A 144,179-nucleotide genomic window follows, 5' to 3' on the forward strand; every position below is an offset into this window, starting at 1 on the left:
CTGAGTGTTCTTCCAGATACCTCTGTTATTAAATAGCCTCTCTGCTGACATCCCACTCCAAACTATTACTGCGGGTTTTTTTCTGTCTTGAAGAAATCCACTAGTCTCAAACCAGTCATCTGCATGTTAAGCTGTATTTAGAACAAATCATTTTAAAGCAAAACAACAACAAAAACAACAAAAGAGCCAGGCTGATTTTTTTCTAGATTTTTAACAAAATGTTTGATGTTGTAGAGATTTCCAAACAATTAATGTGAAATTGGGGATTGTTGTTCCCATGATTTATTTACCATCTATAGAGAACTCAGCTGTGGTGCTGCTGCTATTGCTACTTTTCCCGCTGCATTTAGAGTTGAAAACTGGTAAGCTCTTTGTTGGGACACGTTTCCATCAAATCGAAGTGTGCTGGAACTGCAAGGTTCAAGCTATAGCAGTGTGAACCAGCCATTTCAACAAAGCACATGCAGAAGAGGCTGGCTTTGGGGTCTTTTTCGCTTCTTTCTCTCCCTAATACATTGCGTAACCTTGGGAAGGCCTGAAGAGTCATGTTTTTAAACATGACTTGCTTTTGTGGTAAGGGAGGAAGTGCTGTTCCCACATCAGGAATAGGATGGTGCTTGGGGCCCGTGTTCTCCTGGCCTGTTCAACACACACCCCTTGGAGTTAAACAACTCATCCTCAAAGGTCATTTCTTCTTGTAGGCTTCACACCCCCCTCTAGAAAACTGCAGTAGTGAACTCGCGACATGCTCCATTTGTGTCTAAAAAGTGCAAAACAAAAAAAAAAAAAAGGAAGGCAAATACCCATTTTTTTTTCAGAGCACTGTGGGATCACTGTCATAAAAAGGCGCTTTTCCACAGAGGAAGAAAATGTCCAGGTTGCAGCAGATGCAAGGGATAACTTGCAGGATCCCCTGAATTTTTGTTCCGTACAGCTTAACGGAAAAAAATGTTGCGCCATCAATGATGCATTTAAAGTGAGCTTAAGTAGTGGGGAATATTTTCATGTCCCGTCTTAGCTGAATTGCTGTAATTTTGCTCCAGTAAAGCCACCTCAGCGGCGGAGGGAGGGAGGCAGGCTGGTTGCGGGTCCGTTTCAGACCCAGCTGACCCTCCACCCTCACCGCCAGCAGTCCCCCCCGGGCCACTTCAGGCAGGAAATCTTTGTCCTGGCTTAAGAGATTTCTTCAGTTACCAGTTTCCTTACAACGTGATTCATCTGGAGCTGCAAATGTTGAGCCGTTTTCACTGGGCTTTCTTTTCGAAAAGGCAAATCTCAGAGGGCAGGGGTAGCCGCCGGGCCCCAGCTGCTTTCTGCTTGCTCCAGCCGGAGTCAGGCCTTCCCTGTCCACATGCCTGATAAGCACCTAAATTACCAGATTTAGTTCCCCCTACACTTTGCCGGTCCCCTGAGGGGAATCAGTGGACTGACTGGTTCCTATGTACAGGATAGAGGGAAGCGTTGCAGAGATTCGTAGAAGAACTCAGGGGGAAGGAGGATATTTTGTTTGTGCTTTCCTCAGCTAGAAAAAACATTTTTATTTTTTTTCACCACTGCTACTAAGGATCCTATTTCCCCTGTCTCTTGTTTTAATACTGTAGGACTGCTTTTAATGGTGGCAATGTAGCCAGAATTAGATCTAATAACAGCCATCATATAGAGAATCCTAGATGCAGTGCCACATAAATAAACCAGACTGGGTATTCTACAAAAATGTAAAAATGAAATAAGGAAGGTGTGAAGTTAGGGGGTTGATTTATATGTGGAAAACTAGTGCCAAGAATATTGTTATGGGCCTGGCTCCTAGAGGCAAGATTTGTTAGCAGAAACTGTCTCTAAATATTTATGCTCAGCTAAATAATTGCTAAATAATTCCAGTTCTCAGCTGGAAATTCAGGATCAGGCCTAGCCCGAATGGGTGGCTGAGTAGGATGGTATATTGGTATTTTATACAGCAGTCCTCTTACTCAATGACACTTGTAACTTTCAGGATATAATTAATCTCCTTTTATAAAGTGCTCTTCATGGTCTGTCATTGGAACACTTCTTTTAGAAGTATTTCTTTAAAATAAATGAAGCACTTAAAAGCAATATATTCGGTGTTATTTATTTGGGAATTAGTGAAGAAAGTTGTGCTTTTCTGCTCTGATTGTGTACTCTGCTTTGCATGAACTCTATTTTTGTCAGTTAACAACTTTGTGTGTGAGAGTGAGATTATGCTATTACTGTCATTATTTAGGCTTCCGCAGCTTAGGGACAAGATTTTTTTTAATGTTCTTTTTACCATGTTGGCTAATACTTACTGTGCTCAAGATTAATGGTGGGCTCCCTGTAAGGAGTTTTTTATGGAGAGACTCTAGAAGAAATTACCTCTTATGAACATACAGGGAAGAGAGAGCCTCATCACTCAATGCAGCTGGGAGACAGACATCTACAGTACAATATTCTTGTATTTTCCTCATCTCAAAGCAGTGTTACAGTGATGTGGCAAAGGGGACTATTTTGAGTTTATGATCATGAAACAAAGAAACATTTTAAAGGGACCTTGCCAAGATTGGGAATTCTGATATTGGTACCGGACCTCCAGTGGACTGGCTTTTGGTTACCTCTTTCCTCTCCCTCAGATCATCCCCTCGTCCCCACAAGACCCCTTCTCTAAATCTGTTGAGATAACCCACTGTCGGGATTTATAAAAAAATTGATCGCAGCAAAAGGGAGAAGAATTGCTTCTGGGCAGTTAGCAGAGGGCTGCCAGAGCCTGGGAATGAGCAGTGGGGGCATTGCAGGCTATTTTACACACGTGCTGTGGGATCTGAGGCCTAGGGATACCAAACGGTGTGCTCTTGACATCAGTGAGTCAATGGCTTAGCGTTTTTGAAAACTGAGCCCTTATCCTCAGAGGTGAAATGGCATCAATCCCTCTTGAAAATCAGATGATAGGAAGAAGATATATTTTTCCCAAATAGAGGTTGGGGGATTTGTCCAGGCTTTCACGTGCTTTGATCTGTAACTCACTGGCACCATCAGACTTTTGGACAAACCTGCCATGGGTTGCCACAGTAGAACCAAAATCTTTCCTTGTCATCCCTTCTCTCAGATCCCCTGGACCACCAGAAGCACTCCCTCTCCAAAGGAGGGAGAGACAGTTCTGTGACGTTAACAAATGACTAGCTGAAAAATGCACCCTAAAAATTTAAGACTCTCAATCTTCTGGACTCTAAGACATTATTGGATTTATGGAAGATAAGATATCTTGTATCACTTACATGTACAAAGCAGCGCCTATCTTCTGAACCAGTTATATTTTGAATATTTATGCAGAAACAGCTCCTTTATGCATTTTCAAATGTTCCTGATCTAGTTTAATCAATTAAAACAACATTAAATGCATTTGAATATCTCCGCTCTTTCTCTTATCAATATAATTCTCAAATGTTTTCTTTTCAGAGCCCAAGGTGATGAAAAATAGATTCATTTACTCTATTACTTCTTATAATTGTGGCTCCAAGAATTTTTCCCCCTAATTTTGAAGCCACAAGAAGACTTTATGTGGCTCTAAAACTGCTGTTGGTTTTCATACCACAATACTCAAGGGCATATCTCTCCTTCAGGCTGCTATTGTTTGCAATCTGGAGATAAAGGCACACTTGATAAAACTCTTTTAATGATGTTAATATTAATACTTTGGTGGAATACTTTATCCTCTAGTAATAGCTTTAAAGAGTTTGTTGAGATTTTGTCATCTCATACATTTTAATAGAAAATTAGGTTTGTGATTAACAAGAAAAATATATCTACCTGTTACTTTATTTTACTTACAGTGTCATATAACGGCTGCCAGTGGAATAATGTATACCTTGCACCATATGTAGCTCAGCACTTATGGTGAATACTTGATGCTTCAGACAGAAAGCGAGGTGCAAACTAGTCATTGGCATTAGCATAGACTGTGCTGTTCAGTGTCAGTCCCTTGGGAGGCTCTGCACAGAGGTAACCTGCTCTGAGGGCAGAGTGTGAAGCACTTTCGTCTGCAGGAGGGAAAGCTCCCCATCTCACAGGTAACCCAGCTGTTCTGATACTCCCTTTGAAGGGAGAAGGTCATTTTCTTATCTGTTAGCCAGCAGCTCTGTGTAGGCTCTGGAGCTAAGCCAGGAACTCGTAGTTTGTCCCTCTCGGCTCCTTTGGAAAGTTTTTATGTTCGAGGAAGTAGGAACGGCAGCTTGAGAACGCTTAACTGTAGGGCCATGGTGAGGAGGGCAGAGGAGTTCCCAGCTGTGGAGGGCTTTGTCAGCTGGCAACAGCTGTGTGTGATTGCAGTCGCTGAAGCCGTGCAGTGCCCACATGGAAGGAAGCTCAGGTTAGTCCCAGGGCAGGGAGATCCCACGCTGGCTTCAGCTCCCGAGGAGCTTAGGCTGCAGAGCACGCAGCACAGCATGACGTCTGGGTCATTGCAGTGGGGTCTGCCCTCATAAAAGCCAGGATAAAGAAATAGTTCAGGGGCTGCTCAGTGCTTAGGGACATGCCGTTACCGCTGCATATCTAACAGCCATGATGCACACTCTGCTGACTCCTTTGGTTCCCATTTCTAACCCATTTACGCCATATTTGTCATGGATCTCCTGAGTCTCAGCCAAACCAACCATGCTGTGGGCTTTAGGTTGAGGTAGTCACAGTCACATTTCACTACGCTGCCTGCTTTGGAAGTAGAAATACTGATGACATTAGCTATTGAATCGGCATCCAGGTCTCCAGTATACAAGCAAGCTAAACTGAAGGCTTCACTGCAGGGACTTAAGCCCCTATGTGAGAAGTCCTCCTAAAGCCCCTATATGAAAAGTCCTCCTATGGACTGCTCATTAGCAGGATTTCTTAAGAAAGGTGGAAGCAGACCTGCTTAAGGGAAATCTTGTTGGGACATAGTCAATGGTATCCAGTGCTATTGCTAAATAACAGGAGGGAGGCAGCATTCGCCAAACAGGCCAGATTTACTCTCATGCAGAAGAGCAGGGGACCAACCTTCGGTCCCCTTGGTGGAGGGCAGAGCTCCTCTGCCTGGCATGGGACTGCATCACAGTGATGTGAGCGATACCACTATCCTTGCACGGGTCAATCGCTTCAGATGCTATTGCATTCCCGGCTGCATAATTTATTGTGGCTGCCACGTGAGGACTAACGAAGATAGCCAGAACAAAGTGCTGTGCCAGTAACAGCCTTGGTAAATTAAGTAGTGATGGGTCTGAGCAGTAAGATTTTGATATGGATCTGAATTTTGAACAGCTCGAGTTCAAGGGAGCTGGGATCCTGGTTTTGGGCTCTGTCCCATTTAGAATTACAGCAAATGAACCCATCACCATTGTGAACCCAATGTTTCACACTGTGATAGTGGCTGTGGGAACGCTTGATCAGCTGCTGTCAGTCAGAGCGATAAATTGGCCAGCTTTGTGTCAGCTGATGAAAATGCTGCAGGAAAAAGTGCAGGCTTTAAATGTCCTTTGGTCTTTTTACTCTCAGGCCAAAACCCAAAAGATCTTCATAATAATATAAATAAGAATGAATTCCCCAGATCCCCCTCTCTTTCAAGCTGGTAAAACAATCATCTTCTTTTCTTGCAATGCTCATCAGAGCTCAGTTCTTTGTGTCGCAGCCAAGTATAGCAAAGCCACAGCAAATTAGGGAAAATAAACATTCTCTTCTTGCTTGTCATTTGAGGTTATCTTAACCTGATTCTTGCTGAATGCCGCTTTGCAGGGCCTCATTACACAGTCCAACAATTTCTTCACCTGAAGGAACCTGTCTCCTCCTGAAAAACTTCTCAGACAGGAAGACGTTTTCATCCCCCACATATGGAAGGATTTTAATCTTGATACTAGACAGCGTGCAGGATTCGTGCTTCATAATGAGCTTCCACTGTGACTCAGGATAGGACTTTAAACCTGTTAGGGGTGGTGTAATGTGTTGATGACAGATAATCCTGCTTGGAGTTCCCTAAAAAGACCTAATGACTGTTGGTCAAACTAGTAGGACTGATTGTGCTGGTAGTTCAGCAAGCTCAGTCTGTGTCAGTCTTTGTTTGGGCTGTTCATCTTTTTATCTTTCAGGTATATTATCCGCTGTGTAACTTCCAGGTGACACTTAAATGGTATGTTTAGCCTGAGAATAAAGCTTCATTGCAAAATTCCATGTATCGTCGTTACCTTGCAGGAGCTGCAGAGAAACTCTGCCAGGGTGTGTAACATAGAAGTCTTCAACTTCCATTAAGAAAATATGATATAGAATACAGGGTAACCTTCTTTTATTTAGTGAGGAGCTGGACTATTATTTTCATTAAGCTTGACAATCTTAAGTATTAACAGTCTCCTTGACCCGCGTTAGATGTCCTATAGTTATAAGTACTAGAAATATAGAACTAGCGAAAATGAGTGATTCCTTGCCAAATACCCAGTATTCATGACACCAACATTTTCCTTTCTGTGGCTGCTGCTCCAGGATTAATTAATACTATTTTCTAGAACTCTAGGGCCAGGGAAACTATTTATCAGTTCATTCACTGTTTGATCGTGCTATTCTAGATGTAATTGTTATTCCTGGGATTTTTCTTTCTTTCAATTTTTCTTCCAGCGTCATTTCTCTTCCAGATAGTTCACATTGCCCAGTGTAACCTTGCTATCAAAGATAATGGACTTTCTGAAAGACTCTTTAAGTCCCTTCTTCTATGAATAATCCTAATTGCCTAAACAGCCCATATGGCTTCCATGAGATTACTTGTTTAACTAATGGTTTCTCTCTCTTGCCTTACTGTCTCTTTCAATTCATCTGGTAATCCAAGGTTATAACTGGTCACAAATACTTTGTTAGTTTGTTTTTGCAATTCAAGAAGAAAAAAAATAATCACTGGATAAATGATTCTTCTTTGTTCACCTTGTAAGGCTATCACTCTGACAATTCAAAATTCTACGGAAAAGCTCTAGCAAAATTTTCATCTTCTCAGCTCTTCTGACTAGTATTTTTAAACTCCATTTTCCTTATTATAAATCTACTGGACTTACCTAATACGTATGCGTAACAGTAAGTCTGACAATATCAGGCTACAAATGCGATTTAGTAAACATGGTTATTGTGAGGAGGGCATTTCTGTCTTGACAGTACCATCATGTATTGTGGTCCTTCACTGTCCTACAGTGCCTTTTAAGCACTTGCCTTTTTCCAGTCTCAGGAGAACTTTTCAAGTGTGACGAGGTGATAATCTATAATAGGATTTCAGCCTACAGAGTACTCACAGGGTTTTGAAGCTAACAACTTTTACTAAAGATATTAAGCATTCTTGAAGGAAGCATGCCCAAAGAAAGAGTAATCTTAATTCCGATGTAGAACAATAGATCACCAACTTAAAGGCTAACTGATGAGTGCAGATGTTCAGGGATCATGGCTAATTACATCAAAAGCTGGCAACCACTGGATTCTAAGTACCATATGTTGTTTCTCAAAAATAAGTGATGCTGCTCCTATCCAAGAGCCTGCCACCACTGTCAAGAAGCTAATAAAAGAGTTCGGGGTCTCAGTGGATCTGCACTGGAGCCAACGATGTAACTTTGAAGCTGCCACTTCGCAGATAAAGCCTAATGTTTGTGTGCCCGAGACCTAGACAGTAGTGCTCCGGTCACAAGTGTGACAGTTGCTGTCTTTTCCTCTTGAGAACAATTTTTCTTGCAAGTATTTGATGGGAAATTTGGTAGGGAAATAGAGTGCCTACGGTAACAGTAAAATGTGACATTATTACAGGTATTCTACACGTACTTTAACAGTCCACCATTTGGTCTGTGAATCATATCACCAATCAAACCTTGGAAGATTTTTATCTGTTTATTCCATTATGAACTAATATTCAGGATATAAGCCTTCCTCCTGCAGCAGCTGGGAGTGGATCAGCTCTGTTGAGCTCTGTACTCTTAGCTGTGCCCATCTGCAGGCATGAGTGGCTTCTCCACGCAGTTTGAAAGAGTTGTATCTGCCCCACTGCATGGTCATGGCTGATGTTTCAACTCAGCCCCATTTTCTGTCCTCTCTGGGGCTGAGGTTTCCCCAGCCACAAGGGTGGCTTGTCTCAGCCAAGGAGTTAGCAGGCTGGGCAGGTGGAGAGTCTGAGCTGGAGCATCAAGCTGGCAGGACAGTGTAGATATATCCATGTCGGCTGAATTCCTTTTTCTTTCAGTGAATCTTGGCATGGACCCCTGGCGACCTGTGCAAACAGAGGCCTGTTGGTATTAGCTGTGAAGGAAAGAAAATATTCCGCAGTAGTTTTACACTAAATTTTTCAAGTAGCCCAGTCACAACAATCTGTATTCTGAGAGAATGTTTGTGCAAGAAAAATTACATGTTCGATATAAAACAGTGACCATTTTTATTGTTGGTTAGATGTTCTGCTTATCCATATTTACCATTTTTCCCTCTTATATCACAAGCTGATCATAGAAATTAAACACCTAGCAACGGTAGTGGAAAAAACATAGAGGAAAAAAAAGAGGGAACGCTGAGGGCTCTGAAGTTTCAGTTCCTAAACACAAGACCTCATCTTCTCTTTCATTACAGTAAATGGCAACTTGACCAGCAATTTGGGGAATACAGTCCTTATGAAATGTAATGTTAAACATCCATTTTTAAAAAGTCCATTCTGGGCAGTTTTTATGATACATTATTTTCTCTGAATTTCAAATGTGTCAGCTGTCTTATGAAGGAAACACTTTCTTTGAAATAGACCTAAATGGAGAACAATAAAATGGGGTTTTAGCCAAGACCAGACATTGTAGAGGTAACTATACTTCAAGTAAGAGGGCAACACAGAAAGTTACCATAATAAATACAGGAAAACCCTTCACCTGTTATAAATGATGACAGTAATTTCTAGCCCATAACACCTCGCATAGTGATTGCTATCAAGAAAATCTGCATTTGGAGTGAGAGATGCCTCATCAGGTGTGCTGGAGCACTTGCTACACTTGCACCTTCCTGAAATTGCCTATAACCATGACACTTACTATCCCGCTGTTTACTCACATTTAAGATTAAGAAATTATTCATTGTTTAATACAGCATGTAATGCCTCCCGTAGAAAACACCTCCTCTGTGCAAACATACCATATATTTATTATGAATGAAACTCATTAATAAGTAGTGCAATCAATATTTGAGCTCTCGCAAATATCAAATGCTAGAGGCTGCCGTTTGGCTGCTATTCGTCTTAATGTCAGGATTTGGAGAACAGGTTGTACTTCAGCGGAGGTATCAATTTCCATAAGTCAGAATCAGAAGTCATGTCACCTGTTTTGCCATCTATCTACTAAATCTTTCATCTGTCTCTTTCACACATGCAGACATGCTGCAGTCACTTGTTACGGCTGCAATAGTTACCGGCTTCACTCCTACAGGACTTTTTCCCACGACTGTGTTTATGCTGGAGTCAGGAAGATCCTTTTCAAATGACTCCCCATTCAATTGCCTTCTACTCAGATTGGTTTCCTCACTCTTAACCAGAGTCTCATTGCCATTCACACTTCATCATGTGTGAGGCACTTCAGCCTAGTCCAACTCCCCAAAACTTATAAAAATTTCGAAACGAAAGAAGGACTGATCAAATGTTTCAGTGAAAACCTCTGTATTCTTCTGTTGGCTGCTTTTCCTGCTGTATTTTTCTATTACGAACTCAGTGCATGGAGACTGCCTTGTACATCCAGACCTGAGGAACAAGCACGGCTGTAATGTGAAACGTGAGTGAAGTGAGTATGAGTAAATGACTAAATCTGTAGGAACTGAGAAACGATCCCACTGGCTGAGCTATCGGTAACGTGTGAGATTTAGCATAATTAGAAAGTTACTGCCTTTAAACCAGCTCAAACTCTCTCTGAATGTGACTGGAGAAAAGCAGCTCTGGGGGTCCTCAAACCATACCTGGTCTTTGCAGGTCACTGCACAGATTTTGATCCTGGGCACGTACCCCACACCGTAGGGTGAGCAGCTTCTGTGGTGAGCGGTCCAGCAGTCCCCTACCTTCCTCGTCCTCTATCCCTGCCTCATCCTGTCAGGGATGTTCACTGCCCCGCTCTGCCGCTGCCCCTGCAACAGCCTCCGATGGGCTCACCACAAAGATCGAGTGCCTCCTCCAAAGACTTCTGCTGTGCTGTTTTTTCTGGTGCAGCTTTTCATGAAGAAATACTCACTTAAATAAATAAGCTGTACACTTTGCAGGATGTTTCCCAAGTACCGCTCTCTTTACTATGGTCGGGACAAGAAATACTGAATTCAATGCAAAATTGATTCAGCTGTTTTTCAGTGTTTCTTGCATTTCTCCAGGTCTTTGGATTTTGAATGATGTCCTTTTGGGACCCTAAAAGATTCCCTTTTGTAACTTCTCAACTTTTATAAGCTCAAATTTCTTTCCTTGAACATGAAATGACACATATTCTGTTCCTTTTTTTGTTCTTTTTCATAACATGAATTCTTCTTAAATGCCTGTTCTACATCTCTTGTCTTTGGTTTGGGGTTTTGCTTTTTTTTGTGTGTGTTTGTTTTTTGTTTTTTTTTTTTCCTGAGAGAAGAAAACCCACTGCACCAAACCTTATTGTACATAAAGCTGGGCTGGAGCCATGCTACTATTATCTGTTCAGATTATTTATTTTATTCTGTTTATGAGCAATGTATTACCTGACCCATTCACAGACAGACATCCAGGCATCAGGCTTCATAGCCTCACTACAAGTAAATATATAATACAGTAAAAACTAAGAATGTAGCAAGATCAAGAGTGTAAGCAGAGTTCATAATGTCCAACTGAACTCATTAGTTGTATGAAGACAGATACCCCCAGCCATTATGGGAAAATATATGCATGCAATTTAACTCTGTTACACAAATATTTAAATATGTCATTGTGGCACTTTCTAAATTGAAATTTCAGACTTTTATTTTGGGGCTGTTAAGCAGTAAAATACGTATGTGTTCATATAGGAAACACAGGTAGAGATTTCCTGGCTCATTTTCTGCTATAGGTCTAGAAACCTTCCCCACCCGCCCCCTTATTTTTTTGCCTTTTTTTTTTCTTTAGGTATGCAAGAAGCACATTTGCACAGCAGTCCAATACAGCCTGTGTAAATCAGTGTCACTCCATCCAAACAAGCAGAGCTGTACTGATTTACACCAGCTGAGGCACCAGCTGAAGATGATCGTAAATTTTGTGGTGGTTTTTGACTTCAGACTTCCTCCTTTTTCAAGGATATGTGTGATGAGATCTCTCACGACAAGTGCACTATGCCTTTCCTTTTGAGAAGCTGTGTGGGTTTGTGCTACATGTAACTCCTAAAGGTGTTTTTAACTGTCCTTGATTGTTCTTCTACCAAGTCAGCAATTAAGCATAGCTCTGAAGAGACACAGTTTTCTTACTCTGACTCTAGTTTTCTATGATTCTTTTCTCTTTAATATTGACAACCTTGATGCATGACATGTTAATTGAATAAATACTACTTCAAGCAGTGCATAGCTGAACTTAATTTTTAAGGAAGAATATTCTCCTCTTTTAAGCACCACTGAAAGCTCATACACAGAGAAAGGAACAGTTACCTGCTGAACTGTATCAGCGTCCTCTGATATAGCCATCTTTAAAGCACTCCTTTGGGTAATAGTACTAATTAAATCCTGCAATGCTTATTCAGTCTTCTGTCCATAAAAACTCCCACTGATGGGATCTGATCCTCTGAAAAGGAGGGCTAACTTTATTTACGTGTATAGATATGGATTCAAATGCCTAACGTTACAGAGTCTGCTGGAAAATGTTGGCCTCCATGCTCAAGGACCACAGAATAAGAGACTTTAGAGCTGGACTGACAATTAAATAGGGTCTTTCTCAGCCTCCTACCAGTATAAAGATGAACAGTAAACTACAGTGTATACTACTGGTTAGAATTTCTTTCTTTCAAGGGAAAAAAAAAAAAAAAGCATTGAAATGATAGAAAAGGAAATCAATAGTGACTGATATAGAAGTATAGAAGGAATTTGTGAGACATGAGTTCAAGGTAATGCACAATTACAAGAATAAACTATTTCAACTATTCATACATAATGCTCTGTTCCAAAACATTCGTAACTGCTCTAGAGAAAAGCTCTACACAAAGCCATCAATATCAGAAAAAGGGGTTTGTTGAAACAGTTTTGATGAAAAAAAAACACAGAAAAAATAACTATGCAGTAATGTGAGCTGGTCCTATTGTATATGGATAAATCCTTAAAATTTTGTCGCAGTTGGGTGAATGGCACATGACACAATGGTGATTCTCCTAGTAGCTGTGATTTGATATTTAATGCCCTGTCCCATCCAGATTTCTGTGACTTGAGCAGTGGAGTTTTTTCCTTACTGCAGTAGATCTTGTTAGGAAGGGGTTTGTGATCTGCCTGGATCTTACCAGGTTTTGGGGTGAGTTCCATGTTCTCTATTGCTGTTTACATGCCAGGTCATTGTGAACGTGACCTTCAAAATGTCTTGGCAATTCTGCCTGACCTTGCGAGATGATAGCACCTCTGTTTTTGGAAGTCTAATGGAAAATCAGAGGACTGTGACTCCTAAAACACAGATTTTCAAAGCTGCCTGTTTACATTTTGGTGATTTTGATTTTTAAGTCCTGAATGTTAAGCATCTAAATCCCTTTGGCCTTGCAAAGCTAAGAGGACTGAAGAGAAATGGGGATGGTTTCTGTATAGCACTTGGAAGAATATCAGGTAGTTTATTTTTGCCTGTTCATCCAGCTGCTCAGCCATTTACCATCCTAATAAGTCTAAGTAGGCAACCTTCTGTTTCCCTAAGGAGTGTAGATTGCCTGTGGCTATGTGGATTGGTCTCTAATAGACAAAATATCCTATATGCAGAGGATGTCGTGCTGGTGCATTGACATTTGCTCGGGGAAGGGAATCTGCCATCGCTGTCCATCTCCTCGGCTGTTTTACAGGCCATTTCTGTCCCTTCTGCAAAGGCTGTGGATCCTGCACGTTAGCTCCCCACCTCCCGCAGAGGTAGGCCTCTCCCCTCTGCGGCCGTGTGGGCACCATCCTGCCCTGGGATGCGGGAACTCTGCGTCCTGATGTGGGATCAGGAGCCGATGCGGCTCAGGCATTGCCCTGGAAAGCTGCTTGGCATTCAGTGTGCCTGCTGCGCTTGGCAGCCCGGTGTTTCATGGCTAATCAGCATGTGCTGGAGCACAGGCAGCACAGTTTAGAGTGGAACCGACCCCCAAATGTCCCTTTTTGGAAAAAAAGCAAGGGTCAGATTAAAGTAAATCTCATGACCGAGGTGGCTAGGCTGGAAGGTCTCTTTAGTCTTGCTCCTGGCTCCAGGTGGCCCCTAGCAGGGCAAAGGCCAGCTGGAAGACTGCCCAAAGAGAAGGGCAAGACCAGCTTTGCCCCCCGCCCCCGACAGCCGGCCCTATAGCCACACAACCCCTGTCCACAGCCCCTCTGGGCTAGCTGGTGGGCTGGCAAGCCTGCAGGATAACCATGCTCGCCCCGCGGCCTACCACAGCTCTGTCTCTGGGGACAGTGGCCTTCTATCTGATGTCAGCTATATCAGTTTGACATTAATATCTCCAGCAATTAGGGCTTTTACAAATCAGTCATGAACTGCGGTTTTAAACCGATTTTAACAACCAGAGCACACTGCCACTAGGAAATGAAAGCAAGTTTTTTGACAGCAATATTTTAATGAATAGGAAAGAGAAAGAGACTGTACCTGCTGTACCTGCTGCTGAGTACTTTGTATTGTGTTTTAAAGAAAAAAAGAGTTTTGCTGTATTTTCTCTTTTGTTTTTTTTTCTTTTTTCTTCTTAGTAGAAGATCATTTTTTCTGGCTGGACACAGCACAGGAGAGAAACTCTTGGGCTTGTAATTCCCTTGAACAGTCAGTGAGCTTGCAAAGCAATTATGGGTTTCTGTGGATTAGGATAAATAACCTCTCTGAACTACAGCGTTGCTACATACAAAACCAAAGTATATCCTACAGCAATCTCCACTGTGCTTTGGTCTAGCTTGAACCTGCCAAAAACTAACTCGATATATGACTTTCTCATAAGCTTAGTAATAAGTACATATATTTACAAAATTTCCAAACAACGAAAGCAATGATTGTTCTTCCTCACTCCTAAGGCACAACAAGGAAGCTCAGTGGCGCTGTTTTTTCTTGCAAGGGGGTCCAAGGAGACACTGTTTTAGCGTGATGTTATGTTCTCGCCACCACTCAGAAGGACCTGGACCCATGTCTGGAGATGGCAGGACACTGGCAAGAGCAAAGCAAGAGGACATGAAGAATTCCTTTTCTCAATGAAATTTTGAAGGAATTTTGGGAAAACAATTGCTTTTATTCCCTGGCACAGAGAGAGATGTGCCGGTATCCTCTTTCAGGCTTTGGGGGGATCTCAGTGGTAGGGGTAGGAGAAAGGAGCAGATCCCGTGTTTCATTAGTCTTCAGAGGCTCCTGGCCTCCAGACAGTGAAATAAGGAAGTGGGAGAGTTAAAGAAGGCAGAAGATCGTGAGCAGCAGAGTGCTCCTTAATATGCAGCTTTTCTCTCAGAATCAGGCTTCAGCCTATGGCTGGGGCTGCTGGAGGTGTGGGGGAATCCTGCTGTTGGACCAGGGTGCTTCATCTGAGCCCTCGTCCACTTACCACCATTAAAGAAACCACAATCTTTTAAATGAGACATGACTTAGCCATTACTTTCTGGTTACATTCCAAATGAGTAATCATATTTTACACAGGTTGCACCCTCTTCAGGGAGAGTTTTTGATCTATAGTTAGGATACTCACTATTAATAATGGAGACCTTTGCAGAGGTAGGTGATAGCTCATTAACATTCTTCCCAGGACCTTCTGTGTTTAGATGTTGTGTTGATAATGCTGTCTTCTGGTACAAGTGCTCAGAAATAAAACTCTAATATAATCGGCAAATTAGCTGCAGAATAATAAGCTTCATTACAGCTAGCCAGCTACTCCAGCCTTCTGCTTTTATCAATGAATTAAAAGCTCTTCATCTGCAGTTATTACTGTAACATGACACGGCAGCAATGCTGAACAGTTGAGAAGGCGATTTTGCAGCGATAAGCATGGTCCCCCACAGACTCTGTGGTTCCGTAGCACGCATCCCTAGCCATGGGATTGTTCTCCATAATCAAAGATTTCATTTAAAAATAAAACTGCATTACATCCAGTGTGCCTGTAAAGGCAGCTTTTAAAATAGTCCTCCAGTGTAGGACAACGTTAGGATGTCAGTCTGAGTCTTCAGGCAGGCAGGAAATTATCAAGCCTAATTTAGTCGCTGCAGTCCTCCATGTGTTTTGTGCAGGGGACCACGAGAAAGTGCTCAGGTCCCTGCATAATGAGTAACCATAGTAGTTAATGTTTAGAGAAACCCTAATTTCTCTTTGGACTTGTGGATTTCCCAATGGCTCTTTGTGGAGTGTGGGGTCTTCCCTGTTGCAAGTGTCCTTCTCTGACGTGTTTGTATTTGTCCAAGATAAAGATTGTAACTTTCAATCCTTCCCCTTTCTGAGATCTAGAGATCTTTGTGCTGACGCTTTCTTTCTGTCATGGATTTCCCATGATGTTTGCTAGAATTCTATCTGGCTTTTTAGGGTTGGTTCAACTAACCAAAAGAAAAAAAAAGCTTGAAAAAGATTTTGAAAAGTAATTTTAAAGTAGTTGTCAGCTCATAATCTGTCTGGAAATCCCTACTGATTTCAGCTGAAGTTACCCTGGGCTTATATCTCCCAGTTACCTAACTACAACTTTGCTCATTTTGAAAGGGGTCTTGTCACTCCCTGGCTTTGGCAACAGCAAAAACTTGTCTTTTCCAGGTGGAAAGTCCTTTGAATGGTTGTCACTGGACACAAGGGCCTTGTGGGAGTGCTGGCAGAATGAATGTCTTGGGTGCTTGATACTGAGGCCTGAGAAACTCTAATTGGAGCACGAAGACTGGAGAAACTTCTACTACATTCCTGCTACAGAAGGTCCTCCTGCATTTCTCTTGCTCTGGGCAACGGTAGCACTGACATGGTGTTGTGCTGGGTTCTTAAGGTCGGGAACTGCTGCAAGAAGCAGAAGGAGAATATAGGGCCAGAGAAGACAAGAGAGAGGTTTTACGCTGAGGCTGGACTGCAGTCACCCTCTCCCCACTGAAACTTTTCTCAAGTGTAAAAAAAACAAAAGAATCACTAAGTACTGTAATAGCACACTAAGCAAACGAGCATACAAAATCTTTTTCTGAGAAGGAATTTCTCTTAAAAACCTCATTCTCCCACGCTATCTCCAATAAATCTAGTAACAATATTTTTGTTAGTCTTCTCCCCCTTCTTTCCTAAAGTCTTCTGAAAGTGTTCCTGCATGGTACATTAGCTGAGGCACTGGAAACAGCCTGTGTTAACTAAGTACAGCTGAATACTCCCTGCTGGCACAAATAAAGGGTTGACACAAAGGTGCGAATGAATATCCAGCAGGTGCTCTTTAGGCTGCATTACAGTTCAGGAAAAGTTGTATGTGCTCATATGTTACAGATTTTAAACTGTGAAAAAGCCATCGCTTCAACATCTAGAAAGTCCTTCTTCCTTTTTGGAAGTTTCTAGCCTTTAAGCTTTTTTTCTGCGAGGATAAGCATATGTACTGAGTACACCCTATGGAGTCAAGAACTTGGAAGATTTTTACAAAGACCCTAAATCTTTCTTAAAATGAAAAACCTGAAAGCAATCTCAGCCTGAGTCTCAATGGCTTTTGAATGCTTTAAACACGACTACACAGTTCAGTATATGGGAAAGAATAGCCGCTTTTCTTTTTTTTACTGAAAATTGTATTTCTGAAATAAATGCTTTTGCCAAATTTGATTTTGTGTGTTTGAGAAAAGTATCATTTTCCAATAAAAAAGTTCAGCTGCTGTGCAAGAATGCTTAAAGAAAAGGGTTTTTTTGGAGTTTGCCTGACTTTTTTGTGCATGTATTTTGAAATACCTGTTCAAAATGAAATACAATTTTGAATTTCTCCCAGACTTGCCATGGGAAACCAACATTTTTCTAATAAAACAATTCTTTTCCCACTGATTATTTTCTTTTGCATAAGAAAATGTATGGGGGTTTTGATGTGTTTCGTTTTGTTCTGTTTTAATCAGTTTTAATAATGATTAATACCAGACATCACTTTATACCGAGTCTTTTTTGGCACATGTCACAGATAGCACATATATTATCTGTTGGCTCCAAAAATAACCAGTCCAATCCAGGTAACATTAGCCTTTGCAGGTGCTGATGGAAGGTAGGACAGGAAACGCTCTGCTCCTCGGACAACTCGGCTGCTCATTGCCAAGGAGCTGGTGCAGAGGGGGCCTGGCGTCGCCAACTAGCCAAACTTCTCAGCTGAATCGGTAATGCTGCCAATATGCCAGCATTTGCGGGCTTCCAGGTTTTTGGTGGCTTTCGTGGTCACTAATAACCTGTGATGGACGAAGGCCAGCTATTTTCATCTGGGTCGGGGCAATAGTTTTCCAGGGGATGGTCCACCCAAGAGCCCGTTACTATCTGTTGTATTAACTCCTTCAAGGGAATCTTTATTTGGCTTTCCTGGGGCTGAGTGTTGGTTTGATTTCTGTTGCGCATTCGTCTCTGTGTAAAGATGAGGCAGGACTATTTCTGCGCCAGGGAGAGGCCCATCATTGCAGGAGACAAGAGAACAAACATTCTCACAGTATAATCAATCTTATAGAGCAGATGGATACAGTAATTAGAGCAAAAACAATTTTGCCAAGAATATTAACATTTCAACAGTTTATCAGAAAGGGGGTGTTGACACCGGTCAATAATTTTCTGATTATTGCAAAAACATCTTAAGTTGTTGACTATTTTGTGCAAAATAGGACAGACTAATTTTGGCCTCCTGACCTTGTTTACAGCTATGGGAGGTAGCATTGCCACCAAAATCTTTTTTAAAAAAACAAACAAACAAACATGTGTTTTTCCATGATTTGAAGGTATCGTAGGCCATAAAGATGTATGTGGTTTCCAAAGAGCATATTTATTTATATTTTACTCAGTCTCATGATACTTGGGTGCATGTTGCAAAAAATTAAAAAACTGTTGCCAACAGTTAGCACAAGGCAAGCCTACCCATTCCTCCCCCTCCTCCAACGTGTGGATGAAATAAACATCATGCTTATGAGCCCAAAAGAAAGAATAATAATAATAAAAAAGAACTTAGAAGAATCCGAGTCCATCAAAGTTTAAAACACTCCCTCCACTGGGGAGGAAATAGCTTCTATTTGGTTTCTACCAGCTGAGTGAAAAACCGGCAAATCTTTGTGAGACATGGGAGGAAATACTGAAATAAAATGCATATAGATGGATGGTGGGACATTTTACTGCTGTCAGTGTATATTTCAGTCATGCATTTGTCTTTTATTTCATTTTTTCCCTCCTCTTTCTATTGCTTCTTTCATTTTTTCAGTATCAAGGCAATCCTTTCCATTCACATGTTTTCGCCCCTGCACTATTCCTTGCTTGTCCCTGACGCTGTTCTCTTAGCGCGCTTTCACTGGTGGGCCATTAACACGCTGTTACGCAGCCCCAGAGGACCGGATCATTAGGCTGTGCTGAAGGACCTTCTCATCAGCCCGGTGGAAGGGATCCCTCCACGGGGCGGCAAAATGCCTTGATATAACTGCAGGTTACACAGCTGGATGTGAGCATTTGGGAGAAGTCAGCACAAATCCCCTGAAACAATTTGCTGCCCCTATAGCCAGCCCTATAGCTCACATTCGGGTGTTGTGAAAGGACGGGGGGGGGGAGGGGGGGCGATGGGGACAGATATGAATTCGCTTGGTGTCTTGCTTTCCCTTGGGGAATCACATGAGCTGGGCTCTGGCAGAGCCCAGGAAGGAGAAATCAGCAGAAGGAGGGAATTCACTTGATGTCGGGACTGCTCTCCAGCCTACCTGCTAGACCCCAGTGCTGGGGAAGTGGATGAAAGACCACAAGGCCGGACAGAAAACTGCAGTTACAGCCGCTCATCTTGCGTGCTGCAAACAACTTCTTACTAGCAGCAAGAACACTTCACAGCTGTAAATTCATAACCGATGAAGTTACGGTGATACAGATGATTGGATACTGATGAGCAGTGCTTGCAGCAAAGCCAAAGAGGTGTGGGGTAGTAGGGCCTTATATTGAATTTGTTTAGGCCCAGTCTCAGTGCCACGTGGATATAAGGCCAATTCCTACTATAAGTCAGAGCAACACAAAGACTGTTTAAAGTTTTGCTTGGTGGCCCATGACCTCTGCAGGGCCACAGCAGAACTGAGGGCTCAGGTGGCTGAGCCAATGTGTTGGCCACATGCTACTTTTTTTTTGCCCAAACACAATCTTATCCTTGGGAAGTGAGGTGAAAAGGTACTGTCCAGTGGCAGGAATACGTCTTGGAAATGGTGAAGGTCGGTATCAAATTGCTTGATCCTCCTCTGTAGAATAACTATTTATGACATGTGGCACATTTGCTGCTTTGTTTTTCGTCTTGATGTTAACTCCAGTGGGTTTGGTGAAGCCATTCCCCAAGGCAGCCAGTAAAGTTCAGGAGGCAGGTTTGAAACAACCTGCCATAGACCCTTGCTCAGCAGATAAGTTGGAAGCCAGGAGCTATAGGACCCCGAGTCTGAGACTGCTGCGGGTATCTTTAGGTTGTAGGAATATCTGCCCCGATGCCTCTTTAACAACCAGCTGAGGTGTGAAAACGGACAGGCAGAAAGCTTTCCTCTCCTGTCCTGTGCCTCTTGCTCATCGGCTGGCTGGGTGCAAGGTAGAGCTGCCCCAGGCTCCTCTACATCATGAGCACACTGGGTGGGAGCTGGCTGTGGCGTTTCACCTCCCTTCTTAGAGCAGCAGTGAATTAAGCTTTTATATTATGATGTCTAGAAAGAAAGTAGTTTTTCCTCCTGCCCCAGCAAAGTAGCCAGCGACCATCAGGAGAGCTGCTCAGCAGCTGCACTAGGAAAGGGGCAGCTGCTACTCAGAGCTCTTGCAGCTGCTCCATGCTGGACCCGGTGGGTTAAAAGTCTGGACTTAGAAGTCCTTGTGAGAATAATTGTCCCATCTACTAGCTCTGGCACCGGTTGTGATCAACAGCTGACGTATTGATTAAACAGGGGAGACAATGGGTAAGCAGATAGACTTGTATTTGCAAAAATAAGAGCACGTGAAATTGAAGCTAAATCACTGGAAATCTGCCCCTTTGAATATTTAAAGGTCAGGAGTGTGGATCAAAGATCAAGTAGTGCAGGAAGTGGCAGGGGAATAAATGCCCTGAAGGCCCTGAAACAGCCTGAGTTTTGGCCTTCGAAGTTTGTGCAAAGCATCTTCCCAAAGGAGGTGGAAAGGAGGAGGGCAGTCTGAAGCCAAGCCCTAGGGCAGACGGTGGCAGATGCCGCATGCTGGAGCAGTGCTCCACGGGACACGATGCCAGCCCGAGGGTCTGCCTGCACAGGAATGATACATTGGATTAGGCTGTTCACCCTGGCTTCAGGAATGAGCTGTATCAAACGTGAAATGCAATCACATTGCTTTGATCTGCTTTCCCACGGTGCTTTTTTTTGGTCCAACAGTGCGCTCGCAAGCGATGTTGTGCTCATGTGCCACGCGGTGCCCTGGGGAGGTACCCCCGGCTGAAGTGAGCGTCCCTCTGCTCGTGGCTCCCCAGAGTGTGTTGCAGAAAGCCCAGTGGCAACTGGAGGACACCTAGGATCACACCAGTACATTCCCATGATTCTTCTCCCAGCCATGCCATAACGCACCCTCAAAAGCTTGGGAGCGACGTCTCCTGCCGGGATGATGCAAATATATACACCCTTTTTTTTTTTTTCCCAATCATCCTGAAAGCCCTCGCTTATCTTTCCCTGGTGTGAACCTTTCCAGTGAGCTTTTGAAGAACAGAAAGGAACAGGTCAGCTAAACCTGAATGGAAGTGGGATGTGCACAGGGGAGGCTGAAAGAAAGGCAGTACCACATGATAAAAAATGGCCCAGTTTTGCAGGCGAACAGGGTCAAAGGAGCCTTACTTTTACTCTCGCTGCAGTAAGAGCATAGTTGTGATAGTGACTGCCCTCGTACCATGGCAATGACCAAAATGATTTGGGTATAGATTTTTATGCCAGCATGTGTGGGAGGGAATGTTTTATAAATACGAGATGACCTGCTCCTCAATAAAATTATTCAGATCGGATGTTTTAAAATCTGGGTATGAACAAGATCGGCAATAAAGCACACAAACCTGACCAAGAACACAGTGAAAATTTCAGCCCACTCAAATTCGTCTCACTTATGACTCTGGAGGACTCAAGGCAACCACGGCCCTGGCTGGATGCTGGACACTGTCCACATGGATACCACCACTGTGTCACTGAAAAAAGCAGTATAGCATAATCTTCACGTGTCGTCTGGCACTACAGAGTGAAAGGCAATCCTTGGCCTCTTTAAAAGAAGGTCAGATCAACCCTTTGCTGTCACAAATTCTGTCACAAATTTTTTTTAAGCCATTTGTGCTTTTGATATGAATAGGTGTGTATAGCAGCGAGTTCTGCAGTTAAATGTATGGAAAACAGCTCCCTTTTTCCGTTTTTTAATCCTACTAGCTGATAATTTCAAACATTGCCTCTCGTTGTGTTGCAAAGAATTTTGAATTTTCTTTCTGTATTTACCTTCCATGCACTGTTTCGGATTTTGCAGATATTTGCTGAAGAAGCAATATGCCACTACCTTTTTGCAAGCCTTCTCTACTTAATCTTTCCTCTGAAACAACTCCAGAACTGTTCATTTTTTTTTTTCTGCATTTTTGCAGGACACTCAGTATGTGAACCACAAGTGCTCCTCACTTAGTTTTTCCTGGTGGCTAACTCGGGTCTCCTTCAATTTAAACTAGTCTTGCAATCCGTCAGTCATCTCTAGGCATGACTGCCCCCAGTAAGTTTTTATCTGGATGTTTCTTCTCACCTTTCCTCCTTTTCTGTCTCCTTCAGTCTCTCAGCTGATATTAAATCCTTATTAGGCTGGGGATATAGCATTTTGCCTACAAAGGCAAGCCAACAACAACACCTGTACTTACTTCCCCGTCCAAGCTGTCATGCTGATAATGATAAAGAATCACTTTTCCTACATTTTTGAAAGGAATTCCTTGTCTACCCTCCCCTGAAGTGGTTCGCTTTAAGGTAAGTTGTTTTCTAAGTTGCATTCCCTAGGTAAAAATATTAACTGCAGGTGAAGGGCCATGTTTAGGTTGGTGATGGGAGAGTAAAGAAGGGTTAAGCTATTTTGGGGCACGTCACATGCAGGGGAGCCCCCTTGAGATGGGGCAAGAAGGGACGCACAGCTGGGGCAGTGCTGCTAGTTATCGGGATGGTATGCTGCTTTAATGCGGATGTGGAAAGGGAACAACATCTGTAAGGCTGGTGCTGCAAAGGCTGTTTATTTTGTAATGCAAATAAAAAATCAGAGCTCTCTTTGCTTTAAATTCTGTTCTGGGAGAAACCGCCCTGCAAAGTTAGTAGGACTCTGCATGAATTTTTCTGGCCCTAACAATTTCAAATCATTGCGACCGATGCTTTGAGGTGACTCTGACAGTATGAAATCTGTCTCTGAAGCCTCTTAGGACAACTTATTTGCCCCAAAACTTCAGAACTGTGCATGTTTATATAGTTCTGTGTGCTCACAGAGGTAATTTTTTTTTTCTGTTCTCTTGCACTGTGATAAACAGCTGGGCCATACAACACCTTTGATTTTTCGAACTCCTGTGGCACATCTGGTCCAAGGAGGAGCTGGGCTGTAGGAGACAGCTCAGAAAAGTAGGTTTGAGGTTGCAAACGTGCTGCTTGTGTTTGGGTGTGATCCTGGAGGAAAATGAGAGGTTTTACAGCCTGGGTGTTGCTTTAGCATGTTGTGTGGGTAAGCGAGTAATCTGAAAAGAGAGTCCTAACTGCATCTGCCATGGTAGCTGTCAGTCTGCAGCTGATGAAAAGAATCCTACATGTCCTACGCACAGGGATAATACCAGGGGGACAAACTGTTAGGAGACCTCTTTTGCCACAGACAGCTGAGGAGGCTTTTGTGTTACCCTAGATGTTGTCTGCCAAGGCAAAAAAAGCCCATGATTGGAGACCATTTCAGCTCAGGAACATTGTCCGTGGAGTCTTGGCAGTACCTTGAAGTATTTCTGGGTGTCACTGTAGCATGGCGGACATGTCACTGTAGCATTGGTGGACAACCGGCTGAGCATGAGCCAGCAGTGTGCCCAGGCAGCCAAGAAGGCCAACACCATCCTGGCCTGCATCAGGAATAGTGTGGTGAGCCGGACTAGGGAAGTAATCATCCCCCTGTACTCGGCACTGGTGAGGCCTCACCTCGAGTACTGTGTTCAGTTTTGGGCCCCTCACTACAAGAAGGACATTGAGGTGTTGGAGCGTGTCCAGAGAAGGGCTACAAAGCTGGTGAAGGGTCTGGAGGACAAACCTTATGAGGAACGACTGAGGGATCTGGGGTTGTTTAGCCTGGAGAAGAGGAGGCTGAGGGGAGACCTTATCACCCTCTACAACTACCTGAAAGGAGGTTTTAGAGAGATGGGAGCTGACCTCTTCTCCCTGGCGACAAGTGATAGGACAAGAGGAAACGGGTTCAAGTTATGTCAGGGCAGGTTTAGATTAGATGTTAGGAAGCATTTTTTCACTGAAAGGGTTATTAAACATTGGAATAAGCTGCCCAGAGAGGTGGTGGATTCACCATCCCTGGAGGTGTTTAAGAAAAGGGTAGATGAGGTGCTTAGGGACATGGTTTAGGAGTGGTGGTGTTTTTATCAGGGTAGGTTAATGGTTGGACTTGATGATCTTAAAGGTCCCTTCCAACCTCACTGATTCTATGATTCTATGGCTATCAAAAGGAGCCCGTTCCTCCATGCAAGGGTAGCTATCATGACTTAACTGATGCACCCATCTTCCTCTGGCACCTTCCTCTTTCCTTTTGCTGCTCCCCTCTGGGATGCATGTTCCCTTGACGCCTCTACGCCATCAGCTCAGAAACTACTTGCCTGCTGGGGGCTTTGCTCCGGACAGCACACTCTTTCCAATGCCAGTGGCCTTTTCGAGCAACTCTGCAGGGCTCACGGCGTGAATGGCGATGATAAAGGGTAGGTGATATCAGATGTATACAGTCCTCGCTGCCTCTGTGTGTGTACATCTACCTAAGTGCTGGCACGTAACCAGGAGAGATGACATTTGGACAAGATGACCCAGAGCAGGAAGGGTGCCTGGGCCAGGCTCCCGCGAAACAATGCGGTGTGGGATGGCGGGAGCACTGCCAGCGGCAGAGTGGTCGGGAAGGCTCCCGTATGAACCCGAAAGCAAACAAACTCGCTGCCAAGTAGCGCTACTCCTGCCCCAAGGAGAAGTGCCGTTTGAATTATTAGCTCATTTGTTGTAGTAAAAGACTGTGTGGACACAAGGCGCTGTGAGGAGAGCAAACTAAAATTACATCTGTGTGCAAAAAAGGGCCTGGGAGTGCATTTATATCCCTGCTTTGCTATGGGACTGTTATTCAAATCACAATATAAATCATTATGTAAAAATCAAAATACCTTTTGTCTCTGCGGTGTACCTGACATCAAAGCACAAGTTCAATAAGTTAAGCAGACTTGCTAGCACTTGATGCTCAAGTAGGTCTTCTGTGGTACCTAATTCATACTGCTCTTAAGGTATGGGGCATTTGCTTTGGCAAATGAACTTAGCCACGTTTGGTGCTTTCCCAGCACAATTGCTTTCTCGGTACGCAACCAAAGTACCGACTCAGTAAATCACTGAAACAAAATCACTGGTTTGGGGGAACCTTCCCTTCTTTCTCCTTTTGCTGCACCTTCCCAACCTAAAGAAAAAATTAAGCAGAATAATTTACTTTAAAATCTGGATGTCTTTTTCTGTGTCATCTGACCAATTCAAAGTAGCTACGCAAAACACAAATCTAAATCCTGCATTTTAGGGTAGGGAGTCTTTATAATGATAAGAAACCTTTGTATATGTGACTGGGGCGTGACACTGTCCCCAGGCCTTGGACTTCTTGGAATCCGGGGCCTCTCTGGTTTTCTTTCAGGCTTGAAAAACACACACTGGGGACTCTAGCACATACACATAAATCTTGTCAGTTAAATATAGATTAATGGGAATCAGCAGGGAGTAAAAATACTCCACTTTTTATGGTAAACACCATAAAACATGGTGAATACTTAACTTCAGTTTTATAGCAAAAACTAAGTCCTGCCATCCCCACCCTGCACAGTTCCCTCTTTTTTAGGCATTTGGTTTTCTTTGCAGCTTAAATTTTATTCCTAGTAAGCAATATTCTTTCTTCATACTTGCCTAAGTATATATGACATACTAATTTCATACACTGTCAGTGACTTTTACTAACAACCTCCCAAATAATAGTGTTTTGATATCTCAATTTGTGTTCTTCGTTACAGAAGTCTTAATTTTTGCAAAAATTGAAAGTTTTTTTTTTGGTTTTTTTTTTTTTTTTTTTTTTTTTTTTAGGATTATGCCTACAGAAAGGAACAGAAAAGGACACAAGGTAATTTTCTAGGTAGTCTAACCACTCCATGAGTCAAGGTGGCATATGCTTGTAGTACCTTAACTCCTAACAGTATAAATCTGTTGCATCCACATAAAGTTGTGATCCTTAATAGCCATATGACCTTTGAAAATGCTGCTGAGGATTTAACAAAAAGGCTTTCGCTCGCTTAGGCCAAGTTAAAAGACTGTACTTGCAGCCCACCCACTGGGACACAAAAACGCACTGATTCAAACCTCTGTGCAGGCAATATGTGACTACAGAGGTTGAACTACTTGGAAGATAACCTCAGCTAGGCTAGGAGAAAGAAAAATGAAAATAATGGAAAAAAAACAGCTATAATAACCATCTGCAAGCACACGTGGCCTCTACTTCAGCACCCGTAAAACTTAAAAGGATAAAAGAAAAGGAAATTGCTTTCAAAATCGCAAAGACAATTTTATCAACATTTCCTCTTATGCTTTTACAGGGTGTTGGACTTGTTGCCCTGTTTCTGGTATTAGGAGCGCTGCACGTATTAGCTTTTAGCGTGAAGAGAGGTATATTCCAGGAAAGTCTGTGCTTCATTTTCCCTCCGACCCTGCACGTGCATGCGTATTAGTTGAAAAGTTTGTTGGTTTTTTTTCTTAAGCAGACCTATTGTAATGGCCACTTGGCACTTCAGCCAGCCCCAAGGGTGCCAGTGGTATTGTCCTGCACATCAAACCAGCTCGCCTTGTCTGGGCGGCATTTCATCCTGTCCCACAGCTGGGAACTGGGTTCTGTTCCAGCTCCAAGCAGCTGTGCGGCTGTACAAAGCAATGATCCCATTCGAAATAAGCAAAGAAATCCAACAGTAACCACAGCAGCTTCCCTGGACTAGGCTTGGGGTTTGCCCTTTTGCAACCAGCACAGCTCTGGGCTGTCAACAGCTTTATAGCTACTACGAGTCCCTTAAGTGAGAGCAGAGATCGACTGTTCTTCCCTTGGACTGCAATGCGAAATTACACATCCGTGTCCCTCCTCAGGCTTGTTTCCCTCCCAGAGCGGTACTGAGGCTCTTTTCTTTTAACAGGACTGGAATCCAAGCCCAAATCATGCTGCAGCCCCAACACAGTCCCGGGAGCAGCCAAGAGGTGCCGCAGCTGGGAGCTGCTCAAGGAACCCCCACGGGCACCGCGGCACCTGCGACAGTTTTAAATGCGTGGAATGAAAACCTGCTTTGCTGCCTAATATGCACCTTCTTAAAGAATTTAAGGGAGCTAAAAGGAGAGAGGAATTTGCTGCAACCTAAGAGTCATTTTTGCCTTTGAAACTCATCCTGAGTTTTGCAAAGTTTTAGTCATTTCAGAGGAGCTGCACTGAATTCAAATCCTGAATTGCACCGGGTGTAAATGGTTCCTCTCCAAGGAAAAGAGAACGATGGGGTGTACTTCACAACTTTCAGCTGCAGGCTTCTTGCAAGCCTAGACATGAACCTTGCATAAATTCAGAGCTTGCCAATTGTTACGGCTTTATCAAGAACCTTATTAGTGATCATTAAAGCCAATCTTGCTTAGAAGGGGACTGCTACATGCAAAGCCCATCTTTGCCATTTACTTTGTGACTTTGTGTTTTTTTTTTTTTTTTTAATGTTTATACATTAGTGCAAGGAATAGTGTTAGCATAATTCTAGTGTAAAATAAAACCAGCTGTATCCATTATAAGTGCATTACTGCCAGGAACTGTAAATATGTTTATGCCTGATAGCCTTTTGACTCAATAATATCCTGCTATCTCTGTTGGGCAGGCAAGTTTTTAAACCAAGAAAAGACAGGTTATGATTTTCATAACCAAACTGTGTTACTTTTTGAAGTATGTTATCTAAATTCAAATTTTAAGAAGGTCATTAAAAAAATTTGCCTGTGATTTTAAAGGAGAACAATTGAAATGTCATTTTCAAAGTGGTGGCAAGAAGGTACAATGTGCACTGAGAACAAGTTATTCCTCCCAGATATACACATACGCAGACAAACCCTGCCATATCATACCATACAAACAATTTTAATTGTGTAGTTACAGTCAATAACCACTCCTAGTCAGAACATTTCTGCATAAAGAAAATTGTGATACACTTATAAAAACAGCCAGCTGTAACAAAATAACTGGTGTTTTCATAGCAATAAACTCATAAAAAAGAAATACACCTTTATACAGAAAATTTATACAGCTGTAGCTTTAAAATTGATTGTAAACCAAAGGAAGACACATTGCAAACATCAATTATTTTCACATTAATTGCATAAGTTTCTAAGGTGATCTATTAGTTTTATTTACCTAAGCTTATTTGCATGATAGTAAAAATTGCATACAACAATAAGAGTGAAGCTTATAGTATGAATTGCTTGGATAACATAGAGCACTTTTTATAGGCAACTGTGTAAAGCACATTTTCTCTATTTAAAACTTTTAAGACACTTTGTTTTACTGCCCATCAAAATACATTTATAAATAGAAAAAAAAAATCAGTATGATAACAAGAGAAGCAATATTACATTTAACGGAAACTTCCAAAAAAATTAATTACAACATGATGCTGCAGGATCTACAAATAAATAATGAGGACTAAATTGTGTTTCACATTTTCTTTTTCATTTTCTTTAAAACCATGTAACAATGAGAATGGAAAAAAAAAAAATACAGTGACCTTTATTTCCAAAAGAAAACAAATCTGAATTACGGCAGTGCCATATAATACAAGGCATTTGTTGGCATATGTTATCTTTAAACTGCATTCCACAGTCTATAGTTCTTTTGTAACATACAATAGAACAAGAGTAACAAACTCTTTTTATTTTATTTTTTTAAATAAATGTGAGTTTCCAAAGATCAAGTGTGGAGTGCTACAGTAATAATTAAAAAACAAGAACAAAACAGAAATGAAAAACAGTAAATCACAAAAGTTGTAATGCTTGTCTGAAGGCTCCAGAATCAAAATCACTGGTATCATGCTTATTGGGTACACTCACAGTGTATCCAGTGAACACAAATTAATATCAAACAATCCTCAACGCTTCATCTGTTGCTGCGAAGCAGTTTGTAAAACAGAGTAAAACATTTAGTGCAGTCTGCATTATCCTTTTTTCAACTTTTGTGCAAGTTTTGGAAGATTCATTGGCCAAACAATGAATGATAAAGGTTTTTGACAGAACGCAAGATGGAATTTTCATTTCATTAGTAAATACCAGTGGCACTGTTGAAAGAAAATAATACTTTTAGATCAGTCTTTCAATTCAGCATTAATCTCTGTGTTCCCTTCTACCGATAACTCTTCTTCTAGTTTAACTGAAAAAAGCGTGTTTGCGTTTTTGTCTTGGATGCTGTCTTCTAAATCCTTGAGCAACTCTTCCTCCTTGTACTCTGCGACATCCACCTCCAATCCAGAATTGTCCTTCAGCTTCCCGTGGTGCTTGAGATAGTATCGCTGGTTCTGAAAGAACTTGATAATGGTGTACTTGGGCAGGTCAAGCTGAGCGGAGAGAGTCTGGATTGCTTCTTCATCTGGATACAGGCCTACGTCTTGTATGAAACTCTGTAGGATCCCTAGGGCTTCAACAGAAATCTTTGTTCGCGGTCGGGGTTTCTGACGATTTTCATCCTCAGATTCAGCTGGTGATGCTACTGTCGGTTGCCTTGGGGGTAGTCTGGGACCTGGTTGCTGTTGCTGCTGTTGTTGTTGCTGTTGCTGCTGCTGCTGCTGCTGCTGCAAGACAAAGCACAGCATTTGTTTGGTACGTGTATTCTTGTTCATATTTCGTGTTACCGAGAAAATCCGGGGGGCGGGGGAGGGGGGCGGGGAATTGCAAAGCTATAAACAGAGGCTTAGTAAGTTAAAAGAACAAAAAGGAGGGGGGGGGGGAATAGAAAAAAAAAGGAAAAAGGACCGTTATCGCTGAACCAGAATTAAAATATGAGTTAGTAACTCTGCATACCTTGCGTGTGTCTGTGTGTGTGTGAGCAGAGACGGGGGATAAAGGGACGGTGGGATACGGACAGAGAGGCGGAAGGAACACTCCAGCTTTGTTTGACTGAAAGCGCCGATGACGTGACATCGGCGCGGTTTAGCTGACAAATTTTAATGAACATGCTCCACGAGTCAAGTGCAGACAAGACAAAATGCTAAGTAGGTGACACAGTATAGGATTAACTTGACCAGCTTAGCCGGAACTGTAGCAAGGGCGAAGTGAGAAAAGTGCCAGATGAGGGCAAAGGCACAGGAGCTCTGCCAGCAGCAGCAGCTGCCGCCCAAAAACAAGGGCCGCAAATCTCTAGCAGTAGCTAGACTGAGGGACCGTGGGGGGACCTTAGCGTGCGCTGAAGTCTCGTCAAACTCGCCAACGTTACGACAGCCTGCGTTAGCTGGAAGTGCCTAACGTCACGCTGTCAAACCCAGCCCCGGCAAGGACAAAGAGATCGGGAGGTAGGAAGTCTGTATTTCCCCTCCTGGCTCTGACCTCTCTTGCCTTTGGTCTCGGAGAGGGTTTGCCTTGCCGGCGCTCAAGTATCCCAACGCGTAAACAGGGAACAAACGTATTTACCTGCTTCTGTGTTTGTGCTGGGGATTATTTAGTTAATATTTATAAAGCCCTAAGATGCAACGCTCTCAATAAGTTGCACTATTATTATTATTAGAAGGGAACATGCTGCATTCCAAAAACTCAGGCAATAAAAATGAGCCAGTATGCACATCGGAAGAATAAGATAAAGCAAATCATGATGTAAATAATTAACAAGAGCTTGAAATGAAGTTTTGCAAGCATGGATTCAGAAACATTCTTAAAAGGTGAGGCACTGAGCCCTAGGGACAGAAATGCTTTTCTCATCTACCACCGAGTACAGATCACTACAAGATCATGTTTAAAATCAAAAGTAAATTTATCAGCTACTGTTTTTGTTGACAATTCTTTTGCTTCACAGCACAGGAAGCACTGGTTAGTAAGATATTTTGGATCAGCAAATTTCTTGTCATATGGTACAAACCACCGGTTATTATTAAAAAAACAACAGCAGCAAAACAAGCAGTTGCTATCACTACATTTCATTTCCCTTTGCGAGTCTCCCCTCGACAATTTTTTTGTGTGTCGGTAGTGGTTCCCAAGCTTCCAGTTGCAGCCCACTTGCAGACCCTAAGAAGCACAAAATACTGCGCAAATAGTTTAAATATTGGAGGACTTGTAATTCTGCCCACTTCGCAGTGCCGCTCGTGGTTGCGGAGACTTCGCATAGGTCTCAACACCCGGTTTAGAAGCCACTGCTTTAAGTGATCTTGTTATTGTAAGATCTGACACAACTGGTAGCGGAATTGGGGCTCTTGCCTCATCCCTATCCACATCCTTTCATGTTTTATGGTCTGTGAGCAGTCCCATTCAAGGCTTCAATCCCAAAGAGATACAAGACTACTCCCAGCACATTAAATTCTTAGAAGACTGGAGGCTTTGTATATACAGTTTGAAACCTTGTGTCTGAGCTACATATTTATGCATCTACAACAATTACCATGTAGAAGAGCAGAGACAAAACTCAGGCCCAATCTCCCAATCCTTACTCTTACAAGTCATATTAAGAGATTACAATGCAACTGCTTATGTGAATAATATTTGCGAGATCAAACACACAACTTTTATCAACAAGGCAAGAAAATCTAAGTAAGTGGCATAGTGGTTGAATGTTTATACTGTGCATAAGCTTCTCCTTTTATCCCCTTAAGAAGCGATTTTATTAAAAACAATGTACATTTTCAAACAAGTGCTGTTTTATTACTTAATATAGATCTTTCTCTCTCTTTTTGCTAAATCAAACAGCAAGTTTCCAGGCTTTCACAATTATTTTAGTACTTGATATCCTAAGGGATTGTCTTATTCAGTTTGCTTTATCTTTAATATACACTCGTGTTGTTTCTGGCTGCGAGATAACTCTATCCTTCCTAGCTTTGTAAATATTTTGCCGTATAGGTAATACAAACGATACACCGAGTCTCAGCTGAGGTTGGGAACGCAGTGGGTAATATCTGCCCTTTAAGAGGGAGCAGTTAAAAGGCTGACCTCAGGTCTTTCGTGAGAAGGGATTAAAGAGTCCCCAGCTCAGGCAGACAGCAGTCCGAAATTCCCACCTAGGCTACAAGTATTGAAGCGAAACAGCCAGCCGCCCTCCCCGTTGGTGGTGCCCGTGGAGTAGGGGGGCACCGCCGGGGCTGCCCCGGAGCGGAGGGCGGCTGTCGGCAAGCATCGTGGCGTGGGTCCTGCATCCCCTCCTCTCTCTCTCCCTGACAGGGCGCCCTCGTGCCAGCTCACCTGGGGAGCAGCACCCAGCCAAGGTCCAGCGGTCAGCAGGCCTGGTAAGAAAGCGCCTCTATGCTCTCCTTTCCCAAGGGTGGTGGGAGAGGGGCTCTGAAGGAAAAACAAACAAACATTGACTCACCCCAGTCTCCACTGGGGTTAAAGCGGGATGAGGAGTCCCCTTCCCTTCGCTCCTACCCGGGGCGAGCCGCCGCTGTTGGGGGTTCGAGCTTGGCTTTCGAACGACAGCCCAACAAGGTCCTCCCGCTCGGCTGGCAAGGCATTTTGGACGATCAGTGCCAGACACCCCTCTGCCTTTCGGTCCTGACGCCTGCCTAGCCAGGGACAAGCTAGCAGGGAGGCTGGCCCTGCCCGGCACGCAGCCGCCGCGCCACCGCGGCCACGCGTGTTTGCAAAAAAACCAACCCACCGAAGTGAAACAAAAACGGTGGGTGGTCGCGCGCTCTCCTTTGAACTCCGGTGGCGGACGGCAGCGCGCTCTTATCTCGTACCGGGAGACCTGCGTTTAGCCTGGCCGGGAGGAAAGAAACACTAATTTCCTTTGCTCCGTTTAAAGCTTTATTTACTTAGCGCTCTGCGGGATTGGCCAAGGTAAACTAACCTGAATCTGTTCTGCTGGCACATGGATAATGTGGGAAGGCCTGTCACCATGGTGATGAACTGCATTGCTTTCTTGTTCATAAATGGCATCGCGTTCAGGCTGAGGAAGACTGAGGAACCTTCGGATCATGGAGAGATTCTCCCAGAGGGTCCTGTTCTCTGGTGAGGGATCTTCTTTCCAACGTAACAGCTCACAGAGCCACCCCTTGAAGATAACACCAGCAAAATATTAGTTTGTTTTTTTTTTTTTTTCCTCGCTTCCTGAGGGGCAAAACCATGTACTTTAGAGGCACATGCTCTCCCCCGTTAAGAATGCGCTTTCACCGCATGTGAATGCGCTTTTCACGCATTTTTTTACAGGCTGGGCTTACAGCAAACACCCATACACCGAGAGGCGGCCGCACTACTTCACAGACCCTCGCCAACCGCGACCACATTGGAAGGCACCTTCCCCTTGGTCCCACACCACAGCGCTGGGTCTGTTTGCTCAGAAACAAACCGGTTGATGATGGCAGAATCCCTCACACGCTCTCTTCCGCAGGACGGGGGTTTTACCGGCACCAGCATATTCTCTCTGCTGCCCGTTTTCTTTTACGCGAGGCTACACCCATTCAAGAGCATCGACACCGTGTTTCAGGAGCCAGCTGAGCAATTTTTAAACTCCTGGTGCTAACACTCAAAACAAGAAAGTACTTCAACTATCTGCCTTGACTGTAGGGCTGCCTCATATAAATCCCAGCAGTTTCCCTAATTTCCTTTCAAAAGACAGGAATCCTTTGCTTAGGCGCAGTCAAGTAGTATCTTCTTCCTATCTACTAGAAGTAGAGGTGCCTCCACAGGTGAACTTAACTCAAGTGACAGATGATTATCTCTTTCGAGATTTCTGCCATAGACCCAGAAAAAAAGTGTCTCAGTTTTATTTACACTATCAGGACTTGAGGGGGAGCAAGACACGCTCAAGCTTCTGCTACACCATTTATACCATTTCCACATCACAGGACAGCAAGTTGCTGAAGTAGTTACCTACTCTAATTCAGACACAGTCCTGGGATACATACTACAAAATCAGCAACAGAATCCTCTGCAAGAACTGCAGCGGTTGCCAATTTGCTTCTAAAAGGGACACACAAGCTCATCTTGAAAATTTAACAATTGTTTTCTTACATTGTCTTAAAATTTAATTGATTTTTTTTTTTATTGTGCACTGGTAGTTTTAAAAGAAGAGTGCAAACACTCTACTGAGCACAGTGTGCATCAACAGCAATTTTTCAGTATATTAAAATTTAGAAACAAAATATTACATCTATAAAACACGCACACTTCCTTTCTTTTAGCTTCAAGGATCTGTTTTCAAAACTAGGTCCATGCAATTTTATTTCTTAATGCTGTAGGAAAGATAATGTGACATTTTATTGAATCAACAAATAATATAAACGTACAGAAGCTTTTAGATCCTTTTTATATGTACTGGTAGTTGAAAAATGGTTTATCCAGACTAGTTTACTACTAGATACAATAGATACACAGATACAATATAGACATGTATTTTCTTGAAGACGTTCGCATCTTTAGCTAACAGTGTAAAAGCATTGCCACGACAGGAAGAGGTGAAAGTAAACAAATAATCTTAATGCATTCATATTGTATACGAAAATATTTAGTGAGGTGTGTGTAAAAATTTGAAGTACATTCTCTTGGATATAAGTGGAAAACTGAACAAATGACACAGAAGAGAATGCCCCCGAGAAACAGAAATAATCAAAATGACAAATGTTAGTGAGATGGTGGTAGGAGAGCTGAGAAAGCAACAAATTTAAATGGGACCAAAGTCCGCCGGGTGCTCGCTCGGTGTGCTGGGGAGGGAGGGCAGAGGGCGGCAGCACCCCGGGGATGGAGCACACCCCATTCCTTGACCACCCACTGAGGGTGGGTGCCCAGTATCACCCCAGGGTTTAGCAAGCTGACTGGGAAACGTGGCCAAACACCTTCATACAGAGCACATAACGTACAGCCTGTCCCAGCTGGAATCGTATGGCACGTTTTTAAAACAGTAGCGAGGGTCTGTAGATTCTCCCTCCCCACCGTAAGGCACCCTGGGATGCGTTAGCGGGTTAATGTACAAACTCTCCCCGCCCCTCGCAAAATCAACACGTTGCTTGCAGTTCTCTGCCCGCCTTGCTTCCACGAGGATACGTGCTGGATTGTGCTCAACAACAGTATTAGTTTTCTGCAGTGAGTTAAAAGAGGTGTAATCAGAAAGCACGGGTAATTTGCTGGGGATGGAGGAGAGAAGACGCTGAAGAGAAACAAATCTAGATCTTTTAACTGAAATGCAGTTATAAAATTTTTTAATCAAAAGTAAAACCAAACAGCCCGCCCCAAAGCATAAAAATTGGCCTTTGGTTATCCCGAGTCTGCATTGCTGCACATTGAAACTGTTGGTCCTCTTTCTAATAGTGGTGAAACAGAGAGCAGAGCTGACTATCACGAGTTTGGTGAAAGTTAAAAAAAAGACAAGACAACCTGTCCCTTCCCACGACACCTCTCTAAGGTATACAGACAGACTGGAAAAGAAATTGCACCGCGCCTTTAGAGGCTGCACAGATGTTGTATGGTGACCACATGAATCACAGATATTTTTTTTTTTTGGAAAAAAAGACAGTAGAAACTCTTTTTAAATGTCCAGTAGTAAAAAGAATTCCTAAACAATCACATTTTATGCTGATTAAACATAATTCACAACAACAGTTTTTGTTAACTAAGAAATTCCTTCTCCCCTTGCTGTCTTTTCTGTTTCTATATTTACTAGATCAGACCTTATTTTTATTAATTACTGATGGCTAACATTATATTTCCAGTATCTATCAACTTTTGCACTATTTCAGAATGCTTCTAATTCCTTATCTAAAAATGATTTGATGAATTGTAGCCTGAAGCATGGCTTTGCCAGCCTTTAAGGGAAGCAGCGATTTTGAGATACTGTAATCAGATGCTTCGGACACGGTACATAGAATAAGACTGCTCTTCTACCAACATGTCTCTTTTTCGCTGGGTTTGTCATGTTTTTAAGTAGACATACTCTGATGAAACACATGATGGGCAACATGAAAACAACCAACTGAATTCTTCTAAAATGAGAGGGATAGAAATAATTTTTTAGTCTTCACGGTTTCTTTCCGAAAATATTTATGAAAGTTGATCTCACAAATATTCTCAGAAGACATAGTGAATGGGCAGTAAGAGAGGCTGCAGGGGTTTACTTTGTTAAGAGGCTAAAAACTTTATACCAATATGCTTTCTTTTGGTCCAAAGCAAACAAACAAACCCTTAAGCATTTTGTTTAGTTTCAGGTTCAGAATTCTGCATACGACATAACGCTCACTCATAAAAGGCAGTTAACTGAGAATGTATGAAATGTTTTTGTAAATTTTAGGAAAAGTAATCATGCAGACTTTTCTAATGGTGAATTTTAAGTTCTGTAAAATTTGTACGTTTTGTTTCCATTTGATCTAAAGCTGTATGAATTGCTGTAGTTAATGCAGTGGAATTTACAAGTGAACGTTAGAAGGCTGATTTTTCTTCTCTTATACTCATTTAAGTCTAGAGCAATTTCTGTCTAGTTCCAACAATTTACTCTGAAGGAGGGCTTGGGCCACTGGTTTGGGTCGGTTTTGTCTTACAGGAAGTGGAAAGGACCAGAAAACAATAAGGAAATATTCATATCTCAGATTAAATCACAACCGGTTTATACAGCATATAGAGTACATCCTTAAAAAAAAACAGCCTTAAAATAATTAAGCTGATGTATCTATGAAGCAAGGCAGACCCCCCAAAACTCTGCAATGACATTGGGAACAACCTTGATTTTAAAACAGAGTAAATTTGCCAGGCAACATTACGCTGAATATAAAGAGAGTACAAAGCAAAATATAAACATTAGCCACATGTAAATATGTTTGGAGAACTTTCAGGATGTTACTACTTTTCAAACTGACAAAGTTTAATTTGACACCTTCTGTTCTAAACCCTTTGTTTCTATTCAAAATCACGCCTTTAGCTGCTATCAATCACTATGCTCTCCCTATTACTTAAAATACTGGCATGGGCCCTGGATAAGCTGAAAATGCCATGCAGATGAATTCTGAGATAATATGTTCAAACCTGTTATATACAACACAAATCCTGTAAAGTTATGTATTGTAAACCTACATTTATTGGGAACTAAAAGTCTTAAATCCATCTGCTACAAAGAAAATACTGTTATGCACTTTCAAGTAACCAAGTACCATCTGCAAAGGTCTTGCTACAGTAAGCAAGAAAATGGTGAAAAAAAAAAAAAAAAAAAGATGCTAAACCTAAGATATTTAAAATAAATAAGAGTCTTCTGTCTGGTTTTCTGATAGGGATTTAGTGAAGAAACATAAGACAGTAGAGGAAAAAAACCTGTGAAAGCCGAACTGCCAAACTATTGCAGGAAAAGCGCAAAGAGGATAACTGCCAAACATTAGACTCTGCAAGACCCATGAGCATGCTTATTTTAAAGAAAGCATCTATGCATTTTATCGATGTATCTAAATGCTATTTTATTCAGTCTGACCTGTGCTGTGTTTATGTAAACTCTTCCGCTCTTTCACGCAGAGTTTCTAACAAACTATTCTTGCATTCTGCCACGCTTTCTTATTAAAAGACAAAAAAAAAGATAATTGAAATCTGCACTTAAGGTGTAAATACCAACCCTGACTAGATCAAAGAGGGTAGGCATTACAATCATGAAATATGTTCTCTCGGCAAAGCTTCCCAAATCAGCCACAAACACATCTAGTCTGGGAAGAAAGGGCTTCAAGGCGGAGTGACTAAACTCTTTTGTTTGGTGAATTTGTTACAGTGATAATAATTTGCCAAATGATGAATATTTCTTAAGGAATAACTAACCAAGACTCCAACATTTTTTAGAAGAGCTGTAATTTGAATCTAAGAAGGCAAAACATTTTAGAGTATCAATGCTGAGATACGAACAATTTTTCTTTGGTATCGTATATCTAAGACTTTTTTGTATCGTTCTCTGGGGCATATAGTATAATAAAAATATATGGTGTTAAAAGAAACCAGTCTAAATAGGGAGGTATTTGATACAAACATTTTAGCAGAAAGTGGGAATTGCATTTCAGCATCTACTGTGAACAAAGACTAAGTACATAATCCATTAAACAGTACTTCTAACTCAAAAAAATTGAGTATTGTAGACTAAACTAAAGTAGGCATTTTGAATGAGCGCATTTTCAGCAACTAACTATAAAGCTAGCAATTTATCATTCAGCAAATAATTTTCTACTTTTAAAAGAATCTGTAAGTGTTACTTATGCTAATGAAGACTGTTTTTAATCTGCCCACAAACATGCTAATAGAGGGCAATTTTTTTTTTTATTTACAATGCTGAAGGCACTCCAGTTTATAGAACACAGATATGAAATTACACTTGGTAAAATGGGCTCTTAATTGTCTGAGCAACCCAAATCCTTCACCTTTAACACAAAAGCTTATAGACAAAACAAAGGAAAAGAACTCATGGACTAAACTTTAAACATTGACTTTTTCCCCTTCAAAAGCCATCCAGCTTGTTTTTCAAATCTCATTTTTGTTCCAAACGGCTGCTTTCATCATAGAGATTTCCATTTCTTTTCAAAACAGAAGCCACGCATAGAAGAGAAGAAAAAAGGCCGACATCACCACTACGGTATACGCATATAGTCTTAGTCTTTAGTACTAAACTTGTAAGCTGCTCATTGCACAGAAAGGTTGCTTTTGGAAAAGTCATAATACTTTGAACGAGATACATAATGGTAGCAAAGGAGTACTGAAAGCATTTTAAATTATTTACTAGGTTAAAAGGGTGAAATGGTACTTTAAATACATCAAATTTCATCATCTGGGCCATTTTTTGGTGGCAAAGTGGTATTGATCTTTCCAAATGCTTAAAATTAACTATTTCCAGAAGGTCATTATTTGATTAAAGGCATTAAAGTTGAGGGCAAGAAATGATGCACTTTGTCTTCTTTCCCATTCAAATAATCATGTAATTTAATCAGAACTATCCCTTCATGTCCTGTAATAAAAATGTTTGTCTTAAGATATTGTTCTTTACCTAACATATTAACCTTTAAATGTTATGAAGTTCTTAAGAATAATCTCTGCTTAGAGAAGATTCTTCCGTAATGCAATGAAAGGATCTCCAGCTTTTAAATTGATAAGGCCAAATTTCCCCTACACATTGATTGGAAAACACATTAAACCCTTCAACTGAGATTTCTCACACAACAGGATCGAAAATTCAGGGAGTTCTGAATCAGTAAGCTCATGCACATGGCACCGAGAAGCAAAATAAATGTCACTTCAGCACAAACAAATACGACAAATAAGTAACAATGGACGCTGCTTTAATTTATCTGGGAAATGCTGTTTGCGTTACATTTCTATTATCTGGAAAAATACAGCAGGGAAAACCCACCACAGGGTAAAAAAAGAGCGTTTAATTCAAAATTCATTTTCAGGCTGAGATGACTTAAACCTGACTTCTTTCCGGGTGAAATACCTGTGGGTTCAGACATGGGAATGAGCCTAGATGACGAGAACGGTCCTTTTTAGCCTTAAATGTTCTTCTGGAATTTCCTGACCGCAGGAAAATTTATTCTGACTGCAGGTTTATCTTTCCTAAAATACATAAATTGTCCTGGTTATCTCCTAGGCAAAGCTGAATAGACCTAAATGCCTCACAGAAGAACTGAAGTCTATTAAAAGAAAGGCCACTGGATAGTTTTATAAAATTTTAGGAAAACTAATAATCTACCGGACTTAGTAGTTTTTGAAACTGACCAACGCATTTGCTAGTGAAAATCTTTACAGTTTAGCTTATATTCTAAAGTAATTTTAAGCATTGACTTCTGCGAGGCACATATTTTTGATTAATTTAAAAACTGCTGTGAATGTTTGATACTTTAGGATTTCCTTATTTTTCTCACAAAACTGTGTATCTTTAATTCAAGAAGAAAAAGCTGGATTTCAGCCTGTTCCAGAAGATGAGTAGAGATACCAGAATATAAATGTCCCTTCTTGAGACATGGCCTAAAGTGATAATAAATGTCCCCAGAAAGATGGTTGCCTTAGTATCTTATTTACGCTAATCAGCCTTAAGTTTCAGGCTTTGCCTTTGAGCATTCCCCTAAATCAGAGAAAGTTTGAAACCCGAAGCTGTCCTTTATCTCCAGATATTTCTGGTTTATCTATTTTACTGGCTTTCATTACTAGAACATTGAAAGGGGGAAGCCAGATGTGAATTTTAAGTAAGTCTGTATCTGCCATCATAATAGATGAGATTTAGCAAAACAAACAAAACTGAAAACCCCACAACCTCATAGGGCTTTTCAGAAGAAAGGTAAACTTCACTAGCAGGAAAAACTTCCTTTGAAGAATACTGAAACAGATTATGCCATTTCCTTAAATTTCTTATCCAACCTGTTATTCAGCTACCCCATCTGTCTGGATGTTACCTCCACCTCTTCCCTGGGTTGTGAAAAACAAATGACCAAACAGCTCGCAGTGGTGCCGACAGTGTTTCGCCACTATTTTTTGGCGATACTTTAGAGGAAAAGGATTCCTGACGTCTCTTCTCCTCTCTGCCTTTTCTCCTCTTTAGCTGCAGCACTTAAAATTAAATACATGTATCTGTTCTTGTAAACATCAAACAAACAGGAAAGGGAAACTTGCTATAGCATCCTCTAAAATTCAACGAAAAGCAGCAAACAAGTACAGAAACAAAATGACTGGGAGAGCTGTGGCCCCGCTGCCGCAGCCTGGTCTGTCGCGTTGGACCGCTCCTTCCACCCGGAGCCCCGGTGAGTGGCCAAGAGCCAGCGCTACCGAAAAACTCGTCGGATTAAGGTCTGAGGCTGCTTCAAAACTGGCGGGTACGTTCCCTGTGTATGAGCATGTGAGACGTACCACCAACTCATGGAAAGAGAAAACCTAACCTGTAACTCTAAAACTGACTGAAAAACGTAAGTATCACTACTTTTTAGTTGAGTGCAGAGGGAACTGAATCACCTAAATGAAGGGCTTCTCCCCAGCTTGGTTTCTCTGCTCGCAGCCTCCTCCACCTTTCCTTTCCCTTGTTCAAATGTATCTTCTTTACAGTATTGCCTTCAATTGCCTCGCAATGATAGATAGGCACAAGCCCTAATCAAAAACCTAATATGCATGCCTTTGAAAATCTTACATAAAATGCAACTACATTCATATGTAAAAAGAAGGGGGAAGAGTAATAAATGCAAAAAACCAGTGGGTGACGCTTTATTCTGCCTTTCTCTACTCCAGATCCTTCCTCTTTCACACACACGATTCAATTGACATTGTAACCGTGAGATACGCATGACAAAAATGGACTCAACCATTAAAAAAAAAATCTAAACACGAAAAAACAACTGCTAATTATTAAATAAGTCAGTCTTAGTCTGGTACATTACTTTTTATAGTACAGGCATATAAAATGGGTCAGTGGGTTTCACAGAGGGTGACTGGTAATATATGGCCCTTTATCTTTCATTTAAGTAGAGAGAAGTACTGATTTCACTGCAATACCGATGCTTCCCTTGAAAGTAAATACAACCCTAAATCCAACCACGACCCTTAATAGCCCGTATTTATTTATTCTTAAATATGCAATCAATTTTTGTATGGCAGCTATATCTGCAGTTTAGTTAGAGAAGAGTTTTTAATAGAAAGAGCCTGGCAATTTTAAAAATCTTTTTTACTACTATCCATTTACAAGCGAACGGCTAATGTTTATTATTACGTTGCTTACAGAGGTTTAACATTTGCTTTGGAGGAAAGAACTCTAGTAAAAAGGCCATAAGGCCAAAGTGTCACTTCCATAATTACTTGAAGCGTGTAACCACATTGTTAGATTTAAAAAAAAAAAAAAATAAAAATTATAATTTCCCAGAAGGAGTAATTTAAATCTGTGGTTTCTTGTCATATGTTTTTTCTTTCCAGAATTCATTTCGGATCAGGGGAAGATCTACCACACACTGAGGAATCACAGGCTCATAGATATTTGGAATTCATTGTAAATTCAGTTCAGCTGACAAGATGTTCCAACAAGCGACATCATTCCAAAACATACCCAGCTCAAATCCATTCTCAGACATCCCTTCACATTTTTACGGCCTAAATGTTTTCATATAGATTTGAATTAGACATTTAAATATTCTGAGAAAATGTCTTTAAACTTGTCTCTCGCAGTTCCGCTGGCTTCTGTGGCTCTCAGTTTCACAGTGAAGAACGCTCAATGCTCTCATAATGCCAAGGGTGAGGGGAGTCTTAAGGAAATGGAAAAGAAACTTTTCCCTAACTTTTTGTTAACCACAGAAACAGTCAGAACGTTAATAACGTCCGTTACCTCAATGCAGTTTAAGAAAAAATAATAAATCTTTAAAATCCACACCTGTGAAAGACAGATGCCTCCCAGCAAATGAGAAGGGAGCAGCCAGAAGCATGGATCTCACCCCTAGGAAAATAAAGGCAGTGAAGCCCTTAGAAAGCTAAAATACTTGTAGCATGATTGCTCCGGGCACAGACTTAAAAGAATAGGAAAGCTGGATCAAAAGGGAAGCTGGAGGGATCGGGTTTCTCCCTCCTGGGTGGGAACCAATACAAGAGTGTTTTCAGGTAGTTTGCCATCAGGAGGGGACGAGACCATCCACAAGGGAAAAGCTCCTGCAGAGAGCAGCGCTTAGCGCTAGGCTTTTCCTCGCCGGCCAAGAAAAGTGGCAGCCAAGCTGAGCCCCAGCCCCAGCCGGATTTCCAGGCAGCAGCTTCGGCACCAGCTTCTGCCCTTAAATCAGGCGCTGCGTGGAGCAGGCACACTTATCCCTCCTGCCCTGATCCCTCCATCCCGTCCCCCTTCCCCAGGTGAGACGGATCAATCCCTTCAGTTTGACTCTCTCCTCGTATTAAATAAGAGTAGCAATTGATTTCTCGGAGGCGAAGCAAACCAGCTGCCCCAAAGCAAAAATACAAAGAAACTCATTTAAGCCTTTCATAGCTTTTTTTTTTTTTTAAAATAACTTTTTATATAAGCAGTGGAAAGTTCCTATATCTGTAGATCCTTCTCTTGCACATTACATATACTAGAGATGCTAAGCACCAGGCTCAGCAAAATACCTCGTCACCTAAGAAAACCCACAGACCTAACTGGTGTGTGTGCAAATCTTGCTCGGTCAGGGTCCAAAACTTCAGGGAATTCTGCTAAGGACCACTCAGTCCCAACACCTTTACTTTAAAACGATCCTGAAAACTCAAATGCCATCCTGAATTAAGGGAACACGACACCGCACAGGAATAAAAATGAGATGGCCACCGAATAACAATGTGTTTTCGGATAAAATCTGGCAGATTTGGAATTAGATAAATATTTGCAAACTGGAATTTTTCCCCACTTCGCTAGCTGCATGCTTGCCCTGGCCTATTCATTATATGCCAACCGTCTGGGGCAATTCGTCACCAAAAATCTGAAGTTTGACTTCGAGGTTAAATTTGAAGAAAATAAAATAATTAAAAAAAAAAAAAAAAGGACACAGTGCGAAATTATAAGGAACAGTGAAATCAAAAATTATTTGGAACAAAACATTTTCTCCTTTCTCACCTCGCACCTAGAAATCCTGTAACATTCTGTCAGGTGTCGTGTGTGTTTGAATTACCCACTTTAACGTTAAGGGAGAAAACACACACCTATTATTTCTTACTCCTTCCTTTGCCCAACAACCCTTCACCTGAACTGTAATCGGTCACTCCTTTAACAAACCGCTTCTCGGACCGTTACTGTATATTTGTGTTTGCATAAGACGCCTTTTATTTCTTCGCAGCAATGTGCTTAGCGGCTCTCGGTTTTTCAGGAGGAATTGTACCCTGTCATTTCCTGTTTAGTTACGGGTTGAGCTCGCTTTTGTTTTCCGCGCTGTTTACTCGGTACCCTGCTTCCCCCATTGCCGGGAACCACGGGCTGCTCGCTAACCCCTCAGCCTCCCTCTTGGCTCGGGCACTACAGCTTTGTTTTCATTTCTGTACGTCATTAACCCTCCTACAGCTCGCTCAGACTTTTCCCTTTCTTTTTTAACAGTGCTTTAGTTTCCTCGTGTTAAAACACCCATACGCTGAATCTTCAAAAGCCTCCCGAATCGGTGATCTGCCCACAGCAGGCACGAGAAACCTGAGAAGTCAAGAAGGCGGCTCTTTTCCCAGCTAAATCCGTGCCGGCATGCGAGGAAAGGGATGATGCCTCCCCCCCATGAAGGCGGCAGTGCTGGGACCGGCCCTTGGCTGCCCACCACCCAGCGAAGCCCGAGGGCTTGGGGTGCCCACCCCGCACCCCACACACAAGCCGGGGCTTGTGCAAAGCAACTGGGTACTGGGGTGGGGGGTTGGGGAGGTAGGGATGCACCTGGGGTGGGATGTCCTGGGTGCAGGTCTGGCAATACAGGGGACAGCAGTAGGAAAGGAGAAAGGGGCAGATGGAGCAAGAGCGGATGGTGAGGATAATATATGGGAGAGGAACAGGGTGGGGAGAAAGTCAAAGGAGGGCTAAGAGGAGAGATGTAACGAGAGGAATTAGTGAAGGTGGCGAGAGGAAAACAAAACAGAAGGTGAGGATACAGAACGCAGGAAGAGAGATTAAGAAAATCCATCCTGCCAGAAACAGCACCTCTTGTCAGGCAGACAGCAGGTGCTGCCTGGGGAAGAGCCGATTCACGCATCTGGAGTGTAGGAACCGAAACACCTCTACATAAGAAAGCAAAACTAAAAATAAAGACTAAAAGGAGGTGGGAGAGGGTGCTGCGCTTTTTTCCTTTGGGCAATCCAGTGTTTCCCAGCTGCATGACATTTTTCGAATAGTTTTGTGAAGAAACAAGAGCTGGATTTCCGGACCCTGGCAAGAATCCTGGTGGTTCATTTCAGCATTATCTCTTCCAACACGAGCCCTTCCTGCCCTCCTCTTCGCCTTACTCCAGACTCATTTTTGACACATCTGCAGCCACAGCACCTCCAGGGCACCGGCTGCACCTCCAGGACGAGATTTTCCCTTTGTTTGGGGTCTGCACGGACCCCGGGGGAGTCAGTAACAGAGATGGCACTGCCGTGCAGGGAGGGACACTGATGGCACACCTACGCTGACCTACTCCAGCTCAGCTCTGGGGGACTAGCAATGCAGTGGGCAACTGCTGGCCAAGTGGTACAAGCATGGGTCTCTAACACTCTCTGCAGCAGCCTGGGGGGCCACCTATGTAGCCAAATTTTCTGCTACAAACTGCCTTTGGTGGCTTTCGAAACTAGCCCGCTTACCTTCTTCTGATTCGCTTTGAGCATCGAGTCTCAGTTCCCCGTCTCCTGCGCTTTAGATATTGCCACTGCATCCCAAATCACTGGCAACGGATAAAACAATCTCTTACTAAAGCTACTTTTTTTTTTTTTTAAACCTCCCCTGGAAGCCTTATTACAGATTAGATTTGATGAATTTCTATCAGATGCACTGCACCATTCCTCTCGCCTGACAATACCTGCAACAGCTTTTGGGGAATCTGCTCAGTTGCATTCTGCACACTTACATTTTTTTTCCTTGCTGTAAGAATTGGTTTAGTACCTTATAGTTAAAACTTTCTACCAAAATTGCGTTAATTTTTTCTCTGTATAGGAAAAGTAGCCGACAGTGCTCTACTAAAAGAGTAGATGGCACTAAGTACTGAAGGCTGTTTAATTAGGGCAAGTTGAACAATTTAACCAAAAGAATTGATTTATACAAAAAGCAAAACAATTTACAGACAACATTTCATTTCCTAAAAACTAACCACATCTGTTTTCATAAGAAATACTGGAATGTTTTAATAAAAAAAAAAAAAAATCAATTTTTCATTTGACAAAACTCAAGACACTTTGAGGACTTTTTTTAAAAAAGAATCTTTTCCCCAAAGGAAGCGGTAGAGGGAAGTCAGCAAAGGGACAAAATTCATGGTGAAAAACTTTGGCAGAAAATTTTATTTCTGCTAAATTCAGGTAGCAGTGAAGTCTACATTTCTGGTTAGAAGCTCTCCTTACAGCGAGGTGTTTGCTGGCACGTTATTTTGAAAAACAGCACAGTAGGATGACTTCTTTAATAAGTGGGCATAAAACCCAGAGATTAGAAAGTCTCGGAGCGAGAGACAAAACCCTGGTGCGATATCCGATTTCTTTGCCAAGGCAAGGAAGCTTTTTAATAAAGGTCATGGAGAAATAATCTCCGAAGACGGCAGTGTCTCTTTCCCCCTATATGTTTACTCTTTTATTTCGCTCCTTTACAGTGAAAGGCACACGCATGCACACACAAAAGGAAACAACAACCAAAGAGGAGGGGGGGGGGGGAGAAAGGGAGCCTGAAATTTTAGTTACACCACATGTGGTTTTCATTTGTGAAAAATGAACAAGCTGTTTGTGGTTAAACTGTCTAATCTGCTGTTATCAATCTAGCGCTGCATTCAAGATTTACAGGATACATCAGCTTCTGTGCCACATTAGCTGTAAAAGGGAGAGGGGGTGGGAGGAAAAAGGAGGAGGAGAGAGTTTATCCTGAGGAATAATATTTCCAATGCAGCCACACTCACACTACATCTGGTTGTGCTGGTAGCGGCAGTTAAATTGAAATATTTCACAGCGTGTGTCAGAAACATGCAGAATGGTAATTATGACAGATCTGATTAAGCCTGAGTGCCACTAGCTCCCTGGCCAGCTCCGGTTGTGCAGGTGTGACCTTGTGCGTGCCTGCGTGTGTAAATAAAATTAATTACAAGCGAGAGGGCGAAGGCTTCGGTGACATCACAAAGCGGAGAAACTCCCAAGGGGGAGACCTAATGGAATATTTTCCCTCAGTCTAATAATACAGTTCATATTGACTTGAGGTAATTAGTGGGATCATTAAAGCAGTTTTCCCGGCGTATTTGGCTGCCTGATCAGATTAGTGAAAATGTTCTTCAGAACAAGCCCTGTGTGGTCTGCCAGAGAAGGAGGAAATAAAAAGCAACAAAGCATATTTTGGAATGATAAGCAGCGCTGGACTTTTTTGCACGGCATTTTGCAGGGCCGGTCTCGGGAGCCTGAGCGCTCGGCTCTCCTGACCGATTCAATCTCTCATCCCAGGCGCACGTGCTCCCACTGCGCGTCATCTAAGACTTTTTAATTTTCGTTCCTCTCGCCTTCAAAACTACGCTGTCCCTATCCCTCGCTGCTTTAAAAAAAAAAGACACACAAAAAAAAAGCAGATGAAAGCCCTGTGGAACAGCTAGCCTTAGAAGAACTACATTAAGATAACTGGGGGAAGGAAGAAGAATAAATACGGGATCGGCTCCCCCACACCTCTCCCCAAAAAGCTAACAGAAGATTGAAGGCACCAGTTTGAGAATTAGTAACGTTTTCATTTCCTAACGAGCTTACCCCAGCAAAAAACAGGAAAAAAAAAAAAAAAGAAAAAGAAAAAAGTTTCACTACGGTATAAAGTCTTCCACGGTAACAGAACACAGAGCCCTAATCAAGAAATGGACCATTTGTTTAAAAACAGTCTATTGAGCATGCTCTACCTTGCAAATGGAATATGCCAAGCTCTGTCACAGATGGCAAGCTTTGACAGTTCCCATCCGTAGCGTCGATACTCGACAGTTCAGCACAAGATCAGTGACATTCTGTCTCATTAGAGCCACGCTAATTATCACAGCTAGTTTCAGGGGAAACCATGTGTTGCAATGGTCAATTTGAAGGAGTCTGTGCATCAACAAACTGGTAATAAGGATCAGACACCTTATTATATGACAGCATGCTGCCTATGATCTGATTTACTGAATCAGAGGTACTGAGGCAACACTGAAGCCTGATGGGTTATGGAATCGCGTGTACACAATGCATATCTGAAATATGCTTTAAAAATAAAAGGCAGCTATACAGAAACAATACAAATAAAAATTTTAAAACGGTGAAGTTATAATGAGGACTTTTTTCATTTGTCATTAAGACACGCAGCGATGTTCAAGATCTTGTCAGCCAGTTTTATCTTTAATCAAATCATATAAGATAAATAATTCAAAATGAAAACTGTAAAATTATGGATTATGCTAAATTATAATTCATTCCATACTCTGATTTTTCAGTTTCAATAACATGTACCAAACATTCCTTATGTTGTGCCGTCTTGCTGCTTTAACAGAATTTCGTATTTTGTAAAGAGCTTTCTCTACTTGGCTCTCTTTTTTCATTTGTACATTTAATGACACAAACTTGTACTTCTCCTAGCTTCTCCCACACACGCATGCTCCTTCCACCAGACAAAAACCACCTAACCAAGAACCACCCCCCTTTGCCGTTCCTGCCCACCTGCGGGGCCGCATCCTGCCAAGCGCTCAGCGGTCCTTGTCCCAGCCCCAGCACCTCCCGAGGACGCGCTGCAGGCTGCGGCCGTGGTGGCGTTCAGCATTAACTCCCGACCAACCCAGGACCAACCCAGGGCAGGTGCACACAGCGTCCCTCCAGGAAACCTCTCCTTAGGGCTCAAATATACAGCGTTTCCCCAAGCTGCTACCGGTACTTTAAACGACCTCTACGCGGATTGTAAGCAGCCCTGAAACAGCTCGTGCTGTCACCCGCCTGGCTGGGAACCTCCAGCCGGAGCCGATTTGACCCCCCGTGTAAAGCCCGCTCAGGAATCACACTTCTCCATCAGTGTGTCAACAAATCCAGCCTTTGCCTTACATGTTGAAAGGGCTGCCTGGCCCCGAGGAGCTGTTTGAAGAGGTCAATATAATCCTCTTAACTGGTAAGTATTTTCCATTCTGCACCTTTTTCTTTGGCTTGAACTATTTCAGGTTTTAATGCTTTTTTTTTAATTTTCCCTCTGTGCAGATTTCCATGGGCAATTGCACGCCGATATGAACCACCTCGGAGATTTTAAGGTGGTTTCTCTTCAGTACATCTTTGTTGATTCAAGAAGTTGCTGTCTACTTTTTCCTAGTGGGAACCCAAGACTCATTGAAGTCAACCCACTCCACCAAGGTCACACCAGTAATGTGGGATACAGCCTGGATCAATGCTGGCCCTTCTCCAGGTCTACCAAGATCGAGCCATGAGCAAGCGAACTGAACTCAATTTTTCTACCCTCTTTCTGCGACTGAACTCAATTTTTCTACCCCCTTTCTGCGAAAGAATTAAAAAAAAAAAAAAATCCTAAAATTTTCCTGAGGCTTTAACCTTTATTTCTGCGAAGAGATGTCATGTAAGAAATTAAGACGTGGGACAGAGGAAGGACCTGGAGTGCTCTAAGCATTCATTTCGTTCCTGCAATAGAGACACGGAAATCTCTTTCCCTCTGACCCGGGTGAGACGAGAACACACCATGACTCTGCAACACGATATTTTGTGAAAGAAACAAATCGGCTCTATCTGCCAAGTTTCACAGTTTCACTGACTGACACGCCGCTTTATGGGCAATTCTTGATCACGCGCAGAAGCCCATCTTGCTCTCTCCGTTCACACTCTTCCTCTCCCATCCCCGCTGACACTCCATCCCCGTCCCGACTCCTGCTGCTCATGGCACCTCTTCAACTGCCAGAGCAATCACCCCCGGCTAGCGGAGGGAGGAAAATAAACAAAAAAAGGAAAATTCAAAAAATAAATAGAGGCTGTTATGTAATGTGCTTCTGCAGCTCATGTTTTCTAACTACTCTATCTCGCCCTCCCACGAGGGTGAGGGGTTCATTTCCAGGTGGACCCATGAAATGATGGCAGACCTTGGAGCACGTTTTGTTTCCACCTCGCGTCTCCCCACGCAGTATCCCTCCCTGCTCCACAGAGAATCCATTGTATGCCGGCAAGGGGGGGGGGGGGGGCAAAGAAGGTTTTTAAGCCAAGATTTAAACCCAGGAAGTGACTCAGCTGCTCTGAGGGAGACAAAGGCGGGAGAGGACTTGACGGAGATGTGGGGTGACGGGGCGAAGGACAGAGCCCCCTCCTGCCCCCCAGGCTGGACCCCGCGCCGGGGCAGCCCGAGGTGCCAGTGCCCCAAGGAAACAGCTTTGGAACTAATTTTCAAGAAAACAGCTTTGGAAATAAATTTCAAGACACCACCACCCCCGCCTCTTAAAGCCACATTGTTACCAGAGGGTTACTCTTGGTGCTAAAAAGGTTTCTTTTCCCCCCTCCACTGGAAAATAGTTGAATAGATTGTTCTATATCTGCGGTAATGGCACGTTACATCTTTGTGCCAGATCCACAATACCGTGCTTGTTCAGTGTGGGAAGCTGTTTAAAAATGACTTTCCTATTAGAGTATATAGCTTAGCCTCTAGATGGAAAAAGCCAGATCAAAGATATAGCATTTATAAAACTGCTGGTTAAAAAGATAAAAGTGAGATAACAGACATCAATTTTTCACTATAAATCTCCGGGTTTACTACAACATTAAAATTTCCAGTAAAAGCGGGGTTTTATATACCTGAACTCTAATGGCCTATTCTGAAAATATTTATGTCAGGAAAAGCGTGGTATTTGCATGCCAAAAGCAATTTTAGTGCCAATGTTTAGCATTCCCTTCCCATTTAACTCCTTCCCATCTACTCAGGAGCGTTAGATGCTCTGCCTAACGCCCAACCCTGTGCGCCTCCCCACGCAGCCTTTCGGAGGAGGACGCTCCAGGTGCACACTGAGGCAAAAAGTCGAACGCTTCTAACAAAATACCTCTGCACAGTATAGAATCATAGAATGGTTTGGGTCAGAAAGAACCTTGAAGATCATCTAGTTCCACCCCCCCTGCCATGGGCAGGGACACCTCCCACTAGACCAGGTTGCTCAGACCATACTTGCCCGACGGTTTTGGATGCTCTAGCATGGTCAGAACCACTGATTTCACCTCCACACTTCGCATGCAAAACTACTCCATTTCCAAGGGGCTAACTGCCTAACCAAAGGACGGGGACAGAAGGACAGGAAATTGGGCAACACAACGCAAGAGCTCAGAAGTAACGGGTCAAAGCCCTCCATAACGAGGTGAGGTTTCTGGAGGTATGGGTAGTGCTCCATTAGCTTTATTCTAAAATTAAAATCGGAGCACGATGCTGTGAGAGCCAAGTGTTTCGCCTTCAACAGACAGGCATTTGTCTTCAGTGGGAAGGGAGGGCACTTGGCACCTACCTGGCCATACACAGCCACCAGCGGGATTGCCGCCGCAGAAAGGTTATTGATTTTACCTATTTATTCTACTATAAAGTAAAACACACTTAGGGATAACAACGCAGGCTAAGGGCCTTACACTGTAGCGCACGGGACCCTCAGAGGTACGGAAGTTGACATTACTTCAGTTTTTGCAAACTGCAGTTTCCTAAATTTGAGACAGCTTTAGCAACGTAAGGTGATTTTCAGCAAAGTTTTGCTTTCTTCCCTGCTTCATACCAGCACGTGCAGGCCGCAGCTTTTCAGGATAAGCCAGTAACCTAAACGTAACTTCTCAAAACACAGCAAACATACAGAAGCACTGCAAGTCTCTACTTGCCTCATCTCTCGGGGCTCTTAGGTTTGGGGTTTTTTTTTGTTTGTTTGTTTGTCTGTTTTTATGGAATAAAATTAGATTTCGGCATCTGTCACCATCAAGAAAAAAACTCATCCCTGGCTCCCACATGAAAACATTGTAACCAATGCACAGTTACTGAACCATGATGCCTTAATGATCATTACACAAATCAACTTTTTTTTTTTTGTTTGAAATAATGAAATTAAGAATGTGCTTTCGTAATTACTTGAATCAGACTGTCAGGTTATAAATTAAATAAAAACCCAATATGATTAAATTGTAAAAGTAATGTATACCACACAAATTTATATATGTGTGGATTCTTTTCATTTTTGACTTATTCAGGTGTGCTGATTTAATTTTAGTAAACAATATTGTTAGAATTGCCATTCTACCACTAAAAACCAACAACCTGGGAGCAGACACAAAGCACTTGGTAAACCCTTCTGTCTTCCTTTTGCATGCATTTTCTCTCTTTTCAACATAATCTAACAAAAAAATATGTAGGTCTATTAGGCAGACAACTTGCAATAAAAACATAAGATTTTAAATACTGACATTAGGTGTTTTGCCAATTAAAGTTCTAAAACTCCCCAAAGATATGATGTATTCAAGCAATTTGAATTATAATATCTTCTCTTAACTCCTCAGTATAACCATAGTAGCTTTTAAAGTATATATTTTGAACATAACAGAATTGAATTTATCCTGCAGATAATATATCGATCCTTAACAACTTAAAAAATATACAGGATGCATATATTCCTATATGGGAAAAGGATTCAATATTTGAAGGAATCTTCTAGCTAAGTCCCCAAACTCGTTCAAACCCATGTGCCAGACAGTCCCTTCTCCTCGGGAAAGCCAACAAGCCGCCAGCAAAGTGTGCCGTGAAACTACAAGTAGGCAAACCATCACTCACCGAAGCCAGAGCACGATCTCTCTAGTATCACTGCAATCTCCTCCTGCTCCCATCACCCTTTCCTCGCCCTGCGCTGTGATCTCTGCCGCACCGAGCCCCTGTAGCCAGCTGGTTCGTTGAGCATCAGGTCCGTATGCGGTCCTCCATCAATCAGGTAACTCTTGCCAAAGGCACTAACGCAGCGCAAGGGAAGATGCTCGTTTTTTACCTCGGTGCCACCTAAATAGAAACTTCTGTAGCGCATCATTTAATAGCTCTTCTGCACAAAGCGCTCTAGTCAGCAGAACATTATCTGCAGTCTCCTGGCTCAGGCAAGCCCGGCCACCCTGCAGATGCTGGCTGCTTCGACACCCAAACTAACGTTGACCCAAATGAGTTCCTTAAAAAAAAAAGAAATAAATAAAAAGGCCCTCCAGCAAGCAACTATCTTTGTCCACTGGCAGAGGGTCACGTACTGTTTTGCACCGTAACTCCAGACTACGATCAGCAGTTAAATCAAGTTTTTATATCCAAAATAAGATAAGAGCAGCGAAGTTCAATTTTTGTGATGTTTAAAACCAAAAGCGTTAACCAACGGATCATTTTCTAACATATGTCCTCCAGGCTTTTCACCATAACTGGAACTGATTATCCCAGGATTTCCAGTTCTGAGCGGGGAAACCAGTATCCCCAAATGAAAAAAAAACAAACAATGGACCTCTCTCAGGAGAGGTCCTCCTAAAGAATACAACTGAACAAGCCTCTTTTTTTGTGCAAGGGAGACTTCTTTGCCCCTGGAAACATTTCTCTGTACCACTGACAAGCTCCAATGAAGGAATTTTTTACAAGACAGATTATCTCCTTTAATGTATGTGGCTTTGCTACATACTTAAAACTTACTGATTGGCTGACTGGTAGTCAACTGGTTAGAGAAGACAAAACACAGTCAGTTTACCGAAGAGGTTACTTCTGTGAAGCGGATTTCTACTACAAACAGCACTTTGGCTAACTACAGATCTGAAAGCTTGCTTAATACATAAATTAATATTGCATTACTTAGATCTGAGAAAAAAATAACCTCTGAGAATACAGGCATAAGCTCCACAATAAAAGGAAGAAGAACTACGCGTTGTTGTTTGCTTTCTATAGTTGGTAGCAAAGTTTGTACCAGTATCTAAATTTTATACCGATACTCTAAAAATAACACACCCCAACCTCTAGAAGCTTTTGTGCTGCACTTTGATTAGCTGTTCCTTTTAAAGTCAGCATTGGAAGGGCTGTCACACCTAGAAATTTTCAGACTACACACTTAAATAAATACACTATCACACCAATAAGATCAGATCAAAATTACGTGGGCCAGTAGAGCGGCTTCAGACCTCAGTTTTGCGGAGAACTGCAATGGAAAGGGGAAGGTGTAGAAAATGGACAGTTCTCTAAGCCCAAGTCTTGACATGTAAATAAAGACATCTGAGGAGCACACAGGTTGGAAGCTGTTGTAACATTCTATCTTGATTAGAAACATTTCAAGAGCCCTGTAATTTCCAATCAAAATTACAGTAATTTCCGATATACAAGCCATGATTCATGACAGAATTTTTACATTCCATGGGAGATTATAGTGGCCTGATGTATGACACACTGAGTACAGCACTAACATAAACAATTCAGTTTAGTGTTTAAACAGCACTTGGTGTTTAGAATCCCACAATAAAAGAAACATATTATTGTAGAAATTATCACTTTGACAGTGATTGAAGGGTAGGCAGGCATGTGGCCTATAAAGCTGTAATTTTTACAGTCCACAGCTTGAGTTTAACCATTTTGATATAACATTTCCAAAATATCCCTTTAAATGCTCCTTACAGCATATAACTTGAGAGACAACATCCTTCCTGTACAATGAAATGGAGTAAACCCCAAAACGTGAACAACGCAGAAGTCAAAAGTTAAAGACTGTTAATAAGAAAACCAGCACTAAAATGCTGACAGGCCAAGAAACATTGGTCTAACCGGTCTTTATCAGCCTTCCCTGGAAGATGCTGTATTTTTCTATGAAGCAATGAATAGTGACTAAGTGGACTTAACATTTAATCTAATGTGAAAACTCAACATCGCAAGCTTTTTTTTTTTTTTTTTACCATTTTTTTCAACCATTAGTATAACTGTGGTTCTGTCTTTCCCATTTTTCAACATGTTTTTCCTTTACTTGCTTCTTGAGTACATTCTCACTTAAATCACTGCTTTTGCATACTCCGGTGATCTTTCTCAGATGACATGTCACTTATGATAATCACACCCAACAAGTGCTTGCTGATTTCCCTCTCTTGCCACTAAACTTGACAGAAATTCTTCAGTTGAAGGAAACAGAATAGGGAACCACACAACAAAGGCTTAAAACTGAATATGCAATATATATGTATGCACACACGCAGGTAACCAAGCAGGCATCATATGCCACAAAGATCATACCTGTTTTCTCGGATGTAACTTGCATAACTGTAATTTGTTGGGGGTTTTTTTTGTTTGTTTGTTTTTGACGCAGACAGTGCTACCCCACCTCCCGCGCACAGCCTCACCAGAGGGTCTGCTGCACCCAGGCCTGTTTCTCATTAAATATTTTCACAAAAAAAAACCCAACCCCAGCGCTCCTCGTTACAGCGCGTGTAATTGCAAACCACCAAAGCCCTGAGATGAATTCGGCAGCAACATACACATCTCGCACGCAGCTTTTGCCACGTCCACGCCAGCCAGGAACCGATGAACCCGACGCTTTCGGAGCCACGCAAGGCCCACGGGCGTGCAGCGAAGGCACCCCGCTGGCGGGGAAGAGGGAGGGATGTGTCTCGGGAAGACACTTCTCATCCCTGCCCAGACAAGGGTACCGAGGGGTTACCTGTGGACTCAGCAAGGAGCTGCGAGTTGCGGTACAGGGCTGGCGTGCCAAGACAGCCGCTCGTTGGAACTCACACAGAAACAGATCAAAATCAGAGGGGGCTAAAAATCCCGCAGGACAGGGAGGCTATTGCGCCCCGGCAACTTTACCTGGCTTTTGGTTGCCGCAACCTTTGCGAACAGTGCTTGAGACACCTTAGCTCTCTTCATTTCCTGCTGAATCTCATCGTAAATGGAAGCATTAATGTTCATGGAATTATTTTCTGTTTTTCCATTCCTCTCTGTAGCAATAGTAGCAGTTTTGACCTAGAAAATATATTTTATGAGACATTTTTCATTATGAAAAAGTTATTTTCCTCTTTTTCCCTCCCCAAGTAGTCCCCCTTTCCATTTTATTCCTTTTATTCAATCTTGCTCTGATATTCTTTCAGCTTTTCAGAGACTTAACATTATAAGTTGTCCATGGTTCAGGCAACTGGGAAACAAGAAAATCCAGCGTATTGTAACAGGTGAGTGCATCTGAAATATGAGTTATCGTTAACTGCCCACTGTGAATTTCAATGTCATAAAACAAATTAGGCGGAAACCTGTCAAACATTCTTGTAGAAACTTACGAATCCTTACATGATTTTTTTGCCCCATGCAAATTAAGTCAGAATTGTAACTGTGTCATAAAAGAATCTCTAATGAAATAAAAACCTGACAGATATATCTTGATTCATACCTTATGTCCAGTACACTCAAATGCATGACAATGTGGAAAAGCGATGGCTTTAGATTTAACTTTCTAAAATATTATCTGTTTAATTCTTAAGCTGTTTTTAAGAAAGCAATCATTTAGAATAATGCATATTTTAACCACTCACTCATGAAATCAAGATAAGTTTTCTTAAAACCATTAATTCTAGTTGTATTTCACTTACATATAAAAAATATTTATTCTTGCAGTCCAGGTTAAAAAAAACCCACATGAAAACAAGACAGAATGATTATACTACCACCTCTATGCTGTATCTGCAGCATTAAGGAAAGCAACAAAAAATACGTTAGTTGTGACACAATGTACAGAAGACTATCCTTTCCTTTATCCTCCGGAAATGATGGAAGTGATGTTTCAACACCAAGAATCATCCCATAAAGGTTACAAAGCAGTTTCTGCAATATCATTTGAAAGGTACAAAAAAATCAGCAGGTACTCATCTTATCCTACAATACTCTCAATAGTTTAGGATAAGGTCTTTCTTTGGCATCTACTCTTGCAGTGCGTGCCGAAGATTAATGAACCTAACAGACCACTAATCCTAAAGTGGACCAGAGGAAAGGCAAGACTCGATTTCCACCAAGAACCCATGAGGTGAAGATGCAAAATCAAACCTTTAGACTTCGATTCAAACCTCCTGGTTCATACGGAAGTTGTTGAGAGCTGAATTAATTTCTCCATTCAGTAGTTACGCGTCTAGTCTAAGTTAGTCATTCAGGCTACCTCTAAATCTAATGGACAGAGCTTGGCACTTCCAGCAGGTGATTCAGCCTACTCTTAAGTACATGTCTAAAACCACACTTTCACTATCAGTTTAATCCAGTGCAAGTCAGCATCTTCCTGTGCACTAAAGTCCCTTGAGGTTCAAAGGGAAATCATGACAACACGATAATTCATCTTCTAATCTTACTCTCTATGAGCTTTCATATGTCACAGGTCTCACGATATGAGAGTCAAAGGGTTTGGGCGAGAGATGTACTTAAGCAAATCATCAGCCCATTTTTTCCTAGAAATGTCACGCTCAATTTGTGTTAACTATCCTCCATAGTGCTTTTAAGATAAAATAATCTAGCCCAGGAACTGGGACTGCATGCCACTTTTGCTGAGCCTGATTTGTCTATCAGGCTTTTCAGGAGCTGTGCTAACACATGCCCATTAGCTGCAAGGGAGAAACCCCAGCAAGAACAAGGTGTCCACGCACACTTCCACTTGCCTCCTTCTAGCAGGCATCAGCACTTTCTGGTGTCTGAACACAGGAGTCCTAAACGAGAAGTGAAATGGAGAAAAATCCCCAAATATGGAATGCAGATTATCACACGATTTGCTTTCATCAGAAAACAACTGGTCCTTTGCAGCCGTGACCTGGAGAGGGGGGTGTTTCCTTTTCTGCAGTGTGACGTTTCACAGCCGACACCGCAGTAGAGGATGGCCAAGCCAGGGCCGACGGCTGCTCAGAAACATTTGAGGCATATGGCAGTGGGCAGCGTGAGGAGCAGCACCACGAACCTCCCTCCTTCCCACCGCAGAGTGGGAAAAAGCATGCCTCACGCTGGGCGAATCAGCACGGGGCCGCAAGAACAGGCGGATCTCCTGAACACCATATAGTGAAACCATTTGAAAATTACAAAATCAGTGGCAATTTTATAACCTTTAAATGAAAAGGATTCACTAAAAGGTAACAATGGGGATGTTAAATATACAACTGGACGCCCAACGGGGATGTTAAATATACAACTGGAGACAGGCTTTTCTGCTTGCATGGAAAAATCCGGCTAAGCTAAATTAGAAAATGAGAAAGTGATGGCTTTGTCAACACACCTTCTTGGACTTGGGTTCAAATTTTGGCAAAGCGATTTCAGTCCTTCTCAAAGAAATACTTCTGACCTGTAACTAATCTTTGAGGGTCCTGAGGGGAGAATAAGAAGATGAAGGTATTCAGCTAGGATACACAGGTCCACGGTATCTTTTGGGAAGGAAACACTTTGCTCTTGTGATCCTGACTGAAATGCCTCTCTTCTGTAAGCACGCTGCCTTTTTGATTGCTGCGCAGCTTCAAAAGACAGCTTCACGTTGTAGCAGCACTTCACTGACTACTTAACTGAGCTGTGAACACCCAGATCATCAAAAACCAAGACTCACATACCACGCTGGAGACATAATTTAAATTGTGCATCTTGGTCCGCACTTTTCAATGCCCAATTTAATACGGATATGCACTTAACCCAGGGGAATTAATGAAAATCCTCATTCTGGTTGGGAAATCACATCTATCTTTACACAGGTACAACAAACTCAACAGCATCTAATATGTCACTGACCTAAAAAAAAAAAAAAAAATAAAAAGACGACTCCTCTTGCCTTCTGTTGATATTATATTAGGAAGTGAACAACAGAAAACACTAATATCTGCATCAAAATGCCATATTAGGCCAAAGAGCTTCAGGAGAATGAAAGTCTTAAAGTCGTAAAAGCATGGGTTTGGGGATTACCAAGCGATGTTGTTCACAGACATATCCTCTCCCTCTCCAATTTACATCATCGGCCGAGTATAAAAATTCTTCCTCCACCTCTTAACAATTTCTTTTCAAAGATCAGGTATAGACTGTGGCTGGACTAGATGGACCATTGGTCTGCTCTGGTCTGATGAGTTCCATGCAATAATGCTAATTAACCTCTTGGAGAATATCCATACATAAAACTGTTTCATAATTTATACATAGCAAGCATCTAGGCTGTTGTGTTGAATTTAGAATTGAGTTCAAGACAGAGGCTGTTTGAAGCTGGGTTGAAAAAACACCCTCCTCCTCAAGAAAACCCAACAGAAAACAAAAAAGCCCCCAACAATGCAACTTCAGGACTTGGGAGAGGAGGTGGAAAAAGTATTCATTTTGGAGAGAAAAACAAAACAAAACATAATCTCTCATCTCATCCACACTTAAGCACAACCTCTCACCCCACCCACACTTACAGCCACATTTTCTGTTTAGGAAAGAAACCGCAGATCAGCAAAATTTTTTTTTCGAAGTAACCAAATTTTGCAAACACTAACTGAACAGGGGAGCATCATTTTACAAACATAACACACTGAGAACCAGAAACTCGTTTGGCCATCTTCCTATCACCAATCAATTTAGTCATTTAGAAAGACTTGGGGAAAAAAAAAATAACACATCCATCCCCTCCTGGCCTGCCCAGATATTCATCTTCTCATCAAATAAGACTGATTACAGCAGCAAGAAGGTCTGGATTAATTCAATTTTCCTAAACAAAGGACAGGTTGGTATAGAAGGAATAACCAATCTGAAGAGGTTTTCACAAACATGGAAGCTCATTTCTCCCCCATCGAAACCGAAACAAAAAAATCTTTTATAACACATTCTCATAAGTACCGTTTTAGCTTGGGAACAAAAATCTTCTTTAATCCTGGTTTAGCTTTTAATATTACATCGTACATTAAAATTCATAAAGTAGTTCATTCCAGGCAAAACAAACTACTTTTCAGTTCTGCTCTGCAAATAGCACAGGAGGTACAATAAATGCTGTTGCTTTCAGAACAGCTTTTATCAGGACAGGGTTTACTACTCCATTATTACAGTGGCGCCTGGAAGCGCAGTTATAGTTAAGTGTCAGGGTTTCCATTAACTCTCCTCCGTGGTGGTTTTCATGGGAGGGGGGGGGGTGAGAGGGTTGCATTTATTATTTTGTTCATTTTTACTTTCATTAAAATGCAACTTGGCACAAAGACTATCAACTTAAATCTCAAATTTTGCAGACTTAAAACAGACTTAAAAATAAAACTTGTGCTGGTGGTGACGAATGGAGTGTGCCTGCGTTGGAACTCCAGGGCTCCACCATTGAGTTTCATGGGAGCTGGTGTTATCCAGAGTTCCTTGCAATGGAGGTTCACTGGTTCTCAAACACCAGCAAAGCAGTGTCCTCCTCAAGACCAGTCTTTCAAGAGTGACATCCTATCTCTGGGACCCAAGCTGAAGTTGCTTTAACATGAAGGAAGTGTAATTTACCTGTAGTCAGAGGGAGGCCAGGATTATATTTATGAAAATGCAGGTTTTTGTCAATTGAGTACCCACAACCATGACACAGGCACAATTTGTGGATACTTCCTAAAACACTGCCTTGTTAAAATTATATTCTGCTCTTGATGTTACACGTACTCTGTTTCTACATAGGATGATGATTGGCCCCAAGAGTTAGCACAAATTTTCTTTGGGGAATATGGGTGGCGAATATTTCTTCCTCAGCTCTGCTGAAACTGAAATTACTTGTCCTGAGAAGGAACCGTTCACAACTGCAGAATGGCTAACAAGCTTTAACCAGAATATTTGGGAAAAGAACATCTGTGACTTGGTCACTTGTCTCCATCCTCCCCCCAAGCTGTACTAAGGAGGAGGGAGTCCTCCTCTTCCCAGCCCCCCAAACTGCCCTGATGAGAGGGAGAAGCCATCCCTAGCACCTCCCTGGGGAACTCCATCCATCCTGAACATAACATGAATTATCCCCCAAACGTGCAATAAACTCATCCTCTGAACTTGACTGAGGGATACCCAGAAAGGACTTCTGTGGGGTGATCTGCAAGATGAAGGCATTGATGTCAGGGAAAAAAAAATAATGAAAGAAATAGAAAATGAAAGGGCACTTTTTCTTCCTTCTAGGCTGGAGAGGTTAAACTATATCTCCATGCAATACCTACCTGATGGAGATGCTAGTATTTATAAACTCCACCGCCCCAGGAAAGAGCCTGACAGACAGGCTTCTGCCCCAGGAGGTGCAAGGTGAACTACGTCCAAGGGAAAAATTCTTGTGTACGCCGTCTCCTTGTGCTCAGTCCACCAGTGTGGAAGACAGTAGCAGACTTCTACAACTTGACCGACTTAGAGGGCTATACACGTATCCCAAAAGCTCATACATTAGAGGCTAATGATTTCAATTAAATAAAAAAAAAAGTAAGATTTTGCTTTTTTGTTTAAGTCAGAGAGAAAGGGAGAAGTAAGGGGGACAAAGAGCTTCTTAAAGGATTTCAAAAAAGAACTGGAAACAATCCAGACACATTAGCTCAAGTAGCAACTAGTAAGAATGCTGTAAAAATGAGATAAATTCAACACGGTTCCTTCTATACTCAGGCACCAGGGTTTATGCTTGGTGAGTTCCTACTATCCTATCAGACCTCCAAGGTCACGCTTTCTGTTTTTGCATGCAACAGTATGCAAAATTCACACAGAACAAGGCTCAGCTGCTAAATGGTTAAATCTGCTCTACTGTCTGGCCACCAGTTGGCAACACAAAAATGCAAAATAGATCCTTTTCAGGATGTTTATTTTCACATCCTTCCGAAACTGATAACTTGCAATTGCAAAATAAACCTTCATGTGTGGCATATTAGCTCCCATTTTTCATGGTTTCATAGTTTAATTGTTTAAAATGTTACACTGGTCTAAAGATTTAATATTAAATATGTTGGCTCTTGTGTAAATTCTGTTGTCAGGATAAACGGTCTGTTTTGCCTTTCAATAGCTACCCAAGAAGCTCACAGCTAAGCTAGAAAAACATGCTGTATTCCTGTACAGTGAACTTTAAATAATTGCTTATAATAAATTTAGAAGTAAGGATGCTAGTAGTTTTATTTCCTTAGTATCAAATATTCAATAAACTCTGGACATTTGGTGGGGTACTTTGCATTAATAATTTTGCAGTATCCTGACTATAATTTATTTCTACTACTATCTGTAAGGTTATAGTTGCCAGTGCAACAACTAGAATAATTTCATTATTATTTCTAGCATTAAGTATTGAACTTATGTTACCAACACTGATATTTCAATTTTCAAATTTAGGGCTCACACTTAGTAGCAGGTGGCAAGTGCTACACGTGTTTATTGGTGGGTAACTCTGGCAACATGTAAAAAGGTCGCACAGAATCCCAACTCAGAGGTTTCTACATCCTTGGTAAAGCGTATATGTTTTGCTGAATGACAGAGAACAACGTAACAGGTAGAAAAATAACTATTTTGTTCTGTAGACCTCACGTCTTAGTCTATAAGGTTTCCTTGTTACCTTGTTTTCCTTTTGCAAAGGATTAGAACAAAACCGTATGCTGTTTCTACTTTGAACCATCGTGATTAGGTTAACTATACTCCTGACTCCCACTAAAAAATGAAATGTAATTACGAACAAGAGCACAGTAGAGACAGATAGATTCCCCCCTCTCCGACCCCTAAATTTGGACTTACAGTATATTTTGTCAGTTAAGAAAACCCCTAAGTCTCAATTTCTTTCCGGCTGCAAGGGATTTATACAGTTTAAAGTGTGAATTAAAACCAATACAAGGACTACCTCTGACTCGACATCCTTCTGGAAGGTCCTGTAATTAACTCTGTTCTTTAGCTGTGAAATTGCCCAAGACCACTTGAGACAGAGTGAGACATTACCTCGGCAGAAAGAGATAAGTTAAGAAGGAGGGTTAGCCTTTGCTCTGAATTACCTGGGCTGTGGGAGCAGGTACAGATATTTAAACAAACTCAAATATTATTTTAAACACAGTTATCTATATTTAACTATTTCCCACTAAAGCGTTAGTATGTAAACAGATTCTCATCCTTTATCTCGAAGAGTATCTGTAGTGGATTTCACAGACTAAACTCAGTTAATGATAACAAAACTAGACCATTAGCACAGTCTGTTCTTTCTGCTATTTTTTTTTTTCTCTTCTTGTGAAAAGTACTGCAGCAGGTCAAAGCGGTCTTCTGTCCTCCCTTTTCCTGAAACTTTGTTATTCATCACTTCAGTCTGTTCCTTAGCATCCATTAGCTGCAGGAAAATTAGAAAAATAACCTGGAGGAATTTATAGCATTCAGAATGAAGTGTAGTCATAGGCACATGCCTGAGCCTGGTTAGTGAAAAACTGCTCTGTGTTTATATACTCAACCATCACAAAATTCCCACAATCCCAAAGCCTTGCTTTGTATAGCAAATCTGGACTGCATATACTGCACAATTCCCACGTATCTGTAGATCAGTTTGTTTTGCCCTTGCATAGGTACAACCTTGAGCCACAGCAACGCAGAGTATTTGAGAAAAGGTACACTATTTTTGGAGTGTTTCGTTCACAGCTGTGTTTCTTCATTGTGGAAATCCTGTGCACTCCTATGGCTCACACCTGTATTTCTCAGGTACCCTAAAAGCAGCATCAGAGTTTCCCTGACAGACACAAAGACTCAACCATTGAACTTCTGGATCCCACTCTATCAACCTTTATAATTTTGGGAGAATTAAACTAATAGTCCCAGTAGATTTTGCAGAAATCAATTTCATTTGAACAAAGACTAAATGAACTTTTAAATAACATATCCCAATCTTTCAGAGAGGTGGATATAGCAAGTCTGTTATATTATCCAGTTGTCAGTAGTTGGATCTGGTGAAAGTGTGCCCAGCATTTTGGGATGCAGTCTTCTTTCCCCTATCCCTTTAGTTTTACCTGCTTGTTTTCTGGAAGGTAATTTTTAAGACGACACGATGTACTCGTACTTCTGCTTTCATTCCCACTAAGTTTAGTGGTCCAAATCCTTCAAAATCCCTATCTGAACCTCTAACATTAAAACCAACACCTGAGAATTATAGGAAAAAGAGAGCTGAAGGCCAGCGTGGTCCAGGCCCAGTAAAGCTCATACCTCAGTAAAACGAGCAAAAAACTCTATAATGGACAGAATTTATCTTAAAACTCTGTAATGGACAGAATTTATCTTAAAACTAGAAAATAGGTAGTAATAAAGTGCTACTATTATCCATTATATTTCTTAAATCTAATTTGTGACATGCACTGCAAATAACGATTCTATGAGCGTTTAAAAAAAAAAAAAACCAACACAACAGTAAAAGCCTTCGTCTTTTCAAGAAAGGTTATCACCCAGCAGGGCAGTGAGAAAACACACCGAGCAAATCTCAAAGACAGAGAGAGTGGTTTACTTGTGGAGGCCGGCTAGGCGGTGTGCTTATGAGAGGTGCGGGGCCCATGGCAGAGGCTGCGTTCAAGCTCCTTTCCCTTTCGTCCTGGTAAATTCGATCTCGTTCGGCTTCCGGCAGCTGCAAGAAGTTCTGCATAGCCCGAAGGTTTACCAGTAAGGACTGCGAGGCAGTCTTGGGATCCTCTTCCTTTCGGAGGATTTCTGAGAGCAAGCCCTGTGAGGAGGGAAGAAAAAAAAAAAAAAACAACACGCCGGAGAGTTAGTCTAGGTGAGGGCCTGTAAAACCGTGCTCTGCAAACCCGCTCCTTATCAGTCCTCTTCTTTCCACTGGGCTGAGAAATAGAGCAGCGAATGCACTGTTCACTCCACATAGGAATATATTAATGGCATTTTAGGTAGCAGAGAGCCTCAATTGTACCCTTAATTTTATTAAGCATCTGTTTTACATACAACTTCAACTGAATCTACCTGATAGGTCTCCTTCCTTTTACTGGCTTAACTTGCCATGAAATCTTTCACAGTCGACAGACAATCACAATACATTAAGAATAAGTGAAATACAGATAGTGCAGAGGCATGACACCAGGGTATTCTCAGGCTTCCCAGACAAAATGCATAGCCAACCTGAAAAAAAAAAAAAGACTTTCCACATTTCTAGCAACTTTACCAGCTCTTTGAAAGGAAGTGATATTTCACAACTCATCTGAGACGATAAACTCGCAACGTTCCTAAAGTACTGCTTAACTGACTCAGCTTTGGATTTTCTGTAAGTCAGTATCTTGTTTTGAGAGTCATTTATTGGAGTTTACCAACAAGTGAGGAAACTCACGGTTGGATGCTCCCCCTGCTCCACCCTCCTCCTCCTCTTCCTCCCACTGCGCCCCTTCTCCTCACCAGGACAACCCTAATCCTCACCCAGTCCATCGCTTGGGCTATTTCTTTGAACATCTGCTGCGCAAAGTGCCATTTCCTAAGTCCACTTTCAAAGTGGTCAACGATAAATTAGGGCGAGCACCGGGGAATGAGAAGAAAAGGGCACACAGGGCACCCGTAACAGCGAGCCAGCGACGGGGCAGGCCGCAGACAGCGCGCTGCCAGCGGCTTGTACCGACCACACCAGGCTTCCTACGTAATCATTTCATCTCGGTTCTCAGCAACGGAGCAGGCCCGGTGGTCTGGGACACCTAATTACTCTAAAAGATGAAATATTTATGAACCTGTGAGCGTAACTAGAACTTTAATGTCAACAGGTTCTCGAAATCTACCCCCTGCCAAATTCTCCTTTTAAATACGTCAGGCATACAAAATGCTCTACGGTCTTGGAAGTAACAAGGTGGCGATAAGAAAACTAACTTTTGCAATAGCAAATATGAACTACTTTTTAGAATAAACACTGTTGCCATGCTGGGACAAGGAGAGGGCTTTTATTGCTAATGTAACAAGGGAGCAGGGCTATGATTTTAAAGAAATAACACAACCTGATGTTTCTTTTTCTAAAGAACTGTTGTGAGTTATTTGGGATAATGGAGGGAGGCAGGTAATAAAAAAATCTAAAGAGAGGCAATCCTGACTGAAGATATCCATTCCTAATGGACTGCAACAGCAAGCTACAGTCCAAGCATCAGCCGCCTCTGTAGGGAAGTCCGATGCTCACAGCACCTATGGAAGTTGTCACCTCTCTCAAAGGCCCTATCCCATCGGGCAAAGGCCCCTTACGAAGGTGCTGCTGCAAAGCCAATGCTCTCAGGCAGCTGTGCTTAGGCACGGTCAGAGCCCACCAGTGCAGCTCTGAGCTCTGCATTTGCCCCATCGCCTCTCCACCTCTCGGGGGCGATGAGGACGGAGGTGCTAACCACTACACTGGGGCCAGCGTGGTCCTCACGGCCCTGTCTGCCTGCACACCTAAGAGGGAAATGGGATGGAAAACACTAACAGCCTTTCCAGCACTCAGCATGAAAAATAATTTGGAAGAGGATTAAAAAAAAAAAAAAAAAATCATCCTGGAGGATACTTTCTTATCACTATTCTTCATCCCTTCTCTTTTCTGGTATCCAGGCAGAAACTACTCAGAAGGTAAATAAGAGTTACACACAAAAGTGGCATTTGAGTGGAGTGTAAGTTTTCAATTTTTTCTTAACGACTAGTCTAATAATAAATTTACTTATTAGCAAATATGGAAATTAAATTATTGTCTAGTGTTTTTTTTCTACTTCTAAGTACTCAAACCCACAGTTACTATTGTTTCTCACTGGTAGGGTTACATGACCCGTCCTCCAAGGGAGGCAAAAAATGATTTTGTACCACTGGAGACAAGGCAAAGCTGTCTGCAGAGCACAGCATGTATGATGGAGGTGGAAACACGTGTGATTTCTGACTGCTACTGTGCAGAAAACACCACACTGGGATTAAAAAGAAGAAAGAAAAACTACACTGAAGTGGACTGATCATTGGCAGGAGAAGAGACTCCTCACTAACAGCCAGCCCACTGTCAGCCACAGGAAATGTCCTTGAAAAATACTTTAGCCCATATTAGAAAATATTTGCTCATATAAGCCTTTGCCACATAGTGGGCAGCTAAAAAAAAAGCAGAAAAGGCAGTTTTTCTTGTATAACTTCCCCCCCCCCCCCCAGTGAAATAAGTAAACAAAGAGAATTACTTTTTGTGTTTTTCCTGCATTTCTCAGTATAACCATTGCTGCAGGACACCTCTTGGTGATTAGAAATGCCATTAAGTAGTCATTCCCCTCCCCTTCCCCTATCAGCGCCACAGCTCTTTGCACGAGCAAGGAGCAGAGGAGAGGACGGGAGATGAGAGAGCGGGAAGAAGGCAAGGAGGCGGGCGGTGTTTGCTTCTAGGAGCTTTGAACCTAAAGGTCAGAATATGTGAGGAAATAACATGAAAAATAAGGTGTAGTACCAGGTGCAGGAAGAGTATTACAATACAGCTTGCCTGCTTCATGTATTACTTCATTGCTACCACTTTCGGTTTTCTGAGGACAAAACTTCAGCTAAATCTCGTTAGACAAGACGGGAAAATCCTAGAAAGAGAACACCAGCTCTCACATCCTGCCCCATGCTGACGTGCAGAGATTTACTGTTCCTTTTCCCAGGCTTGGAACTGGTGTGCCAAGATACAAGTCTTGGTGCAATCTCCTGATACTGTACTGCATAAAAGCTAAATGCTGTTTTGTGTAGAGATTATGAACACCGTCAGGTTCAGTACCCTCCTCACTCTTCCTCCCTTGTATTCTTTTTGCACTGGAAATGTGTTTTCTTAAAATGTTACCAGGTCCCATTGAAAAAAGAAAAAAAAAAGAAAGTTTACATGTCATCACAAGTATAATTCATTACTAATTGCACAAAAATGTTCAATAAATATTATCAGAGCTTTCAAAAGCTAATTATGAATTCTTTAAAAATGGAGATAAACGAAAGTGTCTGCCAATATGAACAAAAACAGTGCCTGTCTGGCCCCCAGTTTGTCTCCTCTTTGAACGTAATCGCTGATTCAAATAGATTTTATCAGCCTGATAGAACTTCAAAGCTCCCAGAAGAAAAACGCAATTTGCCCAAACCTCCCCAAAACACGCGGAACATCCCTGAACGCTCTCCCTCTCCGTTGCGGGGTGCTCCCATCCCATGTCCAGGTGGAAGATTATCCGTAAGCTCCACCCACAAGCCTGGATCCCTGCCAAGTAAGTTATAAGCAGACACATTTATCTATGTCGCTTAGTAGCAAGAGGAGAGCTGTCATGATAGTGTAATAGCACCTTTTTACCTTTTATTCAATAGTGATATGGATAGTGTGCTTTTTCTTAAATTACACTACGAAGAATTATATGAATACAGTGGCAATTTCTGTTATACTTAAGCAGGCAAATTTCCCTCTACCACATAATTTACAGAACTCAAATTCAATAAAACATTACATGATGGTCCATTACTGTTATCAATTTTGAATAATCCATCTTCATTTTTCATTTTACTGGAAAATAAAGTGTGCCAAAGACAAAGTGGAAGAAAAAAAAAAAGTGCTCGAGAAGGTGGTTTGTGTAAACTTAGATTTTGTTTTAAAATTACACGGAGCCGTTTACTGCATCCAAGTGTTCTCCCTCGAAATAGCAATTGCCCAGAATTAGCATGAGCGAGCACAGTCCTAAATACATAGAAGTTTTCTCAAATGAGGAAAGGCATTATACATGGAGGAAAGGCAACGTATCCCAGCAGCTAATATTTTAAACAAGCATGGGGGTGAAGTAGAAAGGAGGGGGAGCGAAAAGGTATCTGGCAGAAACACTAAGCAGTACTCTAAACCCTTGAGATGAAAAACTGTCACTGCTGGGAAGAAGAAAAATTACAATAGTCAGACATGGCAAAAGCAGCAAAAAAAAAAAAAAAAGCACCCCCCCTCCTTCTGTGAGGATGGAGCCGAGAGGTCACCTCCGTACAGCAGCACCCGAGTTGGAGCAGCCAACGTTCTGGTTGGAAGTGCACCCAGCGAGAGACGGGCAGCCCCCAGTTACAGTTCCAACCACAACCATGACTAACGCAATTCCTTGCTCGCGCAGTTCCGTGCGCGTCACCCTGCCGTGCACCAGGTTAAGCTGCGCCTTCAAGTTGAATGTCAGACTTGACATTCTTGGGTTGCGGGAACCCAAAAGCTTTCCGTTTCCTGACCCGTGTTTACATTTACAAACGCAGGACAGAAATGGCAGAGGAGTTTGTTTATTTGTTTCGGGCTCCGAAGGTGGCTGATGCTCTGCTCCAGCTCTCTCAAGAAGAACAAGGCAGAGTAGAGAGCCTCCCAGTTTAACTCCAAATTTGCAGGGGTGGGCTGAGCCTCCCTGCTGATGGGGATGCTGTGGCAGAGGCTGGCGTGGGGCACCACACCATGGGGGGCTGCCCCGATGCATCGGCACCATCACCTCCCCCCCGCCCCGACTGCTCGGTGCCACCAACCCCATCACGAATGCCACTTTCCGGCCAGCAAAGCGCAGGAAAATACTGAATTCGCTCTTCCAAGAGAGCGAAGGTGTCTGCACAGTGCACTGACATCAGCTGGAAAAAATACTACGCTCATTAACTCGGCCGAACGGCAACCGAAACATAACCAGCTCGATTTACAGAAATTACTCGAGCAAACACAGAGTGATACGCGCATTTGGTAGCCATGCTTGAGGTGAAACTCCGGTCTGCTAGCGCAAATCCTGACTTGACAAACTTTTCCATGGTGCACTACAAAGAGGCGCTAACAGGATTCAGTCTGTTTCTTTGCAGCCAGTGAGCTGGAATCGCAACTGCCGGAGGACAAATAACACTTCAGACCCCCTGAAGCCTTCCTAGAAGGACCACTGGGAAATTTCTCGTGGGGAGAGGTGCTCCATCCTCCCAAACCACTTCTGCTCCCTACAACAATTGTTCTATTGTGCCTGTACAGACGCTAATTTTCATTCAAGTTATAGCCTCCTGGACTCCTCTTTGATTAAACTTCCCAAGGCACTTTCCTGAGAACTACACATTTTTGAAACTACCATTTTGAAGTCAAGGACAGGGGGGAAGTTATCCAAGAAGATATTAAAGACACCCTCCAAATTTTCTGAGGTATGGCTGAGGGTTTTTTCCTGCCTTATAAATAGATGATAATTAAAAAAAAAAAAACAACAAAAAAACAAAAGACACCCTAGTTTTCAGAAGTAATTTTACCAAATTCTTTCCTTTGGGTTTGGAGGAAGCAGAAACATTTCTAGTCAACATTTTTCCACTAAATCAGAAATTCTTGGAAAACTGTTGAATTACCCCACTAAGCTGGTAGAACCCCCTTTTCCCCACCCAAATCCCCCACCAAATTCTGTACTCATGTTGCAGAGCACAAGTCTGTAAAACAAGAGGTGCCAACATCTTCAGCCAATTCAACCAAAGTCCATTTTTACTGCCAAAACATTAAGCTAAGTTACTCTCATAGTTCACTTCCTTCCTTAACTTTTACACTGAAAGCTAATCTCTCCCCTCATCTGAGACCGTATCTTGACATCAGGGTTGGTTTTTTTTTTTTTGCGCAGAACTCCTAACTGATTTCAGTGAGATCTTCTGCCTTCAGAAACTGATGACATGATATGGTCCCTGGACAAGGCTCAAATATGCTTATGACAGTTTCAAAAATGTCAGTGGTAAGCCTGAGTTAGCTTTTTATCTCAGAAAACAGTAGATAAATTTAAACAAGCATTTTCACTTGCTCTAGCCAAAAAAAAAAAAAAAGACAAAAGATATTACATCAATATTAGAAAATAACATTTAAATATCATGTTATTGAAGTGCTGCCCTAATTTTAGTTAAATGTGATGTATCCTTGAATAACCTGAGATAAATTCTGAAGTACAGCAAGCAAAACAAATTTAAATACTTTCTTATAACAATGACAGGTATCTCTACTTGTATTTATACTTGGACATAGCTGTTACTGTGGGCACAATTAACAATTTTCAGTTTTGCAAAGGTGAGCAGCAAAGCCTACAACAAACTCCCCTGGATTTCAATGGGGCTTCTTTTCATATTAGAAGTACGCTGAGATATTTCTTGGCAACACTGAGGCTAATATTGCCTAGGCTCCTAGTATTTTTCCTTTCTGTTCTCTATGTTTGCCACAATACATAACAATTACTGCAAAATCTTACGTAGCTAACTGCAAACACGAATTTGACAAGCTAACACAATCTCTACGATATAGGGATACTACTCTGCGTTCTTTCAAGTAGGTTTGGTTGCAAATTGCTAAAACATATAACATATATATTTCATATCTCTTCACGGAATTTGTTTTCAACGTTCATTTTGGGGTTTCCTCCCAGTTTTGGGTCACTTTGAACACATTTTACCAAGCTGGTTAACCACAAGGCCTGTGAAAGAATTGAACTTCAAACAAATATTTAATGAAACTTTTACTAAGAAAAATATATAATAAAAAGGAATCAATATTTGCCCTAAAAGTCTGGTTGCATTCATCACATCTCAAGAGCATCTTCTTATACTGTCATACAAATTCAATGTCCAGTCAGAACCAATTGTCCTTGTATTTCAAGGTAACAAATACTGTTCATGCACGAATGACAAAGGCCAAAAGCTGTATGCAAACCTAGCTGACAAAAAAATGAACAAATGACTTTGGAGGGGGGGAGGAAGCTGAGAGAAAACAAGCTGCTTTTAGGCAAGTCTGAGAAAGAAGTAAATATCTAATAAACTATTTATTTTCTAAATTATTTGCTTGGCTTTTTGCCCAGGTAAGATGGCAGCTGCAAACCACGGTAACTTGATGCTACTATTATTATTTCAATACTTTATAGTATCAATAATTAAAATATTATATGTTGTATTAAACAAACCTCTAGTTCACTTATTTGTAAATATAACAAGTGACACTGCCTGAACCTAACTTACACAGGTAATCCTTGCATGAGTTCATTTATCCCGTGAAATTTGGTATGAAAGACCCAATCTTGGAAACCTCCTCTGCTGGTAAGAGGAAAGACACACACACACAGAGCTCTACAGAGAATTCACACCATGATTCTTCTTTCTTTTAGCTAAAGGAGCTAATGTAAAAATTAAGGCAATAATAATTCAGGAAAATTACAAATGACATGCTGATTTAAACCTGGTACCAGTGCATTTGAAACAGAATTTTTATTCTCTAAACTATGGAGGGAGAAACATCAACATTTCAAGAGAAGCCCAAATTATGATTTATTTACTATAATCTACAATGGACAAATACTTGTTCCTTAAGTTTAAAAATGTGGAGTCAAAGCAAGTTTACCTACGTCTTTTTTAAATATTTCCTTTTAAAAAAATCCTATTGTATTCTCTGTTAAAACAGACTTCTAAAATTTTGAGATCTTATTATTTGAGTTGGACATACTGACATTTCTTCCATAATTTCTGCTTGATTAAATTCCATGCAACATGGCATTAAGTTAAATTCATAGAGCAGAATAAATTATAACAGGGTTAGCTTCTAAAACAGGTGTAAAAAATAACACATTTTAGTGTTACTTATCAGCTTCGCTAGGGCTAGTTTTTTCTGCATTGAAGAGCTGAAGTATATGTTCTGACGTGGACACCGGCAATCTCAGCAACTACTGTCTTTGCAACAAACTACAAAAATAAATTAAAAGAGTAGATGATCTAAAAATAAAGCTTTTATTTTTTAATCTTTTCAGAAGCCTGAAAAGATATTATTAAGATTTCTACCAGAAAATAATAAAAACAAACGCAAACAAGAATAACAGACCATCTCAGGTACACCTGTGAAAGATGGGTTGTTCAGTGCATGCACGTGGTCAGTACGGGTATACCTTTGCAAACCCAAAGGCAATCCGTTGGGCGACTTTGTGAATGGTTCTGCAGAAAGCTGTGTACGTACTTTCCCGGGAAGATTAAGTTTAAGATATTCATGAACCATCACAACCAGAGAGGAACAGCGGGTATTACCACAAACCAATCACTGAAGATTTTGGCACTGTATCAACATGGACACTGGTCCTGCGAGGAAGCGTGGTTCCCTCACAGGAGCTAAGTGACAAGGCAGAAACGAGGAGATAGACTTAAAAGGTGGTAATTACACTAAATAAGAGAGAGAAAGAAGGGACTCTCAGATTAAAAAAAAAAAATAAAAATAAGAAAAAAGACAACTGACCTGAGTTCGGTTAAAAGCCACGCGTGCAAATACTGCCTGTGAGATTCCTGCTCGTTTCAGTTCGTCACGGACCCACTGGTAGATTTCGGAAGACACCTCTGTGTTTGTTGAGACCTGCTGCTCCAACGGCTTGTTCATGGATCTACTGACAGGAGGAGGGTGGTTCAAGTACTGTTGGTTTAAGGACTGCTGGGCTAGAAGTCTGTTCACTGCATACTGCTGGTTCAGCAACTGGGCCATTACCAGCTGCTGATTTACCAGCTGAGGGCTAATGGGAGTAGATACAAGTCCAGGGTGCAGGTTTGGAAGCGGGGTCCGAACTGATGGTTGACTACCATGAGAAAGCTGAACAGGGGATGGAGGCTGTTCGGCTGTGTTCCCTGGGACCGGCTGCTGACCGAAGTTGACATGGTTGGCACCTTGCTGGGATAGTTCAGAAAGGCTATCCATCTCAACTACGGTGGAAAAGAAACATTGAAAAAGCCAACATAAGAGTGAAAATCACAAACTTCACGCTCCTCGCAAGACGTGTGAATACAAAGAAATAAATACAAAATGGCGCATTCAAGTTCAAGCTTACTGTATGCTCCAGCCCAGAGCAGCAGGCCGTAACACCACTGTTGCGGCTAGCTGCCTTCCAAATTTACCCACAGATAACGGCGTACTGAATATTTTTAAAAAAAAAAAAATCCAACAAACTGCCCATCGTTGTCACCGGGCCCTCGGAGGAACCGTCCGAGGCAAAACCACATGCTGGAAACCACGTGTGGCGAAGGAGTAACTTCCTGAGAGTTTTGCAAAGGCACAACGCAGCCGAAGCGGGAGCGCGCGGCTGCTGAGCGCGTCCCCGCAGCGACGGACGCAGGGGACTTCAGCCAAGGCAGCAAGCCACCAGAGAGGGGGCAAAGACGAGAGAGACGGGGAACCGGGCTGTGCGCTGCAGAAGACGCGGGTGAAGCGGTGAGCGCATCTGCGCAAAGGGTAAGGAGGGCTGGTAGGGGAAAGCACACCCCGACCAGAGAGAGAAGCCCCCCGTGACCGGTTTTGTTCCTCCCGCGGCGTCCCCGCCACGACATCTGCAGTTCCCAGCCACGGGAAATCTGTAACAAGCAGGGTGGGGTGTGGACCTCCCCATGCTCTGCTAATTTCTAGATGCCGCATCAATTGTATGGGACTGCTAGGAACTAGTATAATTTATGTAAATTACACAGATGGGCTGCTTTATCTTGCAACCATGTATGCATGGTTTTTTTCAGTGACTTGCAACATGGTTGATTTTTTTTTTCTTATATTAACTCATCTGCCTTGACACACCCTCCTTTTTAATTAACCACACAGTTTTTTTAAACTACAAGAGTTCTTCCAGCTCCCCTCTTCCGCATGATAAGACAATATAAAATAACTCTAGGCTCATGTAAAGGAGTCTCCTTTTTATCAATGTGTGCCACTTTTTTCATTTTGAACAATCTCAGTTCTAGAGCTTTCGCAATGCTGGTCTGAAAATAGCTTTAAGAAAATATGCTTTATTTAAAAACCCAAACTCCAGTATCTTCACAAAAGTGTTGTAGCAATTTTTTTTTCTTAAACTAGTAAAGCATTTTTTTTTTTTAAAAAAAAAGGCAATCTGAGCTTTTCATAGTAATTACGGTCTTCACTAACTAACCGCCATTTGGTGCAAGACCACCCTTTCCTCCACAGGGATGAGAGTTGGAAGAAGAAACTGGCAGCTGGACCCCTGCCCGCAGCCCTGCCTTCACCCTCTGTCCTATCATGGGCAGAAATTTAAAAGTAAAAAAAGAAAGCGGGGTCTTCTGCAGAGAGCCATAGCCTGGATCTCTCTGCACAGAGATCCGGTAGCCTGGATCAGTCCCTCAGCACACGACGGTGGACCTGTCTTGGGAGATCACCTAAGGCAAATTTTGCAGGGGTTGCCCCACGCAGGAGAGCTGCAGCAATGGAGGTGGGAGAGGATGCTGTGGAAAAGTCACCCCCTCAATGCAGGCGCTCTGCTGCCTCGCACATGGACCACCTGAAACCAAGCGAAGTCTTACCACCGACTTTGGTGGTCTCAGAAGAAGGGTTCAGTGTTGCACAGAAGGTACAAAGTAGATAAAGAAGCTGCCTTTTTTCACTAGCGGAAAGTAGAGATCAACCCAAGTGGGCCATTCACTTGGAATAGTAATTCAAGCAATTATCACAAAAGTGATGCATTGTCTTCATTACAGCCTTAAGCTATAAAAGGCAAGGAACCCGTTTTGGTAGATGAATGATCTTGCTTCAAGTACTGAAAGCTAAGTCAAGCTCAAAATTCAATTCAAATTGAGGTCCCATTTCTTCATTCTGTTGAAAACTATGTAGAAATTTTCTGACATAAAGTGTTCAAAATTATGTTAACAGGTTTAAGAAGCACTTTTAAAAAGGGACAATACAAAAAGATAAAAGGTATTACAGAATTAGCATGTCCCACTGATGGATATTTTTCTCTAGTAATTTACTTGTGCTTACTACAACAAGCAAACAATTGTCACAACAACTATTTGTTCAAAGGAATTGAAATCAGGGTCCCAAAGTTAGAGAAAGATAGGAATTCATAAAATTATAGCATTCTTGTTGGAAGGCAGTGATAGTTATAGAACCCTGTTTCTTTAAATATACATTAGCCAGAGCAAGAAAAAAATACATACATTAAAAAAATCAGTCCGCCACAGTTCCAGGAACAGGTTTTTTAAACAATTATTCTGGGTGGTAGAAGATCTCTAGATTTACAGAATGACAGCTTTACATCTCTGGCAACCCAAGACAGTTTGGCTGTTTCAATAGCAAATATTTATTTAAATGAATTCTTTCACTATATATGTACTTTCTACATCTACTCATCAAAAGCATCCTAAACTTATCATGAAGGGACCTGGCTTCTTATATGACTGTGACAGACCTCAGTGTGACACATAATGGTATGTATCCACCATCACGGCAAATTTTTTTTTTTGCTTACCCATCATATCTTTTGCCTTCTTGAAATGTTTATACCACCTTCCAAATTCCTGACATTTTGCTGCTGAGACATTTGCATAGTAAGTGCTGTTCACAATGGAAGAAATCATACTCTGTGTGAAAAGGGGAGAAGAAAAAAAAAATCTGTAATACAGAGCAGTACAAGTCAAAGCACAAATTATTTCAATTGTTGAAACCATTATATTCTTAGAGTTTGAGAACCATATTGCATTTTTAATCCTATCGTCCAAAGCCTTTTAAAAAACTCATTAATTGAGCATAAAAACAAACTAAGGTATATTGTAAATGGGAGCAAAAAAAGCAGATGTACTAAGGGAAGAACAAAGTTATCGACCAAGAAACGTCAGGCAATGGGATGGGCTCTGGATGGAAGATACTAATCTTGAAAGTGCATTTTTTTCATATTACTTCTGCTTTTAAATTTGATTGACCCTTCATGTACCCACACAAGTTTACAGGCATACAAATCCTACACAGACTCCAGAAACGCAAGCGACACCCCGAGTTACCCATGCCCATTCCCTTTGTGCCACTTATCGCAGGGCAGATCCCAGAAAACCGTACGGTGAAAGTATATCTTAATGTCCTATCAGCAGGATAAAATAAGGGGGTTTATAGTAGAATAAAATATCTATGTAACAACCCAAAAACGAACCCAGACTTGCTTTTCCTAAACAGAGTATTTTAAGGGATTCGCAGAAACAGCCTTATGAAAAGCTCTCATTGTCATGTCTAATTCTGTAACTGAATATTAGCTGTAAAATAGACTAAAGGATGATAGAGATGATTTTTTCTCAAAGGTTCTCGAGATATCAGATAGCTACAGTGAGAAATTTACCTTCTGCTCAGTTTTGACCAATTTTAAAATAGTGGAATTTACAATGCATAAAACTTTCAGTTCCAGTACGTTCTTTTACAAAATCCATTAAGACTAAGCCTTGCAAAATGAGATAATGGTCCAACTTGAAAATTATACTCAGTATATGATGTATGAACAACAAAACTAGCAAACGTAATTTCAGTAGACTGAACTTTGCCACCCTTAAGATTTCTGTGCGGAAAGTAGTTACTTTTAGCTAAACTACAGGAATTGTCCAGCACATTGAGAAAACAATGACAGTCAAGAAGACAAAGCTCTGATTATTATGTTTCTTCGCTATTCAGCATGTAACATTTAGCTATATTTGTGCCTTCATAAAATCGATGTACAGCATCAACCCTTTGTTACACAAACTGCAACAACCACCGCAAGAAAGAATTTGGAGTAAAAATGCAATAAATATTACTGTAAGTCTTCCTTATAAGGCTAGTTCAGCTCCTGTGTAAAAACCTTGATTATTGATCTTAGTGAAGTTTATTATAACCATTTTCTAACTTATTACTCAGTAACATGCTATTTGTGGAAGCTCAGAGCTGGTAGAGTGAGGCAGTATTATTTATGCCAAACGTGGATACCCTCTACTCACCAGGCAGCTATTTTCACGTTTCTCTGAATCACCAAAATTCTTACCATCCCTTGATATTAATCTGGCATTTCTGAAATTAGCTAGGAGCCTTTTGTCACTGGCATAAAAGGAGAATGAAATCTTAATAGACTACTGCAACTCTAGCCTCAATGACCTGAACCGAGCTCAGCTGAACCCAATTTCAATTTCCAATATAACAGCAGTATCATTAATGTCTAATACTTACAAAATTATTGTTTAAGCTCCTTTACAGATTAAACCATTTTAAACACGGGCACATGATACATAAGGCGTGATTTAAACGGTCCTTTGGATCTGAACTAGTAAATTACACGAATGCACAGTCACTGCACGTGCAAAACCTGCAGATCTGCATGTGCAAAATGTGCGTTACTGCAGATGTAACGGGCCACCATCCCATATTAGCTTGTGCATGTTTTGTGGATGTCATTTAGGCTCCAAGGCGGGTTTCTCTCATTTTACTTTGCCCCTTTCAGATGTCTCCTCCTGCCCAAACAACTTTAGTAAGCATGAAAACACGTGTATTAATAATAGTTTTAGTAAATTACCTACTATTGATGAAGACGTTTGTCTAGGATTTCCTAGTCCTCCCTTCCATGTCATTTTACAAAGAAGATAAGCCAATGACATAGCAGTTTGTGGCATCCCCTGCTTCTTCAGGAATAAATTTAATGCAGTTACTTTATTTTACAACCAAACAGGGGACTGGTCTGTTTAAATAACACTGCTAGGAATTTTAGCTTCTTTGACACAACGTGAATTTCAGGCTCTGATGGCTAATATTGGGATTTTGCTCCAGTTCTTCAAAGTTGATAAAAAAAAATCCCACAGACATTACCAACACATTTTATAATGAAGATTATCCTGCTTTTTCTTCGAGAACACTTCATGCAAACATTCAAGTGATATTACCTACGCTAAGAATCCTCATCAGGAGGAATCAATGATTTATTTACTAATTCACTGAAGGCAAAATTTTACAAGCCAGATAAAATATTACTACCTTGTTAACTCAGAAAATAACTTGACAACATTGAATTTCATTGTTTCTATGCTTTATTTATTATGTTGTCATCAAACCTGCAGTCACATCAGTGCAGAGAGATGCACTTCGCTACAGAAATTCCTATATAATTCCTATTGCTTTAGAATTCCTGTCTGTTTTAATGGTAATCTACATATACAAACGCCCACTACGCTTAGGGTCTAAACCTGAAGATTAAGCCTGCGAGTTAGTGGTCTTCAAAGATCCATGATCTAGATCGGAGGCATACTGAAGTTCTTATTTCCCGGGTCATTACACATGAAGAGATCCCCATGTCTTGGCTTATGCTTATCAATAATCAAAATGAAAATCACTGTATTTGAAACACGTCATATTCAGGTACTACTGTACATAAGCTTTCCTTATCTGTGAGGCACAGAGGCAGATGCTTTCCATGTACAAGGATGACGAATATAAATATAGCATACAAATATTCAAATGCACCACATGCATCACTCATCACCTGATTTCTTTTTCACACATCGCAAAGAAAATTGATAGAACGCAAAAAGCGGTCACAGATCCACAGTCTTAACGCATCTTCTGGAAGTTTATCCTTGAAAGTAAGTTGCGAGACCTCAAGATCCCAAATCTCCTTCTTTCCCCTCTCTCCACTCCCCCCCCTCCCCATCACGTGCAGTCCTGTTCTGAGAATCGGGAGATCTCATCTGAAATGGTGCCACTTTCACAGAAATCCCACTATTCTGGAATGATACCATCTGCTGCAGCCCAAGTGCTCTTTTTTTAGCCAAATAAGTTAATTATAATTAGGCATCCAACAACTGTGTGGAGGTAGGGGTAGAATTCGTTCTGAAGTTCAGCTGAGGTTCACCCAGCGTCGTTTGAACCAAATCCCATTCTCTCGGGAAGATTAAATACCAGAGATTTGAAAACCAGACGCCATCATTTCTCAAAGAAGTTGGGGAACTCCCTGGGGAGAGATCTGAAATCTCAACCAGAACTCTTTTCATACGCCCATCAAATAAAACCCGATAAAAGGGTAGCATCAGACACCTTTCGCGTGGTGCCAGGATCTAATGCAAGGTGCGTCCTGCCAGACACAGGGAGGACCCGAACCCTTGGTGCCGGCCGGTGGCTGCAGCCGCCGCTGCAGGTGCTACCAAGGAGGCATTCCTGAGCCATTGCCTCTCCCGCTGCTTTCCAACCAGGTGAAGTATTGTTCGATCATCGCTAAAAGTATACTGTTGTCCTTTTTGCAAAACAACAAAAACAATGTTAATCAGGTTAATTCAATCATCTAAACCAAAACTGTTCATGCTTTTCTGCCAAATCAACCAACCACAGCAAAATCTGTTATCAGTGATTGCTCAGCTTCCAGTCAAAAAAGCTTTTAACCCCCACAGTCCCAAAACTTCCCCTAAACAACCTCAAAATTATTTTTATATGGGCAGAATGAGGTTGTTTTCATGCCTCATGAAGGGGTAGTTGGGCTGCGGTATTTACACAGAACAAATACATACTAACAGACTTAGCGGAGAGTAACTGACACAGCAGCTTCCTAAAACAACTCAGCTGATTTAGGTATTGGGGATTCCTTTGCAAATGAAACATTTCTCTCAAAAGGAGCATTGTAACCAAAACTTATTTGGGCCTTCCGGGTTGTTTAACCAGGAAAGAAGAAAAAAAAAAAAAAAAAAAAAATCCAAGCGTTTCTGCAACTCATTCATCGGTGTTTAAAGCTTCAAGCCTGCTCAGTGGAAGGGGCAAGGGCTGCAACAACTTATTTACACAATTATCTAAATACGATTAAACAGCTGATGGACAAATATTAAACTGGAAAATGTATAGTCATTTCAGCTTAATGTAATCCTCTTTCTGTAAACACCCAAGATGATTTTTTTTCAACCAGAACAGTCCTGACATCTCATAAGCCTAAGGGTGAATAGCAAGAGATTGTTTTTGATAGTTATAAATATTCAAAAGACATGCAGACCATCTGCTTTCATAATACAGGTAAAGCAAGACTGAAATGGTGACTGCTGTATAAAAATGGTTCTTTTAACAAAGTCTTCCTCTCCTCGAAAACTATAAAGACAGATGTCAAAAACTGTTTACACAGGGTAATCAGGAGCGTGCAAAATGTAATATTCCTTTTACACACAGTGCTTGCTAAAGAGATTTTTTTTTCTTTTTCTTCCCATCTGTGTGTTGCAACACATTTCTACAAGTTAAAAACATTTTTTCAAACAGAGATCTCATGAATACCCAAAAACATGCTATCTGGTTTCTGAATGCTAATTAATTTCAACTAAGGAATCTGATTTTTTTTCTGTAGGAAGGAATGCATGCTTTTGAAATGGAGTACTTCAACAATAACAGACACTGAAAACAGAACACCCCACAAGTTTAATTTTGCACTAGTTTGACACTGGCTATTTTCACAACTGTTTTACATTCAAACCCGCATCTGCTAAATCTGGCTATAAGACAAACGGGAACTATTCTCCCACTTTTCAAATAAGATTTTATTTATGTTTTACTATTTATCAAGTTTTTTTCAGGAGAAAGCCTTGTAACAACATAATGGTTTTGTCAAGTGGTAAGTAGAAGATACCTCATCTTCCAAGCAGAATATGAGCAGTGCTGCCCATAAACCCTACAGTCAATTTTCAGAGCTGAAACACTAATCTTGACAGTAACCTTTTAATGTATTATATTAATGGCACAGAGGCGTTAAGCACCTTTTTTATAATTCTCAATAAAACGAACATTTACTGAACAATCTGTCAAACTACTGGCTCCATTTTTTAAAGCCAAACTTTTAAGGCTCTATTCTATTTTCTCTTCCATAAATCCTCCACTTTACATCCCTAGACACCAGCAGGATAGCATGTTCCAATGTTGCAACCCTAACATGCCTTTAAAAAAAAAGAGGGGAAAAAAAAAAAGAGGGGGGAAAAAAGAGGGGGGAAAAAAGAGGGGGGAAAAAAGAGGGGGGAAAAAAGAGGGGGGAAAAAAGAGGGGGGAAAAAAGAGGGGGGAAAAAAGAGGGGGGAAAAAAGAGGGGGGAAAAAAGAGGGGGGAAAAAAGAGGGGGGAAAAAAGAGGGGGGAAAAAAGAGGGGGGAAAAAAGAGGGGGGAAAAAAGAGGGGGGAAAAAAGAGGGGGGAAAAAAGAGGGGGGAAAAAAGAGGGGGGAAAAAAGAGGGGGGAAAAAAGAGGGGGGAAAAAAGAGGGGGGAAAAAAGAGGGGGGAAAAAGAGAAAAGCTACAAGCCTTTGTCCCTAGACGTAGTCTGAATAGCAATAAAGTTGCAGAACAGAACTTAAAGATTTGGCGCGGGGGGGGGGGGAGAATCTTTTCATAAAGGACAGAGGAACTTTGTTTCCCCGATTCCAGCCACTATCAGTGGCTTTTGTTTGCATAGAAATCACAAACATCAGTTTTAATACAAGACGAACTCTTAGGAGCGCTTACTTCTCAGGAGGCTCTACATTAACATTTTTCAAATGAGAAGGGAACATTCAAGCCCCAACCAGATAACACAAGATTATCCCCAAATCAAAAGATTTTAGCCTGCCCAAGCCCACGTACTGCAAAAACCCAATCAGGGCAAAGTGTTTTTTCTAGTGTTCTGCTATGGCAGAGAATTATCATCTGCCACTCCGAATAAAAGCAGACCAAATTTATCCAGCCACTAGCCGTTTCTTGGAAAAGGAATCATAAAACGGCCAGTTTAATTGCATATGAAGAATGATGTTAAATTCCTTGGTCCATTACCTTGAACTATAGCAAGTAACGCAATGAAATTTGTTGTCATATGCCCTATAAACACGTAGGGTAAGGGAAAAACCCACAGATGGAGAGAGAAGGAAAAAACTTTTGTTTGTGCCTTTGGCATTGCACTTGGATGGCTATCTGACCTCATACTGTTGCCACGGTCAGGAGAAGTAAGGATCTGCATGGCAAATACTGGTCATATAAGTGAAAACTGCTTAAAGGCGGATTTAAAATGACGGCACAAGGTTTTCTTCCAATACATGAGCATGTTCTTTCCTCCTTTCTCCTATCCTTGTATAGCCTAAATTATCTCCTCCTCCTTTTCTGCCTCATGTTGTCTTTAAGTATTAGAAATGTACTAATGTACTAAAGCTACATTAAATGTAACAAGGGAAGATACAAAACAAAAAGAACCCCAATCACATATACATACATATACACACGTATATTTATATATGTATAGAAATATACCCACACACGAGATGATTTTAAAATCAGAAATGAGGATTCATCATCTGAAGGAACTGATCCTTGCACTATTTTTACCATTTTGTAATGTAAATTCCCAGTTGCTGCATGACAGAGCAGCATTCTCCCAATGTTTTCTGAGCATCTCCCACTGACAGATATAAATAAAGCTCAAATAAAAAGCTGCTTCCCAAGATACTAGTCTTATATCTACAAAGGTTAAAAGCTTAAAAGAGAGAAAGATAGGTAGGTGGGAAATGTTAATTCAGATTTGAAGAACTTCGTAACTGCTTTACAAGCTTTATGGCATAGTGCCTCAGACTTTAAAAAAAAAAAAGAGAAAGAAAAAGAAGGCACAACCTCAACCTATAAAAGATAACGAGACATAAGACATTTTTGCCTTCACTGTCAGATGCCCAACATGAATCTTTTTAAGAATCCTGAATTTTATTGCATGCTATTTGTAAATGGCAGGTACTTAGTAGTAAAAGTCCTGGCTAAACACTTCCTAAAATCAACCTGGATAAAATATAAAATGCAAAATAATTAATAATTAATAAGTTAATTCTTAGTTTACTTCATGGAATGGAAATGGTCCTATATTTTGAGGGGTGAATTCTTACACCTTAAGATTTTGATTCTGCAAGTGCCTTTGCCAGAAGAGCTCTGAAACCAGAGCGCGCCACAGGTAAGGAAAACACTATCCATTTCAGTCAGGAATCTGCTTGAAAAAGCTTTTATGAAGTAAGTAGATTGCTTTAAACTGCTCTTTTAGCTTGAACAGGGAATGCACATTTTCAAGGCCTCTCCCCATTGCTCCTACTTCCATGCCCATCACAAAGCCATCTCGAGGCGCGCAAGCAGAACTTCTGCTGGATGAAGCTAAACCCAGATGCCGTGTTCCAACCATGGGTGGACTTCAAGTCCGCAGGACCAGCGCTGAGCCACTCCAGAGTAAGCTCCATCCCTCCTTCCCAGTCCTGTAACATGGAGACGGGGTCCTCAGCCCCAACCATTTCCCTCTCCAGGTTGCTGCTGTTCCTACGCTAGGCAATGCACTACGTGAAGCCTGCACGCCTACGCTCACCTCTTCTCCTTGGGACACAAGGAACAAGACTAGAGGAAGCTGGAGCCCAGAAGGACAATTCAGATCATACAACAACAGATGTGGACAGGGCAAACCAGCATTTCTTGTACAGGGATAAAGGCTGGGGTAGGTGGGGCCTTGGAGATCTCACAGACTCATCTGGTGAAAATCTGGAGTAAGAGGCACCTTCAGCCTTCCTCTCAGGCGGATTGCTTTTACTTCCAACCACTCTGTTCCAGCCAAGTCAGAACGCTTCTGACTTGTTTCCTATCTGGAAATGCTAATTGTAACGCACATGCTTCCAAACGCTATCCTAATGCGAATGCTTTTTGTGATAGGGGACATTTTAGATCTATTAATGCATTAAATTCAGCTTTGGACACGTAAAACTTTTCCACAAAAATTAAGTATATACATTCTCCTGACAGACATGTTGATAATTGTTCTATGTTCAACCAGCCGCAATGGTTGTTTTCACTACAGCTTTTGTAAGAGGCTCTTCAAAACTGCTTAGCATTATCCACCACGTTAAGGAAGATTTCCTTGCTGGGAAATAGGACATGATTTTCAGCAAGTCTCTTCTCGGATTCCAGTGTTCTGCTAGGCAAAGCATCAGATGTCTGGCATGAAGTTGAGCCCTAAGGCACAATGTCCAGACAAGAAGTCATCAGACTCAGTAGCACTAACAGTTGTCTTGCTGAATTTCTTTTGGTGTTTAGGATAAGCCCTTTCTTTGATCTCTTTTCCTTTTTCTACACAAGTTTTTGCAGATTTTTAAAGCCAAAAGGGACCATTTTGAGCACCTATTTGGACTCTACGTAAAAAGAGACGCTAGACGTTCATCTAGCAATTTCTGAATTCAGCCAAGTTACCTGTGGCTGAGTTAGAGCAAACATCTGATATTGACCTGAAGACTTCTTGTGCTGGATCTTTTCACCACATCCCATGGTAATCTCTTTCACTAGATATGTACCCTCTATTTTTTTTTTTTTTTTAAATGTATGACTAGCTTTTAGTTTGAACTTCATTGATTTCCGCTCCTAGTCAGTGCATCTCTCGTGCCTCTGATTGCTTGCTTAAATACCCCTCTAGTGCCAAATGCAACATCCCTTGCCTGCCCTTTGTGTAAATGGTTAAGTGTCAGATTTATTGTTTCAGGCCATGTGTCCCTTTATGAGCCACCTGTACATCTGATTATTCTTAATCATATAGACCCAAATCGTATGAGGATATTTACGCTGCTAAAAGCACACGAACAAACTACTTTCTGTCCTCAGAAAAAAATGTAACAAATTGTCAGGAGAAAAATGAGTTATAGTATGAATCTTGCTATAGATTCTGAACTTCTGCTAAGTAAAATCATATGAAGGTGACATTTTAAGCGGCTATGTTAGCCAAGATACTAGTTTCGCCTCCGTGTTGCTGCCTTTCACTGACAAGAGTTTGTGAAAAGTATAGATGCTCTAAAGAATTCATAAAAAGATGCAAGATTCAGTGAAGGTATCTTGAAAGAGAAATGTTGAAGCTAGCTTTCCATGTGGAATACGCATGTGCACTTTGAGGGTCTATTTATTCAAAAATTTTTCCTAGTTACCCCTTATATTAAAATACATAAATCTTTAAAAAGTAGCTAGATTAGGTTTAGCACACAAAGCTCCTCCTTACAAAAAGTGCAGAATAAGGAACACAACTTTATGAGCTTGGGGACATACTAGCTGGCAAGTATATTTTGGTGGTATTTTATTGTGATACATACATATATGTGTATATATATACACACACACACACATGCACAACCCTCCACAATTCTGAGAAAGTATAGATACACTGATTCAAATACAAACACGCTAGGTAAACTTAGGGAGCGGAAATCTCCTCTCCATCTCTAGAAGGGCCACCGACACTACTGTCTTTTGCACATCCCTCAGTTTTTCATCATCACAAAACCCTTCCTTCTCCATGACCGTTTACTACAAACTATCAAATCCTTTGGAAAGGTGGCACAGCCAGGCACAGGTTATGCTTTAGCGCAGTTCCCCCCCCACACACACACCTTTCAAGCTTACGAAAGAACTGCAACTCTCAGTGTAGGAAATCTCAGTACTTAAAAAATAAAATAAAAATAATTAAGAGACAGGTGCATATAAGGAGAACCTTTCATGTGTTCCCACCCCTGGGGAACAGAAGTTTTCCCTTCTGAGTAGTTTATTCCATGGCTCGGAGTGAGGCAGGTCTGAGGTTGCTGCTGTCCTGAAAAACCTGTCCTCTGATCGCTGCTGCGAGGCAGCGGGGCAATCTGATACTGTTTGTGCTGCTCTTAAAGAAGTGGCCAAGGAAAGAGAGACAAAGCTCACCCTTGCCTTAGGTTTTCCTACTGTGTCTCTTGGCAATAGAAAGGCAGAACCTAATTATTAATTAATAAAGGCGGGGGGGGGGGGGGGAGGAGGAAGCAAGCTTTGCGAGTTTTGCTCAGGGTCTGTTTGAGAAACGCATCTTTTTTCTTCTAAGTTATGATTAGAGTGAAGACCTGCAATGAGTCTGGTCTGACAAGGCGAGAGGTGTTCGTCTCTTAGCGTTGCCTCTCCATGAGTGGGCCCCGCTCTGCTTTCATTCCTGTCAGGTAAAAGATGATTACCAATTCAAGTCATTTTCTCCAGACGCATCTTTATGCCCACACCCCTGCGTCCCCTCACACAGGCATACCTCAGCTTTAAATCTGCTGACAGTGACGCTACAGCACCTACAGAATTTGCTCAGCTTTTGGGTAGGTTTTATAACCACACTGATCTCTGTGCCTCCCACCACTGCTGGTAATAACTGAACCAGTCAGGGAAGGTCTCTGCAAACCAGTCGCAGCAGTGATTAAGATGTAGACATACGTATCTCCTCGCCCTTTAAATAGAAGGCTTAATTGGCGATGTGGATAGCAGCTTCCTAATGGACAGAAATTAAACTCCATTTAATTCCTGAGCAGACACTTCCAATGCACAAGGTTTACCACACATTTGGAGAGGGAAGGGGGGGGGGGGGGGGGGGGAAGGAGCCGCACGCACAACTCTCTCTACCTCTGACAATCACCGAGGAAAAGCAACATGAGGACCAGAATGGCATAAGTGTGGCAGGTGTGAATTGACCTGCACTGGCAAAGCTGCGAGCTGGGAAACTTGCAAATCACATGATTGTGCAATACTTGGCTCCAGTCAGTGCGATCATGTTCTTTAGGGAAAAAAAAAAAAAAAAAAATTAAAAAAATCTTAAAGACATGTACATCAAGTTAAGGGATTAACTGTCAAGTGACATTACTGAAACAGAGACAATATATTTCTTTATTGTTAATGAAATTCAGTTAAAAGTGAAGGAAGTGATAAAGAAAGTACTGTTTTGTAATGTATTTTACATAAGAACGTAATATAGAAAGGGAAGTGCAATTAAATCTTAATGTGGACTTTTTTATTTTTAGTTTATCATCTGGTTTACATTTTGAGCCCCTTTGCAGCAGTAAATTATGCTGGCATTTCTTAGGGAATAACTGCCATGTTAATTTAGTTTAATAAAATAACTGACAGAAAAGGGGGGAAAAAAGCAAGAAGAGACAGTACCCCCCCACACACTCACTCCTTATCTTTAGCTAAGTATTCAAATGCTTTCTATATGAATTGTCCGTGGTCCAACTCCAGCGCCATGTAATAATACAATACATTACAACACAGTACAATACAATCTTGGGTTTCTGTAGCGCCCTTCATGCAAGCATCCCAGGGTGCTTTACAATCATTATGAGTTAAAATTAAAACTGAAGCACATACAATTCCTAATAGAATCATTTTAAAAATGCTAAACAGAACAAATAACTTTTAAGTCTAGATTTAAAAGTCCCAACAGCCAGAGCTTTCCTTGCTTCAATTGGCAATGAGTTCCAAAGCTAGGGAGCAAAGCGACTAAAGGCTCTCTCATGTTATGTTAAAGGATCTCTCATGTTGTTTATACTTGTGCAGTACTCTACAGCCAACAATTTGCCAATAAGAAGAAAAAAAAAAAAAGACTTATTTGCAATCTTGCTTTAAAGAACACTGGAGGAGTGGCTTGTTAACCCTCTAATAAAGTTATGGAAAAAAATAAATAAATCAGGGTTCACACTCGGCCGTGACTGCGTTAAGAAGTATGCGAGAAGCATGAATGAATGAATACAGAATTTTGTAGCAGTGCATTACTTGACTGCCTCTTAACCCACTAAATGTAAAAAGGAAAAAAAAAAAAAAAGCACGGTTATATATATATAACAAGAAGAACATAATCGCAAATATTTAAAATGCAAGTTATTCTGTATACCATTCTCAGGACCACTGAGTGAAAACAGAAGTCGAGTAGGGCTCAGTTCTACAACACATGCACATTTTGGAAGGAAAATGTATCAGAAGAAAACGTGCAGTGTTCCTTTTTTATTCTGTCACTTCCCTAAAACTTGAAGTCTATACGATGCAGATAGTCGTTCACATGACACGGTTCTCAGAATTGCTGAGATGCAATCCCGAACGGTTAGCACACAAAGTGGGGAGCACAGTCCCAAAAATGTTATTCCCTTAAAAAGCATTAATTTTTTACTTTGTTCACAGGAGAGCCTAGCAGAAGACAGCTGCTTGTATCTCTATACAGCTCACTTTAGAAATGTAAAAAAAAAAAAAAAAACCAACACCCAAACACAAAAGAAATCAACACTAGCACCATCCCTCTATCCGTCTCTTCTCCAGTCTTTCAAAAGCGGAAACACAAGACCTCATGACAGCACAGACACTAAGGGACACGCTGCACACTGACACCTTACAGAGTCCTCTGAAGTCAGAAACCGTATTTAATTGAGAAACAAGGTATGTTCCCCTCCTCCCCACAATAAGCCCAGGCCCCATAACTGTTTTGGAAAGGCACTTTGACATCCTCACAATAGTTGATTCTAATGAAGAGACAGAAAAAAATAGCTATATTCTTTCTCCTTTGATAGGGTGCTGCCCAGATAAAACAGTTGTAGACAGGCTGACATAGCATTAACTCTGAGAGCGTTTAGATGCCTCTAAAGAATATAAATCAGTGATCAAAAGATCAGGCAACGGAAAGGTTGAGCACCCCACGAATGTCCTCATGCAGCTCTACCAACTTGCATATGTCACCCTCCCCATCCCACCAGCAATAGGCTCTGTACCTCCCGTTCTGTCCGGATGACTAAAAATCATGGGCACAAATTCGAATAGTTAATCGAAAATGTTTAAATAAAACCCAGGTATCATGTCAGCTTGAAGAGACATCAGAGCGAACGCTGTTGAGCAACGGAGGGGTGGGTTGAAAGGCCCTTGCCTGCCAAAACCTGAGCCCAGGCCCTCAAGGATGTACTTCCCTGAAATAATTAATGACATCTTTAAAATCTAAAGTACAGTAACTTCTAAAGTAGAAAAAGGAGCTGCATTCCTTACTGAAGTTATTAATTATTGGGGGAGGGGGGGAGGAGGAGGAGGAGAGAAGGAGAGAAGAGAATCACAAGCAACAAAGAAACCCAAGGACTTGATCTCAGGTCTAGGCAGGTAAAACTGACAGGGGAGGGGGAAAAAAAAAAAAAAAAAACAAACCACCTTTAAGTTTTGTAAAGCATGAATAAAAAATTGCTCATAAAAAGTATGGATTTTGGCAACCCTTAACAGCTCATTCCTTGGTTATTTATACATTTGGAAAATTTTAATTTTAGCAGATGCAACTTTTTTTGGTTGGGTTTTTGGAGGGGTGGGGGCGTCTGAACAGCAGCGAGGGAACGCGAGAGGCTTTCTATTACGCTGCTTATTTTGCTCGGATGGCCAGGTGCCTCCAGATGAGGTGAACTAAGAAACACCGATGTTCCGAGAAAGCTTTCTGCCCGGCGTCTCTGCACGACATCTGCATAAAACAGCACGCAAATTCAGGGCAGGATGTCTGAACAAGAAGGGAAGTATACGATCTCCATCGTGCCCGTGTCAGAGGCAGACAATCATTCGCTACAGCAAGGAAGTTTGATCAAAATGCAGTCAGGATAGCTATATTTATCACAACTGCAAAACTATTCAGACTTCGGTATCGTACCATTCCCTCGGCATCAAGAGCAAAATTATGCAAAAGATGTTACAGACTGGGGGGCGGGGGGTGGGGTGTGTGTGCATGCAAGTATCTTCCAAAAAATTCAAAGTAGTAATAAAACGCACGTAAATTATTATGTCCATAAGTATCAGACTATGTATATGTTCCATGGGAATATTGCATGTCCCCCACAAAATATTTTAAAACATAATAAACCATGAGATTCTACTCTACATCAGGGCCGGATTTTCTCACCTATAATGCACTGGCTATGGCTTGTCCTGAGAATTAGGCTAGCTATACTATGGGGGAAGAGAAAGAATGAATACCTCACTTCAGAAGTGGTTTTGCAGTGGTTTCATAAAGTGGGAAAAAAAATTAATTCAAAACCCCAAGCTTGTTTGCAAATACTAACAACAATCACTTAGAAAATCTTTTTGTAGAAAAAAAATCAGGTGAGGTAATACCAGTGGGAAAGTCAATGTCATTTGATCACTACCATATTTTCAAAGCAGTGCCCAGATACTAATTAATCTCTACAATCTCTTCGTTTGGTAGGTGACTTGTTATCTTCCTTTCATGGAAAAGGTTACAGGAACTCAAGATAAGGGGTACATCTAAATGTTCAAAAGCACACAGTGAGTTTGTTCCAGAGTTATCAAAAGAATTTCCAGCCTCTTCTCAGGCGAATAGCCCATGTTGCTCTCCTCTCCCTCATAAAAGCTTATCTAGCTATATATACACATAAAGAGCGAGAGAGAAAGACGGTAAGACGATAGGGACAAAGCAAAATAAACGCTTATTAATATCAGTATAAATACGGTCTGTAGTATTTCAGTTGTTTTAATTGTGGAAGTAATAAGAGACTTCTACTCTAAAAACCAAAGTAGAGCAAAACTGTGAAAACAAAGTATGAAAATGCTAGGACTAAGGCTGAGTAGAGAGATGGAAGGACCAACATTAAATAAATAAATAAATAAACGCAACAGGCCTGCCTGATCATTTTAGAGCAGCTCCCAACAGACTGAGGTAGAGTAGAGCTTCTGTGCAAGGGGTTGGAAATAAGAATTGATGGTAGAACAATTTCTTTACAACCCTTTGGAGACAAAAGAGCCAAAACAGGAGGGAAATGAGGTTTAGGCCACTCACGAGACACACCAATTCAATGGAATGCACAAGATGGCCCAAAATTGAGCCCTAGATTAAATTCCAAGTTGCCTTCCCCATCAAAAGGGGTCTGGAGATGAAGCAGAAATGTTATCGCATATCAAACGCGAGAAGTCTTTCACCCGGCATCTGCGTACGCCGCTAGTCTCTAGCAATAAAATCTGCAAACCCCAAGGTAAAGCACAAAAATACACACCGCAACGCATAATTCAGAACAGGCTTGGCTTTTCCGTGTAAAATTTGCAGCGTCTTTTTACCTTGCCTGGTCAATACCAAGAATTTGAGACTAAAACTCTGGATGGGTGCCTTCAGTTCCACGGCATTTTAGAGCCATGCATTTGCTCCGGTCTGTCCTGAGAACTCCAAGTCATGCCAACGGGGATTCCCCGTGATGCAGGCTCATATAGCGAGTGATCAACCTGGTCTTCAGGGGTGGCAACAGCAATCACGGAGCGCGACAATTACAGTAGCTTCAAAAGAGACCATGTATTCAACTCGGCTAATGAGAGAAAGAATCACAGGGGCATTTTACTGAGGAAGGCATGAAGAGTTCATACCTGCACGCCGCAAAGTTTTAGTTGGACAAGAAAGCGAATGGCAAAAGAAAAAAAAGAAAACCCACTCAAGTAGATGATGCTGTTAAGTTTTCAAGACTCTATAATTAAGACAAACAGGATCTAAAAGTTTGTTTGCTCACATTTTCAAGCCACTAAATATACCTGCACTACAAAAATAGTTTGCTTGGTATGTTTTTGCAGTACATAGAATTTACTGTATTTTCTTAATTAATCTTGCATTTTGTGTATTAAACAATTGCTCATATTTATTCAGAATTCTGACTTTCTAAGTGAGGATGATGATTCTCAGCTTTCCATGCTTAAATGAGGCTTCGGAGATGCCACGCATTGAGCACAGCAACTTAAATGCTTTGCAACAAATCCTTCCGTACCTACACAAAATAGAGGACTGCTAATGACAGTGACAGAAAACGATAACTACTCTCATTTCCACTTTGAGTCATTTTTCTGTGGTTAATAAATTATATCCATAACAGTGTTAATAAGTTATGGTACGGTGTCACTGCATTAGCTTGCATTTGTGATGAAGCACTTCATATGGCATTACCTATGCCCGTGGAAGTACATAACGGGAGAGACCACTTCTCTGCTCTCAGAAGAGTCTCCCATGCTGGCATTTTGATGGACCCTCTAAGGAAACATTGCCTCCTAACCTCCGCCTTGCTCTGACTTCTCACCTCCGTTGCAGCAGCGCACCACTATGGGGCCATTCTGCAAATTGAAGATGTTTAACAAAACACAGACAACTCTTGAATCAGTGTCCTTTCCACAGGAGCGATACGCAATGCGTTATTAGTTAGGCAAACACGGGAAGCATTCGCATCAATTTAGCCATGTGAAAAGGACACCGTCAGATCAACGCCTCCTCCCTCAAACTCCCGAAGGGAAATGGGAAGATTTAGACTGACTGATGGGCTCTCGATCAACCGCTGTAACAGCTTGTTTCTCCAAAAGTTAAGAATAAATAAATGTATTTTAGGCTTAACATGATTTGGTCTGTAAAGAAAAAAGAAAAGCAGAATCTATTTAAATTCTTGCAACCCAACTACCGCAGTGCTGGTGAGAACAGAGATGACAAAAGTAATAAGCATGCTTTTAACAACAGGAAGAAGCTCCCGGTTTTAAGTATATTCTTTTACAAATAAAGAAGTGCAAAACAGTAAGCAAACAGCCCCAAATCAGAGTTCTGTAATCTGGGCCTTTGGTCATCTCAAGTGCTAACTTCAAGAGCTGTTATTAGGCAAGATGGTTTTCGTCCATTAAAATTATTATATAAAATTTCAGTATAGTTTAAAAACAAATTTTAAAAAAGAGCGTAATCAATGAATTGTCTCCAGTACCATGATACCGTCTCTAGTGAAGTATTCCTTTTGAAAACTTTTTTTTCTGCTTTATCATTGCATCATCTACATGCATACAGAAGATGCTATGCGAAACACGATGTCCAAAATAGAAATGAAATATTCCATCTCAGTAGAATTTACTTGCTTTCTATCAGTATCAAGTAAAAACTAGCACTATTAGATAGATTAAAAAGGAGAAAAATCCCAAATTATCTACAGCTTCCATAAGCCAGCAGGGCAAGAACTCACATGCTTTTGTAGTAGGTACGTACAAGATAACTTTGCAGACATATTACTGGAATGGTTTGCAACCAGTGAAGATAATTTTGATTATTTCCACTTCAAAACTTCCTATATTGGAGCCACATCACTGAAAACAATCTAACCATAGTGGGGAAAAAAAAGTGATGGGAAAACAGCCTGCTAATATATCCGCTGGAAAGACAGAGAAAGATAGTGGTCCTCTATAGATTAACTGAAGCCTTTCGGAGACAAAGACTCCGATATTCTGAGCAAGAGAAACAAAATCCCCATAAAAATACCTTGACTTCCTTAATTTCCTTTTTCCCGTCCCTACCACAACTAGCTTCCTTTATTTGTATACTGAATTTGTCTCCACTGCACCACAACAAAACACATTTTAAAATTTAAAAAGGTAAAAAATAAATATGATGTTCCCACCACGCCGTACTGCACAGAAGAATAAGTTGCACCTTCACAGAAATTTGACAGAAGAATGACAAAAAGAATGGCAAAAAAGAACAATACGACTAAGGCTTGAGGAAAGCATCAGCTCAATATTTAGCACTGCATAAACTGAGGTTTCATTTTTGTTTAGGTATATTTTGATTAGAACTAATAAATGGCTGATTTTCCTTTGGTTGTTTGCAACAACAACACATCATCCAAAGAGCTTTATTCCCTTCTCATATAGCATGCCAAAGACTGTCTCATTTTATGAATTAGCATTTAAAACTACTGTAGGTTATCTAACAAGCATTCAGATTCAATAGTACTTTTGACAGCAGTAAGTAAAGAGCCTTTTAACATCTTGAACACATGTGCTTGAAAAAAGTAGTTACATCAAAGCAGTTCAAAGACTGAAGACAAAAACCAGTTAAAATCCAGTTTGCTGCGAGACAATTTTAGTGCGGTGTAAACAACCTTTCACGACTCCCCATGGGAAACGTTGTAAGGCTACGTTCAAAATGAATCAGGCGTACTTATAAAGATCATGAAGTGGTCAAATGAATTTGCATTTTTGGCAGATTCACTCCACGGGTACTACTTGCTACAGTCTGTAGAAACCTCAAATCTCACATCAGCGTTGCCTATAGTGCTTTATTATTTATTACATGTTATGCTAAGTACCTGTGAAAGGGGACATTCCTTGGCCAATGAACTCTGGTTCATATCCTTCAGTAAGTCCTTCAGAGCATTTCTTACTGTTGTGTGAGACCATTGTTCAGGAGGCAAGTCTTCTAGTTTAGGGCAACTATTTGAAACACAGATTAGAAAAGGGATTATTACAAGATTGCATCCTGCTGCAGAACATTCCTTTAAGACAGACAGATTTCATTTTGCGCATCAAGCAGATGCATCTGGAGATTGCTCTCGGTCTCCTGATTGTTCCGATTAGTTAATTACTTTATACAACACATCTGCTGTATTGATGCATGAATTATACATCAGCTGCATGTGGCGACTATTTTTTCATGTTACTTCTACCTTCCTGCTCTGATGCGCTTGGTAAAACAATTTAAGGTGTAATGCTTTCTCACGACTGATCATGAAAAGCATTAATATATTAACTGTTTTTTTTCTTTTTTGTTACCGTGAAATTTAAGAACCTCGACAGCAACAATAAGTGTGAGCAAGTCATTCTTTTACAAAATGCACACAGATGGTACTGTTCATGATATGCAAAAATATTTTTCTCTTAAGTAAACTTTATGTAAAATGCCTTCTTGTAATGCATCATTTAATTGACTAAAATGCAATATAGTTTTAATGAGATATCCAAAGAAAATCTATGTATCAGAGCTATGAAAGTTTTCCGCAATAGTATACTGTAAGTTAAAGAACGGGAGTAACTAAAAAGGAATTGAGATAAGCCTTTGTACTTTGAGCACACAGCACAGCGAGAATTAAATACGAGCAATATTAACAGTAAGAGCAGACAAGTAACAGTTCACGTCCCAGAACTGGTATGCAACTTACCTGTGTAACTGGATTTTCAGTGTGACCACATGATACACGTCTTGCAGCATGTCTGCTACTGTAGCATCAGGGGCATCTGTCACATAGGAGAGTGGAACTGGATTCCACTTCCCAACCTGGATAAGCCCTGCGGGATTTTGGGGTGGGTTTTTTTGAGGAGAGGGGGGTGGGCAAGAAGGGCAGGAAAAATTGAAAAGAAGTAATTTACCTGTTAATTCCTAGGGGCAAAAGAAATATCTGATTTTAACAAGATCACCACCTTTGTTTCTAACCTCTTAAATCTGGCAAAACAAAAGAACACCCTTCCCAAAAACCCCCACCCACACACCACCAAGGATATGCTTTATCTATATTATGAAATTATACAAATGCATTACAGTAGGGATTTTTTAATATGTATAGAAGTGTATTTTCCTAACTTCCCATGAATTCAATAGGACAGGATATAATAGTTAGCATTCCTCTTAACAAATTAGAAAGGATTTTGCAATGCAAGGGTTGAGTTAAAAAAAAAAAAAATACTTTGCAGTCTATAAAACCATCAGGAACAAAATAAAAGAAATAGAGCTGGATGTTCAGTCATAAATGCAAGTTGACTCTCAACAGTCCATCTGCTCAAATATGCTTTACACTTCCTTGTGGATCCTCAGTGGAGCAGATTATTAAGGTCAATAAGCATACTAATGATTCAGTTGAAGTCTTTTTTTTTTCTTTAAACAAAAAAAAAAAAGAATCTACCTCCACATTCCCCACGAACAAAACGTGCACTAACTAAACCAAAATACATTGGGGGGGGGGGGAAAGAGAGACAGAATCTGCAAGAAGTTTAAGTAGTAAAACCTGCATTGCATTCCTGAGAGAAACCCTGCCCCTCCCCCAAGACCCCACAAACAAACATAATTCATCGTACAATTTCGTAATCTTATTTACCTTTTGCTTGGGCAGCAGAGCTGTGAGAATATCCAAGTGATAGCAATGCCATTTCAATCAGTTGGTTGAAAAGCATATCCTTCCTCACCAACACAAATTCTGCATGCTCCTCCTTAGAATCATACTCAATGGCATTTTCATAATGTTCCACTACACAGAAAACTGGAAGCATACTTCCTATTAAAAAAAAATTAAATTTAGCATATTAAACTTGAGTTATAGTAGAGTAGGTGGGTCTATACAGCGTTATGTAAATAAAACCTGTACGAACAGGCAGAGGAGGCATCAAGAATCATCACAAATATTTGATAAACATATTCCCTAAGTCCTTTCCCCTCGCCCTCCCCCCCCAAAAAAAGGAGAAAGTTCTGCAAAACCTACCTCTCTCTGAAAAGCAGAAATGCAAATTTACCTCGCTTGATCGGATACAGAGTAAAGAATCGCCTTCTATAGAAACAACAAGGTTGACTGAAGAGAAGTTGATTCTCTCTGTCCTGCCTGATTTGTTGTGAGTAGCAGGCAGCACGAGAACCTAAATACATACTGCAGATGTCTTCACTGTAAGCCATTTTAGTACCAGCTACATAATTTTCTTCGTTAACGTTAAAACTTTCTTAGTCCTGCCAAAAATATTTAATTGCCTTCAACATCCACAACAAATCACCTTGCGCGTTATACATTCGCTCTGAAAAGAGTACACAAGGAAACAAGGCAAAAGTTAACGCTAATTCGTGCTTCATTCATCGAGTGCACTTGAGCACTACTTTCACTGGCATCTTTAAGAAACAAATCATGATTTCAATGCCATTTTCAGAAGCGTACCTGCAGTTTGGGGTGGGTTTTTTTGTTGCCTCCTGCACTTTGCATTCCACATTTCTGGTATTCATTGCTATTTTGGTACGCCTGAAAGTAATTACTAATTTCTAGTTTCGTAGCATCATACGACAAACCCCTTCCCTACGCTGCATAGAATATTAAGCAAGCAACCTTCTTCCCTTTCGCCTTTTTTTTTTTTTCTTTTCCCTTTTTTTTTTTTTTTTTTTAAATTCTTTTTCCTCCCTTTTGACAACAGAGAGAGAAGTAACAAACGACCTAAGCTGTTTGAGGGACAAAGTCTCCCCCGGCAATCAGATTTCTGGACTTTGCGAAAATCCCTCCCGGCCTCCCAGACGGACGCGGGTGACACGCCGACCTCGGACCCGCGGGTTTAGGCCCCGGTCCTGTCCCGCTGTCTCCGTCAGCGCAGGTTAGGATCTCTTAATGACAGAAAGCAAAAAGGGTTAAAAGCAGATGTACAGAACCGTCTTGTGGCAGCCTGCCAGAGGGGTATCATCTTTAGCATAAATGATGACAAGGGTTATTTTAACAGGGCACCCAGGAACTCCAATTAGTCCTACAATGTTAATGCCTCTATAACCACTGCCCTCTAGACTTACGGAAACCTCCAGATCTGCTAAGGTGCACCAGACACACCACAGCCGAAAAAAGAAGATTTACTCTTGACAACAGACACACGCTTTAAGACCGCGTCTGTTGATTTGTGCTCTAACGTATAGCGAGAAATCACGGCAAAAAAGATACCTCTTAAGCACGTATATTTAAACTACATCTGTTCGCCAGAGAGTCAATCTCTGGCAAACAAACCCCTTCAGGCTCGCTTGGAAAAGCTCACAAACTCACTCCAGTTTGCCCAATAGGCTCAGCATGAAAGACAAGACTAAAAGCTTGCCAATATTTATGTAGTGCAGGAAGGAGCGCCTTTTTTTTTTTTTTTGTCTTTTTTTTTTTTTTTTTTTTTTTTTAACATCTAAGTGAGACTGGTCAGGAAGGGGGAGAAGACCAAAGCAAAAGCAGTACGTGCAAATTGGCGATTTCTTCATTGGTTTTAATTAAGCTGTGGAGAGCTTTCTAAAACGCACACACGCTTCATCTGCAAAAAGGTAGTGGTTTGTGTTTTGTTTTGGTTTTTTTTTTTTTTTCCCCTTCCAGGCTCTCACAATTGATGTTTGACCTACTACCGTCTGACTCAGAGTAAGGGCTCAAAATTCTTAAGTAGTTTCACCGTTAATACCTGAAGATAAAATGTAAACAAAGCTGCATTTTAACAAATAGTGCAGATACACCCAAAGACAGCTAAAGCATGTTTGTTTTTTCCCTTATCAGTTCCTACAAATTGGGCTAGGATCAGACACAAGACTAGCAACGCACAGGTACTTCGCCACACGTCAGCACGCTTTTTGCCAGGTACACGGTCAAAGTGAGGTGCAGCGTTCTGAAAAAATGTGGTACTTTAAACAAGCCCGGGAGAACCTCCTGGCCAAATTCTGATGTACAGCGTAGATTAGATTATCAGAGGTGGATCCCGGTAGTGCGACACAGGTATCATCTGACTACAAATCAAGCCACTAAATCTTTTAGCAAACTGTCACTGGTGTCCTTCTGTTAATGTGAAAAATGTTATACAGGAGAGCACAATCTCAGCTGGCTGATCACTCCCGCTAGTACTTGGCAAGACCTCCAAGTGCAGCAACTTCATAACCTTCTAGTATTAAAGGGGAGAGCACTGGTCAGCGCTCGCTGCTAAAAATACAGCATGATTTAAACCTGAAGGCAGTGTTAGAGCTTTTGCTGAAGGTTTACGAGTCTGTGTAAACAGCACGTCTGCCATAAGGAGCAGTGAAGTCTGTAGAATCCTTGTCTAAAACTGTCCTGGCATTAAAGTTTGCTGTGCAAATATCACATAATACCAGAGACAGCCGAAATCTCCTATTTAGGAATTTATGGAACTTATATGTTTGCAGGCGTCAGAAAGTCCCTTTTATATAGCCCCACTGCTTCACTGTACAATATTAATGCACTCTGCTTGAAAAGCCGTAATAAATTATATTTTTAATGCTCTTACCCTGGCTTTCTTAAGATGCATACATTCTTGGCAAACAATCAATAAATAGGGTAATCATGAGCAGAGGCCAAAGAATTTGCTGAAGTGCTGTTTTTCCATTTTTAATAGATAAAGATCTAACAATACGGACTGCTGTGTCTGTTCATTTCAGGATCAATATATTCTTTGTTTTCGCCAAACCGAGGAAAAAATAAATGATTGTACGATAAATGTTATGCATCAGACACAATGAAATTCCTCTGCCTTCTAACTTTGTGCGTTTAATAGTCTTGGTTGCATTTTGCACTTTGCTTAGCAAATGCAAGAGAAATATGGATTATAAACATACACCGATTATACTGAAAAAAGTCAAGGCTGTTTTAAAACAAATGCCAAATTACATGCAGCATATTTTGATTTAAATTAGCAAACCTGCAGGACGTGGTCAAAAAGACTCGCACGTTTTGATAAGCAAAATTTATAGATTATTGTCCACTAAAAGTATTTTCAATGCAAACAAAAGCCATCCATATACAAACATCGATGATTCTAAATGTGCCTTTTCCTTGTGTAAATGTCTAATTACAGCAAACCAGCCACTGAAAAATATGACACCCAAGTTGTTCATTGTTCAATAATGAATTGTACTTAAGAAAATAAACTGCGAAGATTGACATCATAAATGACTTCTCCAATGTGATACCTAAAGATTTACACTCTCTCCTCTAAACCAACTTGCAACTGTTATGGAAACACTGCTGCCCTTCCAAGCTTGGACCATCATTAAGAGGAAAGGCAAGAATTTGTTTTGGGGGTTCGGTATTTACACTTACATATTTTTGCGTTTCTTAGCCCAACACTGACTCAAAGAATTAATGCATTATATTACTTCTATTGCAATGCAGGAATTTGCTTTAATCAGGGCAGCTAGCCTTTACCTTAACAAAAATCAGACTCCACCCTGTAAAGCAAGATGCTCCACCCAAGCATGAAGCTTACATTTCCCAAATGTGATTTATATCAGAGTTGGGAATATATATAGTATTTTAGAATGGAGATTTAATCCTGAAATATAAATGAGGTAAAGTCTGCAAAAGTATGCTTTCCCCCCCACCAAATGCTATAAATCATATTTCTCTAATGCAGAATTATCAAAAGTGTTACCTTTTCTAATATTAGTTTTCATCAGGTGTCCAGAGTGTTTTAAAGGCACTCCTTGCATTTTAGTTCCTGTACTTCCAAGTCTTCCTCTTCCTAATGGGCTCCCATTCTGTTCCAAGCGCGCAATTTTGGCTGGTGGACCCTTCGGATCGCTTACATTGTTAGACATTTCTGAATGTTCTTTCCCCTGAGTTGCCTCGTTCAAATGATCCATACTCAGTCCCGCCTCTAAAGATCACCTGCCATGATTCAAAAAAAAAAAAAAAATATATATATGTTGTACACGTGTGCGCATATGTATACGGACACAGCCTGCACATGTACAGAGAGAGATATATGTATCGTAAGCTCATAAAGAAGAATAAATAACTCTTTTAACTGGAAAGAAGAAGCCTTTTTTAAAACAAACAAACTTATTCTCCAAAAATGACCTCATACCCCAGTTTACAGAGAGATCGCATCATAATCTGGTGGAATTATGTTCTAAAAGCCAACTAGAGTACCCCTTATAAAAAAAAAACAAAAAAAAAACAAAAAACAAAAAAAAAAACCAAAAAAAAAACCACAAACAACCTTCGGAGACATTCTACTAAATCTGAGAGAGACTAAGGCTCATATAAATGATGATGACTGTCAAGGTATGTGCTCCAACACAGCTATTGTTACAAATCTCACAGAAAGGTTTGTTATTAATCCCAGGTGGTTTTATTGCGTTAAGAGAGAGACAGAGATAGAGAAAGAAGAAGATTCTACTGAAACATTTCTCGATCTACTCGATGAAAAGAATGGAAGCACAACAATAGAGAGCTCAAAGTTAAACTTTAGTTGAGGGAGCAACAGATTTATTAGAGATGTGCGATATTGTCCATTTACAATTCCTCCCCCCCTTGAAAACAGAAGTTAGAAGAGAATTTAACATTTAACTTCGGAAAGCAGTGGCGGGAGATGGTTGCTTTTGAGTCTCCTAACCAATGTTATACAAAGAGTTTATCAACTTTTGCAAAGTTCAAAACATGCATATGAAATTTTTCAGATGTTAAGCTTTAAGTGTTAAATGGAATAGTTTATTGAATTGAGAAAAATAACAGAAGAGAAGGTAGCATCTCACAAAACATAATGCTGTAAAAAACCCCACAATTTCTACAGTACTTTTCAAGCCCTTAAATATAAAAAAAAAAAAAACAAAAACCAAACAACAAAACCCAACCCTGGGTGATGCTAAATTACGCGCTGGCATAGCTATTTGAAACCAAAAACCAGAAATAATTTCAATAGCAAATTAAGACCAAGTATATGTTAGCATGCTTATATTTCCCTTTTTATAAACTTTTGAAACCTCCGTCCATGAATAACAATTCCAGTTAAATCACTAAAAATTTCCCAAGCCTAGAACATAACGGAGTAAGTTTTGAGGATTTTTGTCACTCATCTGAATCTGTTTTGCCAAGTATATTCATAGACATATTAAAAAAAATAATCAGTTGCTGGGAACAGAAACGTCTTTCTGGTTAGGATTTCATTCATCAACACTGTTGTGATTGTTAGGTATTTCACCCTGCCTTTCTCTGACTGAGAAAGGTGTGACTACGCTGACAATTATGTTATGTATATAACATAATCACTAAGGACAGGTGACTAGACATTAATTTATGAACTAGTATTTACATTAGCCAGTACAAATACTAATACTGGGGAAGTCATATTTAGAAAGACTGGTGTGAATCTGATAATTGCTACTTTCTTTCAGTTGCCTGGTAATTCAATACATTTTCTGCACATTTCACAGTAAAGCTATTAAAGCCTAAACATCTCGGGATTTTTTTTTTTTCTACTTCCATGTTGTTAGTATATATGCCAATGACAATTCTGTAAACTATTTTTTTTTTTCTTGTTTGAACACTGCACTGCTTTTCCCGATACGGTGAAGTAAGAGGTAACATATTAATCTGAACGTTTACAAGCAACCTCAAGAATGCCACTGAATAGCTGAAGTTCAGAAAATCGTTATTTTTCCTTATGCTGTAAGGTGACAGGCTAAGATTTACCATTCATCTTGATCCCATCTGTTTTAGGTCGTGTGTCTCATTAACAGTAAATGTGCCTATTTTAGCCACTTTTTCAAAAGATTTTTTTTTTTTTTTTACTGTGTTAACTGCAGCCTAAGCAAAGAATTACAGACTCAAACCGTTAACATCTTCTGATATTTCTGGCGGTGCTAACATACTATAGGGCTGCTTTTCTTAGACTGGTCTCTCTCAAGAATAAGAGGATTAACAAAAAAGAAAAAAAAAAAAGGGGGGGGGGTGAAAAAAAAAAAAAAAAAGAAGCAGCCTGAAACGAGAAAATCCTTGTCACTTTTGGCAACTTCAGAAGTACTCCAAGGCACCGAGGCTCTTTGCTACAAAAAGTATCTAGTCATCATGAGTCAGATTCGCACTACATCATGTACAGTGAATAAAAGTGATAGATCGCAGTTTAGTTAATACACTGACTACAACCAAAACACCAAATGGGTCATTTTCGCTTGGCCTGAGAATACCCACCCATCGGCATCCTTTCACCGCTTAGTCATCTTGTAAAAAGCTTTATGCTACAAAGCAAAATTACATGCACATAAAACACCTAATTTACTCATTTAAACTCCATGCCCAAGGCTAAAGTTCACTGAAACCTCAGTTTGGAATAGTGATGAGCAACAACCAGCGTGGCCTGCCCAGGGAGAGAGGCTCGCAGGGAAGAACTATCATCTCCGCCGGTTCCAGGCCAAGAGTTTCCCCGGGTTTCGCGTTTAGGCATCTTTCACAACTACAAGTTTTCATCACAGGCACCGAGAGAAGAGCACGATTTCAAAGGCACCGTTTTCCCAGAGACAGCGTACGCGTACTACGGGCACACCGCGCAATTTCTGAATGAGCGTCGGTGCGGTATCTCCTTTTGTCGCGATGTAACGCCGCCGGTATTATATTATTTCTTTCTCTCCTCCGGAATCAGCCCCCTCCCCATGCCTTTCCCCTCCTCTTCCCTCCCTCCCCCCATAAAAACCCATAATCACATTTGAGAGAGGCTCCGCACTTATCCGTTCCATATGGCTCTCACAATCCAGGCCAAGCTTTCCCTGTGACCTTTTAAAGAGACAAAGAAGCAAAGTACTTATCTAGAAACAGAAACACTGCAGTTTTCTGAGTGAAATTAGCAAAACCGACCCGAAACTCACCACTTCAAAACTTGACAGCATATAAATAACAAAAACAAAGGAGGTTTCCTTTGCAGCCCGAGCTCTTGAAGAGGAAGAAGTTCAAGACTGATGTTTTCTAGGTCCCCCCCTTTTTGGAGCGGGGGGGGGAAGGGGGGGGGGGCAGCAGACCTGAGGACTACTTCCCCTAATATTCTCTTATTTTCTCTTTTTTTTTTTTCTTGTTGCTATTTTCCTCTAGGCGGGGAGGGGCAAAAACAGATAGCGAGAAAGAGAGTAGCCATGAGCAAAAATGGCAATGGACAAAAAAAAAAAAAAAAAAAATACAGATTAAATATCTTTTGAGAGAGCCAGTTTTCGAGGGGTAGCAACGGAGGAAGGAGCTGAAGATCAAATTGATCAGACAAGTGTAACGCTCAAAACGAGGAATTCGTAACGATAATTAAAAAAAAAAAAAAAAAGTAGCAGGTCTAAATTGAGGTGGAGGGTGACTTAAGTCTAGCTATCCTTTCAAAAATAAAACCAATGCGTACAGGAGCAAGTGAGAAAGGGGGTTATTAAAAAAAAAAAAAAGCAAAGCAAAAAAAAAAAAAGGCAGCTTTTCTATCCAGTGTGAAGAGCAGAAAGTCTACTTCTAGGTTGTCACTTACACTATTATTCTCCAATAGGCACCCAGAGGAGCAGCACACACAGAAGGAGCCCGCTCCCCTCCCCCTCCGCAAAAATACACACCGTAACAGCCCCCAAACTTTCTGCGGAAACCTCAGCCCCAGAGATCGCTACTGGAGATTAAAAAAAAAAAAAAGTGTAGAGAAAATTGCAGGAAAAGGCACTAAAATGCCACTTTTAATCTCGCCTTTGCGGTCCGGGGAGGAGAAGAAAAAAAAAAAAAGGCAGAGAGGACCTGTCTCCTCTCATTTACCGGGGGCTGTTGGGGGAGTGAGGGGGGGAGAGAGGGAACGAGAGGAGGGGAGAGGGAAAAAGAATAGAGAGGAGGAAGGAAACACACACAAGGCACACCACCACCACTACAAAAAGTGACGAGGTTTCGCTCCCTCCGAGTCCAAAACCGGGAGAAATTATAATTGAAAAAAAAAAAAAAAAACCAAAACAAAACACAACAACAAACACTAGCCCCCTCTATTAAGAAAAAGGAAAAAAAGCCAACAAAAAACTGGTTCTGCTTCTGCAAAGATAAAAATTAAAAAATAAAAAAAATCTGGGAACTCCGAGAAGAGTTACTCGCAAGAAGAGGTAAAAAAATACAAAATAGGAAGGTTGCAAAAAGCCAACACCAACAACAAAAACCAAGCCAGCAAAAAAAAAAAAAAAAAAACCACAAAAAACCACAACCAAATAATAATTGAAAAAGAATAATAATGGTAGGCTTTGCTTTTTTTTTTTTTGTCTCTTTTTGCTTTTTTTTTTCTTTTTTTTTTTTAATTCTCGTTTCCCCTGGCTGGCCGAGTATGGTTGTTATTTAGGCCGGTTTGGTGGTTGTTGCTGGATGTTACATGGATATATGTGTGTGTGTGTGTGTGTGTGTGTGTATGTCTGTGTGTCCCCGGACGGAGCTGCCTTGCTCTGCTCTCTCTCTTCTCTCCCCCCCCTCCCGCCCCCCCCCCAACCTCCTCCTCCTCCTCCTCCTCCTCCTCCTCTCTCCCTCTCTCTCTGTTTCTGTCCCCATTAAATTATTAGTTGACTCATCACTACTCCTCCTCCCGCCGCTGCCGCCGCCGTCCCCTGCTCACAGCCTCCTCTCCGCTACCGCTCGCTGCCGCTGCTGCCGCCGCCGCCGCTTCTTCTTCCTCCTCCTCATTTTAATACAAAATAACACCGAGGCCACCGGCTTTTTTTTTTTTTTCCGCTTTTTTTTTTTTTTTTTTTTTTTTAAACAGCCCGAAACGGCAGGAGGACGTAACCTCCCTGCTGGGCTGCCCCGGAGCCCTTCCCCCGGCGGCCCCGGATCATCCGACGCGTCCTGGGAGGGAGAGAGAGAGAGAAAGAGAGAGAGAGAGAAAGTGGCAGAGGAGGAGGAGGAGGAGGAGGAGGAGGTGGTGGTGGTGGTGAAGGAGAGAGGCGTGGGGGAGGGGAGGCCAGGGGGAAAGGGGGGGTGGGGGGTGGTAGTGGTGTCGGGAGAAGAGAGGTGGCAGAGGGGGACCGTAGTGAGGAGGGGGCGCCGGGGGGTGGGGGGGCGGCCGCCGGCGGTAGGTGAGCGGGGAGAGAGGGGGGGAGCCCGGAGCTGGGGGGGGGGGGGGGAAGAGGGCGTGCGGCTTCCGGGCGCGCACGAATTTGCAGCCAGCTGGGTGCGGGTGAGGCGGCCCTGCCTGCGCCGCGCACAATGCCCCGCCGCGCAGCGCAGCTCCGCGCAGCCGGCGCGCTCCTTGCGCGCAGATGAATGGCGGGGCGGGTAGAAGCGGGGTGGAGGGAAGCTGCGGCTGGAGGGGGCGAGCCGGTGGGAGCGGGGGGGTGGGGGGGCACGGCGGGAGGAGGAGGAGGAGGAGGAGGAGGAGGAGGGGCGGGGGTGAAGGCTGAACAATATCCTGCCGGCGCGGAGGCTGCGCGGGCCGGGCAGGTGCACAACGGTGGGGTTTCCGCCGCGGGGGGGGGGGGGGGGCTGCGCATCGCATCCGCAGGTGGGAGCAGCCCCCGGGGAGCCATCAGGCCCCCGGGGGGGGGGGGAGGGGGGGGAGAAGTTTTTTCTTCTGTTGGTAGCAGCAGCGGTGAGAAAAAAGCACCAGGCGCTTTTTTTTTTTTTTTTTTTTTTTTTTTTTTTTTAAAGAGGCGGGAAAGGTTGGGTGAAGGGGACGGTGCCTCTTCGGGGGGGGGGGTGGGGGGGGTCGGCATCCGCGCGAGAAGGGGTGAGGCGGTGGGAAAATGAGCCCGCGACGTACCCCAGGTAAGGGCGCTACGTCACTTGCCTGCTCATAACACACACACACCCCCGCCGTCATCACCGCCACGCGGGACGGCACAAAACGCTTCCCCCGCATCGTCCCCTGGGGAACCGGAGGGAAAGCCGCCGGGAAAGGTGTGTGTGTGGGGGGGGGCTAAAAGGTGATAATGTATTGATAAAATAAATAACTGGGAGACAGACATAACTTTTCCCACAATGCACTGGGGGGGGGGGGGGAGAAGGGGGGGTAAGTAACCCAACTCGACAAACTTGAAAGCAACAAGTTTGTACAAGCTGGGAGATAAGGGGGAAAAAATAAACTTTATTGATAAAACGGCATGGTGTTTGAATGTACTGTGTCTAAAAGGAAAGTTGCATCATCGACCAAAGCAAACATGAAATATCGCGCAGGAGGATACACAGCCAAAATGTTTAGGGTAGTGACTTCAAAAAAAAAAACCAACCAAAAACCAATCCCAAAACAACAAAACCAACCCATACCAAACTGCACATAGAAACTTGAAGCAAAGGTAGGCAAGCGGGGAGGCCAATTCCAATTCTGGAATACCCAAAATGAACAAAGAAAAGGCAAATCAATAAACCCAGAAAGAGCAGAATTATCACTACTCGTATATTACTTACTAGAACCCAAGGGGAATGCATCCGCACCCGGTAAAGAAACAAGCGGATGTTTACTGAAATAAGCACAAACAGCACACAGGGCATGCAGGAAAAAGAAAATGGTAATCGGGTGAAATCCATGCAACGTTTGTCGTATTCAGCAATGCGCAAAATAGATTATAATCTCAGAAGCAAAGAAACGCAACACGCAAAAATGAGTGCGCTGTTACATAACGCGATTATTCAAAGCGGCACGAGTGGAGGTGGAACGCATAGGAGACATGAGAAGTTGTACGTATGTTGCACGTCCTGAAAAAGGTTACTGAGATTGTTACAGAGGGTGCTGAAAAGGAAAAAAAAAAAAAACCAACCCAAGAAGCATGTTTCACAAAGAAAAGCAAGGGAAAAAGTAGATGACATCTGCCATAAGTTATGATCAAGGGATAACTGACTAGTGGGTTGTTTATTTGGAACCCATTTTTTTTCCAACAAGATAGTTGATTATTCAGTCCTCAAAAAAAAAAAAAAAAAAAAAAACCAAGAAAAAAAGAATTACTGTTTCCCAATATGTTTGAATACTTGGAGGAAAAACGGTGTTAACTAGTTGAATTCAAACTTTCAAAATTCATCGGTGTGTCATTTTTCATCCTTTTCAGGAAAGCCTGATGGAGTAAACTTCAGCAGTGAGCAAGACTGACCGCTAAAGGAGAACATCGTGAAAGATGAGAGAGTTTCAGCTGGCGCTATGCTGCCTGCAGTATGATGGAGGAAAAGGACAGTGAAGATAATTTGAGAGATGCAGAGCTGATTAGAATAGAGCAGATATTTAAAAATACGATTTGGAACAAGATTTGGGACTAAAACACCACCTTAAAAAATGATTACAACAACAAAAAAAGATTAAAATCTGTTTTAAAATAACTTTTGCTTTGGTGTTCGCAAACCATTCCCTTCATGGTCAAAAAAACCCCAACCCTTAAAATGTTCAGATTAAAACAAAGTGATTAATCTAAAAAGCAGAGACAGTGAATTAAAGGAGCAGGGAGATAACAATCTGATAATACAGGAGCACAGAAGCCCTAATAATGATATTATTATGCACACTAACCAAACACTGACAAACAAATATTCTGTTAATTATATAATCGTGCATATGCTTCCTATGCTTGAGATAAATGATTATGGAAAACAACTCTTCTTGAAACTGCATATATGTACTAAACCTCGTAAACTCCCTACAACGTGGATTAATCTTAATTCCCGTGCATCACTTTATGCCTGGTAAAGCCTTTACTATGGAGTTGGAAGGCTGAGCGTGGAAGCCTCTGCCTTGGCTGGAAAGCAGGAATTACGGAAGGCTGCTACGTCTTGACACATATAGACAACAATCAGATTTCTCTTATCAATACCAAACTACTTGGAATAAATTCAAGATACAGATATCTGATTTTCATTTGACCTATTCAAATTTGCACTTCACTGTGTCAACTTTGATATTAAAATGTTCCACTAGAACAAAGATATTTATAATAAAAACATATATAAAGAACAGAAGATGAATAGATATTGTCATGGATACATATGCAGGCAATCATTTAAACATGCGGCAATAGTAACATCACATTTTTCATAGCTTCTAGTCAACATACAGCAGACAAATATATGCTTAATAAAGCTTATTAATCCTTAATAATGTCATTGCTCTGTGTTTATGATATATAAGTGCAGTTTGCACTAGGTTGTGTTGAAATAAGACAAATACTTAAAAAGTTGGGCTGTGGTTTGTCAACCCCACGGTGAAGTAACTCTCCAGCTGCAGCCCCAGGAGCTGCAAAACAAAACGAATTCTCCAGCGTGGCATTGCTGCCTCGGTGCCTCCTAAGGTCTCTATTCCAATCTTTTCATGTTCAAAACAAATTAGGAAATACGGGCCCAAATCTTGAGGCTTGGCTCTTGTGCAACGCAAACAGAAATGACCTGGCAGCCGAGCAAAACCAGCCCGGCCGTGTATTCTCTTTTTATCAGATTTCTTTGGGGAGATGAGGCTGATTTGGTTTTATATGTACGTAATTCCGACAACTCCGCGGCCATTCGGGTAACGGCTAAGCACCAGCCCGCGCTGCAGGTGATGCCGAGCTGCGCAGCGGCAGCGGGACCGCTGGGAATCTCACTTCGGTGGGGATTTGAAGGTGTTCTTCCCCCCTGCAAGGGGTGATGCGCCCACATCTACGCTAACAGTAACTGCTGGACAGCAAGGCAATGAAAATACCAATCCGTGGCTTTCTGAAGGTAAACACCTATGGCCAAAAGGTGGATGGCTGCCTGGTGGGCTTGTGCCCAATGGCCGCGTGGGTTAGCCAGAAGCGTGGGTCAAGGGGAAGGATGCGCCCCACTGTCCCGTCCCACGTCTATCCGTGCAAGCCTGGGCACAGCCACCGCCGCGGTGTGGAAACCGTCCCTGCGGCCCTACAAGTTTTTGCACCTCTGTTCCAGGTTGGTTTTCAGCCTCCTGGGACTGACTTCCCCTCTGTTTTGCCCTGAACAACAACACTTGCCTGACACCGCTCAAACCGACCTGACTGGGGCAATCTCAGTTTACGTACGACCCAAGAATCCGATGCGCGCCGACGTGAATCACAGCGTTCTGCGACATCCCCCACGCCGAACTCCCAAAGTTACATACCAACCTAGATTTTTTTTTTTTTTTGACTGCAACCTGCCCCAGCCTGGATAGGATGCCTGTCAAAAAGCAAAAGTGCTATGAAATGAAATTCATAGCACTGAAAGGCATCGCACACAAGCTGTCGTCCCCTCTCACATTTTGCATGAGCAATTTCTGCTCGTTTGTGTTCTCTCACACACGATGTCCTGAAACAGTTACGTAAAATGAATATTTAACTTATAATAGTCAGCTGTATTGAACTGCACTTAATTGCTTATTAAGTGCGGTAAATTATCCTTACCATATTCGTCAGAGGTGAAAAACCTACATATATGGCTACATGTAGCGCATTCATTAGTTTACGGACCCCAAATCCCTTGGAAAGTATCAGATAGCTACGCAGTGTCCCATGGTGCAGCATTTTGTAGTTGGATGTCTCAGCTAGCTTCCAGATATGTAAAATCATATACAAACAGACATCTCCCTATTGATTGCCTCTGTGACGAGGCTCGTTTACTCCTGCAAACATTTTCTGCAGCGTATTTCACTCACGGAATCTTCTTTTAAAAACAGAGTTGAATGAGACTATGCAAAATGTGGTGGTCTTGGATAAAACAAGTTACTTTTCGTCAAACCACCGCACCATTTTGCCTAAGTGCCTTTCATAGCTGTACGTCTATTTTGACTAAGATGCTTGTACAGCTGAAGTACCCGCATACACTCACTGGTGTGGCCCCGACGGTCATTTTAATTTGCCCCTCGGTGACAGATGAGTAACCGAGAGGCAAAACGCTGGAAGAAAATTACGGAGTAAAACCCAACAAAACTGTTTGTCATGATGTGAAGTGAAGGCTGAACGTGACCGCTAATGAGAATAGTCTTTCACCTCTGGCTGCCACAAGAAACCCTAGCTGGTTGCAATTGTAATAGACAGGTGTCCAACTTCCCATAAAAGATCACGGCAATGAATATTAATGGATTAATCACATAAATCTTACGCTGTAGTTGCACAGTCTCTGCCCGTTATGTGGACAAGCTGAGTTCACTCCCTAAGTGTATCAGCATTGCAACTTCCACAAACGCTATCTATGTGTTATTTAATATAAGCCAGTATTTTTATGACTATGAATTTCAGAACTACTTCAAATAAAAAGCTTAAAAAAAAAAAAAAAAGCAGCATTTTGTGGACCATATCCTCTTCTATCCGTAAGAGTAGACTAGATCCTTGATGAGTCATGCTCGTAATTTCCATGTGGCAGCTACAGCCAACTGCTTCCACAAAAAAGAACAAACAAAAAAAATGTAATAGAACTTTATATAATAATATTTAATGCAATTAGGTAGCTGGAAGAAAGGGGGAAAGCTGGCATCTTAGCATCAGCCGAGTTACCTAGGTCATAAGTGTAAATTCAGCAAGTCACAGTTTTCTCCCCAGAGGTATAATTTTTAGGCCTCTTGTGTGAAGATGTTAAATGTGGGACATGGGGAGGTGAAAAAAAAAGAGTGGTTCCTGTTAAAACCCCAATCATCACAGCACTAGATAACTCCTAGGCATGAGACGGGCATATAACGGTTACCTGAAAGAAGAGTTGGTTGATAAGCTGATATTTTAGGGATGTGTCTGAATAGAAGCTCTGTTAATGTGATAGTATGTAACCCATGACCCCCAGACGTACAAATCAGTAGAGCTCCAGTTACTTTTACTTGTTAAAATCAAAGTAACACCAAGTTATCTCCAAAATGTTCTGCAGTGTTGTTGACCGATTCTGCTCCTCTTCCCTTTCTTGACTCCTTCCAACCACTGCATTTCTCTCCCAGTCAAAGAAAAAAGGATGCTTTTCGGAACAGAGGAAGTTTAATCCAACAGTTCTGGGTGAGGATGAATTTCACACAGCCCAAGCAAAGCTGCGCGTTATGGCAGAGAACAGCCTGAACCCTTGCGGTTAGCACTGCCGAAGGATTATTCAAGCATTATTAGCGAGAGCTTCGCCGCTCGCGCTCTTGAGCTCAAACCGCAGTGACTTGTTACATTGGAACACTTCTTCAGTGGGACAAGCAATCGTCTTTTTCTCCGACCTGATAGCATGAATAAAATCTACTGATAAAAACTGAAAACATGGAAGAGTTTAAGTCTAAGGAAATGGTTAGAACTGATTGATGACTTGAACTATGTCAAACTTTCATTATGAAACCCAAAACCACATGAAATGTCCTGTTTCCAGTTTCATTGTTAACTCAGAACTCTGCCCAGGTTCTGCTACACTTTTTCTAAGGTTCAAAACCTTTTAAGTAAAACTGCGCATCTAATTACGGCCAAGCTTGACAGGAGTCAATATTCATTGTACATAAAATACATGCAAAATGTGTGGTTTTGGTGTAAAACAAATTGAAAGTTGGTGGTTTTGGCCGAATTTGCTTTTTCTTCTAGGGCTCGTTCCAGTCTCAAACTCGGATGATTCCACAATAACAAAGACTAAATGAATGAGTTCTTTCACAGTTCTTTTCAGGAACAATTAGCTGTTAATATTCACAGCTCTTTTAAGGAATAAGGTACCTGTTAATATTCAGGCGCTAACATCAAAAAGGTTCAGCATATGCAGTGTCACTAAGATAAAGGTCATTTACAGGTGTCAGAGTATGCTCAGTTTAAATGCAAACAACATAACGCAAAAGCAAGTCACTTCAAAATGTTACCCCCTGTAAATGTTCAAAATGCTTGTCCTGATTTAGCAAAACAGCAAAAAAGGAGAAATTAACAAAATCGTATTCAAGTATTTATTTGCTAAAACAACTACATTTCTAGATTTCCTGATAAGCGGCTACAACGGAAACAAACTGAGATGGAGAACAGCAGTTGGGAACTCACTAGAATACAATATTTTTATGGCAAAATGAGGTTAATATTTACAATAGTTCATTCATATTCATGCAAGCACTAGAAGGAAAGGCCTGAATTAAGTGTGTAAAACTTAGTTCCTGCATTAAATACAAAAATTTGGGGGGAAAGTGTGTATTTTATGTTGACATTAGAGTAGCTGGGTAAGAAGAAACTGAGGCATGGACATGAAGTTTCCCAGCAGAGCTTCAGCTGTGACAGAAGAAATAACATTTTGAAACTAATTATTTTCACAGCGTCCCTGTCCATTTCCTTAGGACCTCTCCTGTATAATTTGTTTCTGGCAGGATATACTACAAACTCCTTCCTGTATTAGATTTTTTTTCTTCAGAAATGTTGGTAAGGTGCTTACAACAAATTTTGACATATTCTGCTTATGAAAAAGCTGCGGTGCATTCTCTCAACTCATTTTTCTTTTCTAGGTATACAGATGGAAAATCTCCCTGTACCACATCTGAAAATGTGCCGCTTCAAAAGAGGGCGGCGCCAGGTGAAGAAACGCTCCAAATTATCGCAGTCATAGAAAAATAACGTCCAAATCAACTTACCCCCATGTTTCTGAAACGCGGGACACCTTCAAACACCAGAATCCCTCAATACACTGCCATCAATGAACTAAACAAAACCCCTGCCATCTCACATCCAAGCCCGTGCTTAAAGCTCTTCTAGGTTTGGGGTTTTAGTGTGTGTGTGTAAAAACAAAAAGAAAACATATTTAGGTCTCCTTTTACTTCATACCAATTGGTTGTTGCTGTGGGCATATTGCAAAGGGTTATCGTCTTTTTTGCTTGATTTAGGTCTGTGAAAATCCACGACCAAAAGAAATGTTATGTCCAGTCCGTACTGAACTTTTTTAATAAAAAGCAGTAAAACAATCTGCTTCATTGTCAAATGATTGAAAGAAATTTAATTAATGCCTTTGGAGGGAACGCCTATATAAGTATCACAATCACAAGAATGTGCGTATACGCATACATGAATACATATGCACAGCCACAGTCTACCCTGTTGCTTTAATGTCATAACACTATAGGCCGTGAGCAGCTGAAGGCAGAAGTGAACTCATACAATTTAAAATATTGTGCTGACACAATTTTAAGGTTAAATGACATTGTGTAATTTATTAGAAGATTAAATGCCGGCTGCATCACAGACCAGTTTAGCCCTAGAAAGGGAAGGCAGTATAGAAATGCCAGAAGACAAACAAATTGAAAATGGTAAGTTAGAAACAGGGGAAAATAAGTTTATGCCACAGCAACAAAACCCCAAAGAAACCAAAAAAGCCCAAACCCCAAAAGCAAAAAACACAAAGATGCATGAAAAGCAGTATGCTATGTTAGATGTTTATCTATACATAAGAGACAGGTGTCACAAAAACAAAACAAAAAAAATCACGAAGCTAAAGAGAAACTTTAACTCACCAGTTTCCATCTGTTATATCTGAATTCATGCATAATTGATTATCCATGACTGGTAAGTTCTTTTTTTTCACTAGCCTAACACAGTTTTCTAAACATTATGTGTTAAATCACCACCAAAGTAAAGGGTGTTTGAGAAACCGTAAGGGCAGAATAAAAATTTTTTAATGAAAAATAACATGTCAGTTAATAATAGAGCTGACCTATGTTTAAGAGAGAAATTTTAATCATGTGCATATTAAATATTAATAACCTATTCTGTTATTGTTATAATAAGGTTAAGTAAGCTTCTCCATGCTTAAGGAAAGAGAAAAAGTAGGAACATGTAACAGTGAAAAAAAGCACTGAGAAGCAGAGACATAAGGAAAATGTGTCAACAATAAACAAGAGGAAATGAGAAAGAAGGAAAAGATGAAGGTGGAAACTAATCTCTATGTGTCATTATGACTGCCAGAGTACTGGCAAAGAAGCAGCATCCTTTTATTTCAATTTTAATCATTTCTGAATTTTAATACCCTGCTCCTTTTGTAATTCTCCTGGCATTCCCTATATGCATCCATCCCAGCCAAAACACCAGTGTAAATTAAATGGCACGCAACCACACCACTGATGTAGTTCTCCCGGTAGAACCAACTGAGTGACCAAAAAGCCGAGAAGGTATGACTACTTTGTGTCCCCGCAGACCACTGGCCAATTAAGTGACTTAATGTTCTTCAATTCCTTTAATTTTGAAAAGAAGGGCAGTGGTTAGGTAACCCAGCAATATAGAGCCATTAAAAAAAAATAAAGCAAGCCAGTAGTAATACAATAATCAGTGACCATCAGGGCCTGGAAAAATGAGTTTGCTCTCACTGGCACTAAGGAGCATCACATGATTATTTAATTACAGCTCTAATTTTTGTCTCGTGGATGGCAACATATCAACAATTAATAGGGCAAATAGAGGAGACTGCATTTTTAAAGAGACAGAACCTATATGAAATACTGCTTGGAAATGCAATTTATCAGACAGTATAATGCTTCTTAAGGCGTATCTGTCATCATGCCACACATATAAAAAAATTCTGCTGGTTCAGTTTTCTTGCATGGTACCTATAACATTCATCTGGAACGCCTAGAAAATAGTAACTGCACCTATGAGTATCCTAACTGTCATTTTAAGTGGCAATGCAGAAGCCAGCTTCTCATAGGACATGCAGTCCAAATAAAGTAGCGGAATCACAAGTTTCAAATATAAATCTGTTATTATAACATTATTACATCCTTTATCTCAAAAAGATCATAACAAAATTCTTCAGGAATGGCCAAAAGACTTAAAGTATTCAGCGAGTCAAGCGAAGAAAAAAAGAAGGAAAAAGAAAGTCAATAAAATACAGTCAACAGTAGAGATTGATTTTGATTGATTGATTTTACTGTGAGATTTTCTTACAAAGCATACCGAAACTGGGGGCTCAACACTAATATTGTACTGTTCCTGCACAATAGTGCTAGTTAAGAAGCGAAAAACAAAACCCGAAAGAGGACGCGCATATATGATCGATCGAAAAGCTCTGCTCTAAAATGGTTGGATGCGGTTCCCATTCTGCCTTGTCCGGCGCTGACCACAGTGCAAAAGAGGGGGAACTGTGGGAAGTTCAGTATGTGGAGGAGCACTTTTCACAACCTGCACAACTACAGGAATCTGCCGATGTATCGAAAGAAAAACTCTCATTTTATGCACCCGATCTTCCTTGCAAACGTACTCGCTTTCCCACAGCAACAAGCAGACCAAGTTACGAATCCCATAAATTCACGTTATCCAGAACCTGTTTCAGACAATATGCAGTATCTGACATGGGAAAGGCAAGCTCTCAATTTCCTCTGAACACTAAGCTGTACATGTGAAAAACCCACCACGCTACTCCGATTTATTTTTTCAATCCTAATTCTCCATATACAACTCAAACACGTTTTTTCGTTTAAAACTTAAACATGTTTTTTTCATTTGGTATTCTAAAATCTATCTTTTGAACAAGCAAAGAAACGCTGAGTTTGGGCCCTTGCACAGAAAAAAAAACCCCAACCCTGCTAAACAACAGTTCAAGTATTATTGCAATAAAAAGTGTTAACTACAGAGAAAACACTGCTACAATAAATGCCCCGTTCCTCCCAAAAAGGGTATAAAATTAAGTTGTTTTCATTGAAGACATGAACATTCTGGATTGGAGATCTTAATCTATAACCTTAAAAAGAAAGCTGGCAAGCAAGAGCTTGTGGGTAAAAGTATATATCATTCTTTTTATGCACTGGTTACTATACAGATAACATGTGTCACAAAGACTGTAATTAAACGTCTAGTGCAGAAGTAACACTAAGAAGCATACAGTATTATTATACTACAATGAATCCTTAGAAGCTAAAACTGTCATTTTTTAAGTTTTAAGATGCCTTTAATTATTCTCAAGACTTCTTACATTTATCAAGGAAGCCCACCTATGATGAAAAGCGTTAATGATTTAAAATCTTTCTCATACGGCTCTCCACAAAAATATTAATTTAATCTTTGATTACAAACATTTGAAAACTCACTCTGCGATTTCTCTCCGCTTCATTTTTTGCCTTTGGTCCTCCTGTGAGTTGGCGTGCACGCACGCTCTCTCACACTCTCTCCCCCCTCCTCTCTTTCTGTCTTGTATTTAATATATTAGAATTGGGAATACAGGGCGTGTATGATATTTAGAATTTTCATCCTGTTCATTGCAAATGTTTTTAATTACCTGGCTGTTACACACAGACATATATTCTAAGTGCAGTTACCGAAAAGGAAATACCTTTGTCGTACCTTTCCATGTGGGTTTGAGTTCAGAGCAGCAATTCTTTGCACTTGTGCTGTACAATGTTTTCCACTCTAGGACTGATTTACAAATATAAAGAATTAATTAATCCTTCAGTGTTGTATGAAACATATACACTAGTAATTTTATAGCCTGGTAGATAAACCAGGGGCACGTTAAGGCCACACTTATAGAGGGATTGTGTGCTGCAGCTTCCTCCTCTTTCACACGACGTTGCGAGCGCTGAGCGTTTTCGAAACCAGGCTTACAGCATTAAGGACTGCAAACACGGCATGGGCAGTTATTTACCCAAGTTGACACGTTTTTGTCAGGGCTGAAACCAGAACCGGGCCTCCAGACACCAGAAAAGATTACGAGACACTCCTCCAGGTATATGTGATCCGAGTGCATCACCACTTCTTCTAGCGAGCAGCAAGTGGAATGACACACAAATGATTGCTGCTGGCCAAATAAATCCTGTCAGAGCAGGATCCTGGGAAGATGAGATGCACTCGAGGTTTAAAGCACCTCCCTCATCTCCTCGGGTCATATCATGTCATACAAGGTGCCAAGGGAAAGAGATAGAGCAGATAGTTGCTGGGAGTTATGCAAGGCCAACACAAGTGATAGACGTGGCCCGTCCTGATGTTCTGCACCCAGGTGCAGCTGGGGTGACTGAGGTCCATCTGCAGGCGAGCAGAGTCCTCTGCCTATCCAACTGGCCGTTCTCAACGGAAAAGCAGGAGGTGGCGAGAGCTAACTCTTGTGAACCTACAGCCGCGGAGACGGGTTCGCAACGACGCTTTACACCAGCTCCGAGAGAGGGGCTAGCCTACGCTCCGGCGAAAGGAAGCCTCTAACAGCCTATCCTAATCCCGGCATACACAAATGCACACAGTCTCCCAGGAAAACTGACCTCCAAAGAGATGGCAGCGTATTGGTATCCTAAATAAACACCCAGAAGGTGACCTGGGCATAAATACAAAGTGTTAGCGTGTCCCTCGGCCCGGCTGAACACCTAACACCGATCCCCTACCAAAACTGTGGAAACGAAGGTCTACCGACCTCTGCAGTGCTGCATCAGTGAGCATGGGAGGAAAGTCAGGCCCAGCAAGCTTAAAAGGAGGTATTTACAATTCAGACAGTGCCTGAGGTATATTACTACGCTCTACTACTGCACTCTACTATTATATGCCATTCCTACTATACTGCACCAGATTACAGAGATTAAGGGTAGATTACAGCAGGTACAAGGCACGAGGACCAGATCAGAGCATATGAACAAAATCAGTACCGGCAAGTCTCTTCAAAATTAATCTCTGTCGAGATTGATACTTACTGAGAGCAATGCAGTGCAGAAACCATTAGAAAGCCGACGTTTGCAAAGCAGCAGAACGGACATCAATTAAGTAATGCAGTGCTGGTGATAACTGTGGTAAGATTAGATGCCACAGGATGGCAAACGTTCGAAAACACCTACATTTTTGAAGGGAACACTATAGTATATCCTTTTTGAAGTAACAGTTACAAGTTGTGGTCGGGGCTGCTGAGAGTTCGTGATACCACTCACATGGGAACTGACATACAAGCTAACTTAAATATAATAGTTTCAGAATCTGAGTAAAAAATGGACCTCTCGGGTAGAGGTTATTAATGGAATCCTCTGACAGAGAATTTAGGGAAGCTTTCTGCAAACCGTGGGTTATTCTGACTGCAGTTATCTTCAGTTCAAATGCCAGCTACTTGGACGCATTAGTCCAAGATAACATCAAGTCCAAGTGACATCAAAAGGGTTTTCTAGTATGGACTTTATAAAGTTGCAAAAATTCAGTATAGCAAGCAATAAGAACTGTAAGTTACTCGTTAACCGTCAAACTGTTTTACTTTACTTTTTTTTTTTTAGAATCAGTAGCAACTTTGTGACAACTAAAGTTTAAAAAATGCACTTGATTGCATAGTGACAGATTTGCAGAACATTTTTCATCACACACACATATGTGCTTTCAGTTATTAATAAAATGCTTCTGCCCTTAATCTGCCGTTGCCTGAATATACAATTTCAGTGACTTGGATAGACAAATACTGTTAAGGAATTCTGTTTTCCCTGTTTGAGATGCAATTCAAATACACCAAGTGAAACTGAATACTATGTCTTTAAAACTGGCTTCTGCATGCCACAGAAAGGAATACCGAATCACTTTTCTATTAAGTTCCTCATGGAGTGGAATGATAACAAAACTTTCTTTTCTTCCTCACCCCAACTCCTTTTTTCCTCATTTTAAACAAGGAAGAGCCAGCTGCCCTGGATAACACCACAGGTAGATATTAAAATGGAGACAGCCATTATTTAGTGGCGACAGGAATATAAATACATGCACTAACCTATAAACTGGTGTTTACTTCAGGAAAGTAAGCCATATTTTTCCTCTGATTGCCGTGCTGTCAGTTTAATGCAGCGTAAATAAACAGTAGGTGCATGATAGCTTTAAGTAGAAAGTGTTCATTCCACAAGAGGAGCAGATTACTGAAGGCTGATGCCTATAATGGCAAAAGCAGAACTTCCATTTTACCTGAAAATACAGCCTCCCGTGCTAAGAGACTTGTGGCTTTTCTATTAAATTAATTTGTCAGAATTCTGTGAAAAATATTACGTACTCAAAAAACTTTACCAAAACCATTCATTTTTGCAGCCCTCAACTTGATCCATTTGAAAAAACAAAAGCCAATCACTCCTCTGTAATTTCATCATCCCATGGTTCTAAATGAAAGCTTTATATAATCAACCTAATATAACAGAAAATAAAATGATATATAGAATTGCCTATACTTTGAGTTATTTTGTTCTTATAAATATATTCCCTGACTGAAAGTAAAAAAATTCCCCTTTGGAAAAAGCAATGATTTCGGAGAAGATTGTATATACACTCTACATCTATTAACATAAATTATAAGAAAGTAAAATGTTCCAGATGTGTTTAAACTGTTGTAGAGGAAAGTTTGTGGCTTCATTGGATATATATTAAATATATCTAGAGAGAGCAATGGCAGTTATATACAAGGAGGGAATAAAATGCTTCAGTAGTATCTATGTTAAAATAGCGTAGATCCTAGAAATATGACTAAAACATTTCAGAAGTCATATTTCCTCCAGTTTTAATTCAGAAATCTACTTTTAATATATTTTTTCTATATATTGCAAACTATTTTATTAATAAAATAACCTCCTCAGGTTGTTTTTGTTTTTTTTTTCAAATACAGCTGGAAACCTTAAGAAGGACTTCAAATTTATTTGACGATGCTTCGACTGAAAAAACAGCTGACAATAAAAAGGTGACAATACCTCCAAAAATTGAGTAGTTTAAACAATTAAAAGATTTGGGTTGGTTGGTTTTCTTTTCCCCAAGAGCACCAGACTTCAGCTGATCATCTTCTAAACAGCAGTCGCACACATTTAAACCCCTCTCTATCCCAAACCTGAAACGTGGGACGAGTTAGAGCTTATTCAGGACTCTCCTGCTCTAGCGAGGTTTTTGTGCTGAAGGGGTGGATGTGCCCACGTTCCCGGCAGGACTGAAGGTGGAGGTGCCCGTGGGATGCTGGCAGGCAGGGCTGCAGGTAGGGCTGGCACCGCCTGCTCTGCCTTGGGAACCACAGCAACCAGAGGGCAGATGCTCCTCAGCCGACTCGCTGGGCCTACGCCGCGAACCAAAAAAGCGCCCTGCTCCCCTAGAAACCCGGGCTATGGTGGCAGACCCTCTCTGCCCCTCATTCTGCCGAAGCAGCACCGTCCCACCAGCCAGTTACGGATCGACTTGGTCTGCTGTGCACTGCTTTCTCGGGAGCGCGCAGCAGCAGGTTAGGATTCACGCACCTCGCTAAAATAACAGGAGAGGAGAAACTGCGAGAGTTACTTTCCTATTTAAAGTGTCAAGCACAAAGAATATAAAAAGGAAACGGCCAGTTTCTCAAAGTGTACGCACAAAAAGCATTCCATTTAAATATTTTTTTTGTTCCAGTAAACTCTTTTGCATACAAAGGACTTATTTATTACATATTTGAACTTGTGGGAAAAAGGGAAGGAATGCACTGATTCCTGAAATAACTCCACAGTCTTTTTGGAGACTTCACTCTTCTGTGCTCTTGTTCTACTCAGAACAGTTTTATTCCACGGACGGAGGAATTCCTTGGAGTCAGTTGTTTCTTTTCCACTAGCTGTTTGTATTCAAGAGTGGGCATACATAGCAGACTAGCCAGTGATTTTAATTTCTCTTCTATTGCCTCATTATGTGTGTGTGTGTGTGCTGTCTGTTTAGACGCACGCTCATATGTGAATACGTTACATTTTCTGCCTGCTCGTTGTGTTACCTACTCTACGTTATTGCACATTTCTCTGCAAACCGTTGCTTCGACTTGAAAAGCAAGGTAATACCAATAACAATCTCAAATAGAAAAATGAATTTGAAAATGAGTGTATGTGTAAATGTATTAGAGAGCATATAGGAACACGGGACTGAAAAGAGCACTTTAAAAATCTACAAATAGTGCTGCGGAGTAATTAGAAGACACAAATTGCAGAGAACATCCTACATTCATGTCTTTACACTCTACGCTTACTGTTTCAAGTTGTTTTTGAATAGTGCGCCTGATTTGACACATTTCTATCTGGTGATTGTGTTAAACGCTTGAAGAGATAGTGAAATATCCAAGCATTCCTTGTGCTAACTACAGCTGAAATTTTACACTTATTGTAACCTTTTCTAACAATGTGAGAAAAACAGAGTAAATATATTAAATTTGTTTCACAACAGATGCTTAGGTTGTTAATATTTAAGATGCCTATTCATGCTATTCCTGTCTGCACATTTGTCAAAAATGTAAGCTTGAATGCTAATGTTTGCCAGCAGACTCCAGCAGACAAATAGACGAATGCACGGTACCAAAATAATATAAAGTAGAAATAAAGGGATGGCTGCTAACTCTCACCCAAGCAGCATGGACCAGAACGAAAGGGCGCTACTGGATCATAACGCCCCGGAGTCTCTGCATCTGAATTTGTCAATTATTTTCAGAGAAGCGCTGGGCTCAGTCCGGCTGCCTAAAACCAGCGGAGAGCTCTCCTCACTTCAAACTCATTTCAGCCTAATTAGGGGCTGCTGCAAAGTATTTCATCAAACTTGCATTTTAGCGAAGTTTCTCTCGCAGTCGAGAGGAGCCCGGAGACCGCCAGAGGGAAACTCCGGACCGGGCAGGTGCCTGTCAGGAGCGCTCCGCCGGGCCACCGAGCGGGGACGGCGACAAAAGGTTACGACGGTTTGAGCAAAACCTCGGCTGGCGGGTTTGGAGACGCAGCGGAAAAAAAAAAAAATAAAAATAAAAAATAAAATCCTGGCGCACAGAGGCGAGTTCCTGGCATCGCTCCCCGTGACAGCGGCAGCGCTGGGTCGTGCCGCGGGCTGGCGGGGGGTGGGGGGGGAGGGGGGGTGGAAGGGGGGACACGGGGACGTGCTACCCACCGCCACGGGCGCGCCCCCGGCGGGGCGATCCGCCGCCCGCCGCTCGGGGGTGCGCGGCCCCGCGCCGGCTCCTCGCGGCCGCCCGCGCAAGCCCCGCGCCCCGCGGAAGCGCCCCCCCTCCCCACGACCTCCCTTCGCGCCCCCCCCCCCTCCCCCGCTCCGACCCGCCGCTTCCCCCCGCCGTCGGGGGTGCCGCCGCCCCGTCGCCCAGCGCCCGCCGCTGCCGGGAGCCGCGCGGGGCCGGGGAAGAAGTTTGCCAAACTTTTAGGGGTTTGGTTTTTTTTTTTTTTCTTCTTCTTTCCTCCCCCCATCTGCCCGCCTTCCCCCCCCCCCCCGCTCCCCCCGTGTCGGCGGCGGGTGAGGCGGCGGCGGGCAGGGGAGCGGAGCGGAGCGGGGCCGGCGGGCGGCAGCGGCGCGGCGGCAGGTGTGTGCCCATGCCGGGGCCGGGAGGCTCCGGCAGCGGCAGCGCCAAGAGGAACCCCCCCCGCCCCGCGCCTTCCCCGCCCTCCCCGGGTAGGCACCGTAAATCACCACGGCGGGTGCCCCCCCGCCGCGGCCCCGTCCCCTTCACCCCCCGTCCCCCGTCCCCGTCCCCGAGGAGCGACGCCGAAGGAGCGGGACCGACTCACTCATGGGAGCGCGGCGGGCGAGGCCGGCGACACCTCCGGCTTCCGAGGCGCCGGCGAAGTTAATTGCACTGAAGTTCAAGTTGTCTTTTCACCCATCAGGAGTGGGCGTTTAAAGGAAGGAGAGCGAGGAGGAGGAGGGGGAGGGGGGAGAGTCACTCTCGCTCTCGCTCTCTCTCGCACACACACACGCACACGCATGCACACACACACGCACGCACACACACACACACAACACCCCCCCCCCCCCCCCCGCCCGCTCGGCTCCGCTCCCGAGCTGCCTCAGCGAGGAGGAGCCCGGACGGAAAACACCAGGGAAGCAAGGTACCGGCGTGGGGCAGCCCTGCCTCTGTGTGTCTGTCTGTGTGTCTGTGTGTCTGTGTGTCTGTGTGTGTGCCTGTGCCCGCGCCCGCCCCCCCCTCCCCCCCCCCCCGCCCGCCTTCGGGCGGGGAGGTGCGCGCTGCCCCCGGGGAGGGGGCGGCGGTGCCGTCGGGGCAGCGCGGCGGCGGGAGATGGGCTGCGGCCGGGGCTGGCGGGGGGGGGACGGGGGGGGCGGGGGGGAGGGACGACGACGGACACACACAACGGGGAGTGGAGGGGGTGTCTCCGCGCCCTGCGCCGCCGCCCGCTCCGCGCCTGCTGCCTCCTGCCTGCGCGGCCGCGGGGGGCTGCGGCGGGTGAGGGGACACACACACACACACACCGCCCCCCCCCGAGCGGCGGCTGCGTGTGTGCGTGTGTGTGTGTCCCTGTCCGCCGCGTCACCTCCTCTCCGCCCGCTCCCGGCCCCGCGTGGCGGTGGGGCTGACCCGGTGGAAGTGCCCGGGGGAGGGGGGGGGGGGGGGGGAGCATGTGTGTGTCTGTGTGTCCGTCTCCATCCCTGCCGACACACCCCCCCCTCTCCCGCGTTGCGTTCCCCGGGCACCGCGCCCCCCCCCAACCCCCTCCCCGCTTTCCCCCTTCCCTCCATCCTTCCCCCGCTCCTTTATTTCCACACCTGCCCCCGCGCCCCCCCTTCCCTCCCCCCCCCCTCCGCCGCTACTCCCAGCGGCGGCCCCTTTTCGCGCAGGCAGCGCCCCACGGCCACCAGCGATTTAAGGCGGCTGAGGCAGCAGCTCCGCGGCCGCGCTGGCGGCCTCCGCCGGACGGGGATGCCCGGGGTGAAGGCAGGCATCCCCCCCCCCCCCCCCCCGCCTCCCCGGGGTCGGTGCCCGCCCGCCGCTCCTGCCATCCCGCTGCCCCGTCGGGGCCGGGTCCCGCCGCGCATGGCCCCCGGTTCTCTCGCCGGGTGTTTCACCTGGCACCGTGTGCTCCTCGGTAACGCTGTTGGAGAATTGCCTTTATTCCTGTAACTTCTCCTTGGGGAGGGACTTGTTCCCTCTTCTTTTGTTTTTAAGACCTTCTTTCCCATTTCCGCTGATGCAGGATTTGGAAGTGGAGTTCCTGGAGAGTGAACCTGGCAATGAGCACAGGTTTCCCTGAAAGCTGCGGCTGTTTTCTTATTCCCTAGGAGACTAAGAAGAGAGGGGACCCTGGATGTCAGCCTGATCCCACTTTTTGTTTGTTTTGACTTTGAGGCAGATTTCCTCTTTCAGCTCTGGGAATTGACAGGTACAATCCCTGTAGGCACCTGTGCACGTCTCGGAAACAAGACCAAGACCATGAAGTTGATACGTCAGTGCTTTTCCTAGTTAACCGGTGGTACGCCCTTCTATTAATTACTATTAGAAAGTGCAACCTTGTAGCACAGTTATTTGAATAATCATTAATCCGTGGAGGATACACAAGACCAAAGGTTAATAATAGGAATAACAATTAATAATATTGACCTTGCCAGCGGGGAGAGTATTTTTGTCATAGTTATTAAAAGGCACTCCTATGTATACTGTGTACAGTGGTGTAAATTAGGACCCAATACGCTAAGTACCAAATTACTGCAGCAACACCAGAAATTAATTTACCCCATTATCTCCATGTTATCAGGCTTCTGTCTTTTTCTCCCTTTAAAACGTATCATCCACTACTCTCTCATTTTAAACAGAAATGCTAAGTCTTTAATCAATTCTGACATTTCCACTAGAAAATAACATCTAGCTCTTTTACACAGATAAAAATGTATTTGCCTGCAGCTGATTTCTTGTAGTGCTTTGGACCCGTTCATTTCTCAGAGAGGACTTAGCTCTTTATGGTCTTTAGGTACCACGGGGTAATAAATAGGAAGTCAGTATGAAGGGGGGATTCTCGCTTTTACTAGTCCAACTATCCACTCCCTAGAGCTGCCTCCTCGCACGGCTACTTGGAATGACTGCCTGACCAACCGGCATCCTTCTATTGTCAAAGACCCATCTGCTTTATTTGTACCACACTCTCCTGACCGCCTGGTCAGTGAATCCTAATAATAATCATGTTTCATGTCTCAGAAATCTAATAATCGAGTTACTCATTCTTGTAAATTGCAGCTAAGCTATTTGGGTTAGTCGTGTTATCCCCACTTTAAAGGCAGGGAAACAGAAACAGGAAAATTAACACATTTGCCTGAGGCCACCCATGGATTTAAGAGTAGATCCAGGACTGGAACTGAATTTAGACCAAGCTCCCTCTTAAAGATCCTCAAGTGCACTATGGAAAATGCTTCTTTAGAAAAGAAATGTGATATGAACCTTACTTTTTACCATTTCTCTATATTAGTCAAAACACACACACTTTTTTTTACATCGTATTTCCTTTTCTAAAGATAAGATTTATCCAGCTTTTTAAAAAATGTGGTGATACCTTTCAACTACATAGGGCAGTTTACTTTGGAAACAAGAAACATTTAATATGAGATTGTGAGCAGTAATGGGAACAGAATTGCTCGTTAGCAGGTTACTGTAAACAGTGTTCGCTGGATGTTACAATGTAGTTACAGGCCAACAAAATATACTGAGAAGTCCGGCATTAGTATAGATAAGGTGTTATTGCTTACTTAGTGCGCATGGGTTTTCACCATAAGGCTCCTTCAGTGCTTTCAGCATCAAAATACTTAGCAGGGGTCTAAACATTGAAAAACGTACAGGCCAACCATATACTGTGTTTGAGACTTATGATTTATGTCGTTAAGCAGTGAGTTTTACCAAGTCGTCTCGTTCATGTCACTGAAGCGAGCCGTATATTGCCTGCCCTTTAGCTGTGGCATGCCATCAAAGCGATATTATGGTGTGACTGAGTGCAGATGGCATGCCTAAAAAGCAGGTGTACAATACAACTTTCCTATTACTGACACGTAGATGTTTCCTCTTCCTCAAGGTCCACCCCCAGATGTTTGCTTGCCCAACCTTCTACAGGAACTATAGAAAGTCCTGCTCATCCCTGATGGCTGGAACTGTACAGTCAAACCATATACAGAATAAGCGTTCGCATGTATTTTTATCTATTTATGCTGAAAGCTCCATTCTGAGCTTTTTTAGAGTCCTGATTTGAGGGTGGTGGGTGCAGATCTCATTCAAATAATCATTCCCCCAATACCATTAGCATTACCTGCCAAAAATGAAAGTGGCATATGAATCACAGTAACACAGCCACTCACGAATTTTTGGATTTAGAGCCTGCCAAGAAACACCAGAAATCCACATGATTTCAGAGTCCCATGAGTTTTAGGTACTTGGAACAATGTGTAAAAGTACATTTATTAAAAGACCACCTTATTAATGGCCCATCCTATAAGGACCACAGACATAACTGATTGAAGCGAAGGACAATATCAACTGAAAATATTTCTCCAAATCTTTCAAGTGAGGCAGTGAAAGTGGCGAACCTGCTAACTGAAGCTATGTCAGAGGCCCTTCCTGAGGTCCCCCTTGTTGAAGTGCTGCTGTGCCATAATGATGTGGAAATATGCTTTTGTGTGAGAAGAGCTATCAGATCCTCTGGGAAATATCTCAGATGCTTTCCAGTTCCTTTCAGACATGTAAATACCTTTATGTTTAGACATGAGTAGAGAGGGGTGGGAAGTGAAATAGAGCGAGGAGTGGAGTGGGGTTAAAAGCATCCAGATAGATCTAGGAACCAAATAAGTACATGTGGGTTGTTGGGGTTTTTTTCTGTATCTGATGTTAGCTGGGGCCTGAAATGAAATGTTCATTATTAAGAAGAAATGCTGCATGAACATGTGCATACTTGAGAATTATGTTGGCCAATGGTTGGTAGAGAAGGCCATCTTCTGCCTGAAATTGCAGATGATCAGCAGAACTCTCAGTAATGCTCAGATACTTATGTCGTTCCCAAGTAATATTTACCTTATCAAGTATGGTTTATTTCCAGCTTGTAGTATATGGCTAATCCTACAGCAGTGAAAAACACTCCCTGCCACCTAGCACTTCTTAGGATTGCATGCTTTCTTCATGGTTTGTTTTAAGTATATTGGAAACAGAAAATAACGTTTGAGTCTTTTTTCCCTCTTAACATACAAAAACAGGAGCCTAAGTTTTGTAACCTATTTATATGTTAGTACTTGTGAAACATAGCAAAAAAAAACCCTGCTTATTGGTGTGGTCTACACATAGATGTCTCAGCAGCTTGGTGAAATGTTAAGACTTGGTTTGACTAACTATGTTCCAACCAGTATTAGTGTTATCTGTCGTAGATGAAAATGGCTTGAAAAAATACAACTGCTGGAGTGGCCTTCTGTGCATATTTTAAATGCAAGCAGTCTTTATTAGCTGTACCATAACCTTGTCTGATGTTTCATCTCATGGGTGGCTCAGTGGAAGACACTCAGATGACTTTTTCTGAATATGGCTGCTGATTACTCTACTCTTGTTGGTAAGACACCAATCTCCTGAGCTTAGGCCTATGCTATCTCAGTATCTGAATGCCTTTGCTGAAAATTTATTCTCTGAAATGGGCATCATGTCAATGATAGCAAATTCATCTGTCTGTCTCCAGACTGGCTTAAGTTTCCTCCAGTCATTCGTCGAAGGTTCATGTTTCCAGGCCCTGATGCTACACAGTACCTCAGGCCGTTCAGCTTCTCTCCAAGATGGAAACTACTTTCTGCTCCACATCTCTGTTACAGGAGATCTTTTGATTACCTAAAAAAGTAAAGTGTATCCTGTACATTTCCTCTTAAAACTTCTGCTTTACGGAAAAGAAGATCAACTTTTTGCAGGTGCGTCAATGACATCAAACTCACTTCTGTTTTGCCTGACTGCCCTCTCCATCTTCTGTCGGTATAAAACGATCCTTTTTGAAAGGACCGAAGGAGTTGTATTAATATTTGTGCGAACCACTTTCCCTGCACATTGTCTGTTCTTCTTTTCTCCTTCCCCTTGGTGTCTGGTTCATCTTGGCTCCTTTTAAAAATTCTGTTGCCTCTAGTGAGGGACTGCCAGATTAAACCAGTGAAGAGAAACCAGGTGACTGTCTACTTTCACAAATATAGGTTGTGTATAATAAATTCAGGTTTTACATCTATGCAAATTAAATCATCATATGATTCTGACTACATGCATTTTTTATCAAATATGGCATATATTTCACAAATTATATTTAACTTATAGTCATGTTGCTATTCTGAATACCTAACTAGGAGTTACAAGGTGTGCCACTAGATCATAGTAAATAGGCTTATAGAAACAGAAGAAATAAGAGAAAATCACCTTTTTTTCTTGCATTCCTGGTAAATCCAGTGGAAAGGCTTTTCCTGCTATAGGTGGTAATATAAATACCTCACCACTGAGCTGTTTAGAGGCACAGGTAACATCTTGTTATTAGAAATGTAGAGATTTTATAAAGGCCTAAACCGAACTTGCCCAAAATAAGGAAGTTTAAAAGCAATGTGTCTTTGGTCTGGAGTTTACCGCATCTCGTTAGTGAGGCCTTCCGCTAATGTTTCTGTCATGGAGTGGAAGACATTAGTCACAATGTCAAAAGAAGCATTTTACTTCCTCAAAATTATATTTTCACCTCAGGAATATTGTGAAGTGAAAATAGGATTTGCGCACAATTCTTCCTTCAGGGTTTATCTCCAGACAGGGCAGTGTTAGTGTGAAGCCCTAAGCCTCGCAATATGGTTCCCAGCCATAGGTGCACCATGCTTTGGGTAACCAGTCTGTCAGCTGAGCTGTGACAAGGATTATGCTGTGAAGGTGACAACTCAATGCTTTCAATGTTAACTGTCCTGGGCAACTGCTGCTGCTGCTTTCATAAATAAAGACATTTTGGTGAGCACAAAGGTGTCTCTCTCAATATTTGTGTTTCGGTCTACAAAGAGGGTCTGGATGGTGGGAAGTGTGGGACTCGGGTGGAATTTAAGCATGTGAACACACAGGTGTGATTCCGAAAACCTCTGCTAAGCCGTTGCCTAAACGTCAAAGCACTACACTTGCCTCTCATGATTCATGCCTTGGAGTTAGTTCCTTTTCCACCTGGGACTTCCAGGCGGCCTTTCAGGAGTGCTCGTGGCCCAGTCCTCTGTACCCCAGGACCACGACATTCCTCCACCCAAGTGTCCTGGTCAGCTTGACCTCCTGGCCATTCCTGGAGCACGCCCCAGACTGCCTGACAGGACTGGCTTCTTGACAAAATGCAGCAAGGTCACAGTGGTAATGATGGCACTTACTACCAGGACATTTTGATTTGGTTTTTTGTTTGTTTGGTTGGGTTTTTTTGGTTGTTTTTTTTGTTTTTTGAGGGGGATGTTGCATGTATTCCACAACAATTTAATATAGCAAAGACAGAAATAATCCCGAGAAAACTCAGTGTGTGCCCCAGCCCTGGGAATAACCTAAACATTAGATTATGATCTAAGGAATCTTGAATTTGTTTGTGCTCAAGGGCACTGTTTCAGCAGAAGGGTCGAGACTGCCTTTTCTAAAATAACCATCAGCCTGATGGTCAGAGTCCTCCCTGGGGTGAGAGGAGTTGTGAATTGGGGCCTTTCAGGGCAGGAGAGATGAATCCCATGATTACGTGAGTGCTCTAATCACAGAGTTGTTATATAGAGGGAGATGGGAAGCCAGCTTCTCCTCCAGCTATGTTTTAATAAAACATAAGTTTTGAAGGAAAGATCACAGGAACCTATTTTCATAAAAAGAATCAGGGTGTAGATATTGAGTGGATGGAGGCATCTCTCAGACAGCCCTGGGTAGAGCCCTGTCTTTAGAGGTAACCCTCAGGTAGAGCCCTGGCTTAAGAGGGAGGCAGGATTTTAGATTTGGGACAAACCTCATTTTTTCCCTGATTAATTCCAGTCAGCTTATGTTGAGGTCAAGGCACACTGTGCTGGCCGTTTTCCAGGCTCCACGTATGCCGCAGTAAAGTCGTGCTTTTAAAATGTGATTCTGGATATCTGGTAGGGGACCGTGGGCCGAAAAACTTGACGTTGGAGCACCAAAGTTTTTGAAGCACCAGAATCCTTCATAGGATTAAGCCACAAGCCTTATAAATCAGTATCTGTTTTTCCATAGCAGTTGGTTTCATATTAACACCGATACTTACTATCTGCTGGTAACTGTTCTTTCAGTAGATTTGCTGGTCCATTTTTATTTTGTATCACAAAGCACAGCACAGGAAACTGTTGGATTGCATATTGTTTATAATGAAAATTCTCACTGTGAGTGTTTCCCATTAGAAGCTGTAATGGCTACTATGGCTAGACACTTATATTGGTTTGAGGCCTGTGGGACACAAGGTTAGAATTATATTTTTATGGAATTTAACTAAATGAAAATGAAAATACATTCTAAAATTTTGACTTGGGGGGGGGGGGTAGTGTAATGATATTCAAAGATGCTTATTTCTCCTTTAAAAATGATTTCATTTTACCTAGTTGCAAACTTCCAAAATCAGGGGACAATAAATTCCTCAAAGAAAAAAAAAATAACAACATGATGGCAGTCCAGTGCACAGCTTTCCCCCGCCACGGCATAACTGACCGCTTTTGCCACATATAGGATGTATGGGCACAATTCAGACCGTCTGTCCCCTGCATGTTTCCTTCCTCAAACCTGCTTGATACAACTGAAGAGGAGGTTACAAAGCTGCCCTGGAACACTTCCACTTGTGATCTGCATCCTACAATATGGAATATTCTAAATATCATGAGCTTTCCCTAGCTAACAAGCTGGTTATTCTGGCTATGCATGAAGATACAGATTTGGGTCTTAATTAACATCTGTAGTTTAATCAAACCATTTATGATCCTGAGAAATCTGAACTGTAGACTTTCTGGTTTTTCTGATGACAGACAAATACCATAAACAAAAAGGAACTAAAATAATGGTTTAGTACATAAAGCGTTCGCACCAGCTATGGCTGTGGTAACTTTTGTGGAAAACTGGAAATTCTGAAGATCGTATTTTTCAGTGTCTGATGAAGTTTTTAAAGATAATACACATGATAATAATACATTCGGGACCTCACAAAAGTTTTTGGTGTTTAAGTTTAAACAGCATTCTATTTAATTTTACAGTGACTAACTCTCCTGCAATGACAGCAGTGACAACGCTGTAAATCTCCAGCTAGGCCCAGTTTTATTATAAAAGAAGTTGGCCCAAAAGAGAAAATCTGGAATAAATTGCCGTGAAAGTGGATTGGCCTGTTTAGTCTGGTGACCTAGTGAAACAGTGCAGGACTTTATAATCTTCAGTGCAGACAGGTCTTCATTGTTGAAGGAAGCAGGAAGTGTAAAGAGGGCTGTAATTGCATATTCTTTAATAAGAAATATAATTGTTGCTTTCTCCAAACAGATCTCAGACAGATTTTAATAGTGTACACACATTGAAAAGCACCTGAAACACACCCTTCTACCCTAGTTTGTTCATATACATTGATATAGTCTAATGTATTTACACCCTCTAAAAATGTAGTCCATGTAGAGCATTTCTGATGCGCGTGGTTCCTGACTCTTTTTTTCCTTTTAGATTGACTATGATGTACGGAAATATAATGGAGCAAGATTCGGTGAGAGAAAAAAAGGTCCAGTAGGTGTTTTTCTTTTGAAACTTTGAAGTTTCTGTCTTAAAATAAGGGCTTATCATTGCCATGGTTATAGTGGTATCTTTACTGCAATGTCAGGGCCATGTCATCTTTCGTATTCATTGAAATATTGTAGTTGTGCAGCATGTTTTAAAAAATAAAAAAAAAACCCACAGTATTGTATTTTGTTTCAGGAAACTTTGAATTAGGAAAGTACATTTGTGAAGCAGTATAATTTTATTTGCTGAATTTGAAGGGATCACACCTTGTGTTAAATTAATATCAATATAAATCTTGGTCAATGTATGGAAAAATGGTGATGCACAAAGCCTACCGTAACTACTGAATATGAAATTCAGCAAAAGCAGACATGAACTTCTTCTAACACAGCTTTATCTTTGGTGGCTGAATTTCAGTTTTTCTTATTTATTCATGTTCTATACTCTTGTTCTAGTCCTTACAAAACAAATAGTCGTCTTCACCAGCATTAGGTGTATCGCTTCCCATGAACCATGGTAACTGAGGCTTAAGATTTACGAACAATTGTTTAGTTTTCATCAAACTTCCTCAATCTGTAGATCTAAGCAAAATCATGCCATATGTTGCCATATGTTGGGAATGAGTTCAGTAGTGACTGTCCTTCAGCAGTTGCACTAAATTTGTATTGTTCTGCAGCGCCACAGACAACTTTTTTCAGGAGAATTGAGATCACAGATACATATTAAGTTATTTTTATTTCCATTAAGTATTATATTTTAAAAGCCTTGAATTCGTCTTTCTGTGAAATGTGAAGTTAGGAAAACATTAGCTTCTCATCCCAGGAGGCTCACTCCTTCAGCTTATCTGTAGAAAAGATACACCATGGATAGTGGACTTTTAAGATTCTCCGTGATGACTGGACTGTATGATAATCAGCTCAGAAATGATAAAGGTTTCAGGCTTTGTACCCATAAAGCTCATCTATTGTTTTGTTTTACTACACACACAATAAAAGCTACATTCTCTTGTAAATTTGACATTGGCTTTAGAATAGAAATACTCATCTTGATAGTAACTGCTGTGAGTTCATCAACTCCTTTTATATCTTCCACTAATCAGTCATCCCCTGATAAAGGCTTCACCAACTCAGGTGGCCTATGTGTGAAGTATCCCACTTCTAGTCCCTGAGGGGTATTCCATAGGATCTATCTGATCAAGGAAGAGTAGGACAGTCTGCAGTATCTACTGATGATATTTATACAACTGGGGTTTAAAAAGAGATTTTATAAAAAAGGATATCTGCAGAAAGAAGAAAAGGACCACTACTGTTTGCCATAGTTCCTACGGTTTGTCTTTTTTAAAACCGCACGTCGAGGTAAGTTGTATCCATGCAAACAGGAAAATGAAATCGTGGTTTGCTACTGCTTGGCAATATTCATGCAGTGAGTCAAGTCAACAATACTGAGGTTGAGAAGAACACAAACCAAGGAGGTTGCCCATGCAAATGATACATCCTGGTTGCTTCCTCATGAACTCTTCCATGAAATCTTGCTGCACCCATCTTGATTGCATATGCTAATCCTGGCTTCTTAATTGACTCATAACAGATTTATCTGGATTTCCAACTTCCTCTTCTCTTTAGAATGTTAATTAAAAGAAAAACGATTACACTTAAGATATTCATGACAATAACAGAGTTTTCTGCTAGAGGTGTTCAGAGCCAAATTTTGCTTTTATTTATATGGGACTATTTAAAATCAATGAGCTTGAGTCTAGATGTGCTAGGGACCTTTTGATACCCACATAGTAAAAAATGGCCTTAGCAGGAATGGAAGACAGTTCATATAGTATTTTTCAATTTTTACCTCATACAGTAAAATTGAGAAAAAGCCCCCAGCTTTTAGAATAAAATATAGATAACAAGTCAAAACCCAGTTTGTTCGGACGAAAATGAGCCCAGAAGTGCTCATGCAGACTTGTGTATTCTCCCTCTCTTCCCCTAAATCAGTCACTGTCACTATTAGGCCTGCGGAAGTTAGGAAAAGGAGGGCTTTGATATTCTCCATATGGAATACGGAGATTTAGAGGCATGTCCCGAGCCTAAACAGATAATTGTCCTTTGTTATTTCTTATGCTAGATGCGGAACTTCTTTATTTTTACTTAGGATTTAGGAACTCTTTAAATAATAGTTGTTATGTTTTTTGTCATATGAACAAAATGAGATTAATTAAAGAAGAAGTAGAATGAAAGTGGTCTTTCTTCTTTTTTTTTTTTTTTTAAATTTAATTCCTCTTGTGGACTTCAACAGGGCTTTTTTTGTGTACGTTTTTTTGTTGTTGTTTTTGTTTCTCCTTAGCAAGGCACTTTGTAGTCATAGTCTTGCTTGGTAACCCACCATATTGTTGTTGGTGGTTTGGGTTTTTTTATATTCAGCAGATTAAATCATACTATCCTATTTGGGATCTTCCCACCATTACAGCTTTTGCCACCCATAACCTTATTTTATGATCAAAGGGGAAATAAAGGGAAAGCAGTAATGTTAATAGGCTTTCCCATGCAGTCTCTCTGGGAATGGTCTTTTTATAAGTGTCTTGAACTTGACCTCTTCAGAAGGCCCAAAGGTCCAACACACATTTTTAAAGTTGCATTTAAATTTTAATATTTTTATTCTGTGAAGCCATTTAAAACCTGGCCCTCAAAACACAAAGCATAAATCTTTCAGGACAGTCATACAGTAAAATTGATGTGTGCGGAAGAGAAGTTCCGGAAAGCCCCTAAAGCTCTGTTGCTTTGCTTTTCATGTTGTTTTATAGATACGTTCCCTACAACACTACCAAATAATCAAACAAAATCCAATGAATAATATTGTGATTTCATCACTCTGGCATTTGAACTTGCAAATACAATTTAGCAATGAATTAGGAGAGGAAAAATTTTGCATTGCCCCACCCTCATTATAAAAATGTTCTTCAGAGCCAAACATTTGAGGCATTAGAAAGATTTACAGTAATAATATAAGTAGTATAATGAACTTGGGAACAAGGGAGTCTTGTAAAAGATTCTCAGAATGAGAGAGAGGTTTTGTAAGCAATTCTATCAACACTAAATAAATATTTAGGAAGATTGTCTTCTCTTAGTGAGTCTGTATAATAATTGTAGTGCTAATAGGAAGTATATGATTTGGATATGAGAAGATATGTATCTCTGAGTCCATACAACTTGTTTGTGTGGGTGAATCCAGTTCTCATTAAAGGTACTGGTTTGACTGTCCTGATTGCTGCAGTCTTGTTTCCATGAAAATAAGTCAGCTTTGTCACCAGCTGTGCAAGGTTTCCAGCCATCCCTCAGTTCATCTGAGGGCAATCTTTGTCGTCTGCGATCTCTTTTTTTGGGATGGTCAGCAAGGCAGCCAAATTTGACAGATCAATATGATGATATACTTGGAAAGGAAAAGAGCACCTATTAAATGATTGAACTTGACCTGTAGGTGGGGGTCACACCGTTGCCCATCACTGTAATGTCAGTGTACACCCCCCAAGCTTGTAACACACACCATTCCTGTTTAGTTTTCCTTCCTGGCGCAACTTTCCTAGCTCCAATTCCTAAATCCAGATCTCTGACCGTACGAAAACACAGAGGAAAAAGGGGAAGAGGGAAAGGCAAGGCATGAGGAAGACAGGCGAGAGTGGCTACCGGTCACCTCTGGCACATCTGCCCCGACAGCCCCGTTCGGTGTCCTGCTGCAAAGGGAGGGGCAGGGATGGAGCGTGACCTCTTGTTCCCCACACTCACCCTGGCTTCCTGTGTGCAAGGCTGAGCCGAGGATGTGGGCACAGAAACAGGGAATCCCGTTGAAATTGCAGGAAAAAAACTCTCATTGACTTAATGAGATTTGGAACATTACAAGGGAACTCCAGCTGGAACCAGATCTGAACCCGAGTGCGAAACATTCCTGAATATACTACCACAAACTTGTTTCAAGGAGAATATGTGCTCAGACATACAAATGGCAAGATTCTGATCTCGGTAACGCCAGCGTGAGTCTCTTGACTCATATAAACTGCACTCAGAGGACTAGCCCTGAAGACTATAAAATGAAGACGCACACATGCCACGGGAGACTGCGAAAGGAGGGTGGAGCTATGAAGATTTAGCCACACACCTTGCTGGAACACCTTAAGACAGGTAGACCTGGCAGCAGTTGGCTCAGACGGGACTTTCATCCTGCATAATCACTACTTTCCATAATTAAGTGCAGAGTCTGACTGGGTTCACACTTCATTGTGCTGTAGTCTAGCTACACTCAGATCCTCAATACCAGACTTCTTGCCCAGCTCTCTAGCAAACATGCTTCCCTTTAATCGCTTTAAGTAGCTGAGCTGCCATGACTGTCGGGCTTCTTGGGGGGAAGAGTACTGCCCCGTGAATATCAAAAAGATAGATGGAGGAGAGAAGAAACAGATTCTTCCCCCAGCATAATGCGATAAGGCAGCAGGCTGGGCTCAAAATAGGCAGAGGAAGTGCTGAATGACCCAACTGATGACAGGCTTGGTGGCATTCTCCTGTGTGTGTGTATAGAAGACACTTGTTTTGTCCATATGTCTCCATGCTGTAGCTGAGAAACTACTGTAGTGTTCTCCTGGAGTGATATTCAGACTGCGAGTTTAGTCTGAAGGGGAAAGCCAGTCTGTTTCCATCTAGTTTATAAACTTTTGAAAAATGTCAGTAGAAGAAAGATCTCTGCATTAACTAGTCTGTATTCTTTTCCATCTGTGGAAGTACCAAAAGCTCTCACTTCCATCAAAGTTAATGTGAGTTTTCCTGGAATAAGAATTGGCCCTTGATAGAGCTTTGACTTGTCACCTATTTAAGAGTGTTTTCATTATTTTCTGATTACTTACCCAGCGTTGCCAAATTTAACTTTTCTTTATTAAGTAATTTAATACTCAGAGCTCACAGAAAACTTAACATGTCATCCATCTCTTTCATTTTAACTGATTCAAAGCAAACTCCATTTCTTAAAGTAGATCCTTTTTTTTTTTCACATTGCACATCTGAACTTGCAGTAAGAGAGACTAATACAAAAAAAATAAAAACTTTCTTTTTTGAAACTTTTGAACAAGTTAAAACACATCCAAAACTCTATTCGCAGTAATTGATACTAATTAAAATGCTGAAGCTGCATTAACAAGAAATGAAAAGGAGTATTTTGGTTCTTATCTTTTGCAACGTGAATGTTTTTCATGCTCAGCTTTTCATAAATGCGGAAATATTATACCTTGTATTATTTCCGTGGAAAATGCTATTGCTGTTTGGCATTTTATGGGGTGTGGTTTATAATTTTATTAACACCATCTGTTGTTTAAAAGATAATATAGAATGTTTAAAAATTACCAAAAATGCTGGTGTACACAGAATCAGGAGCAACATTTGCAGTTTGCTCTTTGCCTGGCAATTTATCTGCACATAAAGCTGATTCATATTGAAGTCAGTTGAATTTAACTCCTTATGGTTCATGTGATGCTTTAAGCGTCTCCACTGGACTATGCATTAAGCAGTATCAGTATCACAAACACATTCTATATCTGAAACAGCCTTTGCTGCCAGATCTCCTTAAAAACGCTAAAGGGTAAGGAGGGAAATGAAAGGCCATATTATGAAAGGACTAAGGACCCTGAAGATCACCTTCAAACAGAATTACGTGTCTTCAAAAGGGAAAGGCGGGCCAGCAAGATGAATGAGGAATGGATTCGTTTGCGTGACTTATGTTTCTGCTAGAAATGCTTAGACGCATCTAAAGGCAAAAAAGAGTTTTTAATTACTGAATAAACCTTTTTTTCCTGAAGCTGAATGGAAACACAGCATCATGGGCAGGTGGTTTTACACATTTCACTCCACCCACAGCCTGAGAGCAGATCCAGTTAAAATACAAAGGCAGGAGAGGTCATAAATACAGCAGGTAAGGGATGCTTGAGTGAACTTGGAGAACGATCAGTGATAAAAGACCAGGAGAGATGCCTGTGGTTGGCTTGCATCTTGGCCAGGTGGAGAGCTATTTCAGCTTTGCTTAACAGGCAAACCATCATGGCCTTCTCTGATCTTTGTCTATTACCTAACTGCTTAAAAAAAATAGCCAGTTGTACTTAAGGAGAAAGGAGAGACAAAATGCTACTAGATAAGAGTTTGCCAGTCACAATTTGGCTCTTCTGGATTTATGGGGCAGAGACCCATATGCTCTCGTTTGCTAGAGATGTACAAAAAAGAATATACGTTCCAGCGTGACATCACAAAATAATATCCGTAACACTTTGGCTTCCAGCTACAGATTTCTTATCTGAAGAATATGCTGAGGAGGACAAGTCCCCTGTTACCAAGGAATGGAAAAAACATGTCAAGGAAAGGCCCATCAGCCTGTTACGGGCTGCCAACACAAATATTTTGGACTGAGAAAAACTGCACTTCAAACTAACAAGAATCCAGGTGACAGACATTTTCTTTAACTCGATACCATAACTTTATCTAAAGGAAAAGTGGCCTAACATCGTTATTCCAGGGGGTAAATAAAAAGTTCCAGCTATTCTTGTACAGTATTCATATCCTGGGGTAAAAAACCCAAACCCCAAACAAACAGACAAAACCCCCTGAATGGGTGTACCCACTTGATCTTGGAATTAGGCTGATTTTTATTCTAGAATAATTATTCCACTCACAATGCAGAGTAATTATTCCCGAATAAAGTCTTTTTTTTATTGCAATGAAGTGTCCACAGGGAGCTATCACAGAGTAGTTATCCCAGAATTGCTATGCTGCTTAACTTCCCCTGTGTAGACAAGCCTTAAGAAATCATCTCCAAAAGAAGATCGAGGAGAAAAAAAAAAAAGTGTCTGTGCATGTGTTACAGCATAAAGTGTGAGTGCTAAAAGTTATACATTGTAATGTAGAAGCTGTAAACCACACATTTATCCCAAGAAGGTACACTGTAATAGCAGCAGAAAAGGCTTTTGTGGAAATGTGTCATAAGAATTCACGCCTTTTCTTTTCATTTAAAAGTTACTTTCAAATATTTCAAATTGAGCTTTTGTCTTCATTCAATGCAGATGCACTGTTTACTAAACAATTTTATGGTGTTCCCTCTCTGGATCTGCTGGGAAGCTGTGATTAACAGCAATGTTCAGTCTTTTGGAATACGGTAGCCCTGGTACGGTGCTGGGTCATAACTCCTTAAATGAGCTGAAATGCTCAACCTTTGGCGTGTGCCTCAACAACAAATTAAACTCAAGGGTGAGAACGAGGAATGTTTTATTAGCTGAGCTGCTACACCTCCTATTACATTAGTACTTTACTGAGATGCATAGCGCAGTCCACCCTCTCTCTTGCTTCAGGCTGAGTGATGTATAGGTGTAACTGTATTCATTATACTTAGGTCATGTTTTCATGCTCTTGGAACTTGTTAAAAAAACCTACAAAAACTAAGTCACAAGACTCCTGGAGTTTGTGGTCCTGGGCAGAAGTTTGACTATCCTGCCACTTTATGTCACTCTCAAGGCTTCCTTAACGATGGGTGATCCAGACAGGATCATACCCTCTGACTCTTGTCATATCCTTATGACAGAGGAACCCTTACAGTATCCCTGGAGTGTCCCAATCTCATCCCTGGGGCATACTGTGTGCGGTGCTGTTGGACTTGTCCCCCACTCCCTCAGTCACTGTGGTATCCCTGGCAAAGCCCTTCTAGCACTTGGTCCCATGTGTGGCCCAGCACCAGAGGCCGTGCCCACCAATATGATCCAAGGCATATGTGTTGCAGGTCACCCACATGGCTGGGGAAGGCAGGGAGGAAGAACATAATGTTCAAGCATGAGGTAGAAAGCACTAGTTCTGTTGGGAGCATCAAAACAGGCCAAACAGGTGCCATATCTACCGGCCAAGGACCCTGGACAAGCACCGGCGTTAACTCCCTGCCTGGTGAGCAGCGCCTGGCTGGTGAGAGCTGCCACCATGAACCCAGGTCTGACGTTTCTCAGCTGCTTTGGGTACATATCACAAGCCAAATGATGATGCGGTGGCTTCCCAGGCAAGGAATGACTGAGCCCATGCCTGTAGTTTTGGGATAGGTAGAGGGGCACCACCGTGCTTTGTTTTGCTTTTTATTTTTTTTTTTGCCTGGAGAAGGCAGGTCACCCATCCCAGGGCAAAGGCTGGTGGGCATTGTCTTCTGGAAGGTCACCAGGTAGTCCTCCCTGGATCGGGGGAGAGCAGCTTGTCATTTCCAAACCCACCGGCCTTCCAAATCCAAGCGGCTGCGGGGGAAGAGGGAGCTCTGTAAGGTCTCTGCCAAGCCTTGCTGTGACCTTAGGTGCTGCCTCAGTGGACACGGCTCAGGCAAGGGGAGAGCCATGTGCGGTGCCATCTGGGCCCACGCTGGCGAGGTGACCCTCCCTCCGGCACTCCGGCTGCGGACACCTGTGCCTCTGTCTGCCTCCAGAGCCCCAGCCCCTGATCCTCTCTCAGATCTCGCCCCGGGAACCGCTCAGGCATCTCCCTCTGTCTCTCCTCTCTGAGGACAACAGTGACGAGCTGCTGCCTGGCCGTCCCGGCTAGCCAAGGGCTCCACAACACGCACAGTCAGGATGTGGATCTTGGTGGCCCAGGTACCAGAACGGTGGAGATGCCTGTGCAACCTCCTGGGACCTTCGCTCGCCCCTGACAGCCAGACAGCGGGTGTAGGCACCACCGGGGATTATCTGGTCTCCTGCCACTACAGGCTCTTACAGCTTTCCATGGTTGCCCCAGAAAACCGGGGGGGGAGGGGGAAGTTTGCCTCAATGTGCCTTTGATTTCAGTCAGTTTGAGAGGATACCCTCAGCATGTAGGAATAAAAAATGTTCAAATAATCAGTATTGAGAAGAATCTCTCAAATCCTGGAGGGATAATTTCCTCAATACATGAACGCTCTTCCTAATTTCTTGTTTGAGGAAATGCAGAAAAAAACCACCCACCAAAAAAGCAGGGTTGGGAGGGGTTGTTTGTTTTCGTGAGTCTTCTAGCTCTTGTTGTGTTTTCATCTTTCTCAGCGGGACTGCCAGACCTTTCCCTTTGCGTTCTGATACTTCTTCTTTGTGATCTGGATGCAAACAGTAGTTGCAGAAGCATTTGAATTTTCTAAAAACATGTTACTGAACGTTTTTTTTTTTTTTTTTTTAAGAATTGTCAGTAATGTTTGGACTCAAATTTGAGAGCTGGCTGACAAATCCCATGCTGGAGTGATATTATTTCTGGGTTTTTTTGGCACCAGATACTTGTTCCTATTGCTTTCAACTATTTTCAGTCAGGAAAATAAAATATTTGTGCTGATTCTGATAATCAGCTTGTTCTTGCACACTTTCTTAACTCTGATATTGCTAAGGGTAATAATCTTTTTACCTTTTCAAACACCCCAAGAGGATGTCCCAGTTAATGCCTTTGCAATAAATGGGGCAGTCTGTCCACAAACTGTGGAGGTATTCCCATATTGGCTTGCACTTAGTTTCTCTTTTTCATAGTTTTTCTTCCTGCAATCCTGATCATTAATGCTAGGAAAACGAGCTATGCCACAATCCAGGCTAATTACCGTGTTTTAACACTCATTTTAAGTAAGAGTAGCGCTGTTTAAAACCGTGTCAGCAGGTCGTGCGCTGATGGGAATATAACTCACCTTTTTACTCTGTAACACTCGTGTTACTGTCCACTCAAACCCTTCTCTGTCATGTCCTATAGATCCCACCTTATTACGAGGAGCCTGCCCATAGTCCATCAACCGTTGTGACTGTAATAGTAAGAATGTTAATCACTTAGCCCTGACTTCCCTTGTCTTGTTTTCCCTTAACTTTAGGGTTTCTCTCCCACCTCTTTCCAAATCTAAAACCTGGGGAAAAAAAAAATATGAATAAACACTTTTCTTTGTTTTAATGATTGTTTCTTTTTGTTCTGCTGTAAGTGAATGAAGTATATCATTCTGACACCTGAAAAGTCTGGGTAGTGCACGGACCTGCAAGATAATACCTGCTGTGGTTTTACCTTGAATGACTTAGGGAAAAGTCTTTTCCTTCCCACATATTTCCTGCATTTCTGTAGCGGGGTCATTTTCTGAATGCAGCTTCTGTTGGGATTCATGTCCCCAACATTCATTTGCAGAGATGTGTCTGACCTCTCTGGCTCTCCAGTTGCATTGAGAGGATTGGGGTTGGTATATATGGAATGATCTTGGCCTCCTGAAGAGCAGTATGAGGATTGCAACTAAGACTTTACTACTTTTTTTTACTTTTTTTTTTTTCTTTCAGAGAACCTTGTTGGTCCAAATCCTGTTTTGATGCTGAGATGAAACAGGCTAAGCAGACCCAGCCTGCATTTTCAGCGTGGGGAATGACTGGAGTGAAGTAGGTGGGCAAGGATCACACAGTGATGGGCCTCACACTATTCATGGCAGTTCTTAAGTTCTCCTTGTCACTTCATTTAAAAAAAAACCCAAACCCAACCTTAATTAAACTCCAATGTTTTTCCAAAACAGTATGTTGCCACCTAAATCTACTGGCCCAATGACAGTTACACAGGCCGTCTATGCAACATAGCTGTGTGGAGACATCACAGTCCCCATGGGCTGCCAGCCATGGAGCTAAAAATGGGATTAACCCTGGCATGGCATCTCATGTACAAAGAAGCATATGTGTTTTGGTGGAATGTCCATGAATCCCTTTATTCTTTATTACTCTTGATGTTTCACCTCCTGATATCAAGGTGTATCAGAGTATAAAAATAAGTCTCCTTTTTGCACAGAATCGATTTAAATGTGCTGTTTCACTCTCACAGACCCAACAAAAAGTCCCTTAAGGTTTAGGTTTATCAAGTTGGTGAACTTTACCCAGGACCCATGGTGCTGACATCTCTGTATGATTCATAAAGAAACGTTCTGTTTACACATCGGCATGACCCTCAAGCAGAGTTTAGACGTGGCTTGAAATATAGGACAGAAATTGAATGTAATAATGAAAAACATTTGATTTTCCCATAAAAGTAGCAGATACAAGGTCAGCAAGTGAAACATGAATATGCGTATTACTATCAGTGCTTCAGTCAGGCTCCCAATCCAATGCTTTTGTTCAGAGGCTTGTGACTCATCTATAAATATTTACCAAGGTGGCAAAGCTGGCACCACACAGCTTGTACTAAAAGAGAAGGTTTTTCTAAACAAACATTTTACCAGAAGAATAGGTGTTCCATTTTGAAGTTTTATGAAAAGATGTAGGAAACTTCTAGTTTGAGGTGGAGTATCCTAATGCAGAACATCCATAGGACTGCAAATAACAAATGCAGAAATGGACAGTTTTGCATTTCATTTTTAATTTTGTTTTAAACCAAGCTTGGGTCAGAGCAGATGTCAAAGAAGAAGCTCTCAAATACTTAAGAATAATTAAAGCATAATTCCACTGTATTTTCAGGAAAAAATATATGTGTTATAATAAATCTCAGAAGCATTATTTAACTTGGAAACACATTTGAAAGAATTGCATGTTCTCAAAAGTATAGTCACATTAGAAGTAGTTCATTAAAATGGTTCAAACTTTTTGAAGCGTGTTAAGTCTGCAGTACTTATTTATGTGAGTTAAAATTGCAGACTGAAAAACTTGTAGATGTCTGATAGTACAGAAGTTACTGTTGTTATAAATCAGTCTTTTCTGTGGTTAAATGATAGGGTGGAGAAGGGTGAGGGTGAAGCCAGTAACTATCTTTCCTCTCCATCTAATTTGAGAGAACATTAAAAGATGAATGAGAAAAGGATTTTCTTAATTTTACAGCAGCTCCACAGCTCCCTGAGTTTAGCTGCTGGTTATTTTTTTGTGGTTTGCTTTTTTTTTTTTTTTTTAACTTTCTGGTAAAAGGGACCTCCATTGATATAAAGTAATGTGTAAAATACTGCCTTTGCAGAGACAGTGTGCTCCTAGACTGAAGAAGCAGGATTTCCAAGCTGCGTCAGATGCTATTTGGGAACAGAATCCTGCCTCTCTCTGCTCTGCCTCCCATATGTCGGCTGCTCATGTTGTAGGGCACTAATGAACACTAATGGACCTTAATGATAAGGAAGTTCTGCTCAAACCAAAGGTATACACAGGGCAGCACCACTTCTCTCCACAGCAGGACAACAATCAGAATTGATGTGCAAATGGCCACTGGCAGATGCTTGTTAAAGATCGATGGGTTTTCCTTTATTTTTTCACCTATTCTCATGTTTTGTTTTGTTTTGTTTTTTTTTTCACTCTTTGATGGCTTCCTAATTTAGAAGACAAAATGTAAATAGGAAATGCATCTTCTAATTGTAGGACTGCATGTCCATGATCCCGACTTTTAAAAAACAGCACACGGCCAACATCTCTGAATAGCAAAACAATTTTATTTAGGTGTCTCTTTTTGGGAAGCTGCAAGAGCGTTAGCTGATTTACCATGATCTGTGAAATCGCATCCAGGAACTGCCTAAACGTTAATTTCTTTTTTTTTCTCCACAATGTATATTTATTATTTAACTGCTGTGGGGCATTTGGTCAAATAGTAAGATTATATTTACATTCCAGTAGTGATACGTGGCCTTAGTCAAGGATCAGGGCTAGACGATGGGTACTTTTTGCAAGCTGTTTTGTTTTTGTTAAATTAATAGGAAAAGGATTATTCTGACCCAGCAAGTTTATAATCAAAGTCTACAACAGGATATAGCAAGGTGCTGAGGCAGATGAATAGGCAGTAAACATGTCTAGAGAAAGAGGAGGAGGAGGAGAAAAGAATACTTTTTCCATAAGAAATAGTAATTTCCACTCTTTACCTGTTTGGTCACTGTTTCTTCTGGGATATAGATTCCAGGAAAGATTATTTGCAAGTGAATGAGTCCTCCACCCTGCAAACACCTGTACAGGTGACTAAATCCACCCATTTTCTTTAGAGGATTGAGGCTCCAGGGTTTTAC

General features: G+C 41.7%; 1 protein-coding gene across 1 annotated transcript; it reads right to left on the minus strand.

Annotated features, from left to right (window-relative positions):
- Positions 1-27,662: 27,662 nt before the first annotated feature.
- Positions 27,663-104,782, minus strand: SATB1 (SATB homeobox 1). Its single transcript, XM_082479269.1, has 12 exons — positions 104,563-104,782; positions 102,833-103,048; positions 99,622-99,857; positions 95,577-95,753; positions 94,647-94,773; positions 93,798-93,921; positions 75,403-75,514; positions 72,408-72,862; positions 63,720-63,932; positions 55,133-55,288; positions 32,567-32,770; positions 27,663-29,372 (listed from the first exon to the last, which is right to left on the minus strand). Exons 3-12 carry the CDS (start codon positions 99,830-99,832, stop codon positions 28,890-28,892), a joined length of 2,262 nt encoding a protein of 753 aa, XP_082335395.1. The 5' UTR covers positions 99,833-99,857; positions 102,833-103,048; positions 104,563-104,782; the 3' UTR covers positions 27,663-28,889.
- Positions 104,783-144,179: the final 39,397 nt, after the last annotated feature.

This window comes from Vanellus vanellus (assembly GCF_965231255.1).
Source record: "Vanellus vanellus genome assembly, chromosome: 2".
NCBI lineage: Eukaryota > Metazoa > Chordata > Aves > Charadriiformes > Charadriidae > Vanellus > Vanellus vanellus.

What these genes read in the sequence shown, in the direction of transcription:
- SATB1 (XM_082479269.1), bottom strand. Translation starts at nt 99,832, where the DNA reads ATGGATCATTTGAACGAGGCAACTCAGGGGAAAGAACATTCAGAAATG. An exon ending in GAAGGCAAAAGATATGATGG is followed by an intron (nt 72,863 to 75,402) that starts GTAAGCAAAAAA and finishes TTTCCACCGTAG; the next exon opens with TTGAGATGGATAGCCTTTCT. An exon ending in TGGCTTTTAACCGAACTCAG is followed by an intron (nt 63,933 to 72,407) that starts GTCAGTTGTCTT and finishes CCCTCCTCACAG; the next exon opens with GGCTTGCTCTCAGAAATCCT.